Source organism: Lepidochelys olivacea (assembly GCF_965140295.1).
Source record: "Lepidochelys olivacea isolate rLepOli2 genome assembly, chromosome: 11".
NCBI lineage: Eukaryota > Metazoa > Chordata > Testudines > Cheloniidae > Lepidochelys > Lepidochelys olivacea.
In genome coordinates this window covers 4,384,010-4,489,009 of record NC_140421.1, presented here as the reverse complement: position 1 = coordinate 4,489,009, position 105,000 = coordinate 4,384,010, and the positions used below count along the sequence as shown (strand labels likewise).

At 45.8% G+C, this 105,000-nt stretch overlaps 3 protein-coding genes across 6 annotated transcripts; all 3 read left to right on the top strand.

Moving 5' to 3' along the window:
• Positions 1-258: 258 nt before the first annotated feature.
• On the top strand, positions 259-63,812 carry SMARCAL1 (SNF2 related chromatin remodeling annealing helicase 1). Of its 4 annotated transcripts, none has more exons than XM_084643951.1 (17): positions 259-358; positions 1,989-2,981; positions 5,094-5,144; positions 7,521-7,781; positions 8,857-8,907; positions 14,146-14,329; positions 16,675-16,825; positions 20,912-21,070; positions 23,064-23,129; positions 33,320-33,460; positions 43,135-43,353; positions 44,790-44,860; positions 47,203-47,305; positions 48,419-48,601; positions 54,906-55,006; positions 62,516-62,612; positions 63,503-63,812. In XM_084643951.1, exons 2-17 carry the CDS (start codon positions 2,078-2,080, stop codon positions 63,710-63,712), a joined length of 2,952 nt encoding a protein of 983 aa, XP_084500077.1. In that variant the 5' UTR covers positions 259-358; positions 1,989-2,077; the 3' UTR covers positions 63,713-63,812. The 4 variants fall into 4 exon arrangements, with proteins under 4 accessions (XP_084500077.1, XP_084500076.1, XP_084500078.1 ...); XM_084643950.1 differs by lacking the exon at positions 259-358 and adding an exon at positions 377-483; XM_084643952.1 differs by lacking the exons at positions 259-358; positions 23,064-23,129 and adding an exon at positions 377-483.
• An 11,031-nt stretch (positions 63,813-74,843) lies between these two features.
• Positions 74,844-81,488, top strand: RPL37A (ribosomal protein L37a). The gene is made up of 4 exons (XM_084643954.1): positions 74,844-75,009; positions 76,566-76,694; positions 79,468-79,550; positions 81,328-81,488. The coding sequence occupies exons 1-4, from the start codon at positions 75,007-75,009 to the stop codon at positions 81,389-81,391; spliced, it is 279 nt and encodes a 92-aa protein (XP_084500080.1). The 5' UTR covers positions 74,844-75,006; the 3' UTR covers positions 81,392-81,488.
• A 3,717-nt stretch (positions 81,489-85,205) lies between these two features.
• LOC311528108 (uncharacterized protein) lies at positions 85,206-100,081 on the top strand. The gene is made up of 6 exons (XM_084642732.1): positions 85,206-85,379; positions 92,305-92,387; positions 93,348-93,448; positions 93,789-93,938; positions 97,801-97,970; positions 99,041-100,081. The coding sequence occupies exons 2-6, from the start codon at positions 92,313-92,315 to the stop codon at positions 99,181-99,183; spliced, it is 639 nt and encodes a 212-aa protein (XP_084498858.1). The 5' UTR covers positions 85,206-85,379; positions 92,305-92,312; the 3' UTR covers positions 99,184-100,081.
• Positions 100,082-105,000: the final 4,919 nt, after the last annotated feature.

The following is a 105,000-nucleotide window of genomic DNA, read 5'->3' as shown; positions in this document are numbered from 1 at the left end:
TATGGGTGAAACTGAGGCATGGAGGGAGATGATGCCACGTGGCCACACGGTCAATGGCAGAGCCAGCTGGAGAACCCAGGCGTCCTGCTGCCTCTCCCCCGCCCAGGGTGTAAACTTAACCACTAGACTACGGCTCGTGAGGTGGGCTTCGGGAGACTACATCTCCCGCGGTGCAACGGGACCACAATTCCCAGCATGCAGCGCGCGCGCTCCGCCGGCTAATCTCCCTCTCCCGGGGGGGGGCGCTGCCTGCTGGGAGTTGTAGTCCGGACAGATGCGCACTCCTGCGGGGCGGGCTCCGCCTCTCGCCCTGCGTTGGGAGCGGGCGGGAGCGGCCCGCGGGGCTGCGTGCGCGCAGGTACCAGGGCGGCGGCCGCCGCCGGGGGGAGGGGGCGCGTGGCTCCCGTCGGCCACGTGACGCCGGGGCCCTCGAGGGAGCCCGGCTCCGGGAGGGGCGGCGCTGAGCCGAGCCCCCGTAGCTGGGTGAGCCCTAGTAGCTGGGGGGGATGGAGGGGGTGAGCCCCAGTTGCTGGGGGGGCAGAGCCCCAGTTGCTTGGGGGGGCGGAGGGGGTGAGCCCCAGTACCTGGGGGGGCAGAGCCCCAGTTGCTTGGGGGGGGCGGAGGGGGGTGAGCCCCAGTTGCTGGGGGGGCAGAGCCCCAGTTGCTGGGGGGGTGGAGGGGGGTGAGCCCCAGTACCTGGGGGGGCAGAGCCCCAGTACCTGGGGGGGCAGAGCCCCAGTACCTGGGGGGGCAGAGCCCCAGTTGCTGGGGGGTGAGCCCCAGTACCTGGGGGGGTGAGCCCTAGTATCTGGGAGGGGCAGGGGGGAGCCCCGGTTTCTGGGGGGGTGAGCCACAGTACCTGGGGGGGCAGAGCCCCAGTTGCTTGGGGGGGGAGTGGAGGGGGTGAGCCCCAGTTGCTGGGGGGGCAGAGCCCCAGTTGCTGGGGGGGACAGAGGGGGGTGAGCCCCAGTTGCTGGGGGGGCAGAGGGGGGTGAGCCCCAGTACCTGGGGGGGCAGAGCCCCAGTTGCTGGGGGGTGAGCCCCAGTACCTGGGAGGGTGAGCCCTAGTATCTGGGAGGGGCAGGGGGGAGCCCCGGTTTCTGGGGGGGTGAGCCACAGTACCTAGGGGGGGCAGAGGGGGATGAGCCCCAGTAGCTGGGAGGGGGATGAGCCCCAGTAGCTGGGAGGGGGATGAGCCCCAGTAGCTGGGAGAGGTGGAGGGTGAGCCCCGGCATCCAGGAGGGGTGGGGGAGTGAGCCCCAGTATCTGGGAGAGGGTGGGGTGAATGAGCCGTCGTCACCTTTGAATTTCTCAGAGGAAGGGGCTGAATTGCTACCTGTAGCTATGGGAATGCCATTGGTGCTGGAAGTGTAAATTTCCCAAGGCAGGAGGTGAGCCCTTGCCGTGCGCCATGGATTATGGGGCTCAATTTGAGTTTGCCACTTGCTGCAAGAGACTGAGCCAGAAGGATAACGTTTGGTCATACAATACTTTCCCACCCCCACCCCCCTCTCCCTTAGGAGTCAAGGCCCTTGATTTCCAGGCTAGTTGCATGGATGAGGGATTTCTTCAGTCATTTTTTCTGACTGCATCCACGTCGGGCTGGCCTGATGTTGTTCAGAGCCCTATGGGAGGTCGTGTGCAAGGGCTCAGTTGTATTTCAGGATATGCACAAATCTTGGTGGGGTTGAGGGAAGACTTTGGTAGTTGGCGTATGTGGGGTGTTTTGTTCTTTTTTTTTTTTTTAAACAAGGAGGTGTAGGGTGCAGGGACCCCAAAGGCGAGTGTCTCTATGGTTGCCCACTTTGCATATGGCTTAAGTCTAGCCCTGAGTCCATGCTGTTGCCTTACTTTTATTTTAGGTATTTGTACTGCACCAGTCACTCTGGTGTCTAGGTGCCAGTGGCACCATTTCATCAATAAAAAACAAATGCCTTCCATGCATATGGTTAAAATTTACCAGAACCTTGGTCTTGTGTTTTATTTAGGTTCGCCTCCAGTCCTGTAAAAGGAACAGTTGGCTTCCTCACTAGTATTCAACACACAGGATTCAGGACTATCATTTTAATTGTGGAAGATGTCATCTGGCCTTACGGAAGAACAGAAAAGAAAAATTGAGGAGAACAGACAAAAGGCCTTGGCTAGAAGAGCAGAGAGACTAGCAGCCCAGCAAGGAGGGCCTGATGGGCTCACTAGCCAACAATCCAACCAGCAGAATCCAAGCTATCGAAGAAACCTGGAGCATCAGTGTATGAAACAAGAAAACAATCATGTTAGGTTCATTAACCAACACCAGCAGACACCCAACAGCCATGTGGCGCAGAAGAGCTATGTTCATAAAGGATATAATCACTTTAACGCACCCCAGCAGATGGCTGGTTCATGTGGCGTGCAACAGGAGAATTGTTCAGAGGGCTCAAAGCAAGATTCGTGGAGTCAAATGTGCAGCACTAAACAGTCCCTCCCGATACTCCAGAATTCTTTGAGTCCCCATCAACATTATTCAGGTTCTGAGCAACCCAAGTACCACGCAACATTCAAAAAACCTACAGAACCTTCTCATCCTAGATTAACTGCTAAGGAGCACCCTGATGATGTTAAACGTTTACAAAATCTGAACAGATCTGCCAGTGGACATGTTGGCATGAAATACATGCCATCACCGAGCAGTGCTACCTTGAGTGATTCTGAAATGTCAACAAATGCAGGGAAACCAACCTGTGGGCCCTTCCCCCAAAAGGATAGCATCTCACAGTTTTGTGGCACTATGCGGCCACCCACTCCGTTGAAGGAGGGTAAGATGCAAAAGGTGGCCAGTTCTAGTGGTGTAGGCTCTAACTTGGAAATATTTTGTCATAGAAAAGTACCCAGTGTTATCAAAGGAAGGTGCGTGAAGCACAGTGAAGACCGATTCCAGGTTGAAGTAGGCTACAATGCAGAACTCATCGCTGTGTTTAAGAGCATACCTAGCAAAAGATATGGTAAGAAAACATATAACAATTTATAATAATTTCTTAAGGTTGGTTTATGCCCCTGTTCTTAAGAAAAATCAGTATATCAGTCTCTTTAAGGAACTGTACAAAAATCACCTTACCCGTCACGGAAATGCAGCTGTTTGCAGGGGTGGAATATGGCAATGATGTTGTATATAGCTTTTAGGGGTGATGTGAAAAGTAAGGCAGTTGAAACTGCAGAAGAATTCAGGGAATAAATAACTCAGACTGGAATTTAGCCAAGATAATCTCCATTAACCCCCCCTCCCCTTGTATTGAAAGTGTCCTGAGATGTTTTGTGACTTCAGGCAGTCAGAACTAGAGTTGGTTGGAAGCTGGGTTTTCCGCCTTGCAAAAAAATTTGAGCTTTTGGAAAAAATAATCCTGATTTGTGAATTTTTTTTTTAAATTTTTCACAAAATGAAATATTTTTAAAATTGAGTAAATCAAAATGTTTAATTTCAGTAAATTTTGAAATGTGTTGATGTTGATCTTTTTAAAAAAATATATTAAAAAAAGTACATTTTGTAATGAAAAGTCACTTTGAAACAAAAAAAATCAAAGCTTTTCATTCTAAAAATGTCAAAACGTTTTTCCATTTGTTTCAAAATGAAATTTCATTTAATTTTCTATGATCGTGGAAAAAATGATTTTTGTCAAAATGGTACTTTTTTTTTGACAAAAAAAAAATTCCTGCCAGTTTTAGTCAGAACATTTGAGGGGGGGAAACAGTATTTGGAAATTGGTATTGGAGAAATGGTCAGTTAATTTCAGTTGCTCTTAGACAGTTGGTTGACTCATAGTCTTTAAGACCAGAAGAGACTATCATGATAATCTTGTCTGACCACCTTCACATCACAGACCACAAAACTTCAACCACCCACTCCTGAAATAGGCCCATAACTTCTGACTGAGGTACTGAAGACCTCAAATCTCAATGTCAAGACTTCAAGTTACAGAGAATTTACCATTTACTCTAGTTCAAACCAGTAAGTGACTCATGCCCTGTGCTGCAGTGGAGGGTGAAAATCCTCTGGGGTTTCTGGCAATCTGACTTGGTGAAAATTCCTTCCCGATCCCAAATATGGCAATCAGTCAGCCCTGAGCATTTGAGACCCACCAGCCAGACACCTGTGAAAGCATTCTCTGTAGTAATTCAGAGCCCTCCCCATCTAGTGCCACATCTCCGGCCACTGGAGATATTTGCTAATAGCAGTCACTCATGGACCATATGCCATTGTAGGCAACGTCATTATACTATCCCCTCCGTAAAGCTATCTAGCTCAGTCTTGAAACAAGTTAGTTTTTTTGCCCCCACTAGTCCTTTTGGAAAGCTGTTACAGAACTTCATTCCTCTGATGGTTAGAAACCTGCATCTAAGACTATGTCTGCACTGCACTTTCGTCAGTAAAACTTTTGTCAATCGGGGGGTGAAAAAAATACCCGCCGACCGACAAAAGTGTTACCAACGAGTGCGGGTGTACACAGCGCATTGTTAGCAGGAGACACTCTCCTGCTGACAAAGTTACCTCCCCTTGTTGGGGTGTTTTTATTTTGTCAGCAGGAGACCTCTCTCCTGCCGACAAAGTGCAGCTACACCGCGTGCCTTACAGCAACACGGCCGTAGCAGCACACCTGTGTGGATGTAGACAGCCTAATTTGAAGCCTAAACTTGTTGATGGCCCATGTATATCCATTTGTTCTTGTGCTCACATTGGCCCTTAACTCAAGTCTGTAGTCAGCACCAGTTTAACCCTGTGGTCTCCAGCCATCCTAGTGTCCTCCAGGTTCTCCTTCTTAACATCCAAGGGCGTGCACAAATATTTGTACCACCATTATTTGCAAAATCCATTGTCCTTTTCAGCGCTGTGATTTACTTCCACACTCCTCTCATATTTGTGCGGATGTTTGTTTTACTATCCTACTGCTAAGTCTTTCTGTATTTCCAGCTGCCCTGCAGTTGTAATAACAATGCACAGTGCTTTTGACAGGTACTTCTGAAGTGTCTGCATAAACAGACCAGATTCTCTTTAATTACTAAGCCTTTAACAGCACTGTTTGTTTCTGTTCCCAAATGACTCAAATTCTGTCCAATTTCAGATCCTGCTATGAAGATTTGGAATTTTAGTTTAGAAGACTACAGAAGTCTCAGTAAGTAAGCAGACCTGTGGAGTGATATGCAGGATCAAAGTCTCTATCTCATCTTTGCATGATTATTGTTGGCTGTGTTATTGCTTGGAGTAACGACGGGGCAGCACTGTTCAAACAGAAAACCCATTCTTCAGGCATGGGGCATTTGAGGGTCTGCTGTGAATCTGTGAACTTAGTTAGATTTAACTGGGTTTCTAGGTGTAATCTAAATGCTAAGTATATGCTTTCTCCACTCACTAACTGCATGTTTCAGGGGCGAACAAACCACAGTATATGGCTGAGTTCATGCATGTAGTTCATATGGGTTCATGCAGAGAAAGTGAAAACATTCCAGAAGTGCAGGCTGGCTAATACTTTACTGAATGATTTACTCTGATGCCATCTTTTTAAACAGTAAACTGTGTGTAGGTTTCATGAAGCTGTTTCTTTTCCTCTTTTTTGGGAGTGTGGGAAGTGAAATGGCATGATCTTCTTGGCTTTGTGAGGTTGCTATTGTGGTTGCCTCAGAATTTGGAATATCAGGGGATGGTTTTCTTCATTGTGGACTGGAGAAAATTTGAGATGGTTGCAGCCATGCATTCCAGGTGGGCTTTTCAAAAGCACACAGTCTTGATCCAACTCTCCTTTCCTTGAAGTCAGTGGTAAAACTGCTGTTGATTTCAATGGGAGCAGATTTAGGCCAATGCTTTGGAAAAGTCCACCTTTCAGGCCTAATTTTAACCTCCCATGCAGATTGCTGTATATTTAAGCGCTGACAGGTGGCTCTCTTATAATCATAGAATATTAGGGTTGAAGGAACCTCAGGAGGTCATCTAGTCTAACCCCCTGCTCAAAGCAGGACCAATCCTCAACTAAATCATCCCAGCCAGGGCTTTGTCAAGCCTGACCTTAAAAACCTCTATGGATGGAGATTCCACCACCTCCCTAGGTAACCTGTTCCAGTGCTTCACCACCCTCCTAGTGAAAAAGTTTTTCCTAATATCCAACCTCTTGTGTATCTTATACCGCGTAAGCAGAGTCCTAGCCCTGCACAGCTTACAGTCTAAATAGACCATTTTAAAATAGCATGTCATCTTTTTTTAAAATGTCTTGTCAAATTATCCTGAAGCGTGAGCTTATGGTAGAAGGCACCTAGTGAAAAGCAGCTGCTGGCATCCCTATCAGTAGATGGTTACCAAAGACAATCCTGAGTGTTTCATACACTATGATTAAATGGACTCTGTAGACTTGAAATCTAGGCAGTTTTTTAAAGACTAGTTCAAAAAATAGTGGCAGGTTCTGTACCTTTCCCTGCCAGTTTCTGTGGTTTTACAGTTACACTTTCCTGTACTTTTTTAAAAAAAGTTTCTATCTTTCATTGTTTGTGAAAGACCCTATCAAATAGGGGAAACAAAGTGTACACAAAATGAACAGAGAGGTTTTCCCCCCTAATTTCTTTAAAGCAGGGGCGGGTTATAGCTATATTAGATATAAAAAATCAGATAAAAATGAAAGTTTCCATACAGGCTTTAATTGAAAGACTTGCTTTTCATTTGTTAGATGCTTCTTCTGAAATTCTCCTTTTGGGATGAAATTTCACATGCTTGCATTCAGTTTGGAGGTGGCTTAGTATTATTTTATTTTTTAAAGTTAAATTGGATTAAAATCCATTTTGTCTGTTTGGAATTATTGGTGGGAGGAGGAGAGTCAGGGGGGCAAAATCTACTTTTCCAGCTTAAAAATGCCCTCAAACCTTAAGGCTTTTGTAGCTCGTCAGTAGCTCAGAATGTCGGAGAAGGAAGCTTTACTGTTGTCATAATTCAACTCACACAGGGATGGCCTCCGAGTTTGTAAGATTGGGGCGGGGGGAACCCGCTGTAAGCAACAGAGATGTGGCGTCTGAGCATGCTCAGTGATCCTCCATCAAGAATTTAATGGTGCCTAAGGAAATTTTGCCCCCTACGTCAGGTAGTGACATTATACAGGAGGCAGAGAGATTTCAGATCACGCTCCCTGGCGGCTTAGAGGGAACCTGGGCAGGGCTGGTGCAGCTTGTGTGCTGGATTCTCTACCTCTCCAATGCCAGCTCTGCTGCTCTTCTGTTACCATTGTCTGCTCTAAGGTGGGAGAGTAGGTTCACCCTGCTGCTGCACCTCACCTCAGCTCCCTGATCCTTGCTCTGTACGGGAAACAGGGCTAGCTGTCCCCTTTTGCCCTCAAGAGGAATGAGGCCTGTTCTGCTGATCTCCTTTCCCTCCTCGTCCCAAAGAATCCTGCACCTTTTGTCTGGGTTCAGTTTGGCTCCTGCTCTTTCTGTCCTTCGGGGAATTGAAGTTTTCATGGTCTGCCCATTTTTCATTTATTCTTTCCCATAAAGCCATTATTTTCCCCCCGCAGTGGAAGCAGTGAAGCCGCTTTCCTCAGTGACTTTGGTACCATTTGAAGAGATGGATGCAGCTGGCCCAGCCACGTGTTCACAGTCTGTCGGCAGCGGGCCCAGCTTGAAATCCTTCTTAAAGACGTGCAGCGGCTGGAAGAAACCCTCTGCCACCGTCCGGGGGAAGTGTGTTCTGATCTCACGCTCCCGGTTTGAGGTTGAGATTGGGTATGCTGCAGAAATTATTGAGGTGTTTAAACAGATGAATTCCAGGAATTATGGTGAGTCTCTGGTTTAATTGCTGCATTAATGTGATGGCATTGTTGGTGCTGGCTATATTCATGAACGCTTATAAAGTGCTTTGGGATTGAAAGATAAAAGGTTTGAAAGACAAAAGCAAATATGCTCTGGACACACTGGAAGGAGAAGATCCGTATCAGGGAGGGTTTTGGTATATGTTGTAATAATGCTGGGCTGCTTAAACATTGTGCCCACTGCTTTGCTCTGTGGCAGCATGAATGACTCCCCATTTTGTTCAGAGACAAATTCCAAAGACCGTATTTCAGTGCTGGATGTGCTGAATTTGACCACTGGTGCCCAACCTCTGCATCTCCGCACCTAATTTGTCATAGAAAATGACAGAACAAGTCAATGTGGAAATGTACATGATCTTCCTAGGTAATGAACTAAAATTGGTTGAGTTCACCCAGCCATGCTAATGTTTAGGAGGAGTTCTTATAGCACTCTTAGAACTACAAAGGTAGTTAAATATGCCCATCTTCACTTTACAGACAGGCAAACTGAAGGACAAAGAGGTGAAGTGACTTGCCCAATGTCATGGCAGGCCAGTGACAGAGCAGGGAACAGAACCCAGGCCTCTTGACTCACAAGCCTGTGCCCAGTCTGCTGCATCATGCTGCCTGCTTGCAGCAGATCAGCTTTTTACTCACTCTTGACTTACAGGAAGATGCAACTGCTGTCAGAACAGAAGGCCGAGTTTGGCCTTAGTGTTGCACTTCGGGCACCCATGAATGAGGCAGCCCTGCAACTAGCTATTACTCTCTGAAAGTCAGCTGGGGTCTAATTGCCCATGTACTTTGCTGAGAACATATGCTCCCTTCCTCAAAACCATTTGGTTAGCATGAGATAGGAAGGTTTTAAAAAATAAATAAATAAATAAATAAAAGATGGCTGGCCAAGGTGGAAACTGTTTCAAAGCAGTTGTGAAATGGAGAGAATATTGAATGCTGCTGTCGCTGTTCGTTTATGGAAGAGTCAGGTGGTGCTGCGTTGTTTTTTTTTGTTAAACATCGTTTCTGACAACATTTGATTATTTTATTATTGTGACTGTTACAGACATGAAGACCAGAAAATGGAGTTTCCTACTGGAGGACTATGCAAGGCTAAGTGAGAAGCTGCATTTTCCTTGTGGGGTCTATTCTCTTGGGACGGTGACCCATTCAGGGCCCCATTGTACGAGGTGCTGCACAAAGGCATATGAAGATGTGATCTCTGCCAGGAGTAGAATTTCTATTGTTTTTATTTCATATATTTTTAGTGTGTGTGATGATAATTATGAAAGTGAATTAATAATGGCGGGGGGGGGCGTTTCTACAGTAACTTCTTCTCAGTTCTAGAGTGAACTAAACAGCGGAGGGAGAATGGCTTCTCTCACTGTCTCCCTCCTTCCCCTGATCTGTAGGCAAGCTCCAATAAGGGCTGCTGGCCCTTCATGTCCATCTCTGCAGAATTCTGGATCACTAGATCTGTACAGTTGCACTCTTGGATATGTTTCCACAGCAAAGTAAAACCTGCGGCTTGCCCGTGCCAGCCGAGTCGGGCTGCGGGGCTATTTTGTTAGTCTGTAGACTTCTGGGTTCAGGCTGGAGCCCAAGCTCTGGGACGCTCTCACCCCACAGGGTCCTAGAGCTTGGCTACCAGCCCAAGCCCAGAAGTCTGCACAGCAAAGAAACAGGCCCGTAGCCCAAGCCCAAGTCAGCTAGCACAGGCCAGCCGTGGGTGTCTAGTTGCTGTGTAGAAATACCTTAGTGTCTTCTACCCTGGCCTGTCCCTAGTTCCCCACCCTCCTCCCTTGTGCTGGCCTATTCTGCAGCTGGCACACAGTCACCCCCAACCTGTGGTGAACAAGGGATTTGCATGCATGAGTGCTCTGCCCACACCCCTGCCAGTAGTCCATTGCAGGACTTAAATATTGTGAAGAATATCATGCTGGTGACTTTCACCTTCTAAGTTTTTCAGATCAAGTTTGCTCAGTTTATAAGTGAACTGATGACTTTCCTAACTGCCAGCGTCAGAACCATAGTCTGTGTGTTGACTGTCAAGGTGGTTTTGTCCAGCTTAAGATGGTACGGCTAGAAATAAAGCCTCTGTAATCGGAACTCAGCCAACAGGTTTGTAGTTGATGTACAAGGCAGACTAGAGTCCAGGTTGCTCTCCTGTGGCTGTGTTGACTGCTGGGCAAATGAGTCCCGGCTTGTTTCAATAAAGTGATCAGACTGAGTCAGCAGGCTCCCACAGAGCTGTCACGTCCTGCATGTTTTCATATTCCTCTGAAAAGCCCAAATGCTAAGATGATGGGCACTTAAAATTTTTTGAGTAAAATATGTTGAGTGAGAGAGCATCATTCTTCTACTTATAAGTACGCTCCAGGCGTAGTCTATAGCCATAACATTCACTTCTGGGCACAATCAGACATGCAGTCTCCTCTCCCTTTGTACCCATGTGTGGTGTTGACAAAATTCTGACCCACACAGCAGGGTGTAAAATTGTATTTCTTTTAAAAGATGGATACGCTTTGCAAAAAGCGCTCTCACAGCAGTGTGCTCCCAGCACGTCTGCTTCTTAGTTCTGTGTGTTTCGTTAATGTCTGGAAAGTACTTTGAAGATGAAAAGCAGTGCAGAAGCACTCAGTGTTATAATTATTACTTATCATTCCATTCTACTTGCTTTGGGCCCTCATACTTCCTGAAATATGAGTTAGAGCAGGATAAGCTTTAGAAGGAAATTGGAAGATGCCCTATAATGGTGCTATAACACTGTTGTGGAGGATTGTACAGTCATGGTCCAAAATCCTGCAGCTTAATGCTAGTCCAGTACTGTACACCATTACTATGGGTTAATGGAGCATTTTTAATAATTGAGTGCCTTTATACTCTAGTGATGAGTGCGTTAGGAATACTAATAGTAATCAAGGAGCTGGAAGCCAGGACAACGGATGTAGCGTTAGAGGAGAGGCTGCTTTATGATGGTGAAGAGGCAAAAGATTTTTGGGTGAGCAAGCCTACATTCTGAAACAACAATATAAAGACCCTAACAGGACAGGAGAATGGAGTTACACAGTGGAGGCTAGTTGAGGATGCACAGCATCTTGCAGTATAGGGCCTGTGCAAAGGGCATGATCTTGTCGGGTGACGAGCAGTTCCTGCTCAATGCTGAGTTTGCTCAGTCTTTTCAGTTGGCTGGCTTTTCTGAGGGTTGAGGGCTTGCACTGCCTTGGAAGAAGCATTCCGTATCTTGCAGGGCCAGAACCAGGTCCAAGGAAAGGGATAAAGGGTCCTGTAGGTGGTGTCCTAGGAGGACACTTGTGAGGGGTTTGCAGCCCTCTCATATTGCACCTGTCGAGAAGCTCTGTCCCTCTTCACTTACCCCAGCAAAAAAATAAAATATGGCTTGGTGCCTGTGCCTTATCTTCTGCAATGATTTCCTTTTGTCAGGAACTGTTCCGAGGGGTTAATATCTATTTGCCCAGTTACTCAGTCATCTTTAGGTAAAAGGTCACTTCCGTAAAAAATGACTCTTGGATGAATCATGCTGGCTGCAGACGCATCCTAATGATTTTTCTAGCTTTTCTGTAGAACAATAGCGTCAGAATGATCATGTAGGAAATTGTAGCAATTATAGTAACACAATAAGTAAGTCTGTGAGTTTAATAACAGGCTTTTGATATACTTAGGGGGGAGAGATTTCCCACTATTGAAAGAGTATAGAGTAAACTGGAGAGCTGAGGAAATTCAGACCATCACACAAGCACAAACAGAAATCCTTTCAAGTAAGGGTTTTTTTACTTGTGTAGCAGGAATCCAGTCTGCTCCTCTGCTCTAGAGAGAACTGAAACTAAGATAAAAATCCACAGTCTGGAGGCCTGTTTGGTGCCCACACAGTTGTAATACATAAAATCAGTGAGCACAAATTTAAATTTGAGTAGCTCTGTATGTTTGTACAGCTGGAAGTGTTCTATATTCCCCCAATTTCCTATTTTAGTGGTTTAAAAATAGAGGTGCTTCCAGAAATAATGGGGGGCAGTGCGTGCATTGCATGCATGCTTGGTATAGCGCCGTGTGGGGGTATGCGCGCGTGTGTTGGGTATAATGCAGAAATGCGTTTTGATTTCTCTACGTAGTCAAAAAAAAAAAACTGTGAAGAAAAATCAGTTTAAAATGTGTGCTAGCCAGATTAGAGCAGGAAATCGTGTTAATATTATTAATTCTTAATCATTTTCTCTTGGAGTAAAAAGTGTTTTTCACTTTGCTTTTATGAGGGAGAGGGAATGGAGGGGTGTGAAATAAGGGTATCTGAAAATTGAATGTTATGAAATTTTGACCACCGACTTGTGACTTTAAAAGATTAAACCCCAGATTTTTTGCACCAGGGGTATGTGGGAACTTGTTACAGCATCGGATAAAGGCTTGTGCTGCATATCATTGCAAATTGATGTATGGATGAAGGATATAAATGTTCTGATGTTTAGTGATAGTTTCATAGCAGAGAGTAAAATCCGGTACAGCTTCCCTAAGGATATGGTATGTCCATGCATTAAAGGATGTTTTTAAAAGCCTTTGGATGTTGCTTGAACTAGGCTTCAAAGCACAGTCCTAGCCTAATGTAATTACCACGTCTTCCGTGAAGTAGTTACAAAACAAAGTCATGGGCAAGTTCAAAAAGTGTATAATTGGCAAATCTCTTTCCCCAATCCTGAAACCCGCCTAGAACCACCCATCCTTTGTTATATCAAGCCCTATCTTATTTGAAAACAGGATTACTATTTATTAATTATTATTTAATACATGCAGCGTGGTAGTACCCAGAGGCCCTAGTCAGACAGCCAATGTGCTTGGTGCTGTACAAACATATACAGTATGAAGACAGTTCCTGCCCCAGAAAAGTTAAGATGAGTGACGCACGATGGAGGGCAGACACAATCCCATTATATGCAGCTGTTATGCAGGGATACATTGACAAGGAAAGATTTTAGGCTGGGAATGTGACTCTGTTCAGACAATAGCGATTCAAACCAGTTCTGCTCAGATAATCGAGGAGGAACTTTCTGCAGAGGGACACACCGGGGGTCTGCTACTTCAGAGTTCTGAAGCAGAACGAGATCAAAACCTCAGTTCTACGGTGCTTACAGGGACTCTGCTAGTCAGTGTCAAGGTTCCTTCCCCACTCTGAACGCTAGAGTACAGATGTGAGGACCTGCATGAAAACCTCCTAAGCTTACTTTTACCAGCTTAGGTTAAAACTTCCCCAAGGTACAAGCTGTTTTACCCTTTGCCCTTGGACTTTCGCTGCCACCACCAAATGTCTAACACCAGTATTATTATTATTAGGAAAGAGTTTGTTTGGAAATGTCTTTCAACCCAAAATCCTCCCAAATCTTACCCCCTTTTTTCTGGGGAAGGTTTGATAAAAATCCCCACCAATTTGCATAGGTGACCACAGACCCAAACCCTTGGATCTTAAGAACAACTAAAAAAGCATTCAGTTTCTTAAAAGAAGAATTTTAATAGAAGAAAAAGTAAAAAAGAATCACCTCTGTAAAATCAGGATGGTAAATACCTTACAGGGTAATTAGATTCAAAACATAGAGAATCCCTCTAGGCAAAACCTTAAGTTACAAAAAGACACAAAGGCAGGAATATCCATTCCATTCAGCACAGCTTATTTTCTCAGCCATTTAAACAAACAGAACCTAACGCATATCTAGCTAGATTACTTACTAAGTTCTAAGACTCCATTCCTGTTCTGTCCCCAGCAAAAGCATCACACAGACAGACCCAGACCCTTTGTTTCTCCCCCCTCCAGCTTTGCAAGTATCTTGTCTCCTCATTGCTCATTGTGGTCAGGTGCCAGTGAGGTTATCCTAGCTTCTTAACCCTTTACAGATGAAAGGGTTTTTCCTCTGGCCAGGAGAGATTTTAAAGGTGTTTACCCTTCCCTGTATATTTATGACAGTCAGTAATAAAAATAAGGATTTGAACAAGGTGCTGTACGTTGCCTGTGGGGTAATCTGTGCCCTGGCTGATCAGATACATTATTAAAAACTTCCTGTTCACACGGGACCGGGGACCTGTGCTAGCAGCGGTTGTCATGGGAAAACAGGGTCAAGCAGCACTGTGCTTGGCAGCTATGTCTGCATGTGTGGGTAGCTAACAGCCCCGGGTTTGAAAACAGATTTTCGGTAACATAGTTGGGCCATCCCTATTGGATCAGGCAAGACTTTCTTGAGCTGTTTCAGGACAAGCGTAGTATCCTAATGCTGGTGGGACCAAAATGTCCCCCTGCTGCTAGTGTATATTCCACATGTGAACCCCATTCAGCTAACAGGTTGCTGTTTATTCTTTTCAGTGGAAGCTGTACAGCGCCTTTCGACGGTAGAGGTGGAACCGCTGCCCAAGCCAGTAATACAAGCCTTTGGTCCTCAGTTTGACGAGCCCGCCTTTCATGTCTCAGACATTCCCGAAGCTGACCTTTCAGCGGTGGATTCCAAAATTGTGATGAGCCTCATGCCCTTTCAGAGAGAAGGCGTGAAGTAGGTCCCATTCATATACCATGAAGAGCTTGGTCTGTGTCTATGGTTTGGCATTTCCCATCAGTGCGGTGTTTGCATTTTTTAATAAGACCCATCAGAGATGGGTTTGTATCCAAATTTCACCAAAGGGGTGCTGGGCTTTGGTACAGACTCAATTTGTCTTTGAATAGAAGGGTAATGAATCCCATTACACAGGTCTACCCAGTATGTATCCAGAATTTCTCAGGATGACTTGGGAAGGAAATCGCCTTTACCAGGGCACGTGATAGTGTGAAATATTTCCAAGTCATGTAAATCTGTCCCTTCGGTACATCTTTGGTTTTGCATCTCCCCGGGTATGTGCACATGCATCATTTGCTTTTCTCATAAATTCAGCTTGTGTGCCCAAGTGCATTAGCTGACGTTTCTTTCTTTTTTTTTTTTTTTTTTTTTTACAAGCTGCACACATGTGCAGGGCAGCAAAACTGAATCCAAGGAAGATTTAAAACAACTGATTATTTGTGGAGGGAGCAACTATAAAAAAAAATTTTTTTTTCTCATTTGTGGTCACTATTTATTAGCAATCTCAAGCAGCAAAATGTCACAGCTAAATCCCCAGCCCCTGATATTAGCATGGGGCTATTAGTAATGGTTTTCTAGTCTGATCAGGGTAAACTCTGAAAGAACAGGTGAGTGTTTAGTAGTATCATGGAAAGAGCAGATTCAAACATCTCTAATGGTCTGATTCAACCCCAGCAAAATCAAAGTAATTCAGAAGCAGGGCTGAAATGGTTTCTTTAACCAGTCTGTTTTGTCACAGTACTGCAGTACCCTGGCATCTGTACATCCTAAGACTGCATATTTGTTGCTCAGTCTCATTAATGCCAATGGAAGTGACCCATACACACTGAATGGAGAATTTTCAGGTCAGCACCTTCTGTAATACCTAGTACAATCAAATGGCCCATGACCAAGGCTTCATTTTAATTTTTGGTTCGAGGTGTGGTGCAGTGATGGAATAAAATGAACATCTTAATCATTGCAAAAAGAAAAGGCGTACTTGTGGCACCTTAGAGACTAACCAATTTATTGGGGGCCAATAATTAGGCAGGCAAAAAAAGATTTTGAAGAACTACTAGCAAAAGACACACAAACTAACAGCAAAAAAAGTTTCAGTGTATCCGCAGCAGGAAGCCTGCCGAACAATCGGTGGGGCCACTGGATGAGCGAAGTGCTAAAGGAGCACTCAAAGAAGACAAAGCCATTGCAGAGAAGCCAAATGAATTCTTTGGCTGTTATCCAAGATGGTCAGGGATGCAACCCCATGCTCTGGGTGTTCCTAAGTTTCTGAGGGCCAGAAGCTGGGACTGGATTACAAGGGATGGATCGCTTGCTAAATTGCCCAGTTCTGTTTATTCCCTCTGAAGCATCTGGCACTGACCATTGTCGGATGGCAGGATAGTGGGCTAGATGGAGTGTTGGTCTGACCCTCTATGGCCATTCTTACGTTCAACATGATCTCAGTGTTTCCATAAAAGTGCAATTCTGAAGTGAAAAGCATTGATGTAAAAAACCTGTCTGTGTGTATTCAGAGCCCTGTCTACTGATTTTAGTGACAAAAATAAGTTTCTTACACCTGCAGACCCAGCACAGCTAGACTGTGTGAGTGGGATTTCATTCCGCCTTCTGCACCCTCAGTTACATTGCTTACTAAGTTCCAGTCAGTTAAACCTGTGGAAATCCATTGGAGACAATGGAACTGCCCGGCTGTCATTGGAAGTAGAATTAGAAGGCAGTGTGGCTGCACAGATGTTGCTGGAGGTCTCATTTGGACTGCAGAGCCTTTACTGCTGGTGGTGATGCTGGAGAAGGAGAAACCTCAGCTTGACTCAGACTGAGTTTTCAGGAGCTGGGTGGAATGAATTGGTTGGTCAGTCCAGTTCCCACTGCACAAATGTTGGGCTCACAAAAGTCACCATGACAGTTAGTCTCAACTGCCCCCCTTTGTTGTCTCAGCAGAGAGAGACAAAGGGTTGCACAGACTGGACTGGACTATCTGCTTGTCCTGGAGATGGTCCTTGCCAGTCAGGTAGAGGCATCTTGGCAGGACTGCACAGGGAAGCTTGTGCTGCATTGTCTGCACTGTGCCAGTTGAGGGGCTAAACAGAGGGCTTCTGTCTGCCGGATTGTCAGGTCGCCACTATAACGTACTTTAAAAATAAAACCAAAGGGGCTGCAAAGGAAGCCTTCTGCTGTTTCCCTTCCCTCTTCTTTGGAAATGAGCGTCTCAGACTGGGGAGGGATTGTGCTAACCTTGGCTGGGAAGATGGGGAAAGGAGTAACCCTTCTGCTTTGTGTCCTTTCAGTTTTGCCATCTCCAGAGAAGGCCGTTTGCTTCTTGCAGATGACATGGGCTTGGGGAAGACTATCCAGGCTATCTGTATTGCTGCATATTACCGAAAGGAGTGGCCGTTGCTGGTGGTAACACCTTCCTCAGTGAGATTTACCTGGGCAGAGGTATTGTATGTTTAAATAGAACTTTTAGGGGCTCACCTGTGAGGTTTTTTTGTATGGATTCTATGAGGGATAGCAAAACTGCCATCCAGTTAGAAAAATAAGGGGGAAAAATAGGAAGAGATGAGGTTCTCTTATCCCCTGTAATTGCAAAGAAGCTGATCATATGACACATGCTTGCCTGAGTCTAATGGATGATCCTCATTCCATGTTCCAGAGAAAGGTTAGGAAAAAAGATCTTTGACAAAATGGCCTTGAAGGAAAAATTCCTCTCCGACCCCATATATGGTAGTTGGTTTAACCTTGTGCATGTGAACCAGAATCACTGTAGTTAAGCATCTTAATTTCATTAATGCCCAAAACACCATTGGTATCCATGCAATTGTCTGCTTCTTCTGAAACCTACCAAGATGGGTTCTGTCAGTGTATCAGCTGCTACAGAATTCCAGATACGGAAATTCTGCTCTGTATGTCTGCAGTTCCCACTGACCTCCGCAAGCATGGCCAGTGCCTTTTTCAGGGCAAAATTTGACCCATCAGCTTTAATCTACAAAACCCTCAAAATTCTTTATCATCATTTCCCTGCGCTGTTGTGTGGACACCCAGGAGTGATTCAAGGGCCGTGCGCTTGATTAGCAGAGCTGCACACATCTGGCAGCGTGTGTTCAGGTGTTCTTCCCCCCCGCCGCTTTGCAGCCACGTTGCTCCTGTAGCTGCTCCCGGGACCCTCCTGCTGGCTGTGCAGAGTTGGGGGAGCGGGGTGCTGATGTCAGGGTGTCCCCCCACCCACCCCACTGCCCCTGTACCTCCTCTCCACAGAGCAGGGAAGAGGGGACAAGGCTCAGGACTCGGAGCAGGAGAGAACTGCTGTGGTCTGAGGTCTGAACGAGCCGTCCGGGTGGTGAGTGAGTGCCTTAAAGAGACTTTCCCAGCAGCCAGCTCACACAGTCTCGCATTCGCACTCTGTCTCTCCGCCTTCCTCTTGCCCGTGTACCCCATCTCTGCAGAGTGGGGGAGGGGAGACAGGGCTCAGGGGCAGGAGAGCATTCAGTGAGCGCCTTAAAGAGACAGTGCACGGCGTCTCTCAGAAACTTCCCCAGCAGCGCCTGCCCCCCCCCCGCCCACACACACGTTTTGTTGTTGTTACTTCTTGGTACTTCCTGCAATGCACATATATTCTCTGTAATTTTATTCTTTCAAAGTGTGCTGTTTTAGTTTTTTGATTAGTCTATGCATTTCAGAATTATTATTTCTCTCTTACACTTAAATTTAATTCTTGGAGTAGTGAGTTCGAAAACACCTAACCTGTCCTGGCTGGAGTAATTATCCCGATGATAACTTTTAAAAAATTTATATTTAGGTTTTTTGTTTCTACTGGCGGCACACGTCCGCACATTACCTCGGTGCACATAATGAAATTTATTGAGCACATGGATGGAAAAAATTAGAGGGAACATTGGTCAGGACCTGGAGATGGGTGCTCTCAGGGATTGGAAATACACATAATTGAAAGAAAGCAGGGCTGCAGGGCCTGTCCTCAGAGAGCAATTACTGTGCAATTAAACAGCCTGTGCTAGCAAGATGATTTTGTGGCATACTTTTCTTAACTGTGAAATGTTCATTAATGCTGGGAGAAAGTGAGGAGTAGAAGCGCTCATGCCTTTAGGCTAATAAGTTTCATGCCTGACTTGGTGGGGTTCTTTTCTCAGCAGTTCACTATGCTGACAGCTGTAGAGTAAATTGGTTGGATTTTGTTGTATGGTGGGACCTTCGTACCACAACAATTTGTTCTCTTTTTCCCCTGCCATTGGTATAACAAAGCACCGGGCACTCAGCCAAGCTACAGAAGACACATCTAGATTTTCACCTGGGTTGTGAATGAGGGAGTAAAATTACTTATATTTGGGATACGGAGGAGGAGACAGCAGTGGCATCCTTCAGAGGCTGGTGAAGATCTGGGCCATTTTAAAAAGTAGCTATTGATTTATCTCAAATTTTGGGTGCCCAGCTTGGAATGTTTTTGGTCCTGATTTTCAGTTGCACTTGCAACTCTAATCCTGTTCTGGATAGGCTCTTATGCTGCACGTGTCACCGGGGTATCTAAGCACCTTCTGGTCGTGTATTGACGTGTCACATGTTTTTTGCTTTCTCATCTATTCCTCAAAGGGAGAAGTGTGCGCCGTGGAACGTTTTATTATTGTAGATTTAAAAAAAAACAAAAATCCAGGTAGCTGTGTGTATATGTTAGAGACGGCAAGGTCAAAGAAATTCACCTTGCACTTTGAGTGGAAGGTGTTGAGTTTTGCGGTGGCCCTTAGTTCCTGTGGAAGTTTATTTCATAGTCTCAGACCAGCCCCCTAGCGAGCTCTGTCTGTGGCAAAGATCGCTTTACCCTTTATTATAGAGAGTTTCACTGTGCCAGAGAAGTGCAGTGGCTGACCATGGTCTTTGTCCCAGAGCTTTAGGCTCTTTTAGGTGGCACTCGATGGGCTGAATCCTTTGGAGTAAGGACTGAGACCTTGAATTTGAGTTGAAATTCTGTGGGGAAACCAGTGTAAGAACAGGTTTGATATGCTTGCAGAAGCCGGTGTTGCTGTGGAGACTGCTGCAGTGGTCTGTAATAGTTGCAACTTCCAGAGCGCCAAAAGCTTCATGCCCTAATCTGTCACATCACTGTAGTCCAGCTGAGAGGTGACAAAGGCGTAAATAACTGAGGCCAGGTTGGGACAGAGTTTCGTAGCCAACTAGAAATGATAAAAAGGGTTACTCATGGATGCTGCTATGAGAGTGCTCATTGTCTACAAGGAATCTAGGAGCCATCTAAACCACAGATTGAATTAACCAGTTGCGTGTTTGTGAACCTTCAACCAAAGGAAACTGCCCTGTGCCTACCATGCTTTCCCCTGCCCATCAGCATTACCCCTGTCTTGCTCAAGTTCAGCTTCAGGCAGCTGCTCTTCATCCATGGGCTGATCTCATCCAAGCACTAGGCTCTCTTGGTGGTAGTGGTGTGGTTATATGTGGTAAAGATAGGTAGAATTGTGTGTCATTCTCTTACCGTTGACACTAGAATCCATGTCATCTGCCCAGTTCACACAGTGGTTTTATGTAGCTGTGTAGTAGGACCCGTGAGAGAATTGATCCTTGTGGGACTGCACAAGTGAGGGGTCTAGAAACATGATTTTCCCATTGTTACTCTTTGGCTGCATCCCTGCAGGAAGGACTCAAACCATGTTAGCGCATCGCCCAGATCTCCGCCACTTCTTTCAGGAGAGGCAGCAGTATCTCGTGGTCAACAGTACTGAATGCTGCAGGGAGACTAAAGTAATTGAAATAAATGGGAACCTTCATTGCTCGGCACCCGAAAAAAAATCTCTCTCAAATTGGCCACCCAGAATCAGTGGCCCCTTTTTGAATATTTATCTGCTGGTTTTCATGATGAAATGTGAGCACATGTATTTCAGTTGCCACCATAGAGCAGCAGTCAGTAGCTCCGTTAGGCTGGTTCTTAGAAGGGAAAACAGACCTTTAAAAGACCTGGAGAAATTGTGCTTCGTCTGTATCATGGTGCAAAGTTTTATAAACCTTCCTGCGGTGTAAAATATTTTCTGCTTGTAAGTCCCTGGCTTTCACAGCTTCATGTTTACTGTTGGTGTGGGCGGAATAACAGTGAATCTCTCTACTAAGAGTGGCCATGCTACTCCGTTGCTGCTCTGGCTTTTGGGCACAACTAGGAACCTTGGGAGACAATCACGTTCATTTCTGATTGCAGCCAGAGTTCTTGCTGAGTAAGAAGCAAAGAGAAAGTAGGCTTAGATCTTTCTGGTGGAGGGAGTGTGGTGTAGTTCCCAGAGCATGGGACTCCACTTCTGATGCCTGCTCTTCCAGTTACTTGGTGCGTGGTCCTGGGCCAGTCACTTAAACATTATTAGGCCCATTCTCAAGTTGGTAAAACTGAAGCACAAACTGGTTATTTCCAAAGATGTGGTTATGAGGTTCCATTATAGCTTGAGAAGGTCTTTGGGATCCTCAGAGGAAAGAAACTAGAGATGTTCAGCATCCTATTAATCACTTCTTCTCCTTTCTCAGGCATTTCATAGGTGGCTTCCCTCCCTGAGCCCAGAGGGCACCAATGTCATACTGACAGGCAAAGACAACCTGTCAGCAAAACTGATAAACATAATCAGTTTCGACCTCCTCAGCAAGATGGATAAGCAGCTCAAAGACACTTTCCAAGTTGTCATTATTGTAAGTAGCACCCCTAGTTATTTAAATGGGATTAGGAGGCACATACATGCTGGATTCTCCTGGGTTGTTAACAGGCATTTCTTGTAGTGACTGGATGCTCTACACAGCAAGTTGTATATCCTTCTATATTCAACCATGTGTTGGCTCCAGGGCAATCTCCAACTGTCACTAGTACATGTAGATATATATGGGGAGGGTTCCTGAAACCTTTTCAGATAAGGTTTGCTGCTCCCCTGCTCTGTACTACTTATCCTCCTCTCCAGCTCCTGAGACCCTGATTCTTCCCTGCTGGATGTGAGCAGCTCTCATTGACTGTAAGGGGAAGATAGATGTTTCCTGTAGCTGGAGAATAGAGTTCCAGAAATGCTCTGTTGGCAGATCAATGGGATTGTGTTTTGCCCAAAGAATGCCATAGTGAAAGTGTTTTGAGGAAGGGCCATGCCTTTGACTGGTTTTCATAGAATTTTACCATTGGTGACATTATCTGCGTATCCAGTAAACCAAAAAAACCCTCTTGAAATAATGTTCAGAGTCTGGTCTAAAGCATCAAAATGCAGCATAATCAAAATCAAGGTTGACACTACACACTTCAGTTGGACTGTTTCATTGCAAGTGTGTGTTTTGCTTTTTGTGTGTGTGCAATTTCTATGATCTCTTTACTTTCATTGATGGCTCTATAATCTGTAATTTTTAGATACCATAAGGATAACCATTATAGAAAACCCTTAGGTAGACTTCAGCTCTATTCCAGTTAATTAAAATAAATAAGTGTGTGTGTGTGTATATATATGTATATATATGTATGTTTAATGGGACCCTTTTAGAACTCATTGCTTCAAATCCAGCTTAGATCAATAGTAACCAAAAAGTCATTACACTTTGATGTCTGTTATCTTATGTGAAATTAAGTGTTCTCAGCCTGGTTTCCAGTGAACAAATGTTTCTGTCACAAACAGCATCATGACTGCTGTTGTTGGCAGTGTCAGCAGAGAGGATGAGAACAGACTGGGTGCTGGAGACTGAACTTTTCTCTCACCTCTGTTGATTTCGTAAGGGTCCAGGCTGAGACATAGTGTCAGGATGGAGGAAACTCACATTGTCACTTCTTGTCTGGGGATAGAGGATCTCTGACTCTAGAGCAATCAGTCCGGTACCTTTCATCTGCACTAAATTGGCAGATATTTTATTTATGCATGTGTGTGTGCAGATTCAAATCCTGGCTATGTCCTGTGGATCAAAATGGCCCCACTGAGTGTTTAGCCTCCCTGCTTTTTTATTTCTAGTCCTCCTCTGCTGTCATAATAACATTACCTTATTGCTAACCAGGACTGTGAAGGCTGTGCCTTGCAAGCTAAGTGGTGTATCGTCCTCTCTACGCATGGCTGCTCACTCATCCACACACGTCAAGATGAGAATGTACCCTTTGAGGGTGCCAATTTCCTCAGCGTCTTTAAGTTCTGCCTAACTACAACAAAGGAAAGGTAGCCTATTCTGCGAGTGATGTGTCTCAGTCGGGAGGTTATTATCCACCTGGAGAGCCCTAACAGCAAAACAGTTGGTTCCTAATTAGATTTCCGTACTTCTGGATGCTTTTCATTAACCCCTTCATTTTAGGGAGGAGGCACTGCATGGGGCTCCCCATGAGTTTTGCATTTAAAGAAAGGACACACAGTAGCAAATGAAGATCAGTGGTGGAAATTCTTTGCCTCTTTTCATTTCTTCTCTCCACTTGCTTGCTTGACTATGATCATTCATGATTCATGTCTTAATGTTTTTCCCCCCATTCCTGTTAATTTGCAGGCAGTCCTACCCGCTTTATGATGGTTTCACATTCAGAATATGATGTTGGCCAGCCCAGAGACTGAAATCTGCCTGGGGATGATAGGCTTGAAGTATTATGCAGCATGGGATGCTGGGAATTTGTTCTTTATCCCAGAGTTGAGCTATGACTTAGGGCTTAGCTCTATTCATTTTCTTGCCTGTTTTGTTTCAGGATGAATCTCATTTCCTAAAAAACACAAAAACTGCACGATGCCGAGCTGCAATGCCTCTTCTTAAGGTGTGTATTCTGTATGCCAAGCTTTCATCAACTTCCTCCTAGAGACTCCTAGCGGTATTGCTTTTGTATACCTGACGTAGGAACCAACAGCCAAGTTCTGTTACAGGGGCAGGATAAATCCAAGTAACTTCTTTGATCCCAAGGTAGTTACTTTGGGCTTATACCAGTGTAACTAAGAGCAGAATTTGTCCCCAGATCTCAACTGCATGTGTGCATGCACATGACTGGCAGCAGGGTCTAATGGAAAAAGCTCAGGAGTTCCCAATTTCTAATCCCAGTATTACTACTGACTTGCTTCGTGGCCTTGTCTCAGTTTCCCCATCTGGAAAATGGGGATAACAATATTTCATCCCCAGGGTGTAGTAAGAATGTATTAACATCTGTACTGTGTATTTAATGAGGCAAGCACCATGTAAGCACTTAACATTTATTACATGCAATAACTTGGGGCTCTTAAGTACTTCTATACTCCAATATTGTTTATTCTAGGCTCCTTCTTCCCTGGCTTTGTGCTAGGACCCTATGTCCCAACACTGCTTACTTCCCATCTGTTTGTGCAACTGGTGTTTGGAGCAGCCAAAGCTCCATTGCTGGTAGAATTTATATAATTGAATGGAGAAGTGGTGGGAACTGACTGGTACAGCCCAAGTTTTTGCTAAACAGGTACATTTGTTCAGAAGAGTTGAGAACTACTAGAGTATAGAATACCAATAGATACATGCACACACCAGATTTTTTTAAAAAAAGCCTTTTAACTATTTCAGGTTTTCCTAACGTACCACGTATGTAGAACCAAACCTACACTCAGCGTTGCATTCCTGGCGCCTGCTGTCTCATCAATGACAGACCACCGTGCCTGTGGAACAAAGGCACTTCGTAGTCTGCAGTAGAGAAGGGGCTCAGTATCTTTCCTATGAACAGTGGTTGGCAGTAGTTGAATTCATCTGTGGGTTTAGGAGACCTATGCTGCTTTTTTGCTGATTGTAGTGTTGACTAACCTTGTATTCTGGAGATTCGTAATGACATGTTCGCATGCTGAAGGTTTTTTCTTGTTGTTCTAATTATGTTATTCTCCATGAATATGTAGATGGAAAAAAGGTCAAAATCCTGTTTTCCTTTGGTTTTGAGACTTCAATTGGAAGTTGAGCACATGGTGCAACTTTCTGTGCAAACTGCAATAAGTAAACCAGGGCACTTTTCCCGTTGTAGCACTTCTATGTAAAGGACAACGCCAACTCCTGTGTGCACACCCCTCCCCTGTGCTGGTTGGAGCATCAGACTTGCTCAACTAAGTGTGTGTGAGAGAGAGCACGCTTGATTCTCTTACAACTAAAGGAGATTCTCCTTTAGCTCAAGTGACAGGGCCCTGTGCTGTTGGATGGATTTGAGTTCTGTCGCGGCTTACAGTTATGTAGTCCTGGGTGGACTACAGATGTGTTGTGATTTCATCAGATGGTTCAGTTCCCAGTAAAGTGTCGTCTTAACTATTTTGAACTGTGTGAGGATCAGCTTTCAAAACTTGTATCATGCATCCTGCAAATAAGGTAAAGAACCAAAGATTGGTCTCCTTTTAGAGTGCCCCATGACCTTTATTAACCTATTTATAGTTTACAATTTTACACTGATCACACATATTGGAGAGCTGATATTTCCAAACTTGTAAATTTCAGTCCTTTGAAGGTACATTGATTTTTGTAGTGTTCAACTTTCAACTGAAAATGGTATTAAGCAGGGAAATGGAGGCCAAAATATGGGGAAAAAAAACTTTATATCCGATGTCCAGGTGAATGCCATTTTGAGGCTTTGGTCTTTTGATTTATGGTGCAAATATTAAATATTTTCTCACTTAAAGGAACAAAAAAGTGAGGTTGTCTTTAGTTAAATGTTAATCTTTTTGCAGCTGTAATCCTAATATGCATCAAATAAGCACCAAAATTGCTAAATATAACAAAACCTCAGGATTCTAAATATTTAAAGTGCTTTGTGATTGTTGGATAAAAGGGTTAGATAAATACACATTTATTATTAAATGTTTTGGGACCTGGGGTGAAGGTCTCACTTCTGTTCCTGCCTGTTTAGGCCATGTGAAAGGATCAGAGCAGTGTGAAGTAGTCTGGTGCAGGAACTGCAGAAGAGGGGTCCTGACACCGTCTCTCAAGCCCTGGTGTAGGATCTGAATATGGGAATGCTGTGTATTGCAGCCCTGCTGCTGACACTGTGCTGTGGAGGCAATGGGAAGCCCTGGGATGCTGCTATAATTTAGAGAGGCCCCTAGAGCTGTCTGAAGCCTTTGTCTGCTCATAAGTTTTTTGCTGCTTTAACTATGCTGGCATGGTTTAAATCAGCAACCCCCGCAAACCTCAGATTATGGCTACATTTCGAGCTGCGGGGATGAAAACCAGCTTGAGGAGACATACCTGTACACTACCTCTGATTGAGTTGTTGCTAAAAATAGAGTTAGTGGCCAGCGGTAGGAGGGGCTAGTTGCCACGAGCACCTTTCTATAATCTGGGATGAGCATGTGCTTAAGAGAGCTAGCCCATCCCGCCACTCTGTTTTTAGCCCACTAGTTCAGAGCTAGCACAGGTATGTCTCAAGCTGGGAATCACCCTCACTCCCAGCTCAAAGTGTAGATGATCCCTTACTTATTCTGTGGGCCTCTTTAGCCCCCTCAGGATCAGGAGTGCCTAATCTGCCTTTGCTCCCTTGGCTGTGAGTTCCGCACTGTGCCTCTTGGAGAGGCAGCACAGAATGTCATTCTGGGCGTTTAAGCCACTTTCTCGAATAACAAGTAGATGGACATCTTCCAAAGCATGAATGCTTAGATTTCAGCTGATTTATGGGAGAGGGAAAAAAACATCTAAGAAATGTGATCTCTGCTTCTTATTTGCTATAAATATTTATACGCCTTTAACCGCTACGGCCAGATTTAAATTGAAATGTTTCTGAGGCTGATAGCATCCTTTCCATGGGTATTTAATAAGTCCTTTTTAGCGTACTAGAATCTGGTGCTGTAGCTTCCATATTACAGTGGCAAGTAAAATTTAGAAATTTGTTACGGTGGTTTAGACAAAACTGCACAATAATCAGATTAAATAAATAAAGATTTAAGCTTAGCATGAATTTGAAAATTACCTTGCTAGCAACAGGGCTGAATATCTGCTTCTGAAATGCTTCGCTGTGGATTTGTTTTAATCTTTAATATCTTGAGGTCATTGATCATTTTTCAGCATAAAGTGGTATTTTTTTCCATATCACTCATCTTTTTCTGCTCTGGTGTAAACGTTGCCATGGAGCTGGCACAGGACAGCGATGTATGGAGTTTTCCACTCTACCCACATATAAAACATGTGACTGAAGTCTCACTGTTGTGGATTGGGAGAAATAATCATTCATATAAATGACTATGTGTCTTGGTCTTCTGTATTGTACACCAGAGTCATGTAAGACAGATTTTGCTGCTTCTCTATCAAGTGCCGGGTAGGGAAGGGTTTTGTTCCCCACAGTTTGGCTGAAGAAAGGGGGCCTCCTGAGGCCCCTGAGGGCAGACTGCGTTTTAATATAGTACTTTAAGCAAACGGGATACACAGAATTGTAGGACTGGAAGGGACCTGCACTCATGGCAGGACTAAGTATTATCTAGTCCATCCCTGACAGGTGTTTGTCTAACCTGCTCTTAAAAATCTCCAGCGATGGAGATTCCACAACCTCCGCAGGCAGTTTATTCCAGTGCTTAACCACCCTGACAGTTATGAAGTTTTTCCTAATGTCCAGTCTAAACCTCCCTTGTTGTAATTTAAGCCCATTGCTTCTTGTCCTCCTTAACCTCTGAGGATAGAACAATTTTTCTCCCTCTTCCTTCTAACAACTTTTTATGTACTTGAAAACTGTTATGTCCCCTCTCAATCTTCTCTTTTCTAGACTAAACAAACCCAGTTTTTTTCAATCTTCCTCATAGGTCATGTTTTCTAGACTTTTAATCATTTTTGTTGCTCTTCTCTGGACTTTCTCCAATTTAGCTACATATTTCCTGAAATATGGCACCCAGAACTGGACACAATACTCCAGTTGAGGCCTAATCAGCATGCAGTAGAGCGAAAGAATTACTTCTCATGTCCTGCTGACAACATTCCTCTTAATAAATCCCAGAATGATATTTGCTTTTTTTGCAACAATGTTACACTGTTGACTCATATTTAGCTTGTGATCCAGTATGACCCCCTATATCCCTTTCTGCAGTATTCCTTCCTAAGCAGTCATTTCCCATTTTGTATGTGTGCAACAGATTTGTTCCTTCCTAAGTGGAGTATATTGCATTGTCCTTATTGAATTTCATCCTATTTACTTCAGACCATTTCTCCAGTTTGTCCAGATCATTTTGATCCTATCCTCCAAAGCACTTGCTCCCAGCTTGGTATTGTCCACAAACTTTATAAGTGTACTCTAGTCTATGCCATTATCTAAATCATTGATGAAGATATTGAACAGAACTGGACCCAGAACTGATACCTGCAAGACCCCACTTGATACTCCCTTCCAGCTTGACTGTGAACTGCTGATAACTACTCTCGGGGAACGGTAGGTCAACCAGATATGCACCCACCTTATAGTTGCTCCATCTAGATTGCATTTCCCTAATTTGTTTATGAGAAGGTCATGTGAGACAGTATCAAAAGCCTTACTAAAGTCAAGATATACCACATCTACTGCTTTCTCTCCCCGACCCCCCAATCCACAAGGCTTGTTACCCTGTCAAAGAAAGCTGTTAGGTTGAGTCTTGACAAATCCATGCTGACTGTTACTTTTCACCTTATTATCTTTTAGGTGTTTGCAAATTGATTGCTTAATTATTTGCTCCATTATCTTTCCGGGTACTGAAGTTAAGCTGACTGGTCTGTAATGCTGCGGGTTTATAGATGGGCACTATATTTGCCCTTTTCCAGTTCTCTGGAATCTCTCCCATCTTCCATGACTTTTCGAAGATAATTGCTAATGGCTCAGATATCTCCTCAATCAGCTCCTTGAGAATTCTAGGATGATTTTCATCAGGCCCTGGTGACTTGAAGACATGTAACTTGTCTAAGTAATTTTGTCTAAGTAACTTGTTCTTTCCCTATTTTAGCCTCTAATCCTACCTCATTTTCACTGTCATTCACTATATTAGACGTCCAATTGCTACTAACCTTTTTGGTGAAAACTAAAACAAAAAAGTCATGTAGAATTATGCCATTTCCACCTTTTCTGTTATGTTTCTTCCCCGCACCCCTTTGAGTAACAGGCCTACCCTGTCCTTTGTTGTCGTCTTGCTTAGCATGTTTTCTGGTTACCTTTTATGTCTCTAGCTAGTTTAATCTCATTTTGTGTCTTGACCGTTCTAATTTTGTCCCCACATCTTTGTATTATTTGTTTATATTCATCCTTTGTAATTTGACCTAGTTTCCGCTTTTTGTAGGACTCTCTTTTGAGCTTCAGATAATTGAAGATCTCCTGGTTAAGCCAGGGTGGTCTCTGGCCAGACTTCCTGTCTTTCCTACGCAGTGGGATAGTTTGCTCTTGTGCCCTTAATACTGTCTCTTTGAAAAATTGCCGGCTCTCTTCAACTGGTTTTCCCCTTAGACTTGCTTCCCAGGGGATCATAGAAGATTAGGGTTGGAGGAGACCTCAGGAGGTCATCTAGTCCAATCCCCGCCTCAAAGCAGGACCAACCCCAACTTAATCATCCCAGCCAAGGCTTTGTCAAGCTGGGTCTTAAAAACCTCTATGGATGGAGATTCCACCACCTCCCTAGGTAACCTATTCCAGTGCTTCACCACCCTCCTAGTGAAATAGTTTTCCCCTAATATCCAACCTAGACCTCCCCCACTGCAACTTGAGACCATTGCTCCTTGTTCTGTCATCTGCCATCACTGAGAACAGCCTAGCTCCATCCTCTTTGGAACCCCCCTTCAGGTAGTTGAAGGGTGCTATCAAATCCCCCCTAACGCGTCTCTTCTGCAGACTAAATAAGCCCAGTTCCCACAGCCTCTCTTCGTAAATCATGTACTCCAGCCCTCTAATAATTTTCGTTGCCCTCCGCTGGACTCTCTCCAATTTGTCCTCATCCCTTCTGTAGTGGGGGGACCAAAACTGCCAAAACAGGCCCCCATCTTGCAGACATCTGAAAATGTGCACCACCTTACTCACATGAGTGAGATCAGTGAGCCTATTCATGAGAGTAAAGCTACACATGTGCTCAACTTTGCAGGATCAGGGTTACAAGGGAGGAAGTGGAAGCAGACATCCGTTTTACACCATAGGAATCTTTGGCTAGATACGATTTTTTTAAAGTCTTATTTCTCAGTCTCTAACAGAGTTCTTCACTGATGACACACCGTGATGCTTCTGAAACCCGTTCATGTTCCATTGAGACCTTCCCCAGTTCCCACTGCCTTGTGATATCACATGCAATTACAGAAGAACAAAACATGTAACATTTTGACTTTTGGGTGGAAGTGGAATCATTTTCAGCAGGGGTCCTCAGGAGAATCCTCCGTGGACGAAGTGGCGGAGTTTCAGTCTGTCCCAGCAGTTTGTTTTCTCTCTGTTGTACATTTCCCCTGTATCTTCATAGTTTTAGACAATTTGATAGTATATGCATTGTTTATCAGTTATAAACCATGAAGAAAGAGGCTGGGGGTGGGCCTATAGGGTATTATGGAAGTCCTGAAGCTACATGTAGCTGTAACTGCAGTAATCTGTGTGTGCGCTCATTTCAAAAGGAATGTTTAGAAGAGAGAAATAGGTCAGAGTATATTAGCTAGTGCTGAAACTTGAAGGTAATGGAGAGCAAAAAAGCCCTCTTTCCAGTGGAGAACAGCTAGCTCCTTTCCCATAGGCATTCTGAATCCATGGGGATAGAATAAATTAAATTAAAAATCATCACACTCCTGTCTGCAGGAACCTTCAATCTCAGGGGCCGAGAGAGAGAGAACCTTGTTTTGGAATCACAGAAGACTTTGGCCCTCCAGGCTTATGCTAGATCTTCGGTTCTGGTTTCAAGAGCTTGTGATTTCCCCCCCACCCGCCTCCCGTCTTCCCATCCTACCACAGCCAAATTCAACCACTGCCATTAAAAAAAAATTCTCTTTATTTTGGTATCAATTATACGTACTAGGGGGAAAAAAATCACTTGCAATATTTATATTTGTGGGATTCTGACTTCAGGCTAGTCCTGATACAACCCAGGCACAATCCAGAGAACTGTCTGATTGGAATAGAGAAACCTATTCTCGAAAGCCGCTTCAGCCACTGCCCGTATCTTTCCCCTTCAACAAGTCTCATCTCTCTCAGGCGATTGTCTTCTGCATTAAAATTGTCATCAGATTCTTCATTTGCGTCAGGATAAGATTCTTTATATGTTAATCCGCTCAAGAGGACAGAGTAAGCAAGAACTGGGGACTTCAGTAACTGTACATCCAGCCCCAGCGTTGATGAAGGGAAAAGGTATCAGCCTGTTAGTGTATGGCAGGGCTCATTCTGTGAAATTCATTTAGCACACAGAGAGCCATTGTATGCAAATGAGGCTCTTTGCATGTTCAGTTAGTTCTTCGTGGCATAACCTCCCCCTTTCTGCACTTGGAAGCAGTTGGGTGCTGTGTTTTGACCTCTAAGCTGAATACCTGGTGCAGGGTAGGAAACACTTCATAAATTAGTCCTGGTGAAGTAACTTTTGGAAATGTTGCCAAACCTATGGAACTCTTCTAATGTGGGGCATCCTTTGTAAAGTACTTTGAGATCTACAGATAACAGAATATCAGGGTTGGAAGGGACCTCAGGAGGTCATCTAGTCCAGCCCCCTGCTCAAAGCAGGACCAATCCCCAACTAAATCATCCCAGCCAGGGCTTTGTCAAGCCTGACCTTAAAAACTTCTAAGGAAGGAGATTCCACCACCTCCCTAGGTAACGCATTCCACTGTTTCACCACCCTCCTAGGGAAAAAGTTTTTCCTAATATCCAACCTAAACCTCCCCCACTGCAACTTGAGACCATTACTCCTAGTTCTGTCGTCTGCTACCACTGAGAACAGTCTAGATCCATCCTCTTTGGAACCCCCTTTCAGGTAGTTGAAAGCAGCTATCAAATCCCCCCTCATTTTTCTCTTCCGCAGACTAAACGATGAAAGGCTAGATAAGATCTAGATATTATTATTATTATAAGCCTTATGACTACCTTCTTGGATAGATAAGGGCTTCGGGACAGGGTGCAGGTTCCCAATGAACAAGGCACCAAGTCTGGCTTCCCTTGCACAGTTTCCCAAGGACAGAGCTACAAGAATAGCAACAGAGAGTGTGGGGAGGAGAATGCCAGTCTGGAAGGTTAGGATCCAGATGCTGAGCGGTGTTTTATCTAAAGCTGTGTCAACCTGGCATGGGCAAGGACCTCCAGCGGGCCAGCCTTTACTTCACCGCGGTCTTCTGGGGATATTTAGTTGGTGGTTTCTTCATGGAGCTGTGAGCGCGGGCGTACGGCTGGCACAGTTCATGGATGTCCCAATGCCTGCCCTTTCTGCAGTGATTAGGAGACCCTGGCCCATGCCTGCCCCCAGTGTGACATGTTGCAGCCCCTCTTTCAGCTCCTTCAGAACCTCCTGCTTAGGGTGTGGTTGCATGTGACCTTGTCAACCTCCTGCTGGCACTGGCCAAGTTGGTCATCCATCAGTCCAGGAGAGGGAAGCTCAACGGAGAGGTTCTCTGTGAGTATGGGGCCTACTTTTGGCTCTCTGGGCAGAGTTCCTCTGGGGTGCGTCCACTGACTCCTTTGTCAGGGGTTCTTTACTTAGTGTCACCAACTGGTACTCTCGTTTTGAACCTTTGACCTCTTCTCCTGTCTCTGTTTTATCGTTTGTTGTCCCACTGAATCAGATGTGCTCTGTGCCCCCTCCCTCAATTGAGGTGGCTGGCCTTCTGTTTATTCACTTTATTAAAAACCTGCTTTTTATGTTAGTGAGACTTTTCTGACCTTAGCTGTGACCACATCTCCCACTCGGATCTGCCTAATAAGGGAAAAAAATCCCACTTACTTCGACTTCAGCCTATAAATATCTGACAAAGAACTGCTGAATTAATTTCCGGTAACTGATAAGTGAGCCCTTCTTCCTCCAGACTTGGTCAGCGAGTGAATGAGTCAGTCCAGTGAATAGATTTGGGCGACTGGTAGATCTCGCTGAAACGATAAAAGAATTTCATTTTCTTTTTCATATCAGTGTGAACGAGCTTTCAGTATAGATGTCTTTCAAGGATCTCTTTGTATTTTAATGATCCTGCATTAAAGCATGCAGGAAATTGCAAGGCATGTGTAATTTAACTATTGTCTGTGAAATTATAGCAGTGGAAATTCATAGCTCTCTTGCAATAAGGGGATTAGCTGTTATTGGAGGTAAGAGGGCAAAAGTGCAACTTGAGGATTTTATGTTTATAAAATAGAATTTCTCTTCCCTTTGTGAATCTTTTTATTTTAAAGTACTGACTTTTCCCATTTGATTTATTGCATGCAATTTTCCTGCATGACTGTTGTTTATTAGCTATTAGGTTTTGACATCTAACAGGCTGCTAATAGAGCCACCAAGATTGGCAGGTTGGCCTCTTCTAGCCCTGAATCAGGCAGTATAATTTGCCTCTTACAGTTTTGTTTTTTGTTTTTTTTCAGTCAGAAACTTTTCTTGTCCCCCTGCCTCACTTTTGTGTGTGCAGGACAGAGTATATTTATGGCTTGTTGCGGCATGCTTCTTGCAACAGAATTTATTCTGAAAGCGAGGATGCGCCTTAGAGGTGTGTGAAGCCTTCCTGTGAGATCTGATGCTGATGGGAGTGTTGAGCCCGGGATAAGATTTGAACATGCATGGGGGCGAATGCCAGTTGCCAAAGTGCCGAAATAAAAATAGACTTCCCTTTACCTTTGAAACCAGGGCTGACAGTGCGTTGTACTCCCCGCTGTGGAGATCGGAAGCCCTTGTCCTCAGACCATCTTGACATAGCAAAGGCCAGGAGTGTTTTGAAGATGATGCACTCCTTCCTTAGGAGAGTTGAAACAATTGCACTTGACCTTTGTTTTGTGGGTGAGATTTATGGTTCGCAGAAGCTGCTTAAGTGATTTCCTAAACTCTGCTTGTGTTTTTATCTGTATAACAATCGTGTTCAATTTTGTTTTTGCAGGCTGCCAAAAGAGTGATCTTGCTGTCGGGAACTCCTGCCGTGTCACGCCCCGCGGAGCTTTATACGCAGATTGCGGCTGTCAGACCAACTTTCTTCCCTCAGTTCCATTCCTTCGGACTCCGCTACTGTGATGCCAAGAAGGTACTGGAGTGTATTATCTGTGAGATGCTAGCCTAGTGCATGTTCATGTGATCACAAACAGCTGTACAGATCTGGCAGGCTACTTATTTCTTTGCCAAAGTGGAGACCCTCACCCCACTTCTGCTCCTGCTGTGTGTAGCCTCTGCCTGTAATTTTAGGAAGAGTCTCTTCTCTTCCTCACAGCAGTGTTTTGAAAGCTCTCATACTGTGAAGCATTTTGTGCTGCGTGTAAACTGTGTACTTGGGCTGGGGGGAAGCAAAGCTACTCAATTAAAATCTGCCTCAGTGAGACCCTGCCTTAAAAGACCAAAAGGCAAATCAGTCATCACAGCAGTAAGCAAGTCTGATATGAGAGGCTCTGACCCTGTGGTGTCCGACTGTGATGAGCGGCTGCCGGTTTGGGCTGACCATCTGGAAACCAATTTCTAGTCCCATGTATGTTAATGCTAGTTTTTAACAGCCTGAGGAACTTTATGGTTTGAGCACTGGAGCCCTGCTTTTGCAAAGTCCAGAGGCAGGGGAGCAATGGAGACTATAAGCCACCTTTGTGCTCCACCCTCTCCTGATCTTGGGACCGCCTGGCTGGGGTCTGGCATGTATTAGAATAGTCTAAAGGCTGCCTAAATTTATGCCAGCTGCCTCTGGCTCCCAAGGGCCATTATAGCAGCTATGGATCAATCAGTCACAGCCATGCTGGCAGCCAGGAGGGGTGTGGAGTAGGAGCCGCTACAGCAGCTCTATGCCACTTGCTATACAAGGGGAATTCTCTGGTGCCTGGATGCATAAGGTTCAGGGCTGCTGTGTGCTGGTGGAGCTGGTCTTTGTAGTAACCTGGTTATTTCTTTGGCTCATGAGATGACCAGGCCCTGATGATTTTTTTAATTGGTCTGGTAGGTGCAGAGACAGGAGCCAATGTCACTGCTAAATCCTGAAGCAGAATAAGAAAGTGAATTGAGTTGAGCAACAGGAGTCTTCTATGCCAGCGTATCTTTCATGTTAACTTTTTGCTTCCCCCAAAATATATATTTGTAATACTTAGCTCTTGGTATAGAGAATCATGGTTTAGTGGCGTGAACACAGGACTAGGGGCCAGGAACACCTGAGTTCTAATCCAGGCTTTTACATGGATTCCCTCTGGAGCCCTGGTCAAGTCACTTAACTTTTCTGTGCTGTGGCTTCTCTAAAATGGAGATAATAGCTTCTTCCCTCCCATAAGGGTTTGTGGAGATCAAACCGCTGCAGGAGCAGTAGAAGATAACCCGTGTGGGTGCTAAATGTCATCCCTATAAGTCATAATATGAACTATATTTGTTTTGCTTTACATGGTTTGGTATTTTGTCAGTCTTTGGAGTACCTAGCACTTAGTGGGTCCTCACCAGAGAGCTTTGTACCTGAATTCCATCCAAAGTGGCTACTGAGTCCGCATATCCTGATCATACATTTGAGAGCTATGTGTCTAATAATCAAAGCACCTACTCTCTCTTTGGGGAGAGCTTGGTGCCAGTAGGGATGCACAAGTGCCCTGCACTTGACTAGCCCATTGGCTTCAGTGGTAATGTATTGACACTGTTGATTTAACTTAAGGTCACACTACATGGGGAGTCAGGATAGCGGGCCTAGCCTCTGGTTTCTGTAAGATCCCTGCAGTAGTGTTAGCAAAGTGCAGCATACCTGGCAGAGAATGGAAACCTCCCATTTCCCCAGCCACACTAGGATCTCTCGACACACGTGTGATGGTTCTCGGGGTACCCAGGACGGAGTCACCTTGTTACCTTTAGCGAGAGGCAGTCTTTTTCTTGAGATAGTTTGGCATCGGCTCCCTGACACTGCCAGCCTTTCAGCCACTCAAGCACTCTCCTCTGGGCTTATGCGAACCCTTCCTTTGCCTTGTAGGTTAACAGTAGGTGCACCCCAGTACCCTTGAATCATTCCCCTGTGATATCCACCCCTGATGCTGGCTACCCTCAAAAATACCAGGTCTGCTGTCCCAGAAGGAACAGTGTACACACTAGCTTGTAAGATTCATCTTTACTTAACACCACAGCCCTGAAATATATTGTTAGTGAAAACAAGAATAAGTTCATTATCAAAGTGTAGAGATTCTGGAGATGAGTGAGGATATTGGAAACAAATGGCTACATATAAAACAAAATCATAGCACAAATCTTTTTAGAGACTAAACTCAACTATCAGGTTAACCTCCTGTGTGAAGAAGTTTCTCACCCAAAGTCTTTTGCAGTGTTTTTCAACCAAGGTAAGCTCAGATCCCATTTTCGTGAATGTAAACACACTGCCCATTTAATTGATGAGGGGTGCTTTCTTTGCAATCTACATATACCCCCAAAGTTCATTCTCTGTCCTCCGAGACAGGATAACCACCTGTGGCTTGGTTTTCCTGTGTGCTGCTTCCCTGTTGACGTAACATCTCTTTGTTAATATCTGACTTTGTATGTAAATGGGCATTCATCATGTTAGTTTATGACACTTAATTTAAATCTGGACTGAGAGACACATTTCTTACTCCTATCTGGCTGAAAATCTGTTTTTCACTTCTGCCTTGACTTTCAAGCTGTATTTTCAGTATAGTGACATAACCCCTAGTGTAGTATCTGAACATACCGTTTGCAACAATATTAATGACCAGTGTAAACTCAGCTTTTATTTAAGTCTTCATGTGACAGTCTTTGGTGAGCCAGAATATACATATCAGAATTGGGATATTCTTGGCATTAAGGGGTTCTCGGGTTACAACGTGGAGCTCATTCAGAGGGGCACTATGCATTCAGAATATCTTTAATGTAGCTCCTTAATTCTTCCTTTCTGAGCAGCGTCAGTAGCTCTGCCAGGGGGGAAACAAGATGTGGCCTAATCTCTCTGGCTTTCTGCAGTGTGGAAAGGCTGAATGGTGGTGTGGTGTTCCATAGACCTTTGGGGTAGGGTTCCACATGACCAACTGTTGCTTCAGCTACAAGCCATTTGGATCTCAGGTTGGAGATGGAGTTGGACAAAGAAAACCGAGTTGAAGGAAATAAAATAGAGCTCCTCACCTACCTGCTAGGAGTTCAGTGGCAGGAAAATATTAAACTGGGTCTCATAAAGGTCAGTGCTTGAACCACTGTATAAATGAGCTTGCAACCTACAGTAAAACCAGCAGGAAGGGTCACCATTAATTTCAACTCCCTGTCTTAAACGGCTGCTGCCAAGCATCCCCAAGGTTTCCATTACAATTTTGTTTCATTGTGAAAGACCCACTTTTACTAGGCAGCTGAGTATTGCTGCTCCTTTAGACCGGTCGCTTGAGACAGGTGGTGCTGTCGTTAATGCTGGTGAATGATAGCAGCGACTGCAGTGAGCCTAGAAAGAATTCAGTCAGCCATTCTGCAAAGAACAAGAGGCGCTTTGTAACTGGAAAGCAATGTAGATGAGATGTGAGGGAACCGAATGAGATTTCTGCATGTTAGGATCGTAAGTAGTCCATGAAGATGGTGGGGGACAGGGCAGGAAACCTGGGGGAAGTTTGTTGATCTGATATAAAATGACATTGCGATTTTGATTGTTTGGTTGTTTTCTCTTGGTGTCAGGCTGGCTTTGGTGTAAATCTCTGTAGTGAGAATAATTCTGAAGGTGCTGAGGAGAGGAGGCAGAGCCTACAATCGGGAAGGGAAGCCTCTGAGGATGCAGGATTTTGGTAGTTCTGAGCTGACTTGCCCTCCTCAACCTGAACAGTGTGCCTGACCAGAAGGGGCCCTTCTCTTCAGTGTGCTCTGATCCCAGAGCACAGTAGGGCAAATTAAGAACAGATCAGTTTGACCTACTTTTAATGGGCGTGTTTTGTCTGTGAGAGTGGAACTTAATACATGGCCTGCGGCCACGCCTCCCTTACGGTACGTGCTCTTTGGACCTCACAAGGTCGGCACGGTCAGGCCTGGTTAGTACTTGGATGAGAAACCTCAAAGGAAAATAGCCAGATGTTGCAGGTCAGGACGGAGCCAGTCTCTCAGTATAGCACTGGGGATGCTATGCTGCAGGTATGGCCTTTTTAGCTGACTCAACCAAGGTCCTGGCCATTTTTGGTTCCTTTGCATTCCTCGCAATAGTAAGGCTTTTGGCCCGGTGTCCTGGCCAGATTCCAGTTTTGGTAACTGTTCTGCCTCCCTAAAAATTCCTCTTTTCAGTTTCGACTGGAAGTGGTGGGGGGGTTTACTAGTGGTGGGGTCCTAAGCTGCTGGTGTGGCGTTGCTGTGCACTGTTGAAACAGATGCTTCTTAAAACCGCAGAGGCAGCTAGGCTGTGGCGGTGAGTGGAATTAAACGGAGCAAGAGAGAGTTTGAAAAGTGTCTTGAAACCCGTTGGAATGGAAGGTGCTATATAAATGAGTTGTTATTAATAAACCCTGTTGTAATGGTTACATTAAACAAAAATTGACAAACCTGAACCATTTAATTTAAAATAAAATCCTGGCAATTCAGGATTTAAAAAGAATTGATTTAGTTTCGTGACAGAAACTTACAAATCTCTGGCAGATGCAATAAGAAAAGATATAAAACAAGAGTTTTATTGGTTTATGATCCAGTTCCTTGGCACCTCTGCTTTTAAAACTGCAACAAATGAAATGTCATCTGTTTTGTTTACAAGCTCAACTCAACTCAGTTTCTTGAAGTAGAGGCTGTGAAGCCATTTTTCAAACTGTTTGAGGTTGGCAAATAACAAATAAAAAAATTAAATAATGTCTAGATCAGCATGTGCTCTGCATTTGTAAGAGTTTGGCAGCTTCTGTTAATGCGGTAATAAATTTACTAACTTGAGTGAGATGCTTTAACACTTTGATAAGAAATTCACAGTTGATGTATTTGTTCTGGGATATTATGGCCCAAAGCCAGATGTGTGTGTCGGCAGAATAAACTTGTATTCATTTTTTCCTCTGTCTTTCAGTAGAAGACATCAAAGTATGTTTTAATAATTCTACTAATAGACTAGCTTTATACACCATGTCCTATTAAACATATTACCATCATGTTCTCATGTTAACTTTATATTTTTTTAGAATGACTTTTTCAATTTTCAGTTTTCTAGAAATGACCCATCAGAACTCACTGCTAGGATTAGTTATTAAAATTCATGTATAGATATGATATAGCGATAAAGTTACATAGTAAAGGGGCCTTATTTGCTACTGTGTGACTCCAGTGTGATGCCGACGTAACACCATTGAAATCAGTTGTGCAACACTGGCATCTTCATTGGCTAACTGTCAACGGAGCAGGTACAATGTGATCAGTAGTAACGCGTGATGATTACGGCAGCATCCTTTTCTTCTACCCGAAGCAGCGTCATCCACCTCCAGATGCCATAAAGGACTTCAGTGTTTATGGCCCACCTGATTCCATCCCATCCCATTCCAGATCTTATACCCCTCTTCTCTCATCATAGTATGTGTGTGTCTTCCAGTCATGCAGTAAGCAATATAACCTACATCTGTCATATGTGGTTCATTCTCTCTCTCTCCGTCTCTTCACACACACCCCCACCCACCTGGGGGAGAATTGTGTGTGGAGTGTTTTATTTTGGTAGGGTTTTTTTTAAACATGCTAGTCTCTGTGTGTGTTTAGAGAGGGTAGGTTGAAGAAGTGTGCCTGACACTTGGGGCGGAAGATGTGGGGTTTGTGATGGACCTTAGTTTCTTAGCTTGTAAGCGCCTTGGGGCAGGGACTACCTTTCTATTCCGTTTGTACAGCACCCAGCACAATGGGGTCCATGACTGGGGCTCTTGAATGCTACAGTAATTATAATATAAATTTGTTATAGTCAGATAATAAGACAGAAAATTATCATATTGCCTCTATATAAATCCATGGTACGCCCACATCTTGAATACTGCGTTCAGATGTGGCCAACCGATCTCAAAAAAGATATATTGGAATTGGAAAAGGTTCAGAAAAGGGCAACAGAAATGTTTAGGGGTATGGAACGGCTGCCATATGAGGAGAGATTAATAAGACTGGGACTTTTCAGCTTGAAAAGAGATGATTAAGGGGGGATATGATAGAGGTCTATAAAATCTTGACTGGTGTAGAGAAAGTAAATAAGGAAGTGTTATTTACTCCTCCTAACATAAGAACTAGGGGTCACCAAATGAAATTAATAGGCAGCAGGTTTAAAACAAACAAAAGGAAATATTTCTTCACACAACGCACAGTTAACCTGTGGAACTCCTTGCCAAAGGATGTTGTGAAGGCCAAGACTATAACAGGGTTCAAAAAATAACTAGATATGTTCCTGGAGGACAGGTCCATCAATGGCTATTGGCCAGGATGGGCAGGGATGGTGTCCCTAACCTCTGTTTGCCAGAAGCTGGGAATGGGTGACAGGGGATGGATCACTTGATGATTACCTGTTCTGTTCATTCCCTCTGGGGCACCTGGCATTGGCCACTGTAGGAAGACAGGATACTGGGCTAGATGGACCTTTGGCCTAACCCAGTAGAGCCATTCTTATTTTCTTAAGTTCTATGTTGTTACGTTCACAGACCAGCCTCTGAGGAAGCTGGAGTGGACCTCCATTCCTGAGGTTTAGGATCTTTTAGAGATGCTGGGCCTGGGTTACTGAGCACCTTGAAGGTAAGGACTCAGACCTTGAGTTGACTTCTTGGCTCCTCTCTAGAAACCACTGGCGAGAGTGAGAATCGGTGCTGATCACAGTCATGATTTTGTACAAACAGCTTTCAATATTTTTTAAATTGAAAGTAAATAAGTAACAAATAGAATATGGCTCCATTTGTGATCCGTTTCAACAGAAGTCTCTGCTCGCTGTCCCTGTAATAAATCCGCCCCAGTGCTAGAACAGCAGAGCAGAATTGTATGGGAGTTCTGCTGAGATAAAGCAACTCTCTGTTGAAATTCCATTTACAATGTTCTGTTTAATTTTGGTCACCACATTATGTAAAATTAAATGTTGTAGCGATTTAACATGATGCAAAGAAGGGCACCAAGGCTGATCCCAGAATGAAAGACTATAAGCCCTGAAGTAAGTTTAAAAAACCCTTTGCTTATGTAGCCTGAAAAAGGGAAAATGTTCTGAGGCATTTTAGTTGGAGAATATATCAATTTTAATGGTGTTGGTTGTCAACTTAGTTGTTCTCCACTGAAGCAGATAAGAGAACAATATGGTGTGACATTCAGGAAAGCACATCCAAAGCCGTCTTCAAAAATCACATTTCCAAATACACCATGCTCCAGTCTGAGAAGAAAGACTGATGATTGCACTGAGAGCTTTACATCTTCAGATCACTTCTCAAACATTAACTCTTTCACCTTCACACCCACACCCCCCGCCCAGAGAGGCAGGGAATTGCATTTGACATTATTGTTGGTGTGTGTTGTTTTAGTACAGTGCAATGGGAGTACATGCAGCTTTACAGACAAATAGACAGGACCCTACCCTGAGGATCCTACAACCTAAATTACATTTTATATGGTGAACGATGCTGATCAAGATTGGGAGGGGGAGTGAAAGGACAAAGGTTCTAGCAGAGATGAGCTTGATGTTAGGAATACAGCTTGTTCTTTTCTTGCTGTACACCAGATCTGGGAGGATATGCTAAGCATAGTGGTAGCTTCTACTGGGAGAAGAAAATAAAGGGAGCGTTAAGGCAAGCTGAATAGATGCCATGAGTGCAAGGTGCCTGGAGAATGAGCTGATTTATGCTGAGACATGACCAAATGTAATTGCACCTGCTTCCTGCAAGCTACATGGAGGCCTCTGAGCCAGACTTGGCAGTAGCAGAAGTAGGTGCGGTGGTGTACATCACACATCAGGTGTAAGCTGATCAGGAGAAAGGCAAAGTGGGGAGATGTGCTGATTCAGCATTCAGTGGGTGTGCAAGACAATTTACATGCTGAGGGTCTGGAATTAGGAGGAAAAACAAATGTGCCTCCACCCACCCCCCTGATACTGGACACAGGCGGAGGTGCCCAACCCCCCACCCCCTTCCCCCCCCCAGCTTCTGCCCCCCAACCTGAGACCTCTACTACCACCAGTGATGCACGCAGAGTTGAGATGCACTGGCCTGGTGAAAGACGTTGCCCCTCTGGTGGTTGCTCAGTCTGGATTTCTGGCCTGGTGAGCAGTGGCAGATTTAGAGTTAGTGGGGCCTGTGCACAGCTTCATTTTCACACACACCCCTCGGGACCCAGCCAAGAAAAAGAACATTCTCTCTTATCTATTCCCCCCCACCCCCAATTGTACATTCTTTTTTTCTTCATCCTCCTATATTATCACTAATGGGAAGTAAATGAAAATAAAGTGAGGTACTTTGGTTGGGGTGCAGGAGGGGAGATGGGGGGCAGGCTCTGGGAGGACGTTTGGGGGCAGGCTCTGGGTTGGGGTGAGGGGTACAGGCTCTGGTCTGGGGCAGAGGGTTGTGGTGTGGAAGGGCGGGAAGGGGGGCAGTGCTTACCTCAGGCGGTGCAACTCCCTAAACAACTGGCACACACACCTCTCCGGCCGTGGCTCCTAGGCAGGGCGGGCCAGAGGGTCTCTGCGCGTCGCTGCCTGCAGGTGCTGCCCCTGCAGCTCCCGTTGGCCGCAGTTCCCGACCAATGGGAGCTGGGGAGTCGGCACTCAGGGCGGGGGCAGCGTGTGGAGACACACACACACACACACCCCCCCCCCGAGGCCGCAGGGACATGCTGGCCGCTTCTGGGAGCGAAGCGGTGCAGAGGGAGGGAGGCAGAGCGGGCAGGGAGCCGCCTTAGCTCTGCTGCGTTGCTGCTGGCACGTCTCTGCACGCCCCTTTGGGGGAGTGGGGCAGCGGGTCTCTGTGCATTGCCTGGGGTGAGGCAGCGTGCAGAGCCACCTTCCCCCCGCCAGGGCGCACAGAGACGTGCCAGCAGACGGCCACTTCTGGGAGCAGCGTGGGGTCACCAACTGTGGCATGCAGGCAGCCTGCCTGCCTGAACCCTGCTGCACCGTCAGCCCGGGACTCAGGGGCAGGTTGTCAATATTTGTCCTGCATTTTGGGGGCTCCCCTGTCGTTGAGGGCCCCATGCCACCGCACGGTTTGTTTCATGGTAAATCTGCTCCTGCTGGTGAGGTGCTGCTCCTCCAGCTACTTCACCTGCCCTTGGGACCCCCACAGTGTTCGCCTCAACTCGCAGGCTAGCAGGGTCCGTCACGATCCTGTTCCCAGGCTCTCTCTCACCTGCATCCAGTGCAACATAGTCTTTCTTCCTTCCACCAATGCCCCTTCATGCACTACAGCCAAGATGGTGCCCCTGCCTTCTACCTCCTCCTGACGGTCATGGAATCTCCTGGCTTCATGCCCCTCTCAACCACTGACCTTCTATTAGTCTCTGAGCACCTTCCATATAAAAGCAATAGCCATGCCCCTAATGGACTTCATGGAGTCTCTGGTATTTTCAGGGGCAATAGGCTGCTTGGAGTAGGGCTTTCATGGTAAGAACTGGAGGGCAAATGAGCCTGTCAATGTTATGAGTGTCATTCTTACCGTGGAAAGGCTTTTTCAAAGGAGGAAGGCTTTGCAGCATTTCCTGAAGACAGGCAGACTCTGGATTCTCCTGTGGAAGTTTGTTCTCTAGCCAGATCCCCTTGACCGAGAATGACTTAAAGGCTCCTGTGGCTTTTGTTGCTGATGATCATGGTTTGCTTTTCCCCAGATGCCATGGGGCTGGGACTACTCCAGATCTTCTAACCTAGGAGAACTGAAGCTTTTGCTTGAAGAATCTGTCATGATCCGCCGCCTGAAATCAGACGTGCTCTCCCAGCTTCCAGCAAAGCAACGCAAAATGGTAGTGGTGGCTCCTGAAGGCATGAATGCAAAGACCAAGGCTGAGCTGGCTGCAGCTGCAAAGGACATGGTCAAAGGATACAGAACCGTGAGTCAGAAACTGTTAACATGATGGACTGTTGGTATTTCAGGTGCTCACTTAAAAAAAAAAAAAAATCCGTGGAGAGCAATTCCCAGATTCTGAGATCAGCATCAAAATGTACAGCCGATGTTCTCAAGGGTACTGTTTTAAATGGTTCTCTTGAGTATCCAAGAATGCACAACATCAATAATCATAACAGGTCAGCTTCCTCTTTCTTTAGTTTCAGCTGCTTCATCTTCTTGTCATGCTGCATATCACTCTTTCGTTTCCCCCGCCATTCGCCTTTTATCTCCTCTTCGCTCTATTTACTGTCTTTCGCTCCTCTGTATTTACTCTCCTGTCTGGCCTCATAAGCCGCACTTACCTTACAAGTGTAACCGACAGGGTTGTGAATCACAGTTGTGGCCAACTGTTTTTGTGCCTCTGTGGACAGAAAAGGCATATTATAACCGTGTTAGAGACCTGTGCTGTTTGTTTTATAGACCTTTCTATGGTGCTTATCATCTTAGTATCGAAGCTTCTGACAGACTTCAGTTCACCCTCACAACACCTCTGCTGCTAGTCCCATTTTACAGATGGGACTTTGAGGCCTAGAGAGCGTCGTGTTGTGTCTACACTGGAGCTGGAGGCTAGCTCTGATCAACCTCCGGCACTAACGGTAGCAGCACTGCCAGCGGCAGGATGGCCTAGCCATCCTGAGTGTGTAGCTAGGGTTTCGGTCGGGACTGTGCTCCGGCAGCTAGTCTGTACCATTGCTTGGGCCGCAGCAACCGTGCTGCTATTGTTTAGCATTCTAACGCGATCAAAACTAGTTACTTGAAATTACACTTCCAGCTCCGCTGTAGATGTACCTGAAATGACTTGCTCAAGGTCACGCAGAAAGTCTGTGGCAGAGCAGGGTCTCGCAAGTGCTCTGACCGCTGGACCCATCTAGTAGAGAGATCTTTGCTAAAACTTGGTTCTCTAACATGGTTATGACGCCTTTTTCTGTCCGCACCAGTAAGAAAAAAGCAAATTATGACGTGATTTGGCCACGACTGTGCTTAAATATGGCTCTGCTTGTAGTGCAGACAAAGCCCTCTACTCACAGCATCCCTTGGCGAAATAAAAAATACAATTAGCGTGAGAGAGTATTCCTTCAGTTTTCCGAACTTTAATTTTCAGATGGGGGCCAATCTACTTCTTCCCACGCTTGGGTGGTCCCCAGTCAGAGTAGAACAGGTGCAGTCCCACTGGGGTAAGCGGCAGGGGCAGGATTTTGATAGTGCATGGTGAAAGATATGCCCCTCCATGTACTACGTTTTGTAAATACCAGTGTTCAGGGAGAGCCTGCTTTTCCCCAGCACAGTGCCCAATGGCAGCAGCAGATACACTGAAGTGGATGAGACCCAGGAGGGAAGGCAGATTTGAAATTGACATTCAGTTTTTTCCCCTCTTCACAGAAACAACAGGAGAAGGAAGCTCTACTCCTCTTCTATAACAGAACCGCAGAAGCCAAAATCCGTTCAGTCATGTAAGTTGTGTGACAGTCATAGGATCAGAAGGGACCTCAAGAGGTGGTCCCCTGCGCTCAAAGCAGGACTAAGTATTATCTAGACCGTCCCTGACAGGTGTTTGTCTAACCTGTTCTTAAAAATCTCCAATGATGGAGATTCCACAACCTCCCTAGGCAACTTATTCCGTTTGACTACTCTGTTTAACTACTACTCGGTGTTTAACTACTCTGACAGTTAGGAAGTTGTTCCTGATGTCCAACCTAAACCGCCCTTGCTGCGATTTAAGCCCATGGCTTCTACTCCTATCCTCAGAGGTTAATCCAGTGCCTCATTCTGACCTACCTAGTGAGAAGAGAGAAATTGAGCCTTTGAGATAAGATTGCAGCAAAATCAAGTGCAGCTAACAAAAAAATAATTAATTACAACACACAGCAGTCTCTTCTTCCAAGGTCTCTCTACCTGCCCAGCCTTCAGATTTAATTCCAGATAGGTCCAAATTGGGATGTTTAGTTCCATATCTAAAGCTACCCAATGTTTGGGGTTAAGATCAAGTCCTCTGGTTCGGGCCTTTCTTTAGTTTAAAAGGAACAAACCAGTGCAATCATCAGTGTAAAGAGAATTTTAAAAAACGAACACTGCAGTCTTGCTGCAGAAAGTATTGAGCCAACCTATTTGTCAACCAAATTTAGTCTTTAGTTTTATAGTGCTCACTAGAGGTGCGATGTTGACAGCCCTGAAGGTCTGGAATGCTCTACAGAGCCCACGTGGGATCATGATAACAATGTAAGCTTCCTCCATGAATGGGCTTTTAACTCTTTCCTCTGTAGAGGCAATCCCTTCGAGATGGGCTGCAGGCCCGTTCCTCCGTAGCTTTTTTTTTTTTTTTTTTTTTGCTGAAACTCTCAACGGATCAGTTAGGATGTTGGTTTTGTTTGTTTTTTATGGGGACATTTATAATTTGCCACTGATTTTTATTTCTCATAGCCCACTGACCGGCCATGCTATTGGAATGATCAGGGTCATGTGTACTGCATGACTTCACAGCCACAGCATTTGCTGCACAATCCAGCATTGCAGCCCAGAGGCTCTGCTTTTGTTTTAAAAAAGTGTTTCTTGTCTTTATGTTGGTGAAGAAAACCACGTGAACTGAATATACAACCGTACAGTGTTGTTCCCCCGTGTCTGCAGAGGTCTGAAAAAATAGCACTGAGAGGTGGGAACTGCCCCATTTACGCAGTGGCACCTATGAAATTCTAAAGATTAAAATTTAAATGCTAGCCTAAGCTGCTTGACTGGTTTAGCAGAGCTGCCTAGCTAATATTCAGAAGTAGCTCGAGCTAATGTCCTTATTCCACCATCCCAGTATGCCTCCCACAATATCTTGAGTGCCAAAATGTCCAACTTCCCCCTGACAACTTCTCCAATGCAGCAGTGTTGCAAAAAATCTGTTGCATGTTAAACTGAAAATGTCAGGACAGCATATCAAATAAATGTAATGACTTGAATATCATTCCACAGAGGGTCATTGAGCTGATCGTATTATTCGTTTTCAGCTTTGTTTCAGTGTAAACCTTCTCTTGAATTAAATTAAATTAAACTAAAATAGAATTTCCTATGATTCACCAGAACATCACAGAGTTCAGTGACTTGGCTGCAGAATTTAAGTCCATCTTGCCACGGAGTCGTTTGTTTTTTTCAGTCATAGCTGGCCTGGGCTGTGTTGAAAACAGTGACTTAGTGGTGAAATACTTCACAGTCCTGATTTTAACACCAATCCATCAAGCCATCTATCCTCATTAGAAGCTAAAATTTGATTTACCTGTTCCCAACAATTTGTAAATAACTTGCAATGAGTTTCCTATGTAACAAGCGATTGTATGTCTTAGTGGACTGAAAAATAAGTTTCAAAATGTCCTGTTAAATTTGTTCTTCAGGGAAGTTTCCTTTTTAGAGTGACAACAGCATTAAATAAATGTATTATGGGTAATTGCCTCCTGGATAACATAACGTGTTCCACAAGATGCCTAGAGTTAGAAATATGAATGAATGAATGGGATAGACAGATAAATGGAAATGACTTTAAGTTGGGTCACTCTGTTTCATCAAGTGTGACTCAGTGATGTACAAATAAAAATAGATACATTTGTCATGCAGTGGCCAGATGTCCAGAAAAATGAGTGATGTGTCCCTAGATCTTTTTTTATATGTGGATATTGATTATTGAAATGCTATTTTTTGCTGGCCAGTTTCCTGATTTCTGCCTATAGACGAACAATATCTCTTCGGATTTGAAGGTAATGTGTGCATGGGACAACAGAGACATAAGTAATATAACTTGGATTATTTGTTTTTAATACAGAGAATACATCCTGGATTTATTGGAAAGCGGGAGAGACAAATTCCTGGTGTTCGCTCATCACAGGATAGTACTGAATGCAATCAGCAAAGAGCTGGAGAACAAAGTAAGTTCTTAAATCAGGTTCCTGTTAATTTTATTATTGATCCAACTTCAAAGCTGCTGGAGACTTCTGGCAGGTCACCTACTTTATGAAAATTAGTGACACACACAATTCTCTTATTGAGATATCTCTAATGTCTCAGTAATGGCCATGATTACTGAGTCTCCAGAATGAGACTGCCTGGTGGGATGTACATTTTGTGTATGTGAGGGCTATTGCTGCAGAAGTTTCTTGGTGTTCACCACCACCTGGAGTGATGTGTGTACGGTGTTTTGAGAAGTGCTGTTTTACTACCATACATTGCCATTGCTGCTTTTCTTACCTCTTTGGAGAAGGTGGTGAGAAGGCAGTGACAAACCAGCCCCAGCTATATCTGCATGGCTTTTGTTTCTTGGGTCCCTGTTGCTCTGATTTTTGTGCCTGGCTATTGTATGGCGGCTCGAGTCTACTTAATAACTGTATAGCGATCTTTCTGCTGTTTCTAGTGATGAGTAGAGATCAAGTTTCTATGCCTGTTTCATCTGATCGATCAGATTTTGAAAGCTCATGAAATGGCTGTGAGACCTGGTTGTGGTAGATGGGAGGTGGTTTTGCTAATTTCTCACTGAGAAATCTCTGAGGGTAGTACTCGGCAATTGCTCATCATCCCTGACATTTATAAGGTACCCATCGTATCACTGCTCCTCTTCGGTGACGAGACCATTGGAAAATTGTTAGCTTTGCAGCTGCAGCATCAATATGTGGGCAATACTCAGCGCTGCACTGAACCTTTTCATCTACGTCTCCTTTTCGCTGACCCGGACTCTGCAGGCAGCCCAGTGCCTAAGCATGATAGTGACCCGGATGAAGAGTAGCTGAGGGGATGGCGGCTGGTGATGCTGGTTCCTTATTGTGCGTTTATGCCCAAATCGAATGGCAGCATTAGAGAATGCTGAAATAAAATTTAATATATATATATTTTTCCCCTTGCCAATGCATTTAAAATATAGCAAAATGTTAAGGAGTAGTTCAGTGGGTTTTTTGATCTTCACAAGCACTGGTGGTGGTGGGGGAAATCCTCTAAAATTTGGGAAAATAAAGACCTGCCAATGATCTTTCTCCACTCCCTCCTTTCAGCATATTGGATATATTCGCATTGATGGCGCCACACCTTCAGCTGAGCGTCAGTCTCTGTGCCAGAAGTTCCAGTTCTCCGAGAAGCACTCTGTGGCTGTCTTATCCCTTACTGCTGCCAACACGGGGCTGACCCTCTCTTCTGCCGACTTGGTGGTGTTTGCAGAGTTATTCTGGAACCCAGGTGTAAGAAACCTATGTTACTACCATAACTTAAACGAAGTGTGCGCCAGTGGAGAGAGCGCTGGACTGGGACTCCAGAGACCTGGGTTCTCTTCCCAGCTCTGCCACTGACCTGATGGGTAACCTTGGGGAAGTCACGTCCCCGCATGGTGCCTCAGTTTCCCCATCTGTAAAATGGGGCTAATGATGCTGACGTCCGCTGTAAAGTGCTTTGGGAGCTACTGAAAAAAGTGCTATATAAGAGCTAGGGGGTATTACTATTCTCATTACTGTACTGATCGGTCATATTGCCAAAAAAGGCAACTGTTTGTAGTGTTGAGGGGTGGAAATGGAAAAGTGTTATGGTGGTTCTTTGGAGGTGGGGAGAGGGATTTAAGGGAGCATCATCCAGGATTTGTTTCCTTCCTCACTTACTACTCTTCTACGTTCCCAGCCCCCCAAAAACCTTTACATGGCTGCAACCCCAGCTGACTGAACTGGCTGCTGCTGCCAGTGAAGTCAGTCAGTGGCCAGAGGGGATCACTCAAAAGCAATACAAACTTTTGTTCTCTGTCTTGGAATCACTCCAGTACTGGATCATGAGAACTGCCACTAGATCAGCTGGTCAGTTTGTGGATTTTTTGCTTTGAATAGGCCCATCATCAATACTGACCATCTGCTCCACTCTCTAGGACTAGGGAGTTCTGATTATCCATCACACCTCATTTTAAATGGCATTTTCCTTTTAATCCCAGCTACACGTGGGGGACTTTGCATCTAGCAGCAAATAGCTAAGGGATGAAGAGGTTATCTTGTTCAGTATTTTACTATGTATTAATTTGGACTCCTGGGACCTGATCCTAGGAGTAGCTTAACTCCTTTTGACTGCAGTGGGAGTAAAGGTGCGTACCGTCTTACAAGAGGCAGTCTTCACCTTCCAGGATTGGGCCCTGTGACAGGGTGTACCAGGTCTTCGTGGCCCCCCTGCTGGAGACCTGCTGCACTGCTACACCCTGCCGCAGAAAACTGCTCCCAGAGAGGTAAAGAGCAGTGAGTATTAGACCTCCAGTGTTGTAATTGTAGGGGTCCTGACCCACAAAGGAGTTTGGAGGGGGCTCATAAGGTTATTGTCTTGGAGGTGCCCTACGGCTACTCTTTCTTCTGCACTGCTGCTGGTGGCCGTGCTGCTGGACAGCGGTGGCTGCTGGCCGGGATCCCAGCTCTGAAGGCAGAGCCGCCCGCCAGCAGCAGCGCAGGAGTAAGGATGGCCTGGTCTGGTGTTGCCACCCTCACGTCTGCGCTGCTGCCTGCAGAGCTGGGCCCTCAGTCAGCCGCCGCCTCTCTCTGGCCACCCACCTCTGAAGGCAGCGCAGAAGTAAGAGTGGCAGTACCACGACCCCCTTAAAATAACCCACTGCAACTCCCTTTTGTGTCAGGACCCCCAGTTTGAGAAACGCTGGTCTCCCCCCTGAAATCTGTACAGTATGTGGTAAAAGCACACAGAAGACTAGATTTCAGGGGGGAGACCAGAATTACCGTCCGTGTCGTGTTTTTTCATGGCTGTGAATTTGGTAGGGGCCTACCCATGGTCTAGTAAGATAAAAGACTAAATGTCTGTATGGAGCCAGCTTGGCTGCTAGTGAGAAGTAACATTACTGGTTATTAATACCAGATCCGGCTAATGACGTAATCCACCAAAACAGAGAACAGGCTACTCCATATAGCCACCATACTGTGGTGTGGAAGGAACAGCACATTGTTTTTATGTTAGTAGAGAAACAGGGACGAACATTTACCAGAATGTTTTACCAGTTAAACACACATACCTCTGCTAGCTTTAATCTAGCTAGCGCATGGTATGGCCACATCCTGAATACTGCGTGCAGATCTGGTTGCCCCTTTTTAAAAAAAAAAAAGATATATTGGACTTGGAAAAGGTTCAGAAAAGGGCAACGCGAATTATTAGGAGTATGGAATGGCTGTCATATGAGGAGAGATTAGTAAGATTGGGACTTTTCAGCTTGGAAAAGAATGAGTGAGGGGGGATATGATAGAGGTCTATAAAATCATGACTGGTGTGGAGAAAGTAAATAAGGAAGTGTTATTTACTCCTTCTCATAACCCACGAACTGGGGGGGGGGTCACCAAATGAAATTAATAGGCAGCAGGTGTAAAACAAACAAAAGGAAGTATTTCTTCATGTAGCACACAGTCAACCTGTGGAACTCTTTGCCATAGGATGTTGTGAAGGCCAAGACTATAACAGGGTTCAAAAAATAACTAGATGAGTTCATGGAGGATAGGTCCATCAGTGGCTATTAGCCAAGGCAGGGATGGCATCCCTAGTCTCTGTTTGCCAGAAGCAGGGAATGGGTGACAGGGGGTGGATTACTTGATGGTTACCTGTTCTGTTCATTCCCTCTGGGGCACCTGGCATTAGCCACTGTCGGATACTGGGCTAGATGGATCTTTGGTCTGACTCAGTTTGGCCGTTCTAATGTTCTTAATACTAGCAGTGACAATGTGGCAGGCTGAGTTTCAGCATGAGTGAGTTTCCCCAGTGAATGCCTGCTGGGGACAGCAGGGACACACGTGGGCTGCTGGCACATGCTGGGGTCCACACAGCCGCATCTGCACTGTTATTGTTACCTGCATTAGCTAGATCAAAGTCAGCACGGATATGCCTATCTGCTCTACAGTTACACCTTGGTCTGCGGTGTAGACGTGCCTTCAGTCTCTCTGGGCCTCAATTCCCCAGCTGTAAAATGGGAATGCAGCCCTTCCCTACTTCACAAAAGTGTGTTGAGGATAAATGCCTTGAAGATTGAGAGGGACTCAGATAGTACAGTAATGGGATGGGGGGCATATTAGCACCTTGTAAAGCTGCACTGTATTCTGTTCCCTCTACTGCTCTCTTTAATTATTTAAAGAAAATTAATCCTGTTGTTTTCAGCTGTCCATGCGCTCCAGTCCTCGTTCTCTGCATCCAGTTGGGGCAGTAGATAGGATCACAGCTTTGAACTGTTCTATATAACTAGGCAAATGTCTCAATTTAAACCAATTTCACCTCTGGCTCACAAAGATCTGTTATCTCTCTGATTCACTTGCACGATGACACCAGAAGTGCTGAGCTGTGAAAATGGAGGGGTGGAAAACACTCCTGCAGAGCATGTGTGCTTGGTACCGTTACTGATCAGTCAGTCTTAGCTAGCGCTTGGCTTGGAAACCTCCAAGGAAAGGCTGGGCAGTGCCTGAATTGGGATTAGTGCAAGTGAGCGGGGACGGTGAGCTATGCCATACCATTACGATATTTATTGCTGGTATGCCATACTGGAAGGACACATTTTCAGAATGGCAGGGCTCCTCCGAGAACTGCGGCGGCAAAAGGAGCAGAATGCGGGGCCGCTCTGGCATGGCTGTACCGCCCCCAGCCCTTCCACGCAGCAGCGTCTCCTGTCTGGGGTGTGTACAGCCCTGCCGGAGGACAGGGCTTGGGGCTGGAAGAGCTGCTGGCATGGGGCTGCCCAGTGGCCCCACATTCTGCTCCTTTCGCCACTGCAGTTCCCGGGAGAGCCCTGCAGTTCAGAAATCCATATCCGGCACAGCAGGAGGACAGAGTTCCCCCCCCCACCCGCCAGGTAATATGGGATGGGGAGAGCGCGGGGGGCCTGGGCTGGGGGCAGAGCGGGGAGGAGTCACCTGGGGAGGTCACCTGCCTCTCCTTTAGCTGGTGCTCCCCTTTGTGTCCCTCCCATGAGTTGCCTGTGTGTACTGGTAAGAGTTAAAATCTCCTTGCGCCACTGGATTGGTGACTCATGAGGTGGCCGTATTCTCTGGGTCAGTACTGAGCCAGTGTTCCAGCACAGCGTTGGCAGGGCTGCAAGTGCTGCCTTTCATTCTAAACATAAAACAAAGGGCCTGACCGCTTGTCATTAGAAATCCAAGTGTGCCGCCTTCAAGAGAATCATAGAATCACAGAATATCAGGGTTGGAAGGGACCTCAGGAGTCTAGTCCAACCCCCTGCTCAAAGCAGGACCAACCCCAACTAAATCATCCCAGCCAGGGCTTTCTCAAGCCTGACCTTAAAAACTTCTAAGGAAGGAGATTCCACCACCTCCCTAGGTAACACATTCCAGTGTTTCATCACCCTCCTAGTGAAAAATTTATTCCTAATATCCAACCTAAATCTCCCCACTGCAACTTGAGACCATTACTCCTTGTCCTGTCATCCGCTACCACTGAGAATAGTCTAGATCCATCCTCTTTGGGTAGTTGAAAGCAGCTATCAAATCCCCCCTCATTCTTCTCTTCCGTAGACTAAACAATCCCAGTTCCCTCAGCCTCTCCTCATAAGTCATGTGTTCCAGTCCCCTAATCATTTTTATTGCCCTCCGCTGTACTCTCTCCAATTTTTCCACATCCTTCTTGTAGTGTGGGGCCCAAAACTGGACACACTACTCCAGATGAGGCCTCACCAATGTCGAATAGAGGGGAACGATCACGTCCCTCAATCTGCTGGCAATGCCCCTACTTATACAGCCCAAAATGCCATTGGCCTTCTTGGCAACAAGGGCACACTATTGACTCATATCCAGCTTCTCATCCACTGTCACCCCTAGGTCCTTTTCTGCAGAACTGCTGCCTAGCCATTCGGTCCCTAGTCTGTAGCGGTGCATGGGATTCTTCCGTGTTAAGTGCAGGACTCTGCACTTGTCCTTGTTGAACCTCATCAGATTTCTTTTGGCCCAATCCTCCAATTTGTCTAGGTCCCTCTGTATCCTATCCCTACCCTCCAGCATATCTACCTCTCCTCCCAGTTTAGTGTCGTCTGCAAACTTGCTGAGGGTGCAATCCACACCATCCTCCAGATCATTTATGAAGATATTGAACAAAACCGGCCCCAGGACCGACCCTTAGGGCACTACACTTGATACCGGCTGCCAACTAGACATGGAGCCATTGATCACTATCCGCTGAGCCTGACAATCTAGCCAGCTTTCTATCCACCGTATAGTCCATTCATCCAGCCCATACTTCTTTAACTTGCTGGCAAGAATACTGTGGGAGACCGTGTCAAAAGCTTTGCTAAAGTCAAGGAACAACACATCCACTGCTTTCCCTTCATCCACAGAGCCAGTTATCTCGTCATAGAAGGCAATTAGATTAGTTAGGCATGACTTGCCCTTGGTGAATCCATGCTGACTGTTCCGGATCACTTTCCTCTTATCTAAGTGCTTCAGAATTGATTCCTTGAGGAATCAATCCATCAAGAGGGCGGGGTACTAAGCCTGGATCCCTGCCCAGATTCCATCCTGCCTGCCTACTATTCACCAGCCATTTGAGTTGGATAATAGTAATACCTCATTCTCCTAGCACTCTTCACCAGGTAGCTCTCGATGCACTTCACAAAGGAGGTCGTCAGTATCATTAGCCCCATATACAAATAGGGAAACTGAGGCACGGAGCAGCGAAGTGGCTAGCCCAGTATCACCCAGCAGGCCAGTTTCAGAGCTGGGAATAGAATCCAAGTCTCCTGAATCCCAGTCAGTGCTCGATCCACTGGGCCACGCCACATCTCATTCTATTTCACTTCTTGCTCTAAACTGCAGAGTAGCCCAGCTGTGCGCCATTAAGCAGCTGATGCATTCCTCCCCTAAGGCAGCGGCATTTCGGTAAATGATCTTTATATGTACAAATTGTGGAGCTGTTTGAGGGCCCTCTGAATACAGTGTGCCATTTGAATTATCAGTTACCGGCAGGACTGGAATTCCAACAGCCCCCATATGCCTCGGAAAAACTGTATGAGTATTTGTTTGTTCACGGTGTTAATTGCAAATCCCACACACATGCACATGCTTTTGGTGATGCAGGAAACTGAGAAGCTTTCTCTAGGGAATTCTTTTAGCAGCTGGTTGTTTAGAGGACATCAGAGGAAAATGTGTGAGAGGAAGCTTGATCTTTGGGGTTCAGGTGCTGGCCAGGGACTAGGATCTGAACTCAGATCTCTGCTCTGCCACATTTCCTGGGTGACCTGGGGCAAGTTGATTCATCTCTCTGTGCCTCAGTTCCTCACGTGTGAAAGGGGGAAATAACCCTTCCGTCCTCCCGCCCATTTTGCAGCTTGGCTGTTCAGGTTATAAATTCTTGGCGGGCAGGGCTGGCTCTCTGCTAGGCCCTGATCTCAGCTGGGGACTCTTGGTGCTAATAGGGTACAAATCGGAGTAGTTAAGCATCAGGAAAGATAGGTCTCTATTTCCTGGGGCCGGTTTCGTAAATTCTTGTGTGTTATACTGTTTCACTGTGCTTTCTCTGTTTATTTAAATACAGGTTTTGATCCAAGCAGAAGATCGGGCACATCGAATTGGACAAACCAGTTCTGTTAATGTTCATTACCTGGTGGCTAAAGGCACAGCAGATGACTACTTATGGTAGGGAGTGGAAAGGACTCAGTCTAACTCTTCATCTATCTCTTTGGGACTTGTGTGACTTGGGATATGTTACTTAACCTCTCTGTGCTTGACTCCTTCTCTGTACCATGGGGGTGGCAGTAACGTGCTCTCAGGGTACTGGGAGGAGTGATATTTGCCTTGGGGTAAGGCTTTCTAGAAGGGCAAAGTCTTGTTAACAGTCTGGCCTCCTCACTGAGGGTGACAAACCAATAAAACAGACCTATTTATCAGGCAAAGAGTGGTTGTTGAGATGTTTGAGAGGAAGTTTGACTGCTTCTTGGTTGCAACACGGAGTATTACAGGCGCTGAGCGCTTCCCGAGAAGTGAAGTTAGCGGGGACTGAGGGTGTTCAGCAGAGATAAGGCCCATACGACTTTCTGGGTCCTGAGTTCTTGGGCACACAGAGGAAGCCTGCTCTGCTTCCTCTCATGTCGCTCATCAGCAAAGCCGTCTGACCAGCTCACGAAGGGACATTGACGTGCCCCAGTGGGAACTCAATCCATCCTTCTTTGGCTTGTGGGAAGGTTGGTGGGATGTGGGGCTATGGGAGTATAATGTGATGGGGAGGGAATCTAGGAAATCCTCTGTGTTTTGAGGGAAAGGGCCTGCAATTGATGAAGGAAAATGATTCACCAGATGGTACGTTGAATGTCCGAAATTATATCTTTCCATTACCTCATCTGAAAGCGCAAATGATTTGAAGTGAACTTATACAGTTCCCAGAATATCATGATTGCAAATAATTATGGCCTTGCATCATGAGGAACTGGAAACTGACATGTCGCCCACATTTCAAGGAAAGCTAATGACAGTAATTTTCCTTTTTATTTGTGAAATGTGGTCCATGCAACCACTGGTGCTTGACTGAAAGGAAATATGCTTTTCAGAAGAGGACATACTTATCCTTTCATCCGCCCACCCACCCATGCCAACTCCAGGAGAGATGAGGGCATTTTATTAATGAAGGGTCATTAATTGCGCTAGGTGATGTTCACTTCTTTATAGTTTCTTGTCATGTGCTGCAAATCCTAGGAATTGGAGGTGGGAATGGAACCTGTTGCTCCCAGTACCACCCTGTGGAACCACTTTTACACCTTCCAAATATTTGTAGACTGCAATCACATCCTCTTATTTGTCAGTTAATTACACTGCACACATTTAGCTCTCAACCGTTACATCCAGATCAGTCCATTTAGCCCCTCTAATCCTTTCTACTGCTTTTTTCTGAATGCCTCTATTTAATATCTCTGGTCCTGAGGTGCCCAAAACTTAACACAGCATTCTAGGTGTGTGCATACAAACAGAAGGCAACATAGTGAAATTGACTTTGGTTACTAGAACTGGCTCTGCAAGGATGGGGTCTATCCTAAGATGAAAGGGCTGGTGCATTTCAATACTCCGAAGACAATGCTTTTTCATTGGCCCATGGTAAATGACACCACAAAACCAATGATATACCTGAGATACATCAGTGATGTTTTCATCCTCTGGACAGATGACCTAAACTCCCTCATATATTTCCACCACAAGTTCAACAACCACCACCCATTGTGATGTTCCCCTGGTGTTATCTGGACCGGTGATCTGCTAGGTCACTCCAAATCATGACTCTGGGAGCCAGCCTTACGCGGCTCTGCTGTGAAAACCCCCACTCCCGGGCTGTTCATGCACAGCCTCTGGCACATAAGCTGCTCCCAGTAATGTGAGTGAGCACTTTTGGCCAGCTGCTGCTTGGATTGTGCAACCGAATGACAATAGCCAATATCTCCGGTCCCAGTCACAATCCTAGGAACCTGTTTTGCAGTGTCCAGTTATGCCCACTGCAAGCTTATATGAGTATGTCAATTTAACAAAGATATTGTTATGTACCAGGCTTATTATCCCAAGGGGAGTCTCTGACATGCTTCAAACCAAACGCGCTGGTTCAGGTAGGATAAACGAATTTTTTAACTACAAAAGATGGATTTTAAGTGATTATAAGTCAAACTACGACAAGTCAGATTTGGTCAAATGACATACAAGCAAAATGCATTCTAAACTGATCTTAACACTTACAGTGCCCTTACAAACTTAGATGCCTCTCACCACAGCTGTCTGGTTGCCCTTCAGCCAGGCTCTCCCCTTTGATCAGCGCTTCAGTCACTTGGTGGTGGTGTCTGTAGATGGAGGTGGAAGAGAGAGGAAGAGCATGGCAAACGTCTCTCCCTTTTGTCATGTTCTTTCTTCCCTTTTGGCTGTGCCCCCCCAATCCCGGGTCAGGTGAGCATTACCTCATCGTAGTCCCAAACTGACCAAGGGAAGTGGGGTGATTCATTCATTCGAGAGTCCAACAGATCCTTTGTTCCTGTGAGGCTGGGCTGGGTTTGTCCCATACATGCCCTGATGAGGTATGAACTGCCCATCTGTTCCTGGAGAGTTTTGCCTGGGCTTGTTTTAAGCCATGAGGACACATTTTCAGCCTCATAACTATATACATGAAATTACAACCTATAAAATTACTAGAACATTACTGTAACAACAATTACTATAACATTACAATAACAACAATGCTCAGTGTATCATGAGCCTTCTGAAGACACCCGACATGACAAACTTTGCATTGGATACCACGCAACCATATTATAAGGATGAACATGGGGGTGCAGGATGTTCCCCCGAGGCACAGAGCGTCACGCCCATCCATCAAACTGTCTCTAGAACATTTCCACATGAGCATCAATTTCCTGAACACCATGATCAGCTTCAACAATGGAACCCTACAAACAACTATATACAAGAAACCCACAGAACCAGTAACTACCCCCAGTATACCAAGAAATCTATGGCCAGGCAGTCAGATACCACAGAATTTGCTCCAAGGAGAAAGTCTGAGACACACACCTTTACACACTTAAAATCGCCTTTACTAAGCAAGGAAACTCCACCAGAAAAGTAGATCACATCATGGAACTGGCCACTCAAACACTCAGAGAGAACCTGCTTCAGTATTGGTGGAGGGGCAGGGGGAACCCTCCCAACTGCAAATCCCTAGTTGTCACCTACCACCCCACACTGGAACCCATACAAGGCATCATTAAACAATTACAACTCATCCTCAATGGGGACCACATGCTGAAAGAAATCTTTCCCAAACTCGCTATGCTGGCCTTCAGCCAATACCCTAATGTCACCAAACTCATCATCAGAAGCAAGCTCCCCACAGATCAGGACACGCCAACTCATAGCGGCAACAGCACCTGCCATAACAACAGATGCAAAACCTGCAGACATATCTCCACTGCTACAATGATTGACACCCCTGACACACACCTTTCAAGCTCCAGGGGTCCTACACATGCCTATCACAACATGTTGTGTACTTCATCCAGTGCACTAAATGACCCAATAGCAACTATGTGGGTGAAACCAGACAATCACTGTGCTCTTAAGTGAATTTGCACAGGAAAATGATAAAAGGCAAAAACGCCATATCACCCAGGGGCAAACACTTTTCTTCACAAAACGATCACTCCATATCAGACCTCTCAGTCCCCATCCTCAAAGGATGCACAATACCTTCAGAGGACAAGCCTGGGAGCTTAAATTGATAACTCTGCTATACACCAAAAATCACAGACTTAATAGACACTGGATTTATGTCTAATACAACAATCTGCAACCCACGAATTCTCCTTTGTCGTATTCCTGCAGAGGTGTTAACTGCCCACTTCACCTTGGAAATGGTCTCTTGCAACATGGGTTAACTCCCTTGTATTTAGCTGTGACACTTGGTACCTTTCCCAGACCAGACTAATGTAAGCTCGAAAGCTTGTCTCTTTCACCAGTAAAAGTTGGTCCGATGAAAGAGATTCCCTCACCCACCTTGCCTTTCATGGTAAATGATTGGTAAATGCCTTTCATGGTAAATGAGGCGGGTGGTGGTGGTCGGGGACTCTCTCCTCCGGGGGACTGAGTCATCTATCTGCCGCCCTGACCGGGAAAACCGAGAAGTCTGCTGCTTGCCAGGGGCTAAGATTCGCGATGTGACGGAGAGACTGCCGAGACTCATCAAGCCCTCGGATTGCTACCCCTTCCTTCTTCTCCACGTGGGCACCAATGATACTGCCAAGAATGACCTTGAGCGGATCACTGCGGACTATGTGGCTCTAGGAAGAAGGATAAAGGAGTTTGAGGTGCAGGTGGTGTTCTCGTCCATCCTCCCCGTGGAAGGAAAAGGCCTAGGTAGGGAGCGTCGAATCGTGGAAGTCAACGAATGGCTACGCAGGTTGTGTCGGAGAGAAGGCTTTGGTTTCTTTGACCATGGGATGGTGTTCCATGAAGGAGGAGTGCTGGGCAGAGACGGGCTCCATCTTACGAAGAGAGGGAAGAGCATCTTTGCCAGCAGGCTGGCTAACCTAGTGAGGAGGGCTTTAAACTAGGTTCACCGGGGGAAGGAGACCAAAGCCCTGAGGTAAGTGGGAAAGCGGGATACCGGGAGGAAGCACAGGCAGGAATGTCTGTGAGGGGAGGGCTCCTGCCTCATACTGGGAATGAGGGGCGATCAACAGGTTATCTCAAGTGCTTATATACAAATGCACAAAGCCTTGGAAACAAGCAGGGAGAACTGGAGGTCCTGGTGATGTCAAGGAACTATGACGTGATTGGAATAACAGAGACTTGGTGGGATAACTCACATGACTGGAGTACTGTCATGGATGGTTATAAACTGTTCAGGAAGGACAGGCAGGGCAGAAAAGGTGGGGGAGTAGCACTGTATGTAAGGGAGCAGTATGACTGCTCAGAGCTCCGGTACGAAACTGCAGAAAATCCTGAGTGTCTCTGGATTAAGTTTAGAAGTGTGTGCAACAAGAGTGATGTAGTGGTGGGAGTCTGCTATAGACCACCGGACCAGGGGGATGAGGTAGATGAGGCTTTCTTCCGGCAGCTCGCGGAAGCTACTAGATCGCACGCCCTGGTTCTCATGGGTGACTTTAATTTTCCTGATATCTGCTGGGAGAGCAATACAGCGGTGCATAGACAATCCAGGAAGTTTTTTGGAAAGCGTAGGGGACAATTTCCTGGCGCAAGTGCTAGAGGAGCCAACTAGGGGGGGCGCTTTTCTTGACCTGCTGCTCACAAACCAGGTAGAATTAGTGGGGGAAGCAAAAGTGGATGGGAATCTGGGAGGCAGTGACCATGAGTTCGTTGAGTTCAGGATCCTGACGCAGGGAAGAAAGGTAAGCAGCAGGATACGGACCCTGGACTTCAGGAAAGCAGACTTCGACTCCCTCAGGGAACGGATAGCCAGGATCCCCTGGGGGACTAACTTGAAGGGGAAAGGAGTCCAGGAGAGCTGGCTGTATTTCAGGGAATCCCTGTTGAGGTTACAGGGACAAACCATCCCGATGAGTCGAAAGAATAGTAAATATGGCAGGCGACCAGCTTGGCTTAATGGTGAAATCCTAGCGGATCTTAAACATAAAAAAGAAGCTTACAAGAAGTGGAAGGTTGGACATATGACCAGGGAAGAGTATAAAAATATTGCTCGGGCATGTAGGAATGATATCAGGAGGGCCAAATCGCACCTGGAGCTGCAGCTAGCCAGAGATGTTAAGAGTAACAAGAAGGGTTTCTTCAGGTATGTTGGCAACAAGAAGAAAGCCAAGGAATGTGTGGGCCCCTTACTGAATGAGGGAGGCAACCTAGTGACAGAGGATGTGGAAAAAGCTAATGTACTCAATGCTTTTTTTGCCTCTGTTTTCACTAACAAGGTCAGCTCCCAGACTGCTGCGCTGGGCATCACAAAATGGGGAAGAGATGGCCCGCCCTCTGTGGAGATAGAGGTGGTTAGGGACTATTTAGAAAAGCTGGACGTGCACAAGTCCATGGGGCCGGACGAGTTGCATCCGAGAGTGCTGAAGGAATTGGCGGCTGTGATTGCAGAGCCATTGGCCATTATCTTTGAAAACTCGTGGCGAACCGGGGAAGTCCCGGATGACTGGAAAAAGGCTAATGTAGTGCCAATCTTTTAAAAAGGGAAGAAGGAGGATCCTGGGAACTACAGGCCAGTCAGCCTCACTTCAGTCCCTGGAAAAATCATGGAGCAGGTCCTCAAAGAATCAATCCTGAAGCACTTGCATGAGAGGAAAGTGATCAGGAACAGCCAGCATGGATTCACCAAGGGAAGGTCATGCCTGACTAATCTAATCGCCTTTTATGATGAGATTACTGGTTCTGTGGATGAAGGGAAAGCAGTGGATGTATTGTTTCTTGACTTTAGCAAAGCTTTTGACACGGTCTCCCACAGTATTCTTGTCAGCAAGTTAAGGAAGTATGGGCTGGATGAATGCACTACAAGGTGGGTGGAAAGCTGGCTAGATTGTCGGGCTCAACGGGTAGTGATCAATGGTTCCATATCTAGTTGGCAGCCGGTATCAAGTGGAGTACCCCAAGGGTCGGTCCTGGGGCCAGTTTTGTTCAATATCTTCATAAATGATCTGGAGGATGGTGTGGATTGCACTCTCAGCAAATTTGCGGATGATACTAAACTGGGAGGAGTGGTAGATACGCTGGAGGGGAGGGATAGGATACAGAAAGACCTAGACAAATTGGAGGATTGGGCCAAAAGAAATCTGATGAGGTTCAATAAGGATAAGTGCAGGGTCCTGCACTTGGGACGGAAGAACCCAATGCACAGCTACAGACTAGGGACCGAATGGCTAGGCAGCAGTTCTGCGGAAAAGGACCTAGGGGTGACAGTGGACGAGAAGCTGGATATGAGTCAGCAGTGTGCCCTTGTTGCCAAGAAGGCCAACGGCATTTTGGGATGTATAAGTAGGGGCATAGCGAGCAGATCGAGGGACGTGATCGTTCCCCTCTATTCGACATTGGTGAGGCCTCATCTGGAGTACTGTGTCCAGTTTTGGGCCCCACACTTCAAGAAGGATGTGGATAAATTGGAGAGAGTCCAGCGAAGGGCAACAAAAATGATTAGGGGACTGGAACACATGAGTTATGAGGAGAGGCTGAGGGAGCTGGGATTGTTTAGCTTGCAGAAGAGAAGAATGAGGGGGGATTTGATAGCTGCTTTCAACTACCTGAAAGGGGGTTCCAAAGAGGATGGCTCTAGACTGTTCTCAATGGTAGCAGATGACAGAACGAGGAGTAATGGTCTCAAGTTGCAGTGGGGGAGGTTTAGATTGGATATTAGGAAAAACTTTTTCACTAAGAGGGTGGTGAAACACTGGAATGCGTTACCTAGGGAGGTGGTAGAATCTCCTTCCTTAGAGGTTTTTAAGGTCAGGCTTGACAAAGCCCTGGCTGGGATGATTTAACTGGGAATTGGTCCTGCTTTGAGCAGGGGGTTGGACTAGATGACCTTCTGGGGTCCCTTCCAACCCTGATATTCTATGATTCTGTGCTTCTCTGCCTGGAAAGGAGCCCTGGGGACATCTTAAATGCTACCGCTTTCCTTTCTAGCAATATTTGGTGCTTGTTATCTTCCCATAGGCCTATGATTCAAGAGAAGATCAAAGTGCTGGGTGAAGCTGGTCTTTCTGAAGCCAGTTTCTCTGAAACAGCTGAAGCCACTGATTACTTCTACAAGGTAAGTGCTGTGACTGTGAGACATCAGCCCGAGTCATTCCTGGGAGGAGTTAAGCTGACTTGGGCTTTGTATGTCTCTAGAGTGACGGGTTAACAGAAGAGAAGATCTGAGCTCGCACCAGTTCTGCTTTAAATGCCATAGGCTGGGTCATCCACCTTCCTCCCCGATCCATGCTGGAGTGGACCCTCCACGCAATGATCCCAATCTTGTTGTGTGGAAGGAGACTCTGGTGCCTCTGCAGGACCATTTCCTAACCCCCTTAGGCCCTGTGGAGGTTTCTCCATGTGGTAGGGACCCACATGGGAAAGAGGATGGGGTCAGGGCAGGCAGTGGGCAGCTGGTAATGCAAATACAGCTCCAGGATCTATTAATTTTTCTGCTGAGCCCCCATCCCCTGGGAGACCTAGGTAGCGTGGCCAGGGAGCTACCAGGGACCAGAACTGGCAGGGAGCACAGGACCTCCATGTGTGTATTTCATTGGCCTCTTGCAGCTCCCCCAGATCATAAGGATCCATGGGAGCAGCCCCCTTGCCTTCACTGTGAGGGAATCTCCATGAGGAAATTCTTCTAGAAGTTTCGCTGGGAAAAGCTCCCTCTAGTAGCTTTTCCTTGCTCCGCAAGGGGCCACAAAATTTTGCCAATCAACCCCTTCCTCTTTCTCCACCTCTGAGAAAACGGTGATGTGTGGCTTCATTGCAGAGGGCACAACGGCAGAGCTGAGTTCAGGCTGGCCGTTCTCTCATGGGTACCTCACGTACTGGAATTCCATTCTCCATTGGTCAGGGGAGCCGTGAAGGAAATGGGAGCTGTGACCGAATTATAATCGCTGGCTGTTTGGCTTGTTTGTTAATATCCTGTGTGTGCAGAACCTCTCTGCTCTACCTCCACAGCGAGACCCGAAGCAGCAGACCATTTACAGCCTTTTCCAGAGGACCTTCTCTGAGCAGGGAGACAACCTCGACGAAGCTTTGCTCGTGGAGGCGGCTGACGCTTGCCAGCGGTCTGACTCCAGGAGTGCCTCTCAGGATGCAGGAGCAGACACCTGCTCAGCGAGTCCATGTAAGAAACAGCGTCTTGAAGATTATTTTCACAGACAGTAACTAGAAAGGGAGACACTTTTAAAAAAAAAAAAACCTCACAGAATCATTGTATTGTTTGAGTTTCCAAAAATAAAACACATGAATGGGTTTTGGAGAAGATTCCCTGCCTTACTTCTATAGCGTTTTCCCCCCAAAGGATGGAAGGAGAAGGCAAGGTGCTTATCTGGGTCACTGAAAGGAGGGTTGGGTGTCAGCAGATTCCGAGTTCTAATCCTGTTTTTGCCAATGACTCAGAAGTGGCCTTGGGCAAGGCACCTCCCTTCTGGGCCTCAGTTTGCACACCTGTTTTATTTTAAATAATGCTCACCTGTTTACATCACAGGAGTGTCACAAGGAGGAACTAGTGAATGGCTACAGACTGCCTTGAAGAGGCAGAGCGCCATATAAATGCAAACTATTATCACCCCAAAGAACTTTACACACTGTATACGTAGTGTGACATGGTCAGGCCAGATGGCTACAGGAGAGTGATCCTATTGGGAATCCAGGACGTGGGCGGGCAGAGCTCGTCCACTACAAAAGGATCCCCCCACAGCCTAAGGGGGAGATCCACAGGGCCTGGAGAACCAACTAATTACGGGGGACAACTAATGAAAAACAGGGACGGGAGTGCGGTCAAAGGGTCAAACGAAGGGAACCGGACGGGGACACCGAGCAGAGAACCCCGGACAGCGCCCACCGCTCCGCAAAGGCGTCAAGGGAGTCGGTGGACGCCGCCCAGAGGAACTCCGCTCGGAGGCGTGAACGGACAGAGGAGCGGAAATAGGCCCTGCAGTCGCAGGAGACTCCATCGGCCAACCTCCTCACCCTGGTTTTATAGATGGCCGCTTTAGCCAGGGCCAGGAGGAGGTTGACCAGGAGGTCCCGCGACTTAGTGGGGCCACGGACAGGGAGTGCGTAGATGAGAAGGTGAGGAGAAAAGTGCAACCAAAACCGTAACAAAAGATTGGTGAGGAGCCGGAATAGGGGCTACAGGAGAGTGATAGAAGGTAGATATACTAGCCTCAGATTAAGCAGATCCCTTTTCCCTGAGTAAGATAATGGGCTGTTCCAGAACAATCAGGAAGTTGCTGGAACCAATTAAGGCAGGCTAATTAGGACACCTGGAGCCTATTAAGAAGCTACCAGAATCAGTTAGGACTGGCAGGCTAATCAGGGCATGTGGTTTTAAAAAGGACCTCACTTCAGTTAGTGAGGTGTGTGCGAGGAGCTGGGAGCAAGAGGCGCGCAAGAAGCTGGAGGACTGAGAGGTACAAGCGTTATCAGACATCAGGAGGAACGTCCGGTGGTCAGGACAAAGAAGGTGTTGGGAGGAGGCCATGGGGAAGTAGCCCAGGGAGTTACAGGAGACACTATAGACAGCTGCAATCCCCAAGGCCCTGGGCTGGAACCCAGAGTAGAGGGCGGGCCTGGGTTCCCCCCATCCCCCCAACTCCCTATTTGATATAAGAGGAGTTGATCTGGACCGTGGGTCCCACCAGAGGGGAAGGTCTCTGGCCTGTCCCTGACCCATTAGGTGGGCCAGCAGAAACTGTGGGGATTGTTCTCCTTTTCCCCATGCTGGCCAGTGATGAGGTTAGCCGACTGAATGGCAGGTTTGTGCCACTAACAAAAGGAGCCAAACTGAGGACTGCCGTAAACCTCTGAGGCGAGCAAATCTGCCAGAAAGCTCAGAAGCCACCAAAGCAGAGGAGGAACTTTGTCACAGTAGTTCACCACTGACATGCAGCCACTGCTGAGATGTGAGGGTGGCAGCTTAGCAGCAGTCTGGGGCGCAGCACAGCAGAAGTGAGAGGAGGAATTTTGGCCACTGGGGCAGATCTCTAGAACTGCAACAAGTGCATAGGATCTTTATTATCTGTGCAGAGCAGTCAGGACCTTGCACCCAGGTTTTCAGAATTGCCTAGGCTAACATGCAATGACCATCTATTTGCAATTACTGCAGATCGCAGTTATTAAATCTCATCCTGAAGACCCACATACAATAAATTGCTTAGAACTCAATATATCTATCTTGGAATGGTGAAGGGCTGATGTGATCCTGTCGTTGTCCAATGCTGCTCTGATTTAGAGTTGAATGGGCTGGTGGTAAAAACGTCTTGCTCCACTCTGTGCTACACCCTCCATGGTTGCTATTGTGCCGCAACGGCAGTGAACTACCTTTCAGACCCTGAAATGGGCCAGCGTAGACGCAGCCTGACAGGGTGCAGCGCCGTTCTTTCATTCCTTTCTAGTGGCGTTTGTGACATAACCCCTGACAACCGATTGGAACCGGTTTCTTTCACAAGGGCACTGAACAGCCAGCAGATGACTAGAACTATAGGTCGCTACCACCCTGGGCAAAACTTGAACATGCAATCGAGGGATGACGGGCTCTTTATCTCGTTACTAATCTCCTGAGGAATCCAGGCTCCTGATATTTGCCTAATTATCTTTCTTTATTTGTATTGCAGTAGTGTGTAGTCACTACAGCTTGTTCCTTTCTTCTCCGCCTCCTTTTTTAGAACTAGAAGATGCCCAGGAATTGGCTGGGCATGTATAATTGATGATGGCATGGGCAATGTAAGAATGAATAGGGGTCAATTTTATGAATTTGCCAAGATGCCAGTTAGATACATGTCCCAGTTACCATATGTGGAGAAGGTGGAGGGGAACACACACAGTTCTTACACTTTGCCTCTCACTTCCAGGGGTTAACATTGCTGTTCAGACAGGGTGCTTAGCTGCAGATGGTTACCAGACAATAGTAAAAGCATTCCGTTGCTTGAGTCTTCTGCCAAGTGAACAAAGTGACAATGCTTTCCTTAATTAAGGTTTTATTGGATCATTGACTGCAAATACCATCACATAAGCATGGAAATGGCCTACAAGATTCATATACAACGGGTACAATGTCTAAGTGATTCATTTATGACTGTGCAAAAGAGGTTTTCAGTTGGTAGGCAGTAGATTTAAAGGTTTGCAGGTGGTAAGCAAGAGGGAAGAAGAGTCCAACGGTGGACATTGGATCAAAAGTACCAAATGTTGTTCCTACTGTAGGAGACTCTGACCACTGCCCAGCCAGCCGTTTGTGCCTAGCTACTCTCCCCACTAGATTACATTGTTGGGCATCTCTCCCTAATTGTTCTCGACATCTTGCATCTAACCCTTTACACCAGGCGCTTGCCCACAGGACCCCATTTGAAACAGGGTTGTTATCAGTAGGCTGCAGGAAGTGGTGAGAAGGCTGGGGAGATTCTTCATGCACAAATCTTGTCATCTTCTCAGAAGAACAATTCTCTAACTCTCATACGTGAGAGGAGCAGCAAATAGCATTTTTCAGAAATCTGCTGAAAGTGTCTTTGGAGAATTCTGCCTCCCATAAAATCTCAATTTATTTTTATCTACACACTGATAAATCTCCAGTCCCATTAAAGGATGTGAGGTGTACTCTCTCTCTGTAATGGGACTCATAAAATCTCAGCTTGATCTTTGCAGAGTTGCTGAGACTCTTCATGAACACTTGAAATTCACTTTACCCTTTCTATATTAAAAAGAAAAGAAAATCTAGCCCTGGAGAAAAGTGTTTTTAGCCAGTAGGTCAAGGGAGCTCATTGCTGGTACACAGCCTATTATACCCTCCAGGTTATCAGAAAAGGTCTGTTTACAGTGGGAGCTGGGGTGAGAGTCCCAGCTCCAGGACAAATACCTGTGCAAGTTCTCAATGAGCTAGTGCATTACAAATAGAGTGTAGCCACCGAGTATGTGCCTAAGATCTCCAATGAGGACATTCTCAGGCAGTTAGCCCATCCCGCCGCTCATGTTGCCATGGCTACATTCTATTTTTAGCACTGCCGCTGGATGAGAGCTACTGCGGGTACGTCTCCTCAAGCCGGGAATTGAACCCCAAGCTCCAAGTCTAGATATACCCACAGATGGTACGCCTGGTTGTGGTTGGAGACTGGCAGCAGGGCATTCCAGAAAGCCCAGGCCTCAGTTCTTGGTTGTGTCCAGTTGCTTCCCTTTTATTTAAAGAGGACTCCTCATTCGCTAAACCACAATAAACCGAACAGGAGAGAAAAAAAGGCAAAAAGCCGGAAAATGCAAGAATTGGAGAAGAGAAACTTTTTTGAAGTAGGAGGAGGAGGATGTTTGTATGGGGATGGTACTGTCCTAGGTCTCAGGGTTCAGCTCCCTGTGGGACCTTGAGCACAAGCCACTTAGGGTCTAGTCCAAAACCCAATGAGGTCAATGGAAAATCCCAGTGAAAAGCCACTGCCTTATCGGGACCCTTAATCACTCTGGTCCTCAATTCTTCATCTGTAAAATGGGGATGACATTGAATAATTTCCTTTCTCCCGCTCTTGGTTTTGTCTTTTTTTCTAGTTAGACTGTAAGCTCTTCAGTTAGGACTGTCTCTTGCCACGTGTCTGTACTCCACAGATCCTGGTTGGGGCATTTAGGTGCAACTGTGATATAAATAATAAAGTATAAAACGTACCCCAGAATAGCTCATTATATAAGAAAAAGTATTTAAACAACAACAAAATATTTCCAATGAGTTTAAATTCAGAGAATATTGAAATTACTAAACCTGAAATCGGGATTGCACCCAGGAACAGCATCTCATTATTATTACTCTTTACCTGCTGATACACATCTGCATTCCCTTCATGGCCCCTCAGAAGAAATGCCATTTCAAGATCCCAACTCCGGTCCTATTGCTATATCTCTTTTAAGTCTGTTCTGTTCCAGGCTCCTGTTGAATTCTTGTTGGGTGTTAAATATGTGTTTGGGTCCATACATCGTCCAGGTTTTAGGACAAAATGTCAAATTACACAAGGTTCTTATGAAAGGAGGAAAAAACCCTTTCTCTTCTATGAAAATGTCATTGGAGGGTTAGGGGAGGTGTCCCAAGCTCCATCTCTTGTGTATGTTGGGAAGTTAGTGTTATTACTACATATTTGCCATGTGTATTAATAAAGCGGAGTTTGTGGAAGTTTGGCTAGACTTTCTTCCCTCTAAGTACTTTCAGAAATTATGAGCAGTTGATGGCTTTGAATATAAAAACTTTTAAGAATTCTGTATTGCATATTGTCATCAAACTAATGAGATTATATAGAATCATAGATTATAAAACCAAATCACATAGATTTGTAGATTATAAAGGGACTACTGTGGTCATCTAGTGTGACGCTGTAGCTCACAAAGCTTATGCTCAAATAAATTGGTTAGTCTCTAAGGTGCCACAAGTACTCCTTTTCTTTTTGCGAATACAGACTAACACGGCTGCTACTCTGAAACCAGATCATAGGGTTTCTCTGAATTCCTGTTTGAACTTCAGCATCTCTTTTAGAAAAATATCCAAACTCAACTGAAAAACTTCCACTGATGGAGAGTCCACCACAAACCTTGGTAAATTGTCTAACTTCAGCTTTCAGCCATTGAACCTTGTTATACTTTTTGTCTGCTAGATTGAAGAGCCCATTATTATCAAATTTGTGTTCCCCATGTAGGTACATAGTAGGGATGTAAAATATTAACCGGTTAACCAATAAGTTAATATATTGCAGTTAACGTTTAAAACAGATTGGTAAAATAATTTTGTGACATTTTCCATCCCTATTTGCGCTGTCATTCCCCCAACCCCACATCTGAGCACACCACGTGCACTAACAAATCTGCCTCTTCCCTATCCACATCCCACTCCCCCCTCAGCGGCAGCACCCAGGGCAGGATGAGCTGAGCTGCCCTTGCACGGCGATGGCTCGGGAGCCTGGAACAGTGGTGACTGGGGGCGGACGGAACACGGTGTGCTCTCAGGCTATCAACGCTGGCTCCCAGGGCTGGGTGCCTCGCTCCCCACCAGGAGCCTGCACAGGTACCCCCACCAGGCACATCCCCTTCCCCACAGATACGAACCCACTGCCTGGGGAGCAGTCACTGCCCCCCACTGCCTTGGCCCCCTGTGAGACCCCTTGCCCCACCAGGAGACTCTACTGAGCTCCGGACATTGTCCAGACTCCTACCATGCGGGCAGCTGCTCAGGGTCCAGGTGGTCCCTGACTGCTGCTGCTGGGTGCAGGCATGGTGGGCTGAGGGGGCGGGTGGTGCTGAGCACTAAGTCCGGCTGCTACTAGGTGGGTCTCACCGCCTCCTGGACCTTGGGGTGGCCAGGGAGCTGGGCAGCAAGGGGGATGTGACCAGAACTAGCCAAAGTCTCGCGATGCACCGAGGGAGACTGGATCACGTGACAGAGGAGACTGGTGTCCCCATGACACCTCCTAGCCCCAGACAGGTTCTCCCCTTCACCTTAACACTCCCAGATCACGTGATGGTCTCTCCCTCCCCCACCACCTCCCATCGCCATGACAGTGCGCAGAACGGGGTGTTGACAGGGTACCAACTAGGGATGTAAAATATTTAACAGTTAACTGATATTTTAATAGTTTCAATAGGTACCTTCAGTGGGTACATCCCTAATACACATAGACTGTGATTAAGTCACCCTTTAGGCTTCTCTTTGTTAAACTAACAGGTTGAGCTCTTGGAGTCTATCACTATAGGGCATGTCTTCTAATCTTTTAATCATTCTCATGGCTCTTCTCTGACCCCTCTCCAATGTATCAACATCCTTCTTGAATTGTGGAAACCAGAACTGGACACAGTATTCCTGCAATGGTTGCTCTAGTGTCAAATACTGAGGTAATATAATCCTGACTCCTACTTGAGATTCCCCTGTTTATGCATCCAAGGACCACATTAGTCCTTTTGCCAACAGCTTTGCACTGGGAACTCTTGCTCATCTGATTATCCACCCGGATGCCCAAGTCCTTTTCAGAGTCACTGCTTCCTAGGATAGAGTCCCCCAGCCTGTAAATATGGCCTGTGTGTTTTTTTTGGGGGGGAGAGGGGGGTTGGTGAGGGGGGAGAAGAGGGAGGCTAGCAGGGGAGAAAACTCATTGTTTGCTTGCACCCAGTTTATGAGATGATCCAGATCACTATCATTACTTAATTAAAACAAATAGGATTATCCTATTATGAGTATTGACAGAACTCAAGGGCGCTGGTGTTGGTTTTTTTCTTTTGTTGCTGATTTTTATGTTAGAGAGAAATTCCATGTTAATTTCCCAGTTATTTGTGGGGTGCTTTCTGAGCTGCAGGGACTCATTTTTGATCAGAGCGAGGGACACTGGGGTCTTATGCCTGTTTGCCTTTATACAGATTTGATGATCAATGGGTGCAAAGAATGTTTTTTAATAATCTGGTTTTGAGGAAAAGGGAGGGGTAAGATGAGTTGTTATAAATTATCATTGACTTTTTGTCTCTTAAAACTGCAAGTTTGCTGTTCCCTTTTTATTGTTCTAGTATCTACTGTGTTCTTTGATTTTCTTAAAAATAAAACTAGCTAACCACTCTATCCATTTTCTTTTTATGGGCTCTTCGGATATGAAGTCAGAAATCTGCATTCTGTGGCTAAATCTCCAATCCAATAAAATCCATGGTGATATAGATCAATTTTACTGCCTGGATATTTGCTGTATCCCTGCATGAATACATTTCTACAGTATTTTCCAAATGATGGATCGTTCCAACTCAAGCTGAAAATAAATTCCGTTTTGTGAGTTGGAAGGCTTTAGATAACCCTATTATCACAGGACAGATTTACAGAATTAAGCTGCGTAAGACTAAAAAGAATGACGGAATGCTTTGTGTGGGACTCAAACTCAGTGAGGGAAGGTAATTCTGAAAGAGTGTCATAGGTAGCTTTGCAGCAATTGAACCCTGTGATTGTCGGCGGGGTAGCATGGAAGCAGAACTTCACTTCTGTGATACTAGTTGCATATACTTATTTTTTTTTCCCCTTACCTTTTGTTAGGTTAAGAAAGAGAATATTTAAACATCTTTTCATCAACTATACTTGCTGTAAATGTTATATCCTGTACTCTGAACTCCACCTAGATTTAGATTATAGTTGTATAATTAGGCTAAATTTATTCACGATGTAACATCATTGCTGGAATGAACCCATCTCCTGTCTTATGAAAGGAGACTCAGGGAGCTTGGCTTGTTTAGCCTAACTAAAAGAAGGTTGAGGGGAGATATGATTGCTCTCTATAAATATATCAGAGGGATAAATACCAGAGAGGGAGAGGAATTATTTAAACTCAGTACCAATGTGGACACAAGAACAAATGGATATAAACTGGCCACTAGGAAATTTAGATTAGAAATTAGACGAAGGTTTCTAACCATCAGAGGAGTGAAGTTTTGGAATAGCCTTCCGAGGGAAGTAGTGGGGGCAAAAGATCTATCTTGCTTTAAGATTAAACTCGATAAGTTTATGGAGGAGATGGTATGATGGGATAACATGGTTTTGGTAATTAAATATTCATGGTAAATAGGCCCAATGGCCTGTGATGGGTTTTTAGATGGGTAAGATCCAAGTTACCTGGGAAAGAATTTTCTGTAGTATCTGGCTGATGAATCTTGCCCATATGCTCAGGGTTTAGCTGATCGCCATATTTGGGGTCGGGAAGGAATTTTCCTCCAGGGCAGATTGGAAGGCCCTGGAGGTTTTTCGCCTTCCTCTGTAGCATGGGGCACGGGTCACTTGCTGGAGGATTCTCTGCTCCTTGAGGTCTTCAAACTACAATTTGGGGACTTCAATAACACAGATATAGGTGTGAGGTCTTTTTTAGGAGTGGTGGGTGAAATTCTGTGGCCTGCATTGTGCAGGAGGTCAGACTAGATGATCATAATGGTCCCTTCTGGCCTAAATATCTATGAATCTATGAATCTGTTGAATGGTCTTATTTGAAGTCTATTGTTCACCTTTTCCTTTTGTTCTTTCTTAATAGCCTATCATCCATCCTCTTGTTTTCCATGCATATAGCTAATCTCCTGTATAAATAGGATCTGATGCATCAGAGGAGCCTCAGACCTGCTGGCTGCACAGGTTAACCCATACATCATACAGCTAATCCTGCACTTGTGTGGAAGGAGGCTGATAACCTTAGGTTTGGTGTTGGATCACCCCTTATTTTTTCTTGCATAAATATTATTGGTCATAAAATTATTCAGCCCTTTTTAAAAAGCCAGTTGTAGTCTTTGACCCTTTCGCTTCTATGATAGTGAGGGCCACAGCTTGCCTGCATGTGAAGCAATACAGGAGGATCTAAGCCCTCCTGTTTCAGGGCATAAGCTAACCTCGAACTAATAGGAGTAGGTTATTTCATCGTTGTCCATTGTGGGTGTTCTTGTACTTTCCTCTGCAACATTGGATATTGGCCACAGTCAATTAAAATATGAGATTAGGTGGATAAGTGGCATGCTCTACTATTGTAATTCCCCTCTTCCTAGAACTGAAGGGCACAATTAGGTCTGGTATATTGTTGCACATTACTGTACTATTACTATATTCTTTCTGAGTTTTCCTTCTACTGGTCTTTGCCTTGAATTTCTCAAAATTCCCTGCTTCCTCACGACTGATATTGCTACTGTTTTGTAGGAGCAGAGAAGCTGGCTAGATACGTGTACCTAACGCTTGGCTTCTATGGAGGACGCTAGTGCTCACGTGTCCTTCCCCCATCCACCCCATTCCCCCAGTGTGCTGTTATTAAACCATCACAGGTGGGCCTCCCCCACTATAGAACCACAATATTCAGCAATGGATTCTACATAGGGACTTTCTTTGTAAATAAATACAGTTCCAGTGATTCCACCAAATATTGTATTTTTGTTGCTTGCCTAGTGTGTGTAGGTGAGGTAGGGTTGTCAGGTGTCTGGTTTTCGACCAGAATGCCCAGTCAAAAAGGGACGCTGGTGGTTCCGACCGCTAAAAGTCCGGTCGCCAGTGCAGCGGGACTAAGGCAGACTCCCTGCCTCCAAGTGGCTCCTGGAAGCAGCCAGCATGTTCGGCTCATAGGTGCAGGAGCGGCCACAGGGACTCTGCCTGCTGCCCCTGCCCCGACTCCACAGCTCCCATTGGCCGGGAACCATGGCCAACGGGAGCTGCAGGGGTGGCGCCTATGGGCAGCGGGCAGAGCCCCCTGGCCCTTCCGCCTAGGAGCTGGACATGCTGGCCACTTCTAGGAGCTGCCTGAAGTAACAGGCCCCCGGCTGGAGCCTGCACCCCCAAGAAACTACCCCAGCCCTAAGCCCCCTCCCACACCCTGAATCCCTCATTTGTGGCCCCACCCCAGAGCCTGCACCACCTCCCATACCGCAACCCCCTGCACAAGCCCTGAGCCCCCTCCTGCACCCTGAACCCCTCATTTCTGCCCCCCCAGAGCCCGCATCCCCTCCCACACCAGCCCTGAGCCCCCTCCCGCACCCTGAGCCCCGCATTTCTGCCCCCCAGAGTCTGCACCCCCTCCCACACCCCAACCCCCCTGCACAAGCCCTGAGCCCCCTCCCGCACCCTGAACCCCTCATTTCTGCCCCCCCAGAGCCCGCACCCCCTCCCACACCCCAACCCCCCTGCACAAGCCCTGAGCCCCCTCCCGCACCCTGAACCCCTCATTTCTGCCCCCCCCGAGCCCGCACCCCCTCCCACACCCCAACCCCCCTGCACAAGCCCTGAGCCCCCTCCCGCACCCTGAACCCCTCATTTCTGCCCCCCCAGAACCCGCACCCCCCAACCCCCCTGCACAAGCCCTGAGCCCCCTCCTGCACCCTGAACCCCTCATTTCTGCCCCCCCAGAACCCGCACCCCCCAACCCCCCTGCACAAGCCCTGAGCCCCCTCCCGCACCCTGAACCCCTCATTTCTGCCCCCCCAGAGCCCACACCCCCTCCCACACCCCAACCCCCCTGCACAAGCCCTGAGCCCCCTCCCGCACCCTGAACCCCTCATTTCTGCCCCCCCAGAGCCCGCACCCCCTCCCACACCCCAACCCCCCTGCACAAGCCCTGAGCCCCCTCCCGCACCCTGAACCCCTCATTTCTGCCCCCCCCAGAGCCCGCACCCCCTCCCACACCCCAACCCCCCTGCACAAGCCCTGAGCCCCCTCCCGCACCCTGAACCCCTCATTTCTGCCCCCTCCCCCAGAGCCCGCACCCCCTCCCACACCAGCCCTGAGCCCCTCATTTCTGGCCCCACCGTCCCTCATCCTCTCCCAGGCGCTATCTCTGCTGCAGAGACTCACAGGGTGCAGCAAAGGCGACGATAGAGTCCCACCTCCCGAGTGCAGACTGTCCCGCTCCGAGTCCCGTCCTCTCTGTGGTTTGAGCCCTCCTTCCTTCCGGCGAGGGCCATGCTATCGCGCATGCGCAGGAACTAGCTCCTTCTCTGCGTCCAGGCCCGGCGGGAAGATGGTGAGTGTCGCTGAGCGGCCCGCCGGCTTCCTTCTCCCCGCTCAATCCGCCGCCATCCGCCCTGCTGGCCGCCTGGCCCGCGCCGGCGGAGGCCGGAGCTGGTGCCGCGGGGCCTGCGCTCCCCGGGCCGCTGGCTATTGGCGGGGGGCAGCTCGAGCCTGATTACCCTGGGTGGGAGCGGGCGGTGGGACAGAGCCGGGGGCCTTGCAGGGAGCGGGCCTCTAGTCGGGGCTGGGGGGGGGGCAGCCGGGCCTTGAAGGGGGAGGGGCAGGGGTGAGACCCGGGCGGGGGGGGGAGGGGAGAGCAAGTCTTGGAGGGGGGGGCGGGTGCTTTCCTTTAACTGCAGGCCCATGCGGGGCTGGGGGTGTTCCCTGTCCCCCCACCCCATTGCTAGGCGGTTCCCCTCTGCTGGAATCGGGGTGGCGGGTGGTTAAGCCTGCAGCGGTGTGTTTCTCCAAGCCTGGCTGGCCGGTGATCAGGGTGGCCTGGGGGGGGACGGGGACGACGGGACGCGACGCTGAGAGCCGGGAAACAGGGGGTGCTGCTTCCCGCTTTGCTGTTGGCTCATTTGTATTGCGCTCTGGCCGTGAGCTTCCCAAGGTACAAGGCACTGCTCTCGAGGCTGTTCCCTTTCTGTGGGGTTTAGGGTCTGGAAGAGGGGCAGAAACAGGTAGCCTTGGGAGAGCTAGGGGAGAGAATAACATTCCTCTCTCCATATTCTGATTTCCACCCATGTTCTGTGGGCCTCGTAGAGGAAAAGAGGGTCGGTCTCCAGGAGAGATTTGAATGAGAGAGCTTGGGGCCTGATGTACTAAGGTTTGGGATGTCATGCTGAGCCCAGGGGCAGTAAAAATGGCATAAGACTGTTGCAGAAGGCAATAACGTGGGAATCAAAGCTAGCATGATTGCATTGATGAGGAATGGGTGTAGAGAGAGAGGAGACCTCAGATGTGGGTAAGGGCTTGAAGTTTAAACTTGAGATGATGGGTAGTGGTAAGGCTAGTCAACCCTCACTTGCTATGTGAATTTGAGCAAGTCATTTAATCTTTGTCTCGTTTTCTCCCTGTTTCTGACTTGGGGATAAAAGTACTTAGTTTTGCAAGACTTGATTTGTTTGTCACTGTGATCCTGAGAATATCTGGTGAAAGGCCCTGTAGATATGCAATGATGAAATCCTCATTTAGGCCGCAGTCCTGTCTATGACTGCATTCAAGTACACTGATGTGCCTGTACGCAGTCATTGCACATTTGTGATCCTGAAAACACTATAAACCAGAGCAGTACTCATGGAGCTGTGGCTATGGAATAATTTGTATAGGCTTGAATTTCCAAAATATTGGACAAATTTTAATTAGCTGCAGTGCAGTGCAACTTTATTTTATACAGGATTTTGGTGGAAACTATAGTTTAAAAAATACTGTTACATAATTAATGAAAATAGATTCAAGCGGTATGCAAATAACTTTGCTTTAATTCTTTGGCTGCTGTTAAGTAAACTGCTAAACGGTCTCTGATTTTAATTAAGCGAATGTATATGGTGATTTATATCCTGACAGGCTAAGCGCACCAAGAAAGTTGGGATTGTGGGTAAATATGGTACCCGTTATGGTGCTTCCCTCAGGAAAATGGTAAAGAAAATTGAAATTAGCCAGCATGCCAAGTATACCTGCTCCTTCTGTGGCAAGGTAAGAGCCCTCTCTGATTCACCCCCAGCAAGTTCTCAAAGTCTTACAGTGAATGAAATTTACAAATGGGACTGCTGCTTCGAATTAGGAAGCAGAGAAATATATAACAGGTTAATTACTGTCTGCCTAAGCATGGTTTGAATAATCCACAACTTTCAGAGGTGTGAGGTTATACCTTGCAAAATCCCTCCCTCTCCTTCTTTTTTCATATTACCTCAAAATAAAAGATTTACCACATTTCAAGTTACATATTTTGCTGGTAATTCAGTTAATGTGGTCTCAAGTGGTTTTCACTACACTAAATGGTGATGCTAATGGGCAGAAAATGTTAGGCATCAAATAAAGGGTCATAAGGTAAAATTATACGCTTTTCATGTATCACTGGTTATTAAAACATGGTATTAATTTGTTTTGCCCAATAATTGTCAAGTTTTTCCAATCTGGATCTCTTGAGTGAGACTGCCAGTTGTGTGCATTATATATTTTGGGGAGGAGGCATGAAACCATCTAACTGATCTTTACTGCTTGGGGAATTCTGCTCCAAAAAATTAAAAGTTCTGCACAGATTATATTGTGTTATTTTGACAATAAAATATGCAGAATTTTGTAGAATTTGAAAATAATCACACTAGTTCCAGTTACTTTTGGTCGTTTATTTCAAAATACCTGTCAGCAAGTATGTCTGTAACAATACAAACAACAAAAAATATTCAGGAAATGTTTTCTAACAAATAGATTCCTTACTAGGCATTTTAATACAGAACTCTGAGTAATAATTCATTTAAACTACAATACAGAACCAAATTTCCCGCACCCCTCGGAAGCAGTGCAAAGACTTGGGGGATTCAGGGTAATGGAGGAGCTGAGGGACAGGGAAGTAATTGCTGGGAAGGAGTTTGGGTGTGAACATGGAGGGTTGTTGGGTATGGGTGGGAAAAGTATGGAACAGGTGTTTTGCAGGGAGAGGGGAGGGATTGTTAGGGAGCTTCCACCATGCAGACCCTGGCTGACCCCTAGCCTTTCCCATTCAGTCAGGCACGTGTCCCTGCACCCATGTGTCCCTTCACCCCCAATCAGATACCCCTCCCCCCATCCACAGGTGGCCCTGCACCCCCTCCCCCCATCCCCATGTGTCTCTGTGTCCCCACTCAGCCACCCCCCATCCATATGTGGTCCAGCTCCCCCATCCCCATGTGTCTCTGTGTCCCCACTCAGCCACCCCCCATCCATATGTGGTCCAGCTCCCCCATCCCCATGTGGCCCTGCACCTCCTTCTCCCCTTTGGTCCTGTGCCTCCTCACCCATTCGGCCCTTGGCCCAGCATGCCCTCCCGCACTAGCCCTTATGAGCCCCTGACTGACTCCCCCTCACCCTCCCAGCAGCCCCATGCTGTTTGTCTCATCATGTCTCCTGACCTGGCCCAACAGGCGCTGTGAAGAAGACTGGCTCTTTCTCATCCCTAGCTGCTGGGAGCTGCTGCTCTGTTCCAGTGCCAAAGCGCCCTCCAGTTAGCAAAAGGCGTAACTGCATCAACTTTCCAGCAGAAGCTTTTTTCTGTGCAAAAAAATTAAAAATATGCACGGCTCATTAATTATGCACATGCAATGGCATAGAATTACCCCCAGGAGTAGATCTTGTATGTGACAAAAAAGTTTTGAATTCAGGTCTCAGAAATTTGAAAGGCCACTCACTCTTTGACCTAGTAATTTAGCCAGAATTTTCAGATTCAGATGCCTGCAGTTAAAGCGGCCTCATATTCAGATGTGCTGAGCACCCATGCTTACTAATGATTTCTACCTTTAATGGCTGACTATGGATTTAGGTACTGAGCTATAGGTACCCAAGCTTAAGTGTTGGACTTTAAAAGCTAATAGAAAGCTGAGGTCATTCTTTGTGTGAACTTAGTGCTTATGAAATGTGCCCGTTTGATAGCTTTGAAGGCATTGAATAGATACCGCATGGGAGCTGCAAGCTGTCCCACCAATACGTTTCAGAATTCACCTGGAGGAAGCAGTTCTAAGAGCGAGAGCAGTTTAGTATCCCAGACCCATTCAATCTTGTTTTTTTTTGTTGAGACTCCAATAAAGGTTCCAGTTACAGTAGTGGCTTTTTATGATGTAGGTATCTGTCCATTCAGAGTTGGATTGATACTGGAGCACTTTTCCTACATTGTAGGCTTGTATATCAGTTAAAGCTAAAATAGTTTTACAACCATATGAGCAGAACACAATATTAGAACAGCTTTCTTAAGCTAAAACAACTTGTAGAGTAAATGACTAGCTATAGGTTTCAGAGTAACAGCCGTGTTAGTCTGTATTCGCAAAAAGAAAAGAGTATTTGTGGCACCTTAGAGACTAACCAATTTATTTGAGCATAAGCTTTCGTGAGCTACAGCTCACTTCATCGGATGCTATAGATATAGTTATCACTGTTATAAATACTATATAAAAAAAACCCCTGCAGCTGTTTTTTTCCCCCAAACAGAGAAATAAAGCAGAGGAGCTGAACTGGCTTTAGTTTCTATCTGCCTGAGTAAATGCCATTACCGAAGTTCTTTGGCCTTTGTCAAGAGACCTGTGGAAAGTCTGATGTCTTCATGTTTCTTCTGGCCCTGGTTGCAGATGTTGCTGTTGTGAAAACCTTGACGTTTATATCGTAGTTCCATTGTGGTGTTTTTGGAGCAATGTTCAAAGGTCATGTGTTTTTACTGAACACAGATGTCTAGATTTCTTGGTTTCTTCAACTGAAAGTATGTAAATACTTTGTGTTACAGACCAAGATGAAGAGGAAAGCTGTAGGTATCTGGCATTGTGGATCCTGTATGAAGACAGTAGCTGGTGGTGCCTGGACCTATAAGTAAGGAAACAAATAATAACTGGCTCTGTTGTCTGGTAGTTGAAGCAAAGTTCAACATTTTTGTTGCTTTTCTGATGACTGCCGCTTATTTAAGCAGGTCTCTTCCTTGAGCTAGCTATACTGGAACCCAGGCTTTTCCCCTGCGTGGTTACAGTTAGTTCAGAGTATGAGAAGTTCATATTCTGTTCAGCATGTAATTAGCTCGCTTTTGTGACTATTGAATCTTGTCTGTTGTGCTGCTCTTTCCCCACTTCTGTTAAGTCCCCCTGGAGTTCCTCACGGTCTTCTCTGGTCTTAACAAAACAAAGTTATTTGAGTCTAGTTAGTTAAAAAATATTGGAAGCCCTGGAATTTCAATTAAGTTTAAACTTAAAAGAAATCCTAACATCTGAAAGTATGATAATACATAGTTTAAGGTCCCCATACCATCTTAATTCTGCCCCAGTCTTAACACCAGCCTTTCATATGGAGGTCCTAAGAATTTCAGACTGGCTGTCTCTGGCATAGTGTTCATATCACTGCCATCCTTCCTTCCCTTCATTATCTGCAGCCATGGGAGCAAAAGATTTAAATACTGAGAATGTTGCAGTATGTTGTACGTATACGTATGTTTGACACCAGTTATAAGTAGGATCTAAATGTTCATGAACAGGGCCTTTTATTCACTGAGAGTTGTATAAATGATGGCAAACAGTCTCAATGATGTAGCATGATGCCTTCCTCATGGTATTTCTTCAATCAGGATTTTTAAATTAGGAACCTTCTGGGGCTGTGCGTACTGCCTGAGTTTTGAGTTCCCCAACCACTGTATGATCAAGGCTTTGTCTACATACAGGTTTTATACCAGTATTTAACTATTGGTAGAAATATCACACCATTAATCAAAATAATAAATTGTCACAGCCTGTGCAGTGGAGGTGCCTTACCCATATGGCTTATACTCCTTCCCTACAAAGATAGCTGTACAGTTCTCGGGTATAAAGCACATTTGCACCGTTACAACTGCATACACACTTGTGATGTTTTACTGCTTTAACTATAGCAGTATAGTTAAAGTGGTTCAACTTTTGTGTAGACATGACCTTAATACAGAGGTCCCCAAACTGTGGGGCGCAACCCCTAATGGGATGTGGAGGAATGTTTGGCTGGGCGAGGAGGGAGCACCATCCAGCTCCGCTCTGACCCAGCTGCCAACCCATCCCCAGCTGTGGCCCCAGCCTCAGTGCCCTTACCCTGTCTATGTCCCCCTCTCCCAGAGCCACAGTCCTTGCTTTGGGGCAAGGGCAGGAGAGCAGACAGAAGTAAGGGAGGGATGCAAGGTAAAAAGTTTGGAGACCACTGCCTTAGAACAAAATATTAGGTTTCTTACTTTTTCCCTTTTTGGCATCGCTGCAGGGCAGAGTTCAGATTATTTGGTTGTTTTAACTGTACACTTCATACCTGAACATGTTTGGATTTTTTAAATTTAAACTCAGACTCCTCAAATTCAGAATTATTAGTGCTTTGGGGGAGCTAGGACCACCGATGCTAAAATGCGATAATTCTTTAGTTATTGTATGATGTCGCCAGAGCACAGTTCATGTTGAGATACAAGAAATATAGGTGCGTACACCTCAGACTCGGATCTGCGTTCTCAGGTTCATGAGATACTAAAGTGGATTTGGACTAAGATATAACCGCTTCACTTCAGCTGATAAACCAAGTTCACAGGGACTGCAATTGATGAGCGTTGCTGGTTGCTTCAGTGTAGGAGTCACACTGTGGTTTTTTCTTCCAGCACCACCTCTGCAGTGACAGTCAAATCTGCCATCAGAAGACTGAAGGAATTGAAAGACCAGTAGAAGCTTCTGCCTGTTACCATGATTCATACCTTCCTTCTCCAGTGTCTGAAAATCTCTACCATTCCTTTGTCAATAAAAAGGGTGTAGTGGAATGGAATCCTTTTTTCTCTTCTGTACAAAATCATATCTGGCTTGCCACGCTATGAATGTGAATCTGCTTAGCTGTAGACTATATTATGGAGGCACTGATAGCAAATGCTGTATCTATTTGTTATGGTCATGGATAGGTCATTCTTAGGTTTCAGAGTAACAGCCGTGTTAGTCTGTATTCGCAAAAAGAAAAGGAGTACTTGTGGCACCTTAGAGACTAACCAATTTATTTGATCATAAGCTTTCGTGAGCTACCGCTCTCTTCATCGGATGCATACTGTGGAAAGTGTAGAAGATCTTTTTATACACACAAAGCATGAAAAAATGGGTATTTACCACTACAAAAGGTTTTCTCTCCCCCCACCCCACTCTCCTGCTGGTAATAGCTTATCTAAAGTGATCACTCTCCTTACAATGTGTATGATAATCAAGTTGGGCCATTTCCAGATTAGCTGTTACCAGCAGGAGAGTGGGGTGGGGGGAGAGAAAACCTTTTGTAGTGGTAAATACCCATTTTTTCATGCTTTGTGTGTATAAAAAGATCTTCTACACTTTCCACAGTATGCATCCGATGAAGAGAGCGGTAGCTCACGAAAGCTTATGATCAAATAAATTGGTTAGTCTCTAAGGAGCCAAAAGTACTTTCCACAGTATGCATCCGATGAAGTGAGCTGTAGCTCACGAAAGCTTATGCTCAAATAAATTGGTTAGTTTCTAAGGTGCCACAGGTACTCCTTTTTAGGTCATTCTTAATGACACTAACATCAGAAGTAGCTCAATCAATCAGCACCATTCCACTCCGGTTAATTTGCGTGCTGCAGTTCTATTAGTTGAACGAATCAGTGTGTTGTACATCTTTTTATAAGAGGTCTAAAGAAAAGCCTAGGCAGGTTCTAATGGGATACCATGGCAGTTGTGACATAGCAGTAATCAGTAACTTGTCTCTCTGGGGAAATCTTAAATGGGAGGGGAGAGAAGGGGCAGATCTCAAATGCTGTGGGCATCTGAATGTAGGTTCTGTGTCTCCGCCCCCACCCAGCTGTTGCTTTTTTTAGCAGGGGCAGGGGGAGGCTCATTCCATAGCACAGAGGGGGAACGAGCCCTGTTGACAGAATCCTTCTGGAGTTCGAGTGGGGATTGAAATCGTGACGAGCAGCTGTCCTCCCTCTGGATCCCACTGACAGTGGGCTACTGCTGCTCATGCTGTGTCCTTTTCTATGTGAATGTCTCCAGTATTGGCCACCTGGTGCCTTTCTATTTGGGCTGCCGTTCCTGGTTGACAGTAGGTCCCTGTGAGCTGCTGTACTCAGATGTCAAAATGTTAGTCAAATCTTCCCAAATCCTATAAATAGCTATAATGAAAATTAAATACAAAAAGTTTCATGCTAAGCCAGTTCAAAGATCCATCTTCCTAGCAAGGAAAACAAAGTTCTGGTTTCTAGAGCCAAGAAGAGTCACTTCAAAATGATTTCTTTCTGGATTATCAGACTTTAACGTTTTGGTACCTGGGGCTAGCTGTCACATGTGTTTGAACCATCTTTCAGTCACCACTAATAGACTGGATACCTGCACCATCCCTCTATTTCTGTGGGCATACAAATAAGGAAATGATTATCTGATGAAACCAAGGTGCTTCTAGTCACACAGGACAATCACTCTACTGTTTTTGTGTAATTTTGAAGAGGTGTTTCTTTCCCAGTGTGAGGTTACCTTGTGAACGTAGTCCCAAAGACTTCATTGTGTAACCGTGACTCCTGGGGCTGCAGTTCAGGAGTCTGAGACAGCCAGTCTCCTTACAGAGCAGTGGTCCAGATGGAGACAGTGCCCCAAGGGTTTGGAGAATTAAATTCAGATACAGTGGAACCTCAGAGTTACAAACTGACTGGTCAAATACACACTGCATTTAGAACTGGAAGTATGCAACCAGGCTGCAGCAGAGGCCTCCAAAAAGCAACGGCGGCTGGGGGGAAGGAAAGTGTAAAAAAAGATTTGACAAACTGTTTCGGTGCTTGTTTCATTTAAATTAAGATGGTTAAAAGAGGCATTTTTCTTCTGCATAATAAAGTTTAAAAGCTGTATTAAATCAATGTTAAGTTGCAAAGTTTTGAAGGAACAACCATAACGTTTTGTTCAGAGTTACAAACAACCTCTGTTCCCCAGTGCTTTGTAATTCTGAAGTTCTACTGTACTTTTAATAGATTTTTAACACCCAAAGAAATATGTATGATGGGGGCTAATTTAGCTACAACTAATCAGGAGAGAGATCTTGGAGTCATCATGGATAGTTCTCTGAAGACTTCCACGCAGTGTGCAGCGGCAGTCAAAAAAGCAAACAGGATGTTAGGAATCATTAAAAAAGGGATAGAGAATAAGATGGAGAATATCTTATTGCCCTTATTTAAATCCATGGTTGGCCCACATCTTGAATACTGCATACAGATGTCTCATCTCAAAAAAGATATACTGGCATTAGAAAAGGTTCAGAAGGCAACTAAAATGATTAGGGGTTTGGAACGGATTAAAGAGACTAGGACTTTTCAGCTTGGAAAAGAGGAGACAAAGGGAATATGATAGAGGTAAAAAAGTGAATAAGGAAAAGTTATTTACTTGTTCCCATAATATAAGAACTAGGGGCCACCAAATGAAATTAATGGGCAGCAGGTTTAAAACAAAAGGAAGTTCTTCACACAGTGCACCTTCAACCTGTGGAACTCCTTGCCTGACGAGGTTGTGAAGGCTAGGACTATAACCGGGTTTAAAAGAGAACTAGATAAATTCATATAGGTTAAGTCCATTAATGGCTGTTAACCAGGATGGGTAAGGAATGGTGTCACTAGCCTTTGTTTGTCAAAGGGTGGAGATGGATTGCAGGAGAGAGATCACTTGATCATTACCTGTTAGGTTCACTCCCTCTGGGGCACCTGGCATTGGCCTCTGTCGGGAGACAGGATACTTGGGCTGGATGGACCTTTGGTCTGACCTAGTATGGCCGTTCTTATATTATGATTAGGTATGCTGGAGTTCAGCATAACAGGCCAGAGAATGGCACCCAGTAACTCCTGCATCAAGCCTGTAACTTTTTGTTGAGCTAGAGCATATCTCATAGAAAGACAGCTTTAGAAAAAGTTGCTTACGAAACACCTAATGCTGCCTGGTATCGTCAGAGTCAGACAACCTCTTCTGTTGTTTACCTGCCTCAGAAAAATGTTGCACAAGGATTTCCTTTCAAGTTTTGCCTGACTTGTTTTCAGCAAGCCAGATGAACCGATGGATATCTATTGCTGTATGTGTAACCTTTAAATTAGCCTATAGTGTCTACAGAGTGTATAATTTAAACTAACCACAAAGCTTACATCTTCATTTTGACTGTTCTGTAGCAGAATAAAGCACTTGAAAGGAGAAGAAGGAAAAAAAACAACAAAAAAACCTCTTTTCCCCTGCGCCCCCCCCCTTATAGCTCATGCCCCCATTGAGAAATGCAAATCCTGTCACAATTTAGGCCCCAGCAAAGATTCTTGGATGAGTCTGTCAGCTTAGCCCTGACCTGCTCTCTGATAACAAGGTAGCTTAAACCCCACTATCTTATCTATGTATTTCTGAGGTACAGAGATCAAGTCCAAGGTCCCACAGGGAGTCTGGCTGAGCTGGGATATGAACTGAGGTCTTCTGAGCCCTAGTCCAGTGTTTTAACTACAAGATCAACTGTTTTAACAGAGCATAGGAATTGCCACCTGGAACAGGGTGGAGGTCCATCTTGTCCTGAACCCCATCTCTGGTCGTGGCCAGTACCAACTGCTTCAGAGGAAGAAGCAAGAGACACTGCAGCAGCCTGCTCATAGGGAAATTTCTTCCCAGGCAGTTAGAGCCCTAGGTGTTGAACTATTGATTTCAATAGGAGGTAGGTGCTTAAATACTTTCTATGATCTGGGCCTTCGTGCTTGGTTTATGCCCTTAAATAGGAGGGTTTTTACCCCTTCTTTTATCCTGTCCAGTGTAATAAGATGGTGCCCCTAGCCATATACACACATAATCCTTTTCTAAATCTTCCTGTGTTCTTGCCCTGAACAATATATTGTGTCAGTGAGTTCCACAGGCTAGTTATACATTGTGTAAAAAGTATTTCCTTTATTATTGACATATGTTTTTCAATTTCATTGAACACTTCTATTATGAGATGGCGAATGACAGTGCCTGACTTACACAAAATATTGACTGATATAAAGAAGGTATCCCTAACATGTTCCCTCAACTAAACAATCCCAGTGTTTTCACTCTCCTCATATGGAAGTCTCTCCAGGCTTCTAATCATTCTCTTTACCTGTCTCTCTACCCCCTATGATTCTGCTATATCCTATAGGTGCTAGATCCTGCAGCTGATTCCGAGTGTGTTGCCTGAATAAGGTTCAGATATGAAAAAGCCGTTGGCTCTGTTCTCTAAGGACAGTTGCTCAGCAAGCAGCAGGAGGAGACAATTCAGCCAAAGCTGGCAACTGTCAGTCTTTGCACTGCTGCTCATAAGCATAAAATTAAGTGCACAAAAGCTACTACCCCTGAAGAAAACCAGCTAAGCCTTTGCCGAGAACCGAGGGCTTGATTCTGTGCCTTTTGAAGTTGATGGCAAAGCTCCCACTGACTACAAAGGTGCAGGATTAGGCATTATGCCTGGTTGTTTCCTGCTTGCATCCTTTTCCCTGGCCAGTGTAGTTGCTGTATTACTCCTAAGTGTGTATGATCTTAGTCTCAGGGCCAGAATTGTAAAGGTATTTAGGCACCTAACAATGTAAGGTGCCTAGTGGGGTTTTCAAAAGCACCTGAATGTATACCTCCCATTGAAATTATCCCTTTAATAAACCTGGCCCACAGAGGCTCAGTTCAATATTAGGGGGGGATTCCCTGCTCTCAGGCCTCTTTCCCAGTATTGCCAATACCAATTGTTCCAAAATCACACCATAAAAAATTTATGTGATTGGCTTTGAATATTATGAGATCTTATATATGCATGTATGGTTCTTTTGTAAAGGGAAATCATGCCTCACCCCTCTATTAGAATTATTTGAGGGAGTCCACATATGTGGACAAGGGTGATCCAGTCAATATTAGTGTACTTGGACTTTCAGAAAGTCTTTTACAAGGTCCCTCACCAAACACTCTTAAGCAAATTAAACAGCCATGGGATAAGAGGGAAGCTCCTCTCCTGGATCAGTAACTGGTTAAAGGACAGGAAAGAAATGGTAGGAATAAATGGTCACTTTTTAGAATGGAGAGAGGTAAATAGCAGTGTCCCCAAGGGATCTGTACTGGGACCAGTGCTGTTCAATATATTCATAAATAATCTGGAAAAAGGAGTGAACAGTGAGGAGGGAAAGTTTGCAGATGATACAAAATTACTCAAAATAGTTAAGTCCAAAGCAGACTGCAAAGATCTACAAAAGGATCTCACAAAACTGGGTGACTGGGCAAGAAAATGGCAGATGAAATTCAAAGTTGATAAATTCAAAGTAATGCCCATTGGGAAACATAATCCCAACTATACGTATAAAATGATGGGGGTCTAAATTAGCTGTTACCACTCCAGGAAGAAATTTTGGAGTCACTGTGGATAGTTCTCTGAAAACATCCACTCAATTTGCAGTGCCAGTCAAAAAACCTAACAATGATAGGAACCATTAGGAAAAGAATAGATCACATGACATTGAATATCATAATGCCACTATATAAATCCGTGGTATGGCCACACCTTGAATAGTGCATGCAGTTGTAATCACCCCATCTTAAAAAATATATTAGAAATGGGAAAGGTACAGAGAAGGGCTATAAAAATGATTAAAGGTATGAAACAGCTTCCATATGAGGAGAGATTAAAAAGACTGGGACTGTTCAGATGGGAAATGAGACGACGAGCGGGGATATGATAGAGCAGTGATTTTCAACCTTTTTTCGTTTGTGAACCCCTAAAAATTTTTGAAGGGAGGCGTGGACCTCTTTGGAAATCTTAGATATAATCTGCAGACCCTCAGGGCTCTGAGGACCACAGTTTGAAAACCACGGTTCTGTGGTAATGACAACCTTTCATGGATCCCTTAGATATAGTCTGCCAACCTGGAGGAGTCCGTGGACCATAGGTTGAAAACCACTGTGATAGAAGTCTATAAAATCATGAACGGTGTGTGTAACATATTAGGGTACAATCCAGACTAATGAGTAGCTGTGTCACCCCTGCCCTCCAACCTGGGATGCCCTTTACAATGCTTTGCTGCAGTATCTTCCAGCCTGGACTGCTCACAGACAACCTGCAGCATGCAAGTCACTCCCAGCTATGTCCGTGTAGTACGTGCTGCAGCCAGTCAGAACATGGCTCTTACCAGCCTTGGTTATACTGCAAAGTGACCTCAACACACTCCCAGTTTTAGATTTCCCCCCAGAAATGTATGTCCTATAGTACCCAGCCCTCTCCTCGACAACAAAAGTTTATATAAAGTCCATTATTTCTTTAAAAGAAATAATATGCACACAACTTGTCACTCATAGAATATCAGGGTTAGAAGGGACCCTCAGGAGGTCATTTAGTCCAACCCCCTGCTCAAAGCAGGACTAATCCCCAATTTTTACCCCAGATCTCTAAATGGCCCCCTCAAGGATTGAGCTCGCAACCCTGGGTTTTACAGGCCAGTGCTCAAACCACTGAGCTATCCCTCTATATACAAGAAAGAAGTAGTTTTTCAGCCCAGATAGGACTTGACCCCACAACCGCTGGTTAAGGAAGCCAATGCCTTATCCATTAGGCCAAATGGAGTTTCCCAAGCACCTTAATTAAACACACTGCATTAGATAAAACAATAACACAAGTTTATTGACCAGAAGAGGATAGGTTTTAAGTGAGTACAAGTAATGAGGCATAAAAATCAGAAATGGTTACAAGAAAATAAAATTAAAATACTACTGGTGCCTTACTTAACAATCTCAGATTCAAGCAAAATTTCTCTCCATATACTTTCAGCAGTCTTACTGACCAAACGTCTTAGGTCAGAACCTTTTTTTGCTTCTGGTGCTAATAATGCGATGGGCAGGGAGAGAGAAAGAGGGGATCCCTTGGCGCGTTTGTCCCTCCTTTTTATGGTGTCAGTCAGTGTTCCCTCTAATTTTTTTGCATCCATGTGTGGAATGAATTTTGTTATGTGAACCATATCAAGATAATGTGTGGATGTGCGCCACCAGTAGAAACCAAAAACCTAGCTATAATATATATTTTTTAAAAGTTACCATAAGGATAATTACTCCAACCAGGATAGGTTCAGCATTTTAAACCTCACTACTCAAAGAATTAAATTTAAGTGTAAGAGAGAAATAAAAATTATGAAATGCATAGACCAGCCAAAAAACTAAAATAACACACTTTGAAAGAAGTATCAAGAAGTAACAACAACAATATAAGTATGTGTTGGGAGGTGAGTGTATGTGTCTGTGACAGAGACATGTGTTGCCCCTTTAAGTACGCTGACTGCACTTTAAGTACACTGCCCTTTTAAGTTGATCAGCAAGTTCAGACAGCAGCAGCTGCCAGCAAGCTCCCTCCCTCCTGAGCCTGTCATGTCCCGCCCTGCTCTGTGGAGATGGGGTACAGGGGCAGGGGAAGAGGAACACCCTGACATCAGTGCCCCTTTCTCCCCCACCCTCTGCACAGCAAGCAGGAGGTTCCTGGGAGCAGCTCACGGCAATGTGGGGAGGGACACCTGAACTGCGTGGCACTTGATAGCCTGCTGGGCAGCCGTGCAGCTTACAAGGAACTTAGTTCAGTCCTCCTCTTGAAAAAACATTTCCAGCTGGTACTAGGAGACAAAAGATCTATGGAGAAAGATGTTCCCTGCTTTCCCTCACCTGTTTGAGCTTTCTTTATCTCCCCTTTCTGCTTGATGACTCTGTTTACTGCTTAAATGCAAATTAAGCAGAGCACACTTTCTTTTGTTTAGGACAGACCTGTTTGCCACCCTCAGTTTGGAACATGTGTTGATAACACCATGCAGGGGAATCTTATAACTTCAAATACAATCTGGCCACGCATATTTTACCAGGGCAAGAGCCAGCAAATTATGAGTTTTCAAATGATACCTCACAAGACGTACACTGTACAAAGATTATTACAATAGTGTGTGAGTACAGGGGTACCTCCTGTCACCGTATGGAGAAAGTTAATAAGGAAGTGTTATTTACCTTTTCACATAACACAAGAACCAGGGGTCACCCAAGGAAATGTATAGGCAGCAGGTTTAAAACAAACAGAAGGCACTATCTCTTCACACAACCTGTGGAACTCCTTGCCAGGGGATGTTGTGAAGGCCAAAAGTATAACTGGGTTAAAAAAAAGAAGAACTGGATAAGTTCCTGGCGGATAGGTCCAGCAGTGGCTATGAGCCAGGATGGGCAGGGATGCAACCCCACCTGGTGGGTGTTGCTAAGCCTCTGATGGTCAGTGCTGGGAGTGGACGGCAGAGGATGGATCACGCCCCACAAATTGCCCTGTGCTGATCATTGCCCGGTCGCTGTCAGGGACAGGCCACTGGGCTAGATGGACCATGGATCTCACCCAGGATGGCTGTTGCTCTGTTCAGTGGCCACCTGGCTCTGGCTTGGGGTTTTGAGGCTGCTCCTCGTGGCACTCGCCAGGGCTAGCCCCTGCCCGCGAGCCGCGCTCGCCCACGATCGCAGGACTCCTGGAGCTGGGGTTTCAGCAGGCGGCATCTTGCTGTCCCTCCGCCCAGCAGGGGGCGTGCGTGCCACCGGAACGAACGCCTTCGCGGGAGGGAACCATAGAGCGGCCGAGGCGCCCCAGCTCTATGGTTGCGGCCGCGGCGCAGGGTGATGAGGTCACTGCAAGCGGCAGGTTTGAAAGGGTGGGAGGGGAGGCGGCGCGCGCGGAGGGAGGCTCTGGGGAGCTGCCCGCGGGAGCGGAGCGATGGGCGAATATGCAGATTAGGCCGTGTGATCATTTGCATGTGGTGATTGACAGCAGTGCGAGGTCAGTGCAGCCCGCGCCCTCCCGCGGGGCTGAGTGGGAGCCGTTGGGGTCCGGGGCCGAAGGAGGGCGGTGGAGGGAGGAGGGGCTGAAGTGGGGGAGGGTTGGGGGGCTGGGGCAGAGGGGCCGAAGTGGGGGAGGGCTGTGGGCGGTTGGGGGGCTGGGGCAGAGGGACTGAAGTGTGGGGGGGCTGGGGCAGAGGGGCCGAAGCCGGGGAGGGCTGGGGCAGAGGGGCTGAAGTGGGGGAGGGCTGGGGGCGGTTGGGGGGCTGGGGCAGAGGGGCTGAAGTGGGGGAGGGCTGGGGCAGAGGGGCTGAAGTGGGGGAGGGCTGGGGGCGGTTGGGGGGCTGGGGCACAGGGGCTGAAGTGGGGGAGGGTTGGGGGGCTGGGGCACAGGGGCCGAAGTGGGGGAGGGCTGTGGGCGGTTGGGGGGCTGGGGCAGAGGGGCTGAAGTGTGGGGGGGCTGGGGCAGAGGGGCCGAAGCCGGGGAGGGCTGGGGCAGAGGGGCTGAAGTGGCTGGGGGCGGTTGGGGGGCTGGGGCACAGGGGTGAAGTGGGGGAGGGTTGGGGGGCTGGGGCACAGGGGCCGAAGTGGGGGAGGGCTGGGGGCGGTTGGGGGGCTGGGGCACAGGGGCCGAAGTGGGAGTGGCAGGGGGCGTGTGTGGAGGGGAAAAGGGGGGGCTGTGACAAAGGGGACGAAAGAATGGTGGTTGGGGGTGGAGGGGCTGAACTGGAGGAGGGCAGAGGCAGTTGCGGGTGAAGATGGGGGGAGGTTTAGGGGGCTGGATGGAGGGGCTTTGTGGGGCCAGGAAGTAGCTAAGGGAAGCTGGGGTTGTGGGGGTGGCTGAGGTTGGGGAAGCTTTGGGGTTGCTGGAGGAAGATGGGTTATAGCTGGTGGGGTGGGCTGGGGACCCCAACTTCTGTCCCTCCCTGCCACTTACTCCTCTTTCGAGCGTCCCACTTTGCCATGCTCTGACCCAGCGGGGGCACAGTGGGACAGCTGCTGCTTGGCTGACAGATTTTGAAGAGATTGGTAGTAGACTAGAGACCAAGCTGAGCCTGGCCTGCTCATTTTACTGGTGACTTAAGAAGGATTTGCAGGCAGGTTTATAGAGGAGAGATGACAATGTGCTCTCTACAGAGGTTCTTGACAAAAGGCCTTGCTCCCCTTGAAATCAGTAGCAACGTTCTAGTCAGTTCAATAGGAGCAGGCCTTAAAAGCTCAGTGTTGTCTGAAATGGACTGCGTTTACTCAGTGATGTGCCACCACTACGTTACCAAGGGGTTCTGACAAATTCTCTCCCTTAGCCTGGAATAGACTCCTTGACTAGGGGACTTTGCACGTGCAAAAGAGAGGCTGAGGAATCTATCCATTTACAGTATTTTCCTGTTTGAACACCAAAACTTTCTTATCACAGTAACTGAGTGAAGAGAGGCCATGCCACCTGGTGAACACTTTGCCAAAAATGCATAGACTTTACTACTGGAAAATATGCAGAGTATATTGAGGACATGGCTAAGTGGGATCCTTGTGGGTGAAGACCGCTCTTGCTGTATCCTTCCATGGGAATTATTTTAAATATCTGACACTTGGTGCAATCTGGTTAATTTCAAAAGCAAAAAAATCTGCTCTTCAGAAGTTCTTTCTGTGAGCTGCAGGGATAAGTCATTTCTGGCAGGGATGATTTGACAGGACCCAGAGGTTTGAGCTCCCTTGAAGCCAGGAGAAATCAGCCCAACTTACCTTTCATTGACGTGGCTGAAATGTCGTTAGCAGCTCCTCTTGCACACCATTGAATTTATCTCTTTTTACAGTGTCAAAGATGGAAAAGGTGCAGTCCTATTTAACGTTGGATGAAGATGACTTGTTCTCTGACCTAAGCAGTGGGGACCTAGAGGTAAACTTCTGTGCATGAGGAGATGTATTTCATTATGGTCGCTGTGTATGTGGCTTTCATTATAAATCTATTTTTAGTGGTTTAGCCTCTTGACTGTTGAAGTAGCATCAGGCTGATGAGTATGCTTAAAAACTAGTGTCACCCCAGCTTGCCTTTGGCCATGTTGGTGTGACCTGAGTTTGCTTAGTGGTCTCATGGTTCCTTGCTCCCAGGCCTATGCTAATTCCAATAGATAGACTTCTCCTGGTCTAGTGACAGTTAATGTTATCATAAAAATATTAATTGAAGTAAAACATCACAGGACTAATGAGGGTGTAGACCACAACACCCACTCACTGTGATGCTCTGTCCCCCTTTGGTGTTGGTTCGGTCACATGTAGAGGTTGATGAGCCTGCTATAGCTTTGGCTAACAGAGTTAGGTCTTCTATCTCAGGCACCAGAGGCTTTCAGAAACAGAGTTGGAAGGTTGAATCCCTGCTGCTGGCAACCCACCCAGAGTCATAGTGTTACATCTGTTTTAAAAATAAATCTTCTCATATCACCATGGTGTTTTTGTCGAGTAGGAGACCATTATCCCCTGGCAAAGTTCTGTTTTGCTGATGTCTCATTTTTAATTGATAGTGAGAATATTAAGGTTCATTTTAACCAGCACAGCTTTGGAAAAGGAAAAATAGAGGATTTTTTTTTTTAATTATGACTTGAGACTATCACCAGGGTTACGTCCCTCTGCTTTGCCACCATGCATGTGTTCCAAATGGACCAGTTTTTTATTGTCTTGGCTTAGCAAGGTGCAAGTCTTTCAAAATGTATAAACCTTCCATATCAGGAGCTGCAGGCTGCTGTGGCCCTGGGTGAAAATGAACCAGGAACACTGAACTGACTTGAGCTTTCAAACTCCACCTATCAACTCGGCTTGTTTTGTGTTTACTTGAATTTCTTTCCCTATTTTGCCTTTCCAGATGTTGCTATCATTGCTGCTGGGTAAGGTACATGAAAGCGAAGTGAGAGTGAGCACAGAGAAGGATGAGATCATGAGACTTGAGACAGAAATAGCACAATAGTAAGTCTCCTAATAAATCTTTTAACATTGCTAATTAATTAGTATCATGTTTAGCTTTGTTTTAATCACGACTACATTTTAATAGTACTTACAGAGTGCACTATTAAGTCCAAAACCTATGTATATGGATTTAATATCAGTGCCATATCACAAGGTCTTTGGTTGGCAGGAAACTTTCTGTAAAGGAACATGAAAGGGCTTTTTACAGACAACTCAATGGTTGAATTTTGGTGCTGGCATGTTGTATAAAGCAGTTCTGCTGTATATAACTAACACAAATTGTAGTCACTAGAACAGTGACTGGGAAGAGAAATAATGCTTTTGTACTCTGATTTTGTAGTGTCACAGAAAGAGAGAACTGTCTGTCACTGGCAGCACAGATTGTGCATTTGCATCCAGTATTGGAAGAGGAATTCAAGACTCGAGAACAACTTCAAACTGTTGCAGCTGAACTGAAAAGGCTGAAAAAGGATATTGCTCAAGATACCAGGTATAGATCCTTCCAGTTAGAGCAGAGGATGTTTGAAGAAAAAATATATGGCTTGCAATATACTTCTAATTATGATCTTGGGGTAATTAGCAGGGTGCTACCAGGGCCTCTTCAAAGAAACTGATTAAACAGGCACATGTACCACAACAGTACGGTTTACATTATTGAGACAGAGACTGTACATGTGCTGTATGCTTAAGATTGTTCATTATGTGAAATCAAATAGTAGCATTTGAGCAGTTAGTTTCCTGGGAGTAATAGAGAATAATCAGAGGGGTGGGCTGGCTGGTGAACTGCCAGGAGCCCACAGGCTGCCTCTTTTGTGCCTGATTGAATCAAATTGTGGGATGGGGTTGAAGCTGCAGGTATGTGATCTGCTCTCTGCTCGGGTAGGGAGGTGACATTGCCAGGTGGACTCGGTGGGGCCTATTGCTTGTCCTTCTGCATTAAATACCAGCTGTCCCTTGATCCGGACTAGGAGACTGCTGAGAGGTTTGATTCCTTTGGCTAGGTGTGTCTTTCACTACCCACAGTATAAGCAAAGCAAGCCCACATGGGTTAGCATAAGCGAATGGCTGCCAATAATGCAATGTCCCTTAAAAATCTTCCATTCACTAACCGTTTTAAAGCATGTTGTGTGGCAGCAATCAGATTCACTTGGACCTCAGTGATTCTTTGTTGATTCATGTATTAAAATACTACAGTGATGGGCATGTTAGAAATGTCTGAGACAGAGCACTCATGTGCTATTCCACTTGCAGCAACGGTGACAAGCGTTCATCTAAGACCAGGAAATCCCTCCCTTTTACTCTTCCTCAAATGCAGAGGGAGTCTGCCTGCTGGGTTGATTGCCATTTCAAACAAGGGAGCTTGTACAGCATATTTTGGAGGCAACATTTTTGGCTCCCTATATTACTTCTAAAAGATGCTGCATTTGATCCTTGTTTCCTAGTGTATCAGCTTTGTCCTGCTTACAAAGTGGCAGGAAAGCTGTCCCAAAGCGTCAGTCAAGGATTCCCCCCCAGTGCAGGGGAATCTTCCAGTGGCATAAAGCAGGTGCCAGCTGGCTGTACACAACCCACTTCTCTCCCACCCTCCCCCAACACGTGAAGGAGGTATGTCAGGGTGCAGAAATGTGGGCTGAGGGCGTGGCAGGTGCTGGAAGAGCTAGGGCTGGAGCACAGGTTTCTCTGTCTGCACAGTGGTCCCTAAGAGATCACTACTGCCAGCGTGATTTGGAGCAGGCTCTAAGTTATGCTGGGGGCCATTTTGTATACCTGTAATTTGGGAGATGGAAAGATGGTTTAGAGCGACCTTCCCATCCTCTCTGCCCAGCTGTGCCAGCTCAGCTGAGGGTTCAACCCGTCAGGTTAATACTACTTCACTCTCTTGTTCAATCAGGTGTCAAAGGCAAAGGCAACCTGGAGAGTCTGTAACCTATTGTCTTCTGAAAAGTGACTGTACAAATGGCACGTTCCCATTGCTCACATCTGCTCCTTGCGTGTTTACAGAAATGTCTTTGCTCAGATGAGTGACAAAAATAAGTCTTAACTCCTCTTAGTTTTGCCAAGTCAGCACATGTAAGAGAGGGAGAGCTGGATTCTTCCATCTTATTCATCATCAGAATTGTTTATGAAGTTGCACTCAGTTACACCTGAGCAGCCCCATTGAATGCAGTGAGTGGCATAGGTGTCACCGATGGCCTAGTTTGGCCTATGGAACCTCTTTTACCAGACATGATGTTTGGGGTGAAAAGACCCCAACCATGACTGTCAGAGCCCAGGCTGAGTATGTTGGGCTGACAGGAAAAAAAAAATCCTTTAACTTATAACCTGAGTGCATTTGATCTGCTGTCCATTAGCAACAATACACACAGAGCCCCACAGTGCTATTTTTGCAGTCATATTTTAGAGTAAAATTGCACATTCAGATGATCACGTCCATGATAGACATTCCTAATGTGATGTGTGGCACCCTGTGCCTTTAATGTATTCTGGTTATATACAAAATGTCCAGATGTCCAGCATGATGCTATTCACATGAAAATGTGATTGTACTTGTATTGTAAGCTCTGTGGGGCTGGGACTGCCTTTTGGGGGGGGAGGGGGTGTCCAATGAGTAGGTCTGACCCTGATCTTGACTGGCCTTGTAGGCACTACTGCAATATAAATAATGTTTGATACATATCTGCCCCTGCTGCCTTTAGTGTAGTATCTGAACACTTCTCTTTACTGTATTTATCCTCAAAATTTCCCTTTGAAGTGCTGTTATACCTATGCTACAGACGGAGGGAGGAAACTGAGGCACAGAGGTTAAGTGACTTGCCTCAGGTCACACACGGAGTTTGGCGAAATAGAGATTGAATATGGTACTTCTGAGTCCCAGGCGAGCACCCTAACCACTGGACCATTCTTCCTCTGAGTATGGAAGTCCTCTTAATTTTCCCTCGCTACTTTAACTATGCTATATCTGACTCTCAAGGGCGATGGCAAGCCTTCCTGGAGTGCATTAGAAAAACAGCTGTATGTGAAATGATCCCTTTAAAAGTTGCCTCCAACCAATGAAATTGCCTTCCAGATGAGTGAGACCTGCCCAGTCCTGCTTACCTCAGAACCCATTCCTAGGACAGGCCCATTAGTCAACTTCTCCCACAAGCACCTCCATGCTTTCTCCCATGCTGTCCCTTGCATACCCACCAGAAATTCTCAAGGTCATTCTCTTGTTCTCCTTCACATCCCTCTTAGAGACTCATGTCTGCTGTGATGTCTGCAGAATGTTGCCAGTTTGCCACATCTTGCTGTTACCATCTGAATGTAAGCCAGCATATTATTATTATTGTAGCACCTAGGAGCCCCAGGCATGAACCAGGACCCCATTGTGCTCGGTGCTGTACAAACACAGCACAAAAAGATTGTTGTCGCTCCACCACCACCACCTGTTAGTTTCATCCATCTGATGCATCTCGTCATTAATCGGGAAGCTCTTCAACTCAGGAACTGTCATTTTCCTATTTGTTTGTACAGCCCCTAGCACAATGGGCTCTGAGCCCTGACTGGAGACTCCAAGGATGCTACTGTAATGAAAATAACTTCTTCTGAAATATTTCCCCTCACCTATAGGAGGCTCCTCCTGGGTAAGGGTGAGACGTACTGGCTCTGTGGCTGCATAGAGGACTTCAGGCTTTAGCTAGTTAATGTTTGTAAAGAGCTTTGAAGTGGGAAGTGCTATATATGAGCTACGTGTTGTTGATATTCAGTGTATAGGGGCTGTCTTCCATCACATCTCACAAGCATTAAATTCACACAGAAAAAAATGGAAAAGAACATGAATGGAACTTTTGTGAGAGCTGTTAATCTTATTCTTGCTGCTGTTGTGGCATGAACTTTATGCTGCAGTATTGCAAATGGCCTATTGGGGGAGTTGCAGCTCCACTAATCCTATGATTTACCTTTACATTGAGACTTTTGCTCTAGAAAAACCGGCTAGATACTTTGGATTGGACACTTACAGGTATCAAGAATATCCACAGTTGTAATTATTGACAACAAATTTTCTGGAAGGGACATTAGACCACATACTTCAAGGGCTTGAGATAATCTCTTAACTATGACAGATCAGGATGAGATCTACATGTGGGGCAGATTATCCCACATCATCTACTGTGGGATTCTTAGACCTTCCTCTGATGAATCTGGACTGGCCACTATTGGAGACAGGATACTGAGCTAGAAGGATCCAGCCTGGCAATTCCTATGTTTTTGTTTTACTACTAGGATTTTTATAGTGTCTAATTGAAATACTAGGGTCAATGGAGACTTTAAGCGCCAACTTAAGATCATTCTATTTCTGGTTACCTTTTTAGTGAGCAGCCAGATGCAGCCAAATTAGAACAGTTGATAGCTGAATCAGAAACCATGATAACCTCTCTCCATCAGAAACAGCGTATGGTTAAAAGCGAGAAAGTCCATCTGACTAAGGTACTGGAGACCACCCAAAATACCCTTTCCGAGGCACAGGCAGAAAGCCATGCAGGTAATTGACTTTGATCTTTGCTTGGATAAATTAAAGCAGATGTGCTGTCTTGAAGTCTAGGTATTTCTGAAACAGACACTGTCACCTTGAAACTTAGTCACTTTCAAAAAATGAGTTGAAAGTAGGTTCAAGCATGGTGCCTGTCCCTGAGTCCCTCTGTCAGTTTCTGTGATTTCACAATACCATTTTCTTTTAAAAAATTTCTCTCCTTTGTTGCTGGCTGAAGGACTCCCACAAGCGGACTCTTGGAGATTGCTGGTAACAACAGATAAAAGAATACTTAGAAGTGATTTTTTTTAAATAACTTGAAGTGTCCCCTTACCATCTTAACTTCTGTGGATAATAATAAAGATGCACAGAGTTTGGATCCACATCAAAACTTCCCCAAAGATCTGAGGAGTTTGGGTGTGATTAATAATCTTCTATATTGAGCCTCTATAGAAGAATCCTGTATGGATCCTTTCCTGATAGAACTTGAGAGCGATTCCTCCAAGGATCTCAACGTACTTTGGAATAACAATAAAATGGTTTTAGGGTCTCCTTGAGATAGTAGATTTAGCCAGGTCCAGACTGGAAGGCCCAGTCAGGTTCTGCGTTTGGGTGTTAGACTTGATGGCAGACTACACTAGAACTGGCTGTTAGTGGCCATCGGAGAAAAATCCAAAGATCAAGCTATTTCTGGGAGGATAATACACTGCATCCAATCTTATTATCAATTTAGGGCATGTTCATTTAGGGAGATACTTGCTATCAAAGCAGCTACCCGTGGTGTGCAGCCTCCTGTGACTTCATTAGGGCTGCTGCATGGGGTTCAGCTCACACCTTCATGAGTTGCTATTTTGTAATCTCAGCAGGGGTGTGTGTGGAGCTCTTGCCATTCCTTGAATGGCTGTGGCAGTTGTCCTTCAACCTCTTGCCAGAAAGGGTACCCAAGCCATGATGATTTCCAGCTCTGTGCACTCTCCCATATTGCCTCAGTGAACATTCCCCTACCCTAATTACTGTGATAGTTACCCCTACCAATTTGTCTGAATGAGGAAGAACCTAATGACTGACTTTCGTCTCCACAGCTGATCAGGAGCTGCTTCGCTTGCAGAAGGAATGTACTGAGCAAGCTAATGTGAAGTCTCTGGGGGATAATGAAGCTGACAGACAGCTGGATGCCTGCATCAGACAGCTGGGAGTGTTAAACCTCCTCGCTAGGAAAAAGTGAACTTTCTGTCTCCAGCAGGGGATGTGTTAGTAGACCTGAAGTTCCAAATTCCACTTGGAGAAGATGTAGGCAAGTAGGAAGTGTGTGGCCACCAGTACACAGAGCCCCTGTTGTAGGAGGCATGGGAAGAGACACCACCTTGAGCATAGCTGTACTGGGTTAAGCAGCCTGACAGCTCCCCAGTTTGATTTCATTTTATTTCATTCACCTTTCAGCTGTCCACCAAGACATAGCAGCAAAATAATTTCTTTGTTCTTCCCCAATCTCATCTTCTCTGGGTGCAGCTTGGGGGACATGAAGCAAAACCTGCTGTATGATGAATTCTGCTACTCTGTTTCATGTATGCAGGGTTTCATTTTCATAAATATTGAGACTAGTCCAATGTTTTGTCATTGGTGTCAGGGATGCAGAGACTAAAGGAAACCAGTGATTTAAGATGGTCCAATTTCAGCCAAACTCTCCTGGCATCAGCCATTTCCATGTCAGTGCACCCTGGTTTGTGTTGGTGTTTCCCACCCAACAAAAGATTTCCCTTTCCAGCTAGTAGTCTAATTTCCCTGTTTAGATAGGCCATATCCACTGCGCCGATGCACTTCTATTGCTGTCTCATTCCACTTCACATGGACCTATTACCGTTCTTTGGACTGGGTTGCCTTGAAGTTTCTCCATATCGAGAGTGGAATATCTCTAGGAAATCTGTGAAGATCATCAGGTGTATGGGACACAGAACTGGAGACAGAAGCCATTTACTGATCTGGAAGCTGGCCAGCTCATGGGAGGCTATGTACAAAATTGTGGCTAGCTGTAATTGTAATGCAGTGTGGCTAGATTTCTAGAATGCTCTGAACAGAGACATGTTTTTGCATAACTTCAAAATAAAGTCAACTTTCTTACGTAAGCAGCTTCTTTTTAATTCAGTCCCTTTTGTTGCCTGAAAGTGCTCAAAAGCCCTGCATGCCAATGACTTTTATCCTGTCATGAGTAAGCAGCATGGGTGATGCTCAGTAAGGTGACTGATGCCGTGCACTGAGGATGCTATATAAAGGCATCAGCATCTATTGGACCTCGGATCACTTCATGTAATTTTATACAGGGATCACAGCAGCCACCCTATGGAATGTGGTAGCAGTTTAACAGTAGCCAGGAATACTGTACAACAGGTTTATAGACAGGAAGTGAAATTACTATTTTCAGTGAAGCTACAAGGTAATCTTTAGGCAAGCACAATGTAATTGCTCACATTAAGAATTGGCCTGGCCTTATTCTTTGTATTATTGTAGAGCCTATAAGCCACAGTCCTAGACTAGGAGCACAGTGTGCTAGGTTCTGTACAAACACAGAACAAAAAGATGGTCCTGCCCCAGGGAGCTTACATGAATTTTGTGTCCCTGCTGTAGTAGAAACTGCCATGGGATCTGTAATGACCAGTTGTGGTCAGGACTGTGGTTCTCTCTCTCATATAATACACAGTTCCAAGTCCCCCCTCCCCCAATAATATTCTTGAGTATTGACCCAACATTGTAACTCCAAGAAGAGGATACCACTCACTCCTTGAAATACATGGATTTTTCCCTAGCTATACAACTGCTAACCCAGCCCCAACCCTGCGTTAAGTGTGAGACTTGATTAAATCACAGCCAGAGGTGGGATGGCTGCAGAGCGTGCCTGTAAAGTAATCAACTGTCCCCTAAGCTGTGGGTGCAGCTGGACATAAATAGATGATGGACTGTTCAGAAATCATGCCAGATCCCTCACAATCATGAGATGCTAAATTCTGGGGCGGTTTCCCCTTCACCATCCAGATTTTGAGCCTTCCAAGTGCACTTTTTCACATTTTCAAACTTTTCTTTTAAATCTTGAGGGCTAGAAATGTACTTATTTTTGTTTCAAATGAAAGCTGAGATTCTCATCTAATCACTGGTCTCCAAGACCTGGGGCTTTTAAGTAACACATATATTATGAGCCTTGTGATAAAGTTGTGAGAAATGGCATTATTGGTATGTTAGCTGTAGGTATTGGAAATTATGCTGCAGACTTCTATAATTTCATAAATAACACTGGGAATGTAGATAAGGTGGAATCAGTTATGGGTTTTTGATAAAAACCCAACTTGAACTATCCTCTGATATTAATAGGAGGGAAGAAACCTTGGTTTGTTTACTTAATGATGTGGGGAGATTGCACTGATCCTACTGTACTTAATGTGACTTCCATTCTCTTGTAAACCTGATTATTTGAAGATGGCATATTTTACTTGTTGGGGATAGGGACGAGTGGGAAAGTAATAAAGTACAGAACGAGCTTTGGTTTTTGGTTTAATTGAAATGAATGACTGTGTCCTTTCCCCTGGTAGAGCAGCAGTGCCCACCTTAATGTGCTTTACAGTCCAGTTCCTGTCCTTCCCGGTACCTGCTTCCTGCCTGGTGTGCTCTTGGGTCCATCCAAATATCCCTAATGAGCCTGTTATCGGTAGCCCCAGCAGAGTGGCCCAAACTGAATGGGCAATGAAGACTAAACTCTGCCTCCTTACAAGGTTCTCTCCAGGGCAGTGTTGAGGCCAAGGGAGGTGGTAAGCAGAGGGGGGAGACTTGCTGGGCTGCATTTTTTATTTATTTATTTTTTTTGTGGTTAGAGGAGTCTAGTCCTGTTTGTTAAGCGTTTTGAAGGGGAAAAGTTTGGTATTTGTGCTAATTGTATTCAGTCTGCAGGTGCACCAATCCGGCTCATTTTATGAATGCAAAAAAAATTATTTTTTTTTTTAAATGAAGGATAAGTGTGTGTATACTCTGTGAACGTTCTCATCCTTACTGCTGCTAGAGCATTAATTTTAGTCTGCACTACTACAAACGGCCTCTTTGGGAGCACTGCAGCTCCACTGAAATCCAGCGTTTAAACACAGTCTTTTTTTCAGTCCACATCTTTAAACTTCCCTTCTGTATAGTGGTAGCACTTTGTTTGCCTGGACGTCTACCATTTAGTTTCTTAGCTCAGTATGTTTCCCTTTTAAAAGAGGTTTGGAAGCCTAGGAGCCTGAGCATATTCTGACTTGCAATCCTTGCAGAGTTCTGCTTACATGTTAAGAAGCTAACCCTACATTCTTTGCACCAACAAAACATCCACTGACTTCGGTGGAAGATTTGCCTCCTTAAGGACTGCAGGATTTGGCTAATTGACCACCCCAGAGCTTTATTTCATCCAGGGATCTCAAAGTCCTTTATAAAGATGAATCTTCTTAGCACCCATCTGAGGGATTACACTGGAAGGAATTAGGGGTTGTACTTTGCTAAACTCTGCCACAGCTCTAAGCTCCATTCACTTGGGTTCCCAAAAGGCCATGCAAGGGTTAATACATTGATGTTTAAAAGGGCAACAAGAACTTCCGATGGAAAGTGCTTTATTATTTGTATTGCTGTAGCTCCTAGGAGCCCTAATCATGGAGCAAGAGCCCCCTGAGCTGACTGCTGTACATATGCAGACACAAAGACAGGTCCTGCCCCAAGAGCTTACGTTCAAGTAAGTGGAGTCTTACCTCCTTGTTGCACTGGTGCAGCTTTTGAAATAATGGCATCAGTTGGTGTCACTGGGGGAAAAGAATCAGACTTTGCATGTCATGATTCTGCAGATCTGGCTAAATAACAGCAGCACATTGGAACTGCTTTGAAAGAGAACGAGTTAGAGCAGGACACCTGTCAGGTAGTGATCCTTTGCCTCCCACAATGCATTGTGCACCAGCTATGCTAACCCAAGGGGCAGCAGTTAACTAACATCAAGGTGCAGTGATTGACAGTGGTGTGTGTGCAAATAGGTGAATTTGGTGTCAGGATAGTGGTGCTGTGAAGCTGAAGGTGGAACCAGCTCGCGGGGGCTTTGTAGTTGACCGACCCTCAGCTTGGGCTCGAGCCATAGTATCTTTGAGTCTCTTGCCCCTAAGTCCCTTATAGAAACTCCCAGTCATGGGTAATCATGCTGTTCCCAGCGGGAGGTCAGCTCACTCCAGGGGTCTTTTTAGAGCCTGAATTACAGTCCCCTTGTCTCTAGCCCCGCCAGCACTTTCCAGGACCCACCATAGACCAATGGCTGGAAGCAGTCCTCCATGGCCTTCGCTTATACCAAGCTTATAGTGTGTCTGCCTCAAGTGAGGGGTATGAAGGAAAAGGTTAGCAACTGCCTCAGGCTGAGCTCTTGTTACTGGAGCTCGCTCACAGGCCCTGGCAGTCTTTCTGTTCCTAGAAATACTTTCCCCCTCTGTGGCCAGTTTCATCCTTTCAAACTCTACTTCTCCAGGTGGCGTTTGTTCTGCAGGCGTGCCTAATTGGGAATGCTTGTTAGCCTTTCCATCAGAGGGATGGGGGCATGTCCCATCACAATCTGTCAGGATTCTGATTTTCAGCACTCAGGCATTTGCTTCATTGAGTGAAATGAGATGGGCTCTGCCTGTTCCAGCTCATCCATTCTTGACTGTTCTTGGTACAGCCTCAGGGCACTGTTTATACCAGGCACTTGTTACCATGCACGTTGCACTCCTAGCAACCTCACAGTGACATGGCAGACACCCTTGCCCACACAATCCCTTGCAGGCATACACGTCCAGGACAAGAGCCCTGGTGGGTCACGTGTCTGGGGCAGTGAATCACACATCCTTGCATCTTTAAGTGTGTAGGAGTTGGGTAGGCCAGTTTTTGTTTTCAAATATTTCAGGTGCTGGATGAACAGCCCTGGAGATGGAAACCCCAGAACAGGTAGAGCAGGGGCACTAGTAGGGCAAACTTCCCAACGTTGCTCAGCCAACAGGTCTCTGTCCTGACCAGAAGAGTGCAGGGGTACTGCCTGGTAAACAAGGGGTTAACGCCAGCTCTGCTGTACCAGCAATCAGGGGAAGGCTACCGAGGTGTCTGCTTAGAAGACAGAGGGCAAGAGAGTACCTTTAGGTGAGGGAGGACTAAGCTGAGTCCCAAGTTGGGGAGCTTGTTTTGTGCTAACTTATTCTTACCTGAGAAGGCTGGGGAAATCTGGAGAGTTTATGCAAATGGTGTAATGCCCTAACTGGCATATTTTAATATGTGATTCCTTATTTACATAAACAACAAGCATCCTGATTCCATGGCTGAAGCCTTCTAGTGCGATCTTCCTGCTGCATGACCAACCGTCCACCCGCTGCTTGCCTGCTCCATCCTTCCAGTGTGCAGCCACTCCTTTGGTGGATGGATCCTTTCTGCCGCTTCCTCAGACCTATTAAAAAAGTTTGAGCAGATCACACAGGCACAGAGCAGCCCACTAAGGACAGGGGATCCTTCTTGTACCCAGGGTTTTCATGCTGTGTCCCCAATGTCGCGTAGTGGTGAGTGGCACCTGAGGCAAAGATACCACTAGTGATGATCATTTAAAATAATCTTCCCTCCCTGCACACCAGAAGGGCTGGGGAAGATTCCCCTCTCCTGGGAAACTTATAGACCCCTTTCTAAGGAGGAAAGAACTGTGCCCCCAGGGCCTAGTGAAGCCTTGGCTTTTCTGCTAAGATTATTGGCCAGTGGGGAAGTCATTCAAAGTCAGATGTGGTAATTACTAGGCTATCATCCACCCTCTGATTTCACATATGTTACCAAACAGGCTTCAGATAGAAATAGCTTCCAGCCACTACCAGTCTGGTCTGGATGTACACCCATGCCCTTGCAGTGAAATGCTCTGTATTCCATTCCTAGTCTCCTGAACTATCTAGTCCCCACTGGGGAATGGTTTAACAATAAATTGTAGGAGAAGGCGTCTAACTTCCACTAGATATGGTTTGCTGCAGTATGTGTTCCCTTCTGGCTTCCCCAC

Bases quoted from the DNA above. Each gene is read 5' to 3' on its own strand.
- RPL37A (XM_084643954.1), top strand. The intron at 76,695-79,467 runs GTAAGAGCCCTC...TTTGTGTTACAG, and splicing joins CCTGCTCCTTCTGTGGCAAG to ACCAAGATGAAGAGGAAAGC. The intron at 79,551-81,327 runs GTAAGGAAACAA...TTTTTCTTCCAG, and splicing joins GGTGGTGCCTGGACCTATAA to CACCACCTCTGCAGTGACAG.
- SMARCAL1 (XM_084643951.1), top strand. From the start codon at position 2,078: ATGTCATCTGGCCTTACGGAAGAACAGAAAAGAAAAATTGAGGAGAAC. The intron at 8,908-14,145 runs GTGAGAAGCTGC...TATTCTTTTCAG, and splicing joins GGAGGACTATGCAAGGCTAA to TGGAAGCTGTACAGCGCCTT. The intron at 44,861-47,202 runs GTAAGTTGTGTG...TTTTTAATACAG, and splicing joins GCCAAAATCCGTTCAGTCAT to AGAATACATCCTGGATTTAT.
- LOC311528108 (XM_084642732.1), top strand. From the start codon at position 92,313: ATGGAAAAGGTGCAGTCCTATTTAACGTTGGATGAAGATGACTTGTTC. The intron at 92,388-93,347 runs GTAAACTTCTGT...TTGCCTTTCCAG, and splicing joins TAAGCAGTGGGGACCTAGAG to ATGTTGCTATCATTGCTGCT. The intron at 93,449-93,788 runs GTAAGTCTCCTA...CTGATTTTGTAG, and splicing joins GAGACAGAAATAGCACAATA to TGTCACAGAAAGAGAGAACT.